The sequence below is a fragment of the Sceloporus occidentalis genome, unplaced genomic scaffold, assembly GCF_023333645.1.
Source record: "Sceloporus occidentalis isolate IW3139 unplaced genomic scaffold, rSceOcc1.0.p SCAF_28, whole genome shotgun sequence".
Classification (NCBI taxonomy): Eukaryota; Metazoa; Chordata; class Lepidosauria; order Squamata; family Phrynosomatidae; genus Sceloporus; species Sceloporus occidentalis.
In genome coordinates, this window is record NW_028317008.1 from 9,708,449 (window position 1) to 9,852,627 (window position 144,179).

Below are 144,179 nucleotides of genomic sequence, written 5' to 3' on the forward strand. Positions count from 1 at the left end.
AAATGGGTCAACAACAAACCAAAACATTTGTATTTGATCCATTTGCACACCAATGTAAGTAAAAAGTGATATAATATTGATAAATATAATAAAGAAATGTCACATGTTAACCTGTTTTCTAGGTCAGTAACATTTATGTACAAAGATCAAGAGTTGTCGATAATTTCTGGTGCCCGTTTGTTTAATCCATTGTAGTTCAATACAATAAAACAGAAAGAAAAACTAGAGTTATTAATTAGTTTGATTAGAGTTATTGTCTACATTTTTATATGATTCATTCCACTTGATGTTGATGCAAACTGAATGTAACAGTGAAGCTACAAAGGTGGGAGTTAGAATTTCTTTTTGTGTAAGCAGCAATTGTTTTAATTAGAATTCAGTTTGTTTTCACAGCTAGTGCTTTCTAAACATTTAATTAATTCAATAATTTTATGGGAATACTAAAGAAACTTAACATGGACAAAGCCTTAACAACTGCTAGCAGGAGCAAGTGATAAGTGCCTAAATTCCATAAATTTGTTTAGTTACCCTCATATTTTTGTAATGAATAAGATGCTTTTAAGGCGGTGCTCTAAGTAAGTGTAAGCCACAAGCACCTACATAAGATGCCTATGTTATAACTAACATGTGAATTAAGTAAAGTTGTGTGAAAAAGAAAGTATACCCTCTTTGAATTCTATGGTTTTACATATCAGGACATATTAACAATCATCTGTTCCTTAGCAGGTCTAAAAAAATTGTACAATCTTAGATGAACAACAATACATGACATATTACACAGTGTCATAATTTATTCCACAAAAATAAAGCCAAATTGGAGAAACTATGTGTGAAGAACTAAGTACTCCTTATGATTCAATAGCTTGTAGAACCACCTTTAGCAGCAATAACTTGAAGTAATAATTTTCTGTATGACTTTATCAGTCTCTTGCATTGTTGTGTAGGAAATTTGGCCCACTCTTCTTTGCAATGTTGATTCAGTTCATTGGGGTTAGCCAGCATTTGTTTATGCACAGCTCTCTTAAGGTCCCACCAAAGCGTTTTTTAGCCATTCTGTTGTAGATTTGCTAGTGTGCTTGGGATCATTGTCCTGTTGCATGACCCAGTTTTAGCCAAGCTTTAGCTGTCGGACAGATGGCCTCACATGACTCTAGAATGGTATGAAGAGGAGTTCATGGTAGACTCAATGACCGCAAGGTTCCCAGGTCCTGTAACTGAAAAACAAGCTCAAATCATCACCCCTCCACCAACATGGCACTGTGCTTTATGGCCAAATGTATTGATTATGGACAATGATAAATGTTTAATACGTGTTCCCATGCATGCGCAATAACATATGGCCTATAGGGGGGCCTAGTGAGCACAGTGATGTCAAGTGAATAAAGATGGTTGCCGCATACTCAATGAGACATGTGCTTGAGGGAGGAAGTGAGGATCTTTGAGTCACTTCCTGACACAAATAACCACCCGTAGTGACCGGGCCTCCTAGAGTTGACCATTAGGTATTGGTTCGGTTACCTCGGAGGCTGGATACTGGATTGAAGGCTATTTAAGGTTGTACCAGTTAGTTTAGAAAGAATTTCATGACTGGGTCAGAAGAAGCCAGGTGTCTTATTTGAGGAGCCCATGTACCATTGAACATGCGGCAAGGAACTCTCCTCATTGTTTCAAGTTTTATGTTAAGCCAATTATCCTGTGTAAGCTGCTGAATCTCTACTTATAGAGCTAAGTATATTTGTTTTGTTATTTTGTGCGTATAAATATTATACTGTTTAGTTATAGTCTGAGATGTAGCTCGATGGGGGACCCTTAGAACCAGCCCATATTACACATGAGATGGTTCTGTTGTCTCTGGGCATATGAGTTCTCCATTAGGAGGCCCTTCCATGTCAAGTAATTAAATCTACACATTACCCTGTTGTCCTCGGGTATGGAAAATTATAAAACATTAACAGAATAGATAATCAAACACAAAATTGAATTACAAGGGTGCAGTGGCGACTCTAGAAACAATATATAGGGGGGGCACACAAGATACCACAGTCAAATAATTTCCACCATTAAATCATACCACTGAAAAAACACACACACACATATATATATTGCCAAAAGTAATGTGCTATGGAATGATACTTTTGCTATTGGACAATACAATACTTGATCATTCAACATGGGAAGCCTGAAGCCACAATTTAGTACGACTAATCCTTGAAATCCTTTAAACACAATACCTTAACTTTTCCACTAAATGATTTCAGGGCCTAATATTAGACCCTGCTGCCGATATATATATATATATATATATATATATATATATATATATATATATATATATATATATATATATATATATATAAATATTAGACCAATAGATAGATCAAGACATTAACACACAAACCCAGCTTTGCATGTATAGATCAATTGAAATTCACTTGCGATCTCAGCACTGAAGGTATATATCAAATGAACAGAATCAGACATACAAATCCTGTATTTGCAGGTATACATAAATAATGTATGGAAACATAGCATAGCAGATATGGATCTACAGAAGAACACACAAACCAAGCTTTGCAGGTACAGATCAATTGGAATTCACATAAAAACACAGCATTAAAGGTATATTTAAAACCCCCTAAATTACAGGGATAGATCACACCCCAACCACGCTGCCCACATAGAACCTGGCCAGCACCCAGATAACACACATAAGATTTGCCATCTTTGTCCCATATACACCCTGCCTGTGCCATCCTGTTCCCCAAGGCTCTAACATCCTGCTAGTGCCATCTTTGCCCTTCCACAATTATACATCTATAATACACACAATCACATTAACTCATGCTCTCCCTCATTCAGACAAATCATCAACATATTAACTCATGCTCTCCCTCATTCAGACAATTCATCCATTTTAAGAAACTACACCCCTTGGAGCTTCAAATGAGGGGCTATATGTATTTCTAGGACGAAAGTTGAGTGCACAAATAATGATGGAATATGTCGCTTTGGCTTCAAAATATGTTTTTTCTAACCATAACGACATGTTCATTTGTGTCTTGCGCACTCCAGGTTTGTACTAGAAACACATGCAGCCCCTCATTTGATGCGCCAAGGGATGTAGTTTTTGCAAATGTGTACTTTTTGTGCCATAATTTAACTTCCTACGTGAGCAGTAATGCCACGTCAAGGCTTCAACCCTAATTACTGATCATTCACACGCCTTTCATATCTCCATTCACTCACAGAAGCACACGCCATTCTTTCCATACATTTACTCACAGTAGCACACACCATTCTTTCCCCTTACAATCCCAACGAAATGATGGTAAAGGGAGAAGAAAAAATCACTTTTACAGCAAAAATAAGTTTTGCAGTAAAAATGCAAGGCGCTCCAGGGATGATATGGTTACTCACGTACCGCACAGGCTAAATGGCTGATTTTAATAATATTTGCAGTTCATCAGGATTTCAAAAATTGCCTCCCTCTACCGTTGGCTAAATTTAACCCCATGATCAAAGGGATCATAGGATTAAAAATTAGTATCGGCCATTTTTAAAAAGAGAATGTGACTTTTTATACCTATATGATCGCTGTGGTAACATTGGCTACCACAGTGATCATTTAGCTAGAATACTTAAACTTTTTTTTTTTTTAAAGTTAAACTACTTTATGTTTAAATAATTTAATTTGGGGGTCTCTAGGCAATTTTGATCTTTTTTTATCTGCCTTTAGAGACCCCCAAATCATTTTTTTTACATTTTTATTTTTTTTAACTTAATATTTTTTATTCTTTTTTTACAATCTATATACCGTTGGAAAGGTGAGGCGATTATGTAGCTGCTTAGATGCCTGAGATACAAGCATCTAAGCAGCATGCCCCCATACCTCTTTAACTGACAATTGTCAGCTGTTAATAAAGTTGCGCGGTGACGTCATCGCGTCATTGCCCGGGTGGCCCCGGTGATGCCCTTCAGTGTGAGGGGCAGATCGCCGGGGTAGGTGGTGATGGAGGTCCACAGACCTAAATCAAGGTAAGATAGTGCTAGTGACGGCATGGTGCCGTCGTTAGCACCTGACTGTGACTGCTAGCGACGGCACCATGCCGTCGTTAGCAGTCAAGGACTGTCCTGGGTGGTTACAAATTCGGCGGGGGGGCAACAGGGGGGGCAAGGAATAACCTAGGGGGGGCTATTGCCCCCCCTTGCCCCCCTGTAGCGACGCCACTGCAAGGGTGGGTAAAATGATCAGGAGAGAGGATGAACCAGGGTTACTTCAACAACGCCAACAACATCATGTAACAGAAGTGTCTTTTCTGCAATTCCTATCCCTTTACATAAGCATGGAATAATACATATTATTTATGTGACCAAAAGCATGTGCATAGCTGACCATCACACCTAGTTGAGCTTGTTGGACATTCCATTCTAAAACCATGGGCATTAATGAGGCATTAACCGCCACTCCCTCTCAACTCAAGACAAACATGCACAAGGCCCCTTGTAAACAATATGTGATGACTTCTAAGAAACTGTCCATCCTATAAAAACAGTTCACCATTAAAAACTTTTAAGGTAAAATTTACCTGTCAAAACCTCCAAGCAGTTGATGTATAGATGGCATTTGCCAGGTACCACCTGTACTATGTACAGTTGCCTATGTATGTACTATCTAGCCCAACTAATTAAATAACTACAAAATAAATGTGAATGGAGAAATAATATCATATATAATAACAAAATTAATAGTATCGAAGCTAAACAAAGAAAAATTAAGAAAGACTAGAAATAAACCGTGAAGCGATTAAGAAACAAATCCTGTCAAAAAACAAAATGGCTCATAACTCTCAGAAACCGCCAGGCGTACATGTGAAGAAAGCAAGAAGTACAAAATTTTATAGGCAAATCCATACATGCATTAAAAGAAGCAATCTGGCATGAGCAAAAAGGAAAGCAAGCCCTGGAGGAACCATTTAAGAGAAAACCAAACTACCAAGCAAAAAAGGGAGAGTAAAACATGAAGGGAAGTGTACAAAACACCATTAGGTAAGAAAGAAATACTGTCAGGCACCTGACCTACCTCAGCGGCCGTGTAGGGTCCCACCACGAGCCGCGTCCAGACACCCGAACCGCTGTACGGGGACCATGCGGTTGCGGAGTGGGCTGCATCTCCGGCCTCTAGTAAACCACACCTCGCGGAAGACGGACGCAACCACGATGCTGATGGCGGGGGGCGTATCCAACTACCCGGTGAGATGGCTCCAATGCAAGAGGTAGGCAGAAGGCGGAGAATAGGCATAACAGACAGATCCACTCTAAAGGCGGATGATGAGGGGGAGGAGTCAAGACCTGGCATGGCTATATAAACCCCCAGCACTGTTCAATCAGTGCTGGCTTGTTAACTAAGCGGTGCCCCATCCCTGTATCCTGATTGCCTGAAGTTCGCCATTCCTTGCACCTATATTGTTTGTGGATTTCCTGGCTATTTTGACCTCGGCTTGTTTTCTGGACTACGTAAGTTTCCTGGCTATTTTGACCTTGGGTTGTTTATTGGACTATGTGATTACCTACTACCCTTGAACTTGGCTACGTTTATATGGACTCTTGTATATTTCTATAACCCCTGACCACGGCTTGTTTAAAGGACATTGCTTCCAGCTCATGCCTGACTTTTTGAACCACTACGGAATCTCCTGTGTTTGGTATCTCACTGTGCTGTGCTCGGTTCCTCTGCCTCCTGACAAATACTAAAAAAAATCATTTTTTTAGAATTAATAGTGTAAACTATACTACTTATTTGTAATGGGAACAGAAAAGACAGAGGGCTTCACGCAGGTGTACATGACAAGGACTTGGGTGTGTTAGGGTTTAACTAATATTCTGTTGACTGCTTGAAGTTTATAAAAAAAAAGTTAAAGCCTATAATAATGTTTGATTTAACCCTTAAATCAATGCCTTGATGCTTAAGCAAATAAAGCCTTTTATATATGTACAGTTAGAAAAAAGACTTGCTGACAAAATAGCTAATGAACCCTGTGATAGTGCCAAAAAAAGCTACCCACCACATATGCAACAGGGGGTTAGTTGCAATAATCGACCAGTCTTTAATTTTTTAGGAGGTCTTGTTTTCAAATACTGATTATTTTTTATATAAACATTCTTTAGATATTTCATGTAAAATAAATTGTCAGCTACGCACAAGGACATGCACGTTTTTCACCTTGCATTCCCTCACCAGTAACTTGCAAAGTTTAAGGTCACAAGCACTTGCAAATAGCTCTTATAATAGTTAATGTACAAGTAGATTTTTAGTGTGAACGTGCAACGACATGCAATATCAGTCAGGTCTGGTCAGTTGATCTAACCTTTAACCGAGCATTTAATTTTCTTGTAAATATACCCCATGAAGTATATAAGCATTACTTGTCTAGCAGCTGCTACAGTTAACCAATCTTCTTGTAATTTGGACAGATTGGGTGCATTGGGCCCACACTGTTGCTTGATTTCTGCAGAGAAAGCAAAAGCAAATACTACATGGACAAAATGAACATTCAACCACGAATATGACAGTTGGTATAAAATAAATCATGTTTCTGAGTTTAAATGATTTCACATACCTGCTGACTCCTTTGACTGGTATTGGCGTCTCCTCAGCACAATTAAAATTGAACCTCAAATGAGTAAACATCACAACCATGGATATCAAGTTATCATGCCTCTTATGACATAAAAATTATTAGGTAAGAATTTTTAAAAGTAATTCTTACTTACAAGTATAGTCCATGTTTCCTGCTTGGCCATTTTCTTTGAATATTGGAGAAAAATGGCAATAAATACTAGAAGGCTTTTCAGCACATTATATATCTTTTGGAATACTTAAAAAGCCTATGTTGTTTAGCTTTATTACTGGTTCTGTTTCTCTAGATAAATTCTGTCTAATTAAAAGCATTTGTAATCTCAGTTTTGACTTGGCAGCCTTTTCCATTTTCATTAGAAAAAACACTACAAAATCACCAATATCTGGTGGTTTGTAGTGTAATCTCAGTAATGCTTGCCATGCCAAATAACTTCAGCCTACAATGAACATATGATTAAAACATCCTTAAAGTAACTTCTAGGCACATGTTAACTCCAGTCCAGATGGTACACTCTCTATACGTAGGTTTAAATCCCTGAGCTCCCAGCAGCTACTTGCCCATTCAATGAGCTACTGTTCCATATTCTGGGTGTGTATATTGTTTAGTATTTTTCATCTACCAGACACCAGCTTTATGGAGACTGTCAGGTAGACTCTGCCTGTCATGATCCATTGAGCTTGTATTAGGTTTAAAAATCTGTCTCATCCCTTGGTAACACATCTTAGTTTTCCAAGTCACAGAGACAGAGTACTTCTGGGGAAAAGGGCAGCATGGGGGTTAAGAGTAAGGTTCTAGGTCTTTATGTCAAGAGTGTACCCAGTAGACTTGTGCATTTGTATTTGTTGCATTTTCGTGGTTTAAACCGAATACCGAACGTGGCATCAGATAAACGTACACAAAGATGAAGACGCTTCGTTTCTATTCGTAAATATACTAGGCTAGCCTATTAGTTAAGAAAAAATCTCCTAGCTAATCTCCCTGGTCCCTTCCCCTATACAAGTCACTGCCTCTAGACTATCTTAAATCTTCCATAGTATAGCAGTGGTTAATACGGGAATCCGTAGGATCGCGCCAGGAATTAAAGGTCTGGCATCAACCAATGAAGAGCAGCTGCCCTTTCCCATTCATAGTGTGACAGTTATGGCAGAAAATGAAGAGAAACGAATATAAAGAACGTATATGAATATTCGCCCAAAACGAACACAAGAACAGGCGAATATTCGTAGAATACAATTTTTTTTTACAAAGATGAACATGAAGACTTTGCTGTTGCCCAAAGCTAGTACCCACACACTTAATCTCTGAGGAAAAAAGTGTTTGTGAACGGCTAGGTAGATATAAGTTCATTCCCTCACTAAAAGCCATGCCAGTTACACTCAGGGCCGGCCCAAGGCAAAATGCCGCCTGGAGCGAATTTTAAAACGCCGCCCCCCCTCCTTATCTACCCTTCCTCTCCCTCCGTCCCTGCCGCCCCCCCCATTATCTACCCTTCTCTCCCCCCCCCCCCCCCTTGTACTTACCTTTCAGCAGTCCTGCGGCGAGTGTCCCTGTTCGGTCTCGGTGCCGGCTTGTAATGCTGAGCGCCGGAAATCTTCCGGCACTCAGCATTACAAGCCGGCACCGAGACCGAACAGGGACACTCGCCGCAGAGGAGAGAGAGAGGGGCGCCGAGCGGGTACTGACAGCTTGGTAAGTGAAAACCACTCGGCGCCCCTCTCTCTCTTTCGCTTTTAAAAAAAAAAAAAGGGCTTGCCGCCCCTTCAAAAGTGCCGCCTGGAGCGGTTGCCCCACTTGGCTCTATTGTCGGGCCGGCCCTGGTTACACTTAAAACATTATTGTGATACTTAAAACATTATTAACCCCTTAGGGGCTAGGCTACAATTGAATATTCCTCAACATTATGTAGGTCAGTGGTCACCATCCCTAAATAAATATGGTCTGTGTATCAAACATTTCAGTTTTCAGCAGATTTTTATGAATCTACTGACACCTTCTGTTCAGTAAAAATTATTGTTTTACAGTAGCTTCAAGATTCAGACTAATGATGATTTACCAAAATCAGCAAGAAAATTAGCACGACTTGGCTTGCAATTTCTGGGTTTTTTTTCTATTATTGAACATTATTAGCATTTTTCAGGCATGTTTTCTTTTTCATTTTTATTTTCAGACTGCTTCAGTGAAAATAAAACAGAATTTGCATTAAATAACAACGCTCTTGGAGATCGACAACACTTATTTACTTCATGTATCCACTAGAATTAATTTAGGTAAAAACAATTGCTGTATTTTTATTTTGTTAACGTCAGTAATAGAGTAGGTACCATCGCTGCAGAGACACAGTTGGCCTTGATTGACTTCAAGCACTTGACCACTGAAGCTGCTACAGTATCTCACAAAAGTGAGTACACACCTCACATTGTTGTACATATTTTATTATATTTTTTCATTGAGAACACTGAAGAAATGACACTCTGCTCCAATGTAAAGCAGTGAGTGTACAGCCTGTATAGCAGTGTAAATTTGCTGTCCCCCCAAAATAACTCAACACACTGCTATTAATGTCTAAACCTTGGCAACAAAAGTGAGTACACCCCTATGTGGAAATGTCCAAATTGGGCCCAATTAGCCATGTCCCCGCCCGGTGTCATGTGACTCGTTAGTGTTACAAGGTCTCAGGTGTGAATGGGGAGCAGGTGTGTTAAATTTAGTGTTATCGCTCTCACACTCTCTCATACTGGTCACTGGAAGTTCAACATGGCACCTCATGGCAAAGAACTCTCTGGGGATCTGAAAAAAAAGAATTGTTGCTCTACATATAGATGGCCTAGGCTATAAGAAAATTGCCAAGACCCTGAAACTGAGCTGCAGCACGGTGGGCAAGACCATACAGCGGTTTCACAGGACAGGTTCCACTCAGAACAGGCCTCTCCATGGTCGACCAGAGAAGTTGAGTGCACGTGCTCAGCGTCATTTCCAGAGGTTGTCTTTGGGAAATTGATGTTTGAGTGCTGCCAGCATTTGTGCAGAGGTTGAAGGGGTGGGTGGGTCAGCCTGTCAGTGCTCAGACCATACGCCGCACACTGCATCAAATTGGTCTGCATGTCTGTCGTCCCAAAAGGTAGGCTCTTCTAAAGATGATGCACAAGAAAGCCCGCAAACAGTTTTCTGTAGACAAACAGCCTACGGACATGGATTACTGGAAGGTCTCTAACGTCCACCAGCTCCGTAATGTCGTCATGGAGGAGTGGAAGAGGACTCCAGTGGCAACCTGTGTAGCTCTGGTGAACTCCATGCCCAAGAGGGTTAAGGCAGTGCTGGAAAATAATGGTGGCCACACAAAATATTGACACTTTGGGCCTAATTTAGACATTTTTCACTTAGGGGTATACTCACTTTTGTTGCCAAGGTTTATAAAAAAATGTACACTGTTATACAGGCTGTACACTCACCACATTGTAACAGAGTGTCATTTCTTCAGTGTTGTCACATGAAAAGATATAATGAAATATTTACAAAAATGTGAGGGGTGTGCTCACTTTTGTGAGATACTGTACATCCACGACACACCAAACGACACCTAGCAGCGGGTGCAACGCTAGTAAAGCAGCTGATCCAAACTGACATAAATATGAAGACATTAAGAACCGATGAAAGGCTCAAAATCCAAAAAGGCTGATGATTTATTTGTAGCAGGTAACATTACAAAGATAGACCATAAAGCTCTATTTTGGTCTTGTCACTCCAAATTACAGTGTGCCAAAAGCTGTGAGACATGTCAAGGTGTTGTAGGGCATATTGTAACCGGGCTTTTTTGTGGCATTGCCGCAGTAAAGGTTTCTTTCTGGCAACTCAGCCATGCAGCTCATTTTTGTTTGAGTATAGTTGTATTGTGCTCCTTGAAACAACCATACTGTCTTTTTTCAAGAGCAGTCTACATTTCTCCTGAGGTTACCTGTGGGGTTTTCTTTCTATTCTGAACAACAGTTGTGGCTGGAGTCTTTCTTGGTCTACCTGACCTTGGCTTGCTATCAAGAGATTTCCGAAAATGTTCCACTTCTTGAACAGTACTGACTGGCATTTTCTAGGCTTTTAATAACTTTTTCTATCTTTTTTTCTAGCTCAAGATTGTAAGCTTGCGAGCAGGGCTCTTCCACCTAATGTATCCGTTTGTCTTAGTCTGTCAATTCTCATCTTGTCATACCCCTTGAACATATGTATTGTATTAAGCGTTGTGTAAATTGTTGGTGCTATATAAATAAAAGATAATAATAATAAGAATCTTTATAAAGATTCCATTACTTTGTTATGCAGTTCTTTTGACCTTTATTTTCTGCTCCACATGGCTCAGCCATTTTAACCTGTGTGACTTGGAGAGGGAAAAACTGAATGATGGGCATTATTTTCCAAATTAAAACAGGGTAGATAAATAGTCATCAAATAAAATAAAAAAATGTCACTAAGGCTCTTGTCCATGTCCTGTCTCGACTATTGTAACTCTGTCTTAGCGGGTTTCCATCATACCCATCTGGCCCCTCTACAATCCACCATTAAGGACTCTCATCACTTTACTTACTTTACCACTTACATCTCCTTACTCATTTCTAAATACACTCCTGCTTGGTCTCTCCACTCACCCAATGATCTCTATCTTCTCCTCTGATTTCTAGATCTCATGCAAGACTTCTCATAGCCTGCCCCTATCCTCTGGAGTGCATTTCATCGGCTTACACGTCTATGAACTTATGCATTAACGTTCTTCCTCCAATATTCCTTAGCTCACCATTCCTAGTCCCTCTCCTGCGATACTTAAACTTGTGTGGTTGGCACGTTTACCTATTGTGTAATGCACACTAACTCCCTAGATTGTAAGCTTGTTTGAGCAGGGCCCTCTGATTCTTATGTTATATACTACTTGTTATGTACTGCTTACAGATTTTACAGTGCTGGAGAATATGGTGACTATATAAAACTATTAATAATAGTATAATAATAGTATTAATAATCTCATCCACCCTGTAAATAACATTGAGCATGTATATATTTGTATGAATGTTGAACAGAAAGTAGCACACCCCATCCCGCTCCTCAGGCTCAGCTATCCTCCACTATTCTACTGACTGCCTATCCTTGACTGACTTTCGGTGCAGGCAAAGTGCGCAGAGTCTTTTATATCAGGCCGGTTACATCCGATGTAGCGTGAAAAAGAGCCCGACGCATGGATTTAATGTGTATGATAAAAATAAGATGCTCAGTGCTTTTCTATGAACAAAAGATAAATAAAGTGCAGCGCTCAGTTTGTAATAACTCTCTATCAGGGGCGGGCTGGGTCGGGGGGCCCCCCTGATTCTACATTAAACGGCCGCGCAGCCGCCCATTTAAGTGGCCGATTCGGCCACGCCAGGGCCGTCTTTAATACCCGCAGCATCCGCGGTGGGCCGGCCGAACTGGCCGGCACACCGAGATGCCATTGCAGCCGATGTGGCTGTGAGTCCTAAAGCGGCGGTAAGACACGCGGGCCGCCTTAAAATCATTAAGCGGCCAGCGTGCCTCCACAGCACAGTGCCGCCCAGTGTCCTGTTCCGTGTGACTCCGCCCCCTTGAGCGGCACGTCACATCATCAATGTGATGGGCCGCTCAAGGGGGCGGAGTCACACGGAACAGTTCCTCGTGACAGGTAGAAGAGCACATTGGAGGACATCAGCAGTGAAGGATGGCAGCAAAAACGTAAGTATTAAAAAAAATAAAATAGTGGGGTGCATTGGGACAACAATTAAATACAAAATGGGGGTGGCTAGGGGGTATAAGTACACAACAGGGTGGTTGGGGCACCACATAAATCAATACACAAAGGTGGGGAGTGGGTGGCTGGGTTCAATATATATATATAGATATAGATATAGATATATATAGATATAGATATATATATATATAAGGGTGTTGGGGCATAATGTACAAAGGGGGCTGGCTGGGGGCACAAATCCACATGGGGCAATACACAAAGGGCATAATGTACAAAGGGGGCTTGCCGGGGGCACAAATCCACATGGGGCAATATACAAGGGTGTGGGGGAAATACATTAAAACCAAAGGGGGGCTGGCTGGGGCATCAATACACAAGAGGGAAAAACAAATAAACAGCAAACCAGTGTGGAAAGCATTTTGGATGTGGGTGTCAGTGTGGCAGAGCCTGTCCTGGTGTGTGTGTGTTTGGGTGTAGGTGTGGCAGAGCCTGTCCTGGGGTGGGTGTGTGTGTGTGTGTGTGTGTGTTGATGTGGCAGAGCCTGTCCTGGTGTCTGTGTGTTTGGCTGTCTGTGTGGCAGGGCCTGTTCTGGTGTGTGTGTTTGGCTGTCTGTGTAGCAGGGCCTGTCCTGGTGTGTGTGTGTTTGGGTGTCGGTGTGGGAGAGCCTGTCCTGGTGTGTGTCTGGGTGTCGGTGTGGCAGAGCCTGTCCTGGTGTGTGCGTGTTTGGGTGTCGATGTGGCAGAGCCTGTCCTGGTGTGTGTATCTGGTTGTCAGTGTGGCAGAGCCTGTCCTAGTATCTGTGTGGCAGAGTCTGTCCTGGTGTGTCTGTTTGGGTGTCGGTGTGGCAGAGCCTGTCCTGGTGTGTGTGTTTGGGTGTCGGTGTTGCCTGTACTGGTGTCAGGGCAGGCTGTTTAGGGACAAAATTGGCTCACGCTGGGCTGTTTGGGGACAAAGTTGGCTCACTCTGGACTGTAATTTGTTAATGTTATCTTGGTGCTGGTCGGGTTCTATGTGGGCAATGTGGACACCAGGGCTTTCATGCCGGAAGCTGTTACGGGAGATCGGGCAGCAGACAGCCTGGTCTCCCGTGCAGCGGCAGGGATGTGTCCATGACGCTGCACGAAGGGCTGGACATACTGGGACGTCCATAGGGGTTTCTTTGTGGGCGTTTTTTGGACGTCCCAGTACGTCTATAGGGGAATGAAGGGGTTAAAAGCAAAAAATAACAATTTATTATTAGTAAAAGTTAAAAAACAATATGCTTGCAACAAGCAAACAGAGTTCCATGCTTTGCCTGTGTAGTTTGTGCTACTTCCAGGTGGGCGTGTCGAAAATTTGGTTTTCTATGGAACACATCACTCTGTTAAAGAAGACATGCTTCATGGTTTTAGTAATAGTTGTGTCTTCGTTGGATGCATTTATGCAACCTTGTGATCTATTCAATGCGGTATATGTAATTTACAGGTTTTACAATTCATTGTTTTTATTTTAGGTAGAGTGACCACATGGCCATTTTTTTACAATACACATCTAATTTTTATATGTTCCTGTCCTCTGTCTATAAAGTGCTTCCCTGAATTATAGGTTGTAAGAAATATATTATTAATTGCTTTCCTTTATTTACATCTCACACAGTGCAGTATGGAGTACAAGTGGCAGTCAGCAAAAGATAACATTTAGATGTTCTGGAAAAACGGTGCAATATGGCAGCCCTAAGAATGTATCACACTAAAAAACTAATTCCATTCAAAGCATTGTAGAAGAGCGATAACCATATCACAGCCATGATTAAAAAAAAACCAAAAAAAAAACTCATTATATGTGCCATTCACTTACTAACAATACTGAGTTGGACCTTTCGAGTCCATAATGAAATAAGGTGGGTTTTATGTGGACCCTTTCGAAACTCACAGCGAGTCCACAGATACCGATCTTTCCTAGGCTTTATTTTACCAGCTAAAACTACATTCCCCACAAATCTCCGAGCTAAGCCCCGTGCCGCATTTGATTTTTCGCTTCGCCGATTGGCTGACCAAGGAGCAAGGCGGAAGTTCTGAAAGCAAGTGTCAAGAGGAGATGGAACGCATGTGTTCCGTTCAGCAAAAGATTCCGTGTGTGTTTGTTACGCAGGTGAAAGATGAACCGTCCTCCAAGAGGGAACACCAGGTAATTATTACGTTACCTATCTGTAAACATTGTAAAAAAAACCGCAAGCCCAATATCACCAGGATAACAAAAGGAAAATAATCTGTTATATAGAATAAGCTAATGGCATAAACTATATATATATATATATATATATATAACTGCTGTCAGTTTCAATAATCAGTAAGTTTTACAAGATATTTTTGTTCTCTGTTTTGAGAAGTTGGTTGTATTGTATTTTAGAAATTAGTTATAATTTATGCGATGTAAAACGTAGCTGTATTCTCTACCTGCTGTGAAGGACCAAACCTGGTGACATTTCTCCTCTAAGGAGTGTTAGCATAACCCTCCTAAGGTGGTGGCAAGGGTGTGTGCTATGTATGTACGTGAGCATGAATGTCTTTGTATAAATGTATGTAAACATGAATGTGTCAGTGTTTGTGTTAACGTAGATGTCTTTGTGTGCGAGAATGTATGTGTTAGAGATGTGAGATGGAGTGTGTTAGCATGGATGTTTATGAGTTTTTGTGCATGAATGTGTATATTAGTGGTGTGAAGGAGCACTGATAAGATGTTTTTGGCACTGACAAGCTGTAGGCAAAGATGGCACAAGTAGGCTGTTTGGGGGGTTTGGATGGCGCTGATAAACTTCTTTGGGGGGAAAGGTGTATTGCAGGGTCGCCGTACCCAAGGCTGGGTATGCTTATTTGAGGGCTGAGTAATTACCAGTCAGTACCCTCATACAGATAGCTCCTGCTATCCAAGGAACAGTCATACCACCATTCATGTAGTAAAACAAGAACAACTTTTATTTACTTTACTTTTAAAAACACATAGAACTTATATAGAGCCTTATTTCTATTAACATTCCTTTAACAGACATTCTCAATGTACACAGAACCCAACCCCAAATCCCATCACCTAGGGAGTACACAGGCAAGTGATGCTACCGTCTGGGCAAACAGGGCTGTGCTGGCCGATTAAAAGCTCCAGCCTAGTTACATGATTGTCCCTTTGAAGGGCTGGAGCTGCAGCTACATTCGGTCTCTGGGGTAGGTTCTAACTTAAAACACCTTATAAAATATTACCGGGTCACGGGATCAGAAACGGGACACAACAGTGCTCCAAGACCCGGCTAAACTGCACAGCAATCTTTAATAAAGATCTCCAAAACATTTTCACATAAGTAAATACTGACACCCCCCCTTTATTTTTTTATATTCCTCCTATGAGTATTTGTTTGTGTACATTAACACTAAATGCAGTGTATGCATTTTTTCTGTTGTAGTTCCTTGATCATGTGTGTATGAATGTGTCACATTTAATAATTTTAGCATAAAAAACATAACTTGCAACACTCAAATCAGACGATGACGGCTTGATTTTTCTAATAATCTTTCATAAGGTTGACTATGCTTCTCTCCTTCATGACATGGGGAAATAGGGCGGAGCATGATGGAATAAAAATTATTCCTCACCCCACCCCTGAAAAAAATTCTGCGGATGTGTTGGACTTTTATAATAGTTAATGTGATGAGATGATTTTATTTTTGACTCGTCTACTACTCACCATTTAGTAAATAACATCCATGATTTTTACCTACATACTTACATTGAGCTATTTTTGACAAATTTCAAGCAGAAATTGCTTCCGTGTATCTGATATGCATTCCAATGAAGTAATTGATGGATGTCAAAAAAAGAGCATCAAAATATCGTATATCATAATAGTTGTCCAATTAAGCTGTGATAAAGAATGTCCCATTGACCATCACACTGACCTGTTCCAGATCTACAAGTTCAGTACTCTTCTACAAATTGCAAGGTTACATGAGGTCCCCATAATAGGAAATCTGACTTATTTTAGGGTATCTCTGTAGTTCTTTAGCCACCAGTGTTAGAGGTCTTACTGATGAAAGAGAAAGACAAACACAGACACCATATTTAAAAATAATTGGGTCATGTATATGATTTATCCATAATATGCTAGCTCCCTCAGTTTAGTGTTCTGTAAAAGATATATTGGCAACCAAGGAACCAAGTGATACTTTGGGTTAGACCAGATTGTACATTTACTTGATTGAGGTCTAAGTTCCACCTCTGGAAGAGGGAGACTTATTTTCCTGAGTCATTGGTAACTTATGTAGTGCTTCGATTATTAATAGATGTATGTTTTTTTGTTTTTAAGACATTCAGAGTTGTGGCCACAGAAACTCTGAGTCCTGTGGCTTTGCATGCCGATGTTCACTTTGCTCTGCCAACGGAAAAGGTGGATGGAACATGCTGCTATATTACTAATCATAAAGGTAATAGCTGTTTTATATGAAACTGATTGCTTCATCTGACAATACTGTACAAGTGATTGCATGGCCACATAATTACTTTTCCAATTAGGATGAGGGTTGCTGGTAAGCAATTTAGCTAAATGTGCTACAGCCTTTCTACTTTCATTGCGAAGAATCCCTGGTTTGCATTGGAGCCTTTGGTAGTTAGGGCACGGGAAAAAAGTAAACTCTGATTGACTGAAATTATTTAATATGCAATAGTATACTATTAGTTTTGCCGGAGCGCTAATGAAAGGCATATATCAAGGTATATGCAACTTTTATCTGTAACACACTTTCACTTTGCACCATATCTTTAGAAAACCCTGAAAAACATTTGTAAAAAGAAAGAACACTTTTATTTGAATATTTTGGAAATATTTTCATAGTTTAAATATTCTGACTTTGTTACTTCTCCTATGCCTTACGTATATGAGTTGAATTTCCCCTCTTTTATTTCTTGGATCATCATATATTTGACAGTGGTTAGCAGCAGAATACACTCTACAAAATAGTTTCAATAGTGGGCTAGGCAGCTTTCTATATTTTGATTATTCTTGGATGCAATCTCTAAGTAGATGTGTGAATAATCCAATTTTATGTCACATATTCTCCCTTGTCTTAAGATGTATTGAAGGTCAGTGCTTGAACTTGTCATTTATGGCTATTGTTTTTAATGCAGGAAGGCCTTACCTGTGGGCACGGTTAGACAGAAAGCCAACAAAACAAGCTGAAAAAAGGTTTAAACGACATATTCATTCAAAGGGATGTTCAAAAGGTCAGTTTATGTTAGTGCTAAAATGTTTATTCTCGTTGTCAAGGAATAATCAAGCTCAACCATTAAATTGTATCCTTTTTATGGGCAAAACCACTTTGGAATTTCTTTTTTGTTAAATGCTGTTCCTCCTTTTCTGAGGTGCATATGTATCGTGATTCATCGCTTTGGGTTTTTTCTTTTAGATTTTGATTGGAATGTTGATGAGGACTTCAAGGCCGTCCCAGAGTTTTGGATACCAGCAAAAGAAGTCAGACATTGCAATGGGAAACCATGCCCTGATGAAAATGGTCACATTCCAGGTTGTGTGATTACACATTTACTTCATTTATTTGCAGCCATTCATACCAATGGCAGGATAACATGTTTCTAAACTCACTATTATATTTACAGGTTGGTTACCAGTAGAAAACACCAATAAACAATACTGCTGGCATTCATGTGTTGTAAATTATGAAGCAGGAATAGCAGTTGTGTTAAAACCACATGCAGAGGAACCTGGATGTCTGGAAATTTGTCTAGAACATTTGACTGATCTTCTGGAGCAAACACTGGAACTCATAGGAACTAATATTAATGGGAATCCATATTGTAAGTGTTACAATTTAATAGTCACTCACTGCTGAAAAAGGCAGAAATTTGCATATTTTGATACTATTTTATAATATTGTTATTGAATGTTGAAATATAGTAGCACATAATACACCTGCAAACAAATGCTAGAGTACCATATTACCGTATTTGCTCGATTATAAGACAAGGTTTTTTCCAGAGCAAATGCACCGGGCAGCGTGTAGAGCTCTACGTGATGCACGTACACAACTTCCGCTGCAGCCGGTTGGAGGTTCGGTTAGCAGCAGGGGTTGTCTGCGTCCATCACGCAGACCTTCCCCGGCTGTCAGAGATCAGAGTTCCCCGTGATCTCTGACAGCCGGGGAAGGTCTGCGTGATGGACGCAGACAACCCCCGCTGCTAACCGCACCTCCTCCCGGCTGCAGCGGAAGTTGCGTACACGAATCGCGTAGACGTCTACACGCTGCCCGGACTACGCACCGGGGACTCAGAAGCTCCGGTAAGTTTGGAGGAGGGAGGGGGAGGGAGTGTTAAATGGGGGGCATAAGGCATTTCTGGAGGCAAAGTGCTCTGTGAAATGGCTTTTAACCCCCTTAATGCCACTCCGCCTCCAGAAATGCCTTTTAACCCTCTATACGCCACTCTGCCTCCTGAAATGCCTTATACCTCCCTATATGCCACTCTGCCCCATAATATGCCTTTTAACCCCCTAAATGCCAGAGTGGCATATAGGGGTATAAGGCAATTCTGGAGGCAGAGTGGCACATAGGGGGTCAAAAGGCATTTCATGGGGCACAGTAGCATATAGGGGGTATAAGGCATTTCTGGGGCAGAGTGGCAAGCCAGGGGGCAGATTTGCATAACTTGGGGGGCAGGTTGGGGAAAAAAAAGGAAATAAAAACAAAATATTTTTCTCAATCATAGCTTTGATTGTTCACATAGTTTACATGAATTAACATTTACTGGTAAAACTTTTTTCCTATAGGGTCGTCTTATATTCAGGTTTTTTCTTTTTTTTTTTATAAATTAATATTCAGATTTGGGGGGTCGTCTTACAATCGAGCAAATACGGTATTCTCTAATTCTTTAAGTATTTTTTAAGATCGCCTTAAAGTTTTAGTAGCTAGGATTCCTTTGATTTTTTTGGATTTAGGGTTTCATTTTGGAATACTTATGGTACTTACAAACAGTAGAGCAGTTTCGATTGGTGAAATGTTAGTTTATCTAAATTGTGTTTATTTTGTATAGGCATCGGCACCAAGAAGAATCCAATCCACTTTTTGGTTCCTCATGGAGTGTTTCGTGTCCAAGACCTGCAGTCAGTGACTTATAGCAGCCTTGTCTCCTGGTTTAGTAGTTTCCATGGAAAAGTTGAAGGAATTGTCTGGCACTGCAATGATGGATCATTAATAAAGGTATCAGATGCTTTGCTGTGCAGTTGGTTGCTTATATGCATAGACATACAGGATATCAGTTTTACTTTAGCTTTGATAAGATTTTTTTTTGTTTAATATATATTTTTTCTGATTTATTATAGCTCCACCGCCATCATCTTGGATTGAGCTGGCCCCTGCCAGACCCAAATCTGAATACCAAACCAGTTGTCGTCGACATTGATTTGTGTAAATACAAATGTGAATTTGCATCAAACTCTTTATTGAATCAGCTTTCAAAGAAACACACTAAGCGGTTTGAGAGACTCAAAGACATTACATTGGAATGAACAGAAAAATGTTTAGGGTTAACATTCCATAATCAAACCATTCAATGCACATTTTTTTTTTAAATGACTCTCTCTCAGATTTTCTGGTCGAACTAGTGCTCAACTTGTCGGTACTTTTTCAAACAATGGAAATACAGACATGAAAAGGGTCTATTTATTATAGATATATTGCTTCTGTTGTAGTTTACATGCAATAAAATGTACCAGACAGTGTGCTCAATATTGGTCTACTTTGAAATGTTTTTACCCATTCAAGGAGCTCGAAAGAAGTACACAAGAACAGGTGGCCAGGTGTACATTATGTAGATTATAGCCCTTTCCAACACAAGTTTTCCTAAATTGGAAAGATCCTTTTAAAAGGCCTTATAAGGAGCACAAATATATTTGTACATTGTGGTGTTGTCACTCATAAGCTGCTTTACTAGATTTACTAAATTATTTTTGGCTAAATTACCTTTTGTAATTCTCAATAAGTAGAATCTGTTTCTCTGCTAACCTTGGTGGCACATACGTGAGATGTAACATAGCATAATGGGTGGGCAATCCTCATGAGAAGTCAGTAGCAGCTGCTAACACCTTCCGACCAAACAGGTCTTTAACAGCTAGCTTGGCCAATCGATGGTGTCTATTGTTTAGAAGTGTAGCGGCCTCTGGCAGCTCCTGAATGACAGATGAAGAGGCTAGGAGACCCATGCAGCAACATTTCTTCCTGATTACTGGGGTTAGGAAAGAAGGTCAGAAGTATAATATCCTTCTGTCTGTGAAATGCCGAGTTTACCTTTGGTGAAAATTCCAGAGGTAAGGACAGAACGACTGTTCAGGAAGTGTCCTTTTGAAGACCGAGTCTGCAATTCACCCACTGTACTGGCAGATGTGATTGCCACAAGGAAGGCCCTCTTTTGAAATAACGTGAAGTGGAGCCAATGGAGCCTGCGTTAGCTGATGAAGCACTAGGTTCAGGTCCCATGGCATAACTTTCAGAGCCTAACATAGTCGGAGCCTGTCTAAAGCGATACAAAATCTGCAAAAAGGTCTTGGAGAAGCCAGGTCCGAGTCTCAAATAGCTGAGTGCTGGAATATGTACCTTTTTAAGTATAATGACACAAGGTCAGGACACAGGACAATATTTCTTAGAGCCTTCCAGATCTTAAGGTAGTGAAGTGAGGTAACTGGCTTCATGCTTCAGAAGCAAAGTCTCTGTGACTGCTTCTGAAAACCCCTGCTGTCTCAAAATGTTTCAATTTCCAGGCTGCGATTCTCAGCATAGCTGGATTTGGATGATGCACTGGTCCCTGGGATAGCAAACAGTGGTTCTACGCAAATCTGGATAAGTCTGGAGTACCAAACACAACAATGCTAATCCAGCACAATAAGAATGATAGACGCTCTGTCCTAAGTACTCATGATATCAGAACAAACAGGGAAAAAAACAAGCTGAAAAATCCATCTTTGTGAGAGGGCGTCTACTGCCAAGGGATGGTCCCTGGGGTTCAGAAAAAACAAACATACTGGTTGTTCAGTTTTTGCTCTAGAGGCCATGAGGATGGCTCATGAAGTCTGCCTGTGCTGATGTTGCTTCTAGAGGCAATTTGAAACTCTATAGCAAGTGATGGTTGGTTCATTTGATTTTTTTTTCATTTTCCATTCCCAAACTAAATTCATTGTCACTCTCTCTCTCACACTCTCTGTGAATGCCCCCCTACCTTCACCGCTTACCGCTTCCATGTCCCTGTCTCCTTTTCTGTGGCTCTGCTTCTTCTCTTGCCTCTTGTTTTGTTTGCTTCTTCTGACTTGGTCCTCTTCTTCCTGCTATCCACTGCCTTATACAGGCCTCCTAGAACATTTCTGCAAAAAAGCCAAGCCTCCGCGCACACCCTCTCCACCAATTGGAGGAATGGGGGAAAGGCTGTCTCTTCAAGGGGCCAGAATATTACAGACGGATTGGCGTAGAGAGGTGCAGAAACACAATTTCCTTACTAGCTAAAGTTACCCTAATTTAAAATTCCCTAAGTAACCATATCCCCAATTTTCTAATGTAATAATAGACCGAATTCCCTATTAACCCCAATGTATTTATATTTTAATTACTGCATTTGCTCGATTATAAGACGAGGTTTTTTTCAGAGCAAATGCTCTGAAAAATACCCCTCGTCTTATAATCGAGGTCGTCTTCTAATCAGACTTCAAAAAAATGTCCGCTGGGGCCAGGCTGCTTACCGGGCTTTGGTGGCGAGCAGCCTCTCTTCTGCTAGCAGTAGGAGAACAGGAAGCTAGAAGAGTGTCACATAACTCTACCTCCCCCCTCCTTCCTCTGGGGGCGGGGCCAGAGAAGTTGCTCGCACAGCCGAGCCCCTGCAGAAGTCTTCGAGTGAGAGATCTGCAGTTCAGGTAAGTGGGTGGGGGAGGGTTTTTGAGCAAATATGTGTGATTAATGGAATGAATGAGTATTTAAATGTTTGTGAATGAGTGGCTGCTTTGGCTTGATAGGAGTGTGATTGCTGTTGGTTATATATATACATACCTCCAGAAATGCCTTTTAACCCCTATATGCCACTCTGCCCCATGATATGCCTGTTAACCTGTTAAAAGGCATATCATGGGGCAGAGTGGCATATAGGAGGGTATAAGACATTTCTGGAGGCAGAGTGGCATATAGAGGGTTAAAAGGCACATCATGGGGACGAGTGGCAAATAGGGAGTATAAGGCATTTCTGGGGGCAGAGTGGCAACCCTGGGGGCAGATGTGCATAACTGGGGGGGGCAGGTTGGCAAATAAAAGGAAATAAAAAAATACATATTTTTCTCAATCATAGCTTTTATTAAATATGAAAAAATTGTTTACATGAATTAACATTTACTGATAAAACTTTTTTTTCCTATAGGGTAGTCTTCTATTCAGGCTTTTTGTTTTTTTCCTAAATTAATATTTAGATTTTGGGGGGTCGTCTTATAATCAGGGTCGTCTTATAATCGAACAAATACGGTAAATACCTCAAAGTGATACCGCTGCTGGGCAAACAAATCACAAACTATAGGCTGTTTAACTTGTGAATTTAGTGTTGCTACATGATGTCCGTTTTCTTTTTTACTACCTTCTCACCGCATCAACCAATGCAGTGGTCTAGTCAGCAGGAACCATGGTGATAGAACCATGTTTTACACTGACTATGACCTTCAATACATTCCTGTTTCCTACCATGTTGCGGTTGCATCATTGGTTTTATGTGGCTTCTTCCATATATCATAGTTCATTTCCAACTATCTTTTGGATTTGCAGTAACATTTTACTGATGAGTGCATTCAAAATATCGGCAGTTGCCCCCCCCCCCAAGAAAGATGGAGGCATGCTCTGGGAGTAGGTCTAAAGAGGTAAGTCCACCTGGACTTGCCTTTTTAACTCCCTAACATACAGGAGGAGGCGAGGCCGCGCAACGTCACATTGCGTGACCCTGTGAGGTAACACGTCAGCTTCACAGGGTAAGTGTGCTTCGTGCATGTTAGTGTCTATCTGGGTATGTATGTTAATAAATGCATGTGTGCATGTACAGTCGGGTAAAAAAAGAGAGTACACCCTTTTTGAATTCTATCAGTCTCTCACATCGTTGTGGAGGGATTTCGGCCCACTCTTCTTTACGACATTGCTTTACTTCATTGAGGTTTGCGGGCATTTGTTTATGCATAGCTCACTTAAGGTCAATCAGGTTGACGTCTGGACCTTGGCTGGGCTATTGCAACACCTTGATTCTTTCCTTTATAAGCTATTCTGTTATAATTGTTCTGGTGTACTTGGGATCATTGTCCTGTTGCATGACCCTTTATCGGCCAAGCTTTAGCTGTCGGACAAATGGCCTCATATTTGACTTTAAGATACTTTGGTGTACAGAGGAAACCTTGCTGAAACCACTTACCCGTAGTTACTTCTACAAGAAAGCTACTATTCCCTCTTTTCACCTATCATTTTCTTTCAATTACCCATTCTATTCCATTAGATTGTAAGGCTAGATGGTAAGCTTACAGACTGGGTTCTTAACTCCTGATGTGTCTGTATGTCTTAATATGTAAAGTATTTGTTATGTGTGTTAACTGCCCCATTTAAATTACACAGTGATGCACAAGTTGTTGGCGCTTCATAAATAAAAGGTAATAATAATAAATAGCAGCAATCTCTTCACTTCATGCCCTATGTTAGTGTGTGTCTGCCTGCCTGTGTATGCAGTATGCATATTAGTGTGTGTCTGCCTGTGTATGCATGTTAGTGTGTGTCTGCCTGTGTATGCATGTTAGTGTGTGTCTGCCTGTGTATGCATATTAGTGTGTGTCTGCCTGTGTATGCATGTTAGTGTGTGTCTGCCTGTGTATGCATGTTAGTGTGTATCTATCTGGCTATGCATATTAGTGTGTGTCTGCCTGTGTATGCATATTAGTGTGTGTCTGCCTGTGTATGCATATTAGTGTGTGTCTGCCTGTATATGCATGTAAGTGTGTGTCTGCCTGTGTATGCATGTTAGTGTGTATCTATCTGGCTATGCATATTAGCGTGTGTCTGCCTGTGTATGCATATTAGTGTGTCTGCCTGTGTATGCATGTTAGTGTGTATCTGCCTGGCTAGGCATGTTAGTGTATGTATGTTAGTGTCTGTTTGGGTATGTATGTTAGTGTCTAACTGGTTGTGTTAGTTTGAGTATCGGGGTATGCTTGTGTGGATGTCTGGGTGTGTATGTTACTGCCAAGTGTCTGTGTGTGTTAGAGCTGAGCGGTCTCTAGTTGTGTTGACCCGAGTGTATGGCTGTGTGCCCCTCTAGAGGTCAGGCTCTGGATTCCCCATTAAATCAAAATCTTATAATTTTTGGCCAAAACAAACACCAAATATATTATTAAAAGGTGTATATTCTGTGCACTGCAGCTCTGGTGCAAAGATTCCAGTTGTAACAGTGGTTATTGTGACATCATAGCTCTGGATGTTTGTGTGCAGGACACAGGCTCAGGCCACCACTTTGTTGGATTGATAGAAGAAGGAAGATGAAGCTGGTAGTTTTCTTCTTATTTCTGCTGGTTGCAGAAGTCTGTCCTGCTCCGCTGCCTGCTAATCGGCATGATGATTACGGCAAGTTGAAGACGGTACCAAGCACGCCTCCAAAGAACGGCCAAAATGAACTGGATGTGAAATGGATTGCTGTTTTAGCATCAGTGACACTTGTGTCATTTTGCCTTTGCTGGTGCCTGCTCGGATTCCTGATCTACAAATATATAAATTGGAATTCAAATAATAATGGCAGCCTGCATCAGACCCCCAGAAGAGACGGTCCAAAAGCATGCGCCTTCTTACAGTCAGTCTTCTTTTCATAATAAGGAGATTTCACCTGCAGTTTCAAAGGTTGTTTTATTCTGGTGCGTATGCTTTACATAATATAATGATATAATCATTATATAAGGAATATCATGGGAGAGAGAGAGAGAATGGATACAATGCATGTCAGCGCTTTGTAGAAGCCCGATTGGCAGGCGAAAAGTGTTGGTGATTACATTGAGTATGTATCGAGGAAGAGGAGTAACAGCACAGCCTACAGAGGGTTACCAGCGGCTTTTGAGAAATCTGAAGGGACTACCATACTACTACTTTTTCTGGCTGTGTTTGTGAGGCTCTGAAAAGTCTGCTCACCGCTCCACTTTGTGAGCATTGCATTTTATGTATTTGTTTGTTTTACAATAATAAATATGTATCCTTAAGTTCTTCACCTGTGAGTTTTTTTTAACTATATGTTTAACCCTTGATGCTATATGCGCATGTCATGCTCCCTCCTCTGTGAGTAATATTCCTTGGGGGATTTTTTGTGTTTATTTATACAGGTCGGACAATGTTTTTTTGTGTTTTTCTTTTGATGATTGAAAAATATAACCGACTATTTCGAACTATATGGAAGAATTTTGAAGATTTTTAAAAATATAAGTACTCCACTATTTTAGAAAATCAAAAAATTCATAAATCATTTGTGGACAAGTGAATTTTTCAGTTAGTCTTATGCCCATTCGTTTTCAGGCAGTGAATTTCGTTTCCTGCCCTTCCTTCCGTTCGGCTGAAAATTATGGGGCATTTTTAATTCGGGAACTAAATTTCTTGCCCCGTGTTCACTTTCAATCACTTTCTCACACTGTCACTCACTCTTTCACGCTCTTATTCACTCTCTCACACTTCTGCTGACCACTTGCGCATCTTCTTCTCCCTTCTCTTCCATCTTATCTATTCTATGTTTAATCTTCATTCCTTAATCTTCTTTCTTTGTCCGCAAATTCCGTAGCGCTGTACAATGGGTAGACAGGACATAACAAGTAGTATGTAACATGACAATTTGACTGACAAAGAGAACAGCTGAGGAGGGCCCTGCTCAAACGAGTTTACAATCTAGAGGATGCTGATCCACTTAGCTGGAGGTGCCCTCTGGGATAAGTAATATCAGTCCTCACCTGAACAATAAAAGAATTAAGCATATCGCAGCAGGAACAAAATAGACTGAGATGCAAGCTAATCTGAATGGGTCTGGTTAGCTTTTTTCCTCTTAGGATAGACTGAAGCACTTAAGGCAGGGGCGTCCAACATGCGGCCCGCGGCACCTCGAGGTGCGGCCCGCGTGAGATCGGCAGCCAGGGCAACCGGGATCACTGCTACTTACCTGTGGGAGGGTCTTTTGTACTGCACAGAGGAAGCGAAACCCAGCAGAGTTCACGTGACATCACATGACTGTGCTCCAGTCCTGCTTCCTCTGTGCTCCGCTGCCTGCTAATTGGCATGATGATTACGGCAAGTTGAAGATGGTACCAAGCACGCCTCCAAAGAACGGCCAAAATGAACTGGATGTGAAATGGATTGCTGTTTTAGCATCAGTGACACTTGTGTCATTTTGCCTTTGCTGCTGCCTGCTCGGATTCCTGATCAACAAATATATAAATTGGAATCCAAATAATAATAGCAGCCTGCATCAGACCCCCAGAAGAGATGGTCCAAAAGTATGCGCCTTCTTACTGTCAGTCTTCTTTTCATAATAAATAGCTTCTACTTGTGATTTCAAGGTTTGTTTTTATTCTTTTGTATATAGCTTACATAATAGAATTATATAATTATATACAGTATACCATGGAAAGAAGTCTGCTTGATTATTCCTACCCATTATTATCTCTACCCCATTAAGTTGCTGATTGTTGTTCAATAGTCCTGGTAGACTTTTTGGCAGTAGAAATTGATTAAATAATGTTGGCTCCACCGCTGACACGGGTCTATAAACTTTAAATTACTGTACATTGATAAAATATTAAATAAATCAGTTAAGAAATCAGTAGTATAAATATTATTGATTATACAAATTTGACAAACAGTTAAAATGTGTTTTTGATTAAACTGTAATGTTCTCCAGTCTCTCTCCAGTGCATAATGGAGAGGGGTGGAGAACACAGACAAAGGCAATGTTTCTTAACATTACTTTTGTATATTGATGGTTTCTGTGGATGCACAGATGGACCCTGAATGGGTCCTCGCAACTGGCATCCTCGCAACCAACATCAGTGATCGTGACGATGATAGCCATGGGAGAATGATGCTGAAGAACTACTAGATTACTATTGAATCTGGATCAACAACAGTAGGAATTACTGAATGGAAAAGTATACCCTGTGTCACAAAGAGGTTAAATTAATGCCTCATTCTATTTTACAGAAAATAACCACATTTAGCCCATACTTATGCAGTATATCCAAATTCCCTAAGCAGTGTTGGAGCACTGTGACCTATTTGATAATTTGCCTTGTGTAATCAAAGGCTGAGGATCATAGGTTTGTGTACCACTTATAATTCGCTGGGTTGCCCACAAGTTAAAGGTTAACGTTAGAGGTTTTTGATTATTAAGCAACCCGGTCTACTAACTTGGGTTCGTGTAGGAGTGATTTATTTAGTCTTAAGGGTTTGGCAAGGAATTATACATTTGTCTAAAATTTTTTATTTTATCTATTTTGGTGGGATTAACCACCAGAAGACAGTCCTGTGAAATAAGAAAGTCTGATTGAGAGTATGAGTGATAGATTAAGTCAAAAAATTGAAGTCTAAGCCTGTGGTTTTGAACAGTACATCAATACTAGGTGTGAGAATTGACTGTGAGGATTAAGAAGATCATTGAATACAAGGCTATATTCATGTCTTCAGCTACAATCAGTGCCCAAAGACATCTCCCTGTGCACAAGTGTTCAGATCCTATGTCTTTTACGGGTCACCTGGTGCAAAACTTGCCATAACACCACTCTAATCGCAATGTGTTTCACACAGCTGTTTCACATGTAATGAGCTGTGCTGTTGATCTTTTGGATACCTGTCACGGAGCTGGCTAGTCCGACCGACTACCTCCGCTGTCTTGTGCTCCCTTAGCCTGGGACAACACACTTTCCCCGGTTCCCCGGTTCCCCAGTCACTAGCCTAGACTCAGTGTAGGGTAAAACCGAAAGAAGACTGCTTTATTTCTCACACACAGGACTGGATATATCCAGCAAAACACATATTTACATAAAAACAAGATATTGGGACACAAACCGCCCCCTTAATCTGCCTCCCAGAGACAACAGGGGCAGTAACGGGATTAACAATACAATGGGGGGGGGCTGATTTATACAACATTAAACTGACAGAATGGCGGTCACTCCCTGGTGGCAGATCCTGGCTGTCTGCTGGAGATAATCCCCTCAGCCAGTGATGAGATGATACTGCTGGGGGTAGCCACAGAAGCCTTTACAAACCCAGGGCCTATAGTCAATAGGGAGGAGGCTGGCAGTCAGGCCTCTCCAGTGGTCCCAGTGATGGAGGCTTCCATCACAATTCTCCCCCCTTCGAATTGGACTGACACAGGAGACCCCAAACGGGTTGACTCCGTAGTCAGTCAGTTTATTTGGCCCATCAATGCCCTCCCAAAATTGGTGCTCCTGTTGCTGCTGGGGAGATGGGCCGGCTGCGCCATCTCCTGGATAATGCTGGGGAGGGATGCCTCGTGCATCCCCTTCCCTGGTGCTCCTGCTGCCGTTGAGGAGGGAGGTCAGGTTCGTCCGGTCCCGGAATTAGGTTTTGCCGCTGGGGAGATGGACTGGCTGTTCCACCTTCCTGCTTCTGCTGGGAAGGCGGGTCGGCCGCTGTATCTCCCTGAATTCCTGCAGCTTTGGTAGGTGCTGGGCAGAGGCCAGCGATGCTCTGTCCGGTTGCCAGCGCTTCAGCTGGGGTTAGGGCATCTTCTGGGTCGGCCTGCCGCTGGGGAGGGAGGACCGGTTCCTCCGCTCCTGGACATGTGAGCTGCCGCTGGGGAGATGGGCCGGCTGCCACATCTCCCTGGATCCCTGTAGCCATTGCAGGTGTGGGGCAGAAGCCAGCAGCGCTCTGCCCTGTTGTCAGCTCTTCAGCTGGGGCTAAGGGATCTGGGCAGACTGCCCAGCATTCTGAGGACCCAGGTGTGGAGACCGCAGTGTTATCCACCCCTCTTGGGTTAACATCCTCAGATGTAAAATCAATTAGATCCACAATCTCTGGATCCGGTTGTGGTGTAAAGTCACATAGCTCTGGTATCGGATCTGGATTAGCTGCCCAGTATCCCTGTGACTCAGGGGTGGAGACCGCAGTCCCATCCACCCCGCCTGGATCAACATCCTTAGATGACCACTCAATAACATCCACAAAATCCCTGGACACTGGGGCATTCTGTTGAACACGGTCAAACAGTTTTTTATACGCCTTCTCCAGTTCCCACTCCTGTGTAATTAAAAAGTCTAAATCACCTTTAAGTCCTAGTGCATCTGGGAGGTCCCACTCCCTGAAATCCCGGATGTCCTCAATCCACCACTCCGCTGTACTTCCGAAGTCCGGATCCTCCTGAAGACTATCCCATAATAATCCGGGGCCACCGAAGTCATAGCCAGCTTGTCCAATTCGGATACCCATTGCTCCTGGGGTTGCTGTCCCAGGAATGACATCCGTAGTTCCCGCTGGTCTCTAATCCTTTGTTCGGCGCTTGGAAGACACTGACCCCGGCATATAACAGCCCTCTGCCATAGTGACCGTCGAACCACTTGCCTCAGGTTCTGGTATTGTTCTGTAGGCAGAGCAGTGGTGTAGCAGGAGAGGATGACCCGCAGTAGCCCCTGGAATTCTGATACCACATCCATGTCCTCGTCAAGGCGACCGAAGTCTGCCGTCCTGTCGGTCAATCCCGGTAGAAAGTAAGTGTCCCTCAGACTAAGAAGCAATCCCACCGCTTGCCACCAATGTCACGGAGCTGGCTAGTCCGACCGACTACCTCCGCTGTCTTGTGCTCCCTTAGCCTGGGACAACACGCTTTCCCTGGTTCCCCAGTCACTAGCCGAGACTCCGTGTAGGGTAAAAGCAAATGAAGACTGCTTTATTTCTCACACACAGGACTGGATATATCCAGCAAAACACATATTTACATAAAAACAAGATATTGGGACACAAACCGCCCCCTTAATCTGCCTCCCAGAGACAACAGGGGCAGTAACGGGATTAACAATACAATGGGGGGGGGGCTGATTTATACAACATTAAACTGACAGAATGGCGGTCACTGCCTGGTGGCAGATCCTGGCTGTCTGCTGTAGATAATCCTCTCAGCCAGTGATGAGATGATATTGCTGGGGAGTAGCCACAGAAGCCTTTACAAACCCAGGGCCCATAGTCAATAGGGAGGAGGCTGGCAGTCAGGCCTCTCCAGTGGTCCCAGTGATGGAGGGTTCCGTCACAATACCTTTTTTTTTTTTTTTTTATATTTATGTATAAGATTTTAAAGTATTTGACCTTGGCTTGTGGCTATATGGAAGGGTGTTTTAAATTTTATGCGAAGCAGCAGCATCTATGACATCAGGGACCATGATTAATCAGAAGGAAAATAAAATATTGCAAAAATCCATGTCAGAGATAAGAACAGAGAAAAAAAGAGGGATGTCTTGGTCTACCCCTCACTGAGTGGCCTTTGGCTTTGCAATTCATGAGGAGCTAGAAAGCACGGGCTTGCAGTAATCCCTCTTGAAGGTAACTGGCTTCCAGAGAATTCAGATTGTGGTTCTTTATTAATTGAATTTTGTAAAATCTACCTTGAACTCTTCTAAAGTTTTATGTATGTATGTACGTTTTTATATATTGTTAGCAGATACAATGTAATACACTGCAAGGCAGAAAGCTTTTAAATGAAATGGAGCAGTAAATGTTAAAGAAGGACTGTGTCCTGATATCAAATATGAGACAGGATGAAGATGAAATATAAACAGCCTTTAAGGTAAGAATCACTGGTTTATAGGAAATCAATATACTTTGTTAGTAGTAAGTGGTGTTCTCGAGGAAGGAAATTCCAGAAATTAATTTGGGTTCTCGTCTACTTTAGATGTTTTTATCTATAAAGTGCATTGTATAGAGCAACCTTGAGTCTAAAAGTGTAAATGAAGTGTGTGAGCAAGAGCAGGAAAAAAAAAATAAAAAAATAAAAAGTGCTGTCCTGCAACGTGAGGTGGGACACAGTTCATTTGGGATGGCCATGTTGCAAAAGAAAACCCTCCTGTGTCTGCCTTATTGACAAAAATAAAAAGAAAACTCGGAAAAACAAGACATGCCCCTTGTGTGTTATTGACATGGGCTATGTGGTAGTTGTACAGGCTCCATCCAGCCCTCGGGGTATGTTGTCGGAGGAACTGATGGGAAATAAGTGGGAATTGTCCAGAGCTTTGTATCTCTGCTGGGAATATACCATGTCTCTGGAAAAGAAATGGGGAAAGGAAGGTTCTGCTGGGGCCACATCATGAGTTTAAACAACTGTTTAGGTAATGGCAGCTGCATTTCAGAGACAACAATCCAAGATGTTCTTGGGGTCAGAACAAGACATCTTATATATAAGAACCAGGATTAGTTGAGATACCAACAGCATCCAGAAGAATGATAACCGTTAAGGCAAGAAGGTGGGGATGTAATAAGGGTTGGATTACAAGTTACAAATTTTACGCAAAAGATATGGGTATGGTTGCAAAATGAGTAATACGAGAGAAAAATATCAAAGTGAGTGGTGGAGTATGCTGAACATCAGGCATTTAACATAGTAAGGAAATTCTGAGTACAGGATAAGATGATATATCTAAAATAATGTTAATAACTAAAGAACGCATATAACCCATACAAAATGGAGACCAATATGCATTAGAAAATAAAAATACAGTCTAGACTGCTAGAGTTGCGTGTCAGATGTTTGCACATCTGGCAACAGATGTCCTTTACCATCACAATCAAGTCCCAAAAAAGAGCAAATTCCTATTAACATTACCCTTTCAAGAAGAAAACAAGTGAAAGCACTTACCTGACATAGAAGATGGACCCCTGCAGCTGCCCTCTCTCCCCTGCAGAATCCCCATGCATAGCTATCATATGCATTAAGGTATGCAAATTGTCAGGATGGAAGAGTTGTATTAAGAAGATGTGATTAGGTGAAGTCTATTACGAATGTGAATATCAGAGAAATATCACTCTACTGAGCAATTAAGAGCAACACTTCATATATTTGCCGATTACTTGATATTGAGGTCATATTTAGGTTTTTCTGTGTATGGGTATAGTCATTTATTATCAGTTGAACTATATTCCAAGTAGCTACAATGGTTCTAAATAAAATTTTTCTTCTAAATTTAGACGTTTAGCAGTTTATCAAACAATTCAGAGACGTGCTTTTCAACTCCAAACTTTATTTAAATAAATATACAAAATATCCACACAGTCTTCAAAAATCTATATTAAAAAAAGATTCCTATTAACTTATTCAAACCTTTATTTACGATTTACAAAATCACTGCTAGACAGTGGACTGAACAAAACATGGTTTTCTCTAACAGAAACAATAACAGTATTAAAGGAATAAAACAATGCTTTGTTGCTACATTCCTAAAGAGAAAACACTTTTAAGTGCACGTACATGCCCAGAAAAAGAAGCAAATTGCTTCAGAGATTTCTAAAAGGAAAATCTTTGGCATGACTACCCCACTAAGTTATTGAATAAACCATTTTGGTCACCTTGGTGACATTTGAAACTAATAAAAAGTGCTATGTTAACTGAAACTCTATGGACCACATACGTAATATCGGGTTTAAGATTTTTTAAATGATGTAACAAAAGTTTCAATATACAGTTTGTGTAATACTATTGTACCATGATGGAATTCTGCAACTTAAGTCAAGGAACAATAGTATTACGCTAGTTTGAACTTTAGACTGTATTATACAAACGGCGGCATTTACTTTCAAAATATTTCACAAAAGCCTAGAGTCAGGTCACTGTCAAATGTTGGTTCTTCATATTATCGCCTAGCTACATAGGTATCAATGTAATACATTTTAGTACTGATGGTTATCTAGTAACAACCAAGCTCATAATCAAAACAAAAGAGCCAATACTATAAGACTGAGCTGCATGTAAAAATGTAAAGAACCATTTTTGCATTGCTGTAAAGTTTGTACTTAAAGAAGAAAAAAATAAAAGAAAGCATTTTGCAGAACCATTAAGAATCCAGTTTGCATTTTGGTGAAAGTATTTTTAAAATGCTCAACATTCAATTAGAATTAGTTTGTTGGGATATCTACATGAACCCCAAACTGCTTTGCAAGTGCTTTTAATCTTTCTTCGAGAATAATGTTTTTTTTAACTTCCTCGTTATAGTTATATTTCAGATCTTCAATTTCTTCAAAAAAGGTTGGATCAAAATTTTCCAATTCTATTTTCAACCTCCTAATTTCTTCCTGGAAAAAAAACCCAACAATTTAAGACACACCATCCTAAAGAACAGCATCTACAATCCTGTCAAACCCTGCAGCTACCCCATGTTCTGCAGAACAGGTATAAGAAAAACACTCAGGTCCACTTGGCTCATTACCTTTTCTCCTGTTTTGGGTATGTGCCCTAGAACCTGTGTATGTGTGTGCATGTGCAGGCAATTGTGAATTCTTACCTAGGAATTGCTTTCCTATTCTATCCTTTGGCAGGATAGGTGAGGTAGTCTTCTACCATCTGAGGTAGGACAGGAAGAAAACGATAAGAGAGAGACCTCCCCTCCCACACACCCAGTGTAATAACTAAAGCCCTACATATCTGCTGCCAAAGAATTCACGATTTCCATGTCATCATTGGCAGCACATGTGAGATGTAACAAAGGGACGGGATCAAGAAACAACTGCTTTCAGGACTCATCTGCCAAAGGCTGCATCCACAGAGGAGAAAACGTCAAGTCGACAGTGCTTAGAGATGGTGTGCGGATTCTTCCAAACTGCAGCTTTGCATATTTAGTCAGGGGTAGCTTGAGCCTTTTCTGCTCAAGATGTAGCGAGAGCCTGAGTTGAACAAGCCTTTAAATTCAAGGGTTCATCTTTTGCCTGACGATTTGCAGCTCTCACAAATAGCTTGAGTAATCCATCTAGATTATGGTTTAGAGAATTTAAGGTCCCCTTCTGGCATAAGAGAAGGCAACAAAAAAAGCCAGCAGAACGTCTCCAGGGCCGAGTCCTAGACAAGTAATGAGCAAGCACCTTGGTGTGAAGATGAGATTCTTTGTGTCCCCTTCACAGTTTGTATGTTTGTAACTGTATTTTTTGTAGGAGAATGGTAAAATCTGAGGCAGGTCAAGAAGAGCATGGCTATAAGAGAGAGAGAGAGAGACCTCCCATCTCACATACCCAGTGTTCTTCCTGCCCTACCATGTCAAATACAAGATCTGTGTATAAATAAGTCAAAGCAGCCTCCTCATTCCATGCTTACAATGGCTGCCGGTTCCAATCAATGGTCAGTTATTTGACAGAGGAGAGATACTGTAATCTACTGGAGGGATTAATGACACGAATGCGAGTTTATTTTGTGCACTCAACTGCAACTGGTCTTAAATGTTACAGTGCAGATGATATTAAATTATAAGATATATTCAATCACATTTCATATTCAACCTACCTTTAACTGTTGTTTCTCTAAATCTGATGTTTTAACATATGTTTGTAGAGTAACAATTTCCTCCATCAACTTGTCAGGCTTTTTTCTCCTATCAAGTGATCCATCATATCCTGAAGTGAAATATTGTAAAGAGAAATAATGGTAATTGTATATTGCATTACACTATGGGTAAGAATCACAAAAAAAATTATATTTTCTTTTACCTGGTATCTTTTAATTGACTGCAACCTACAAGAGTGGTGTAAAGTATAGTACAGACCTAAACCAATAATGAAGTGGTAGCTGTTGATATAAAGTAGCTATTGGTAAGGCAGATATGGTGCTAATAAGTACAGAGAGGTTTGGGGCACAGAAATGGCACAGGCAGGTTGTTTGGGAAGAAAGGTGGCATTGTGGGACATGTTGCTTGAAAAGCCAGGGGTCTGATCCCTAGGTGCTTATTGAGCCTTTTAACACTTTCCGTCCCTGGCATTTTAATAATATTGTGGTATTCTGTTATTATTAAGGAACAATTTAATATAATTTTAAAAGTACTTTTTTATCGCTATTTGGATGACAAACTCAGATAGGCATAAGTGGTGTGTCGTGTGGGAACAAGAGCTCAAAAACACGATAAAAAATATGGGGCTGGTGTCCAAATATTTTCGTCCACTTTTGTACGCATTTTCCTTTTAACAAAGTATTCTTTCTTGGCATTCTTTGTCAAAATAGAGGTTACCCCGTTTATTGAAATATCCACCTTTTCATGGACAGGCAGGTCTGTGTTTCAAATATGACTCCAGAAATCTACTGCGTACATGGGCTTGCAGTAAGAGCGAATTCAAAATGAATCAAGCTGTCTTTTGTGGATATTGGAAAATGAAAATATATGTGCGGTAAGATAACAATGGAGTTTAAAAAAAATAAAACAAATGATATTTAGCTTTTAAAGTTAGATTCAACTATGGTCATAAAATAGTTCTAACATTCCCCCTCCACATTCTGATATGCTTTGCGACCATTAATGACTGGGATTGCTTACCACTTCTCTAGATCAAAGATCTATGTGCTCAGGTAAAAAAAAAATAATAGAAAACAGTATTTACCAGATGCACTTATTTCTGGAGAAGATAAACCAATTTGTTGTCGACACAATTCTAACTGGTGAACCAATTCAGCCTTTTCATTCTCCAGACGGTTATTGGCTAATCTGTAAGAAATACAAAATAAATTATAATGCAGAATAGTGGTTAGTTACCAATAAAAATAACCTCCATTTAATTCATATATTATTATACTATTAATGGTTCGTGAAGCTCCTCTTACACTTCTTATTCAAATTATTTGTTCTGTATGCTTCATAAAACTTTGAACACAATAAATAGTAAACCAACAATAGCAATGCCAATATTGTATGCTAATATAATCTCATGCAGATCTATTGCCATCACATTTAGAATATTTTGCACATTAGTTTCACGTCAGAATTTTGTATACAAGATCAGAATATTACCTGAGTATCTGAAAATCCCTGGTGAGCCCTGGCTCAGTCTTGGCATCTTCAGGAAAATGTTTCAGCAGCTCAATCTTTACAGATATATAAAGTTAAGACTATTAGACACAAACAATATGTAAACTGTATTCACAAAGCCCAGAGTTTAATTTCCACCACAATCATTATCGTTCAGAAGCAGAGCTGTACAATGAAAGGTTGTAGGTTTAGTACCATGCTGAAACATAATCACTGTTATTTGCAGTGTAAAAAAAGGCACTTTTTATTATGGGTTTTCTTTCACATAATTTATACATGAATCAAATCTATGGTTTCATACCTCTTCTTTGAGCTGTTGTATACTTTTTTTGTTTTTTTGTTCACGCTCAGTTGCTTCTTTCAATAGTTTTTTCTGGTCACCAATCTCCTCATTTTTCTTTTTAAGTTCGACTTCCAGTTCCTTCATCTTATTTTCATACATCCTGAATTTGAAGAAAAGTAATTTACTGGATTAATAAGTTTAAAGGGGAATGCCAAACATATATTTATCGTAAAACCTTTAGTGATTGTCGTTTGGTTGTAATGAATATATGCCTTATATGTGTCAAGAAAGGCTCAGAAATGTTTATTTATTTCTATGTTTCACAAAAGTACTCACATACTCACAATCCTTGTCACAACTGAAGCCTTTTGGAAATTGGAAAAAGGCAGTGATTGCATCATAAGCGATGCAGTGTGCAATATAACTGGGTAAATATACACCCACTGGCTACTTTATTAGGTACTCATGTTCAATTGCTTGTTAACACAAATAGCTAATCAGCCAATCACATGGCAGCAACTCAATGCATTTAGGCATGTAGACGTGATCAAGACAACTTTCTGAAGTTCAAACCGAGCATCCGAATGGGGAAGAAAGGGGATTTAAGTGACTTTGAGCATGACATGGTTGTTGGTGCCAGAAACTGCTGATCGACTGGGATTTTCACAAACAACCATCTCTAGGGTTTACAGAGAATTCTATCCAGTGAGCGGCAGTTGTGTGGACGAAAAAGCCTTGTCAGATGAGAATGGACAGACTGGTTAGAGATGACAGAAAGGCAACAGTAACTTAGATAACCACTCCTTACAACCAAGGTATGCAGAATACCATCTCTGAATGCACAACGCATCGAACAATGAAGCAGATGGGCTAAAGCGGTAGAAGACCTCACCGGGTGCCACTCCTGTCAACTAAGAACAGGAAACAGGAAGCCATCCAAATGAAAGAAAATATGAGTCATCAGACCATGCCACTTTATTCCATTGCTCAATGGTCCAGTTCTTATGCTCATGTTCCCACTGTAGGCACTTTCGGCAGTGGACAGGGGTCAGCACCATACACAACAAACTGAGATGTACCATGTGTTGATACCTTTCTATCAGAACAAGCAATTTGAGCTATAGAGTAGCTCCCCTGTTGGATTTGACCACACAAAGCCTTCGATCGCTCCCCCCATGCATCAATGAGCCTTGGAGCTCATGACTGTCGCCAGTTCATTGCTTTTCCTTTCCATGGACCACTTTTGATACTGGCCACTGCAGACTGGGAACAACCCACAAGAGCTGGTTCCAGTTCACCCTAAAGGTGTTCGATGGGGTTAAGGTCAGGGCTCTGTGCGGGCCAGTCAAGTTCTTCCACACCAAACTAATCGAACCATGTATTTATGGACTTTTGTGCAATGGGGAACAGCCATGCTGGAACAGTAAAGGACCTTACCCATTCACACAAAGTAGGAAGCATAGCATTGTCCAAAATGTCTTGGTATGCTGAAGCATTAAGATGTCCCTTCACTGGAAATAAGAGGCTTTGCCCAACTCCTAAAAAACAGCTCCATACCCTCCTCCATCAAACTTTACAGTTTGCACAATCCGGTCAGGCAGGTAATATTCTCCTGGCATCCGGAAACCCAGACCCACCCATCAGGCTGCCAAAAAGAGAAGCATGATCTGTCACTCCACAGAACATGTTTCCACTGCTCCATAGTCCAGTGGTGGTGTGCTTTACACTACTTGATCGGAAGCTTGGCATTGTACCTGGTAATGAGAGGCTTGCATGCAACTGCTCAGCCATGGAAACACAGTTTTTGCACTGATGATATTAATGCCAGAGGAAGTTTGGAACTCTTCAGCTATGGAATCAGCAGAGGGTTGGCGACTTTTACGCACCACGTCTCTCTGCACTCTGTGACCCCGCTCTGTCACTTCCGCTGTGGGGCTGAGTTGCTGCTGATCCTAAACGCTTCCACTTTCCGATAATACCACTTGCAGTTGATCATGGAATTTCTAGCAGGGATGAAATTTCACAAAACGGACTTATTGCAAAGGTGGTATCCTATCACTTTACTGCACTTAAATTCACTGAGCTCTTCAGAACAACCCATTTTTTCACAAATGTTTGTAAATGCAGACTGCGTCGGTAGGTGCTTATATATATATATATATATATATATATATATATATATATATATATATATATATATATATATATACACATACATACATACATATACACACACGCTGTATTTATCGGCGTATAACACACACTTTATTTATTATTTTTTTTTTAACTAAAATATGAAGCTGAAACCCTACCCGCGTGTTATCCGTGATAAATCCTAGAGCTGCACAATCTTCCCCTGCACAGCTCCCTCGCTCGCCCTTTCTGATGAAGGGAGCCGGAGGATGACGTCACTCCAGCCCCGGCATCAGCACAAAAAAGTAATACGCACAAAAGTAAAACGCTGGAAGATAAAGAGGACCCATAACAGATCTCCCAAAAGGTAGGTAGTCTGGATGGGCCTCTCAAATACTGCCAATATATATAAAACTCCTGAAAATCACCAAAAAATTTTGACCCACAACTGTATGTAACACCCCCCCCCAAAAAAAACCAAAAAAGTATAAGTTAACTACTTATATTGCTATGAACATAATCTACAGCGGCTGTGCATTAAATATTTATATCCAACAACATGGATAATGTAATTATTAGAATTCTGACAATATTCATTCCAACGATTTCAGTATTTACTGCTGCAGAGAAGATACTAACTTGGACATACTTGCTTACAACTGATTTCCATGCTCTTCCGTCTGGTCCTCTGTTTTCTTCCACATTTAGTCTACTTGTGGCTTCTTCTAGGTTCATTTTTAACTTCTCGTTCGTAACCTCCAAACTTCTCTTAGCAATCCTCAGCTTTTCTGATGTTTCTGTCTCCTGCATTAGTAATAGATGTTACTTTTCTGACCCCTCATCACATGTATGTCAAATGCAAATCAGGACTTGTATGTCTTATTTGTATACGTACCAAATATAGGTAAAAAAAACAAACAAAAAAAACATGTTTCTTTACCAAGTACACAGTGCTTTATATATTTGTCACAACAGCTTCTTAAGATAGACTTCAAACAATGATTCAAATATATTATATTCTATATGCATGCATGCATGTGTGTGTATTATATATATATATCTATCTTGCCGACTGTATGAATCATGCACAATGTTTTGAAATGGTTCAAATTACACTCATTCTGTTTTTACCATTTTAAGTTCTTTTCGAAGTTTCTCATTTTCAGCAATTACTTTCTCTGTACCTCTCGTCTTTGCTTCATATCTCATGCTTAACTTTTCACCCACATGCAGCTTGAGCTTTTCTACTTCAGACTATATTTACAAGAGAGAAATGTAATTAAATTAGTGATTTTAAGCATCAATAAAGCATTTACCAGACCAGTACTGCATTTAACTTTTAATCACACTGGGTCAGGGGATAGAATATGCATCAAGTTTCTTAAAGAGATCAGACAGCTGGAGAGGGTCGGGGCCGATCCCTACCCTAGTATAGGGACAGAAGAAACCAGGCACGTTGTCTCTAAAGCTGCCTATGGCAGCTGTGCCGCAACTGATGGTAAGCCCCAGTGGTCACTCCTGTAGGAGCGATCCGAGGATTTCGGGGCATCTTTCTTGCTGTTGCTGGTTTGCGTGGACCTCTGGGCAGACAGCAGCAGCCCCCCTATGATTGCCATGATGCGCATCCATTTCTTAACAAAGACGTAGCACGTATGTTATTGGTCCTCGAGGGACATTTTCTGATGATGCACCTAGTACATCTTCAATCATGAAGCAGTTAAAGGAGAGAGAGAAGATACATTCTTGTTCACTATTATTAGTATTGTGGATAATAAGAATAGATCAATCGAGAAACCACTGATAAACTTTGAACCAACATCATCTACTTAAAAGAACAGTCTAGTCCCAAAAATGTATTGTCAATGCACGTGGGAGTTTATTTTGAATGGATTCTATTATATACATAAGTTAAAAAAAAAAATTTTGGGGTTGGCTCTACTGAACCCATAAAACATTAGAATGTACACTTTTTGCACACACTCAGTAGCACCAAGTCCTTTAACAACTACATTTGGGCAGGGCAGAGTACAGCTACAACAGAGACGAAATACACGGTGGCATGAATCAGGGAAGATCCATTTAAAAAGGTATTCATTCTTTGAGCAAGGACTTTGCAGTAATGGAAACAAATGCTTTTTGTCTCTTTATATGATCTTACAAATGAGTTCCTGACAAACACTTATTTCCATGTACGTAGTTACATAAATAGCAATGTCAATTCTAATTTTTAGAAATCTAATAGATTTGTCAAAACCTCGGATATTCAGCAACAAAGAATATTTAGGTCACGTTTTAATAAGAACTTTGATTCAGCTAAACAAGCAAAGGTCCCATAACATGCAATCTTTGTTTACACCACATACACAAGAATGGTAAAGGGAAAATACCTTTAGCCTTTCATTTTCCTTTTCAAGGTTTGAGAGTTTTTCATTTGACACAACTCCCGGGGCTTTTTTAAGCTCATCGTTCTCTCTCTGAACTCTCTCTACCACTCTTTTCATCAAAGCTATAGTCTTTTCCAGTTCTGGAATGGTCTTTCCACTCTTGCCAGACTGAAAAAAAAGACATTAACAAAAAAAAAAAAAAGAAAAAAAATGACTTGGTATTTTATATTAATTTATTTACCATGTTATTTTCTTTAGTGTTAGACATTCACTAAAAGCCCTGGAGGCGCCAATGACTTCCAAAGGCTTTGTACATATTCTTTGGCTACCCTTATTCTTTCATTTTACTTTCTGTTATTCCTTGCTATTTAATATTGAAAGACAAGGGAAGAAAGCAATAAAGAAATAACACAAAGGTACCTTTGCAAGAATATTCATGTTAACATTGAAAAAAAATATTGCGAAAACATTAAAAATGAAAAAAGACTAAAAAAAAATTAAATTAACATGCAGCTGCAAAAGAAACAGAAAAATAAAAACACATAAAAATGTGTTTTGTCCTATTAAATTTTCCTTTCAACTTGGTTTTCCCCAAATAAGTACTCACCCCACGGACATTGCCCAGTTTGCGCTCAACTTCAAGCTTATCTTTCTTGAGGGCATCACACATTTCCTTTAAATTATCTATTTGGTCCTACAATTTGGATAAATAATAATCAATTAGTGAACCCATGTAATTAAAAAATAATCATAATTTTTTTTTTACTGGATGCGTCAGATTAAAACTTTAAAGTCATTACTGCACTGGCTGTGAAAACACTTAACCATTTGTTTCAGGAATAAACAGTGCTGTGAATAATTTGCCCTTTGACGATTTTTGTCACATTTAAATTTTCCGGATCATCCAAATAAGAAATGACAAATTGAGTAAAAACAAAATACAGCTTTTAAATGATCATTTCATTTATTGAGGGTTAATCACAACCTGCGTCACCCATGTGAAAACTAATCGCCCTCCCACCTAATAATAGTTGGGCCACCCTTGACGGCAACAATGAGTCTTTATCATCACAGCAGAGGAATGTTGGCCCACTCTTCTTGCCCACATTGTTTTAATTCAGTCACATTGGAGGGTTTTCGAGCATGAACTCCCAATTTAAGGTCATGCCACAGCATCTCAATTGCATTCAAGTTAGGACTTTTACTTGGCCACACCAAAAACCTCCTTCTGTTTGGTTTGAGCCATTCATAGGAGGTTTATGTGCTTCGGATCATTTTCCTGGTGCATTACCAAACTGTGCTTGAGCAAGGTCATGAATTGATGGCCATTTATTCTCCTTCAGGATTTTTTGAAAGAGAGCAGAATTTGTGGTTCCATCAATTATGACAAGTTGCCCAAGTCCAAGCAGCAGGGCAACCCCAGACCATCACCGTGTTTGACTGTTTGTATGATATTCTTATTGTAGAATTCTGGCCAGATGTAACGGGATCCATGTCTTCCAAATAGTTCCATTTTAGATTCATCATTCCACAGAATATTATCACAAAAAGTCTTAAGGGTCATCAAAATGTTTTTTTGCAAATGTGAGACAAGCCTGTGTGTTCTTTTTGGTTAGCAGCGGTTTTCACCTTGCAACTCTCCCATTGATGCCATTTTTGTACAGTCTCTTAATTATTGTGAACCATGAACACCTCAACTGAGGCAAGAGAGGGCTGCAGTTCTTTACATGTAAGTATGCCACTCCTTGGAAGGTTCACCTCCAAGTCTTCATTGTGGTTTGCTTGAGTCCCAGAGCTGTAGAAATAGTTTTGTAACCATTACGACTCACAGACGTCAATGACGTCAATTTCTTTAGATCGCAGCATCACGTGCTGCACTTTGAGGCTTTTTAGCCTACTTCAATTTGCAAGAAAGGTTAAATTGATGTTCAGAATCAACAGGGCTGACAGTAATTGGTTTAGTACCTAAGGGGCACTTACATTCACAAAGAAACAGGTAGGGTTGGGTAGCATTTTTTTTTTACTTCTATACATGAAATCATTTAAAAGCTGCATTCTGTGTTTACTCATGTTATCTGTATAATATGAAATATTAAAATTAGCTTGATGATCTTTAACTGTGCGTGTGACAACAATAGAAGAAATCAGGAAGGGGGAAATACTTTATGAACGCTTTACATATATATTTAAAAAATATATATATACACACGTCGATCCCACACGGGACCTTCTGCAAAAGCAAATGTGATCTATCCCCATTCATGGTGGAGATATTGTATAAATCACTATTGTATATCTGGTGGTAAAACCTACAATATCTGCATGAGGCGGGATTATTAGACTGGTGGGTAAAAGGTTGGATTACCATCTGAAACCTACAATATAAAGTCTGAGTTTATATTTACCGGATACAAGAGATTTGATTAATAAGTTGAATAGGATGCAATTACCTGAGGGAGAGGTGTTACTTGTGACATGTCAAGTTTGTATATGAACATTATCCATGATCTCAGTATGGCAACAATCAGAAACGCTTTGGCAAAATCTATCGTTATTATTTCTGCTGTTCGAGAGCACCTGGGTGAGTAAACCATGTGAACTGTAGTGCCATGATATTGGAACACAGACACAAATTATATATATTATATATTAAGTAATGCTCTATTACCTTCAATCGAGGTACATCTTTTTTAGCCTGCTCCAGTTGGAACTGCAGCTCAATATTTTCAGATGACATTCTCAAGATTTCTTTTTGAAGTTCCATCTCTTTGGTGGACAGATCATCTGATCCTATCCCTGAAGTCTTCAAGAACAAGAAGAAAAATGCTTACACAACCAAAGTTCACATAAAATATTAGAGATTAAAGCAGGCTGAAACGGCCTATGACCTACAAAGCGCTTACAAGAAAACAAATATATATATATACACACATACATATAAAACTAAGGAATGAGCTACATTTCCTAGACAGCCAGGGATAATGTAAAGGTTGGTGCGGGTGAAGTAATGCTGTCAAACCTGGAAAGCAGGATTGTGGTCTGTGCCAAACTCTATTTTACAACTGCCGTTTGTCTGTAATTCTTCTTCTTCGGCTGGTCTACAATCAAACTTGCTTGTGTCCCCATCACTGATGCTAGCAGAACACACACTGTGGGAATCTGAATAACTTTCACTACTGTGAGAAGTATTCAGATTGATTAACACTTGCTTCTGTGTTTTTTCATGTGCAAGTTGATTTCCCCCTTTGTGACTGCTCAACACAATCACATTGGTATTTTCATTGCTAGTATTTCTTGCATCATGCTGATCTGTAGCTTGTGTGCTTGCGGTAAGTGATGCATCACCCAGGCCTGGTGTGGCAGTTGTGCTAACAGAAAATGAAACATCTCCTGTTTTGGGGGTTCCTCCTTCACTTGCAGGTGCCAACACATCACACGGCACCGGTGTGGCTTCTTTGCTTGCAGGACATGATGCATTGCTTACCGTCGAAGTAGCTATGGAACGGTTTGGGACGGTTGAATTCTTTGTGGTAGCAATAAGCAATTCTTCCTCTGTCCTTAGAGTTGATCCACCATTTGGAACACTTGACGCATCATTTGTATGAAAAATAAGATCCCTGTCCAAAAAGTGTGCTTCTTTGTCATGTTTAAAGGTATTTCCCATAATACTCTTTTGAATTACCGGACTCTGTCCCCTACTAGAATGGTATAAATATTCCTCACACGGTTTGCCATCTGGATCAGAAAGGATTATTGGGCTTCCCTTTGTTCTTCTTAATATATTTCTCTTTTTATTAGGAAACACATCATTCCTGTACTTAGAAGATGCGCTTTCAATGGAATTAGTATTCCTGTCTCCTGCTATACTCTTACATGAGAAGTAGCCATGTTGCAAATAAAAGAAAAAGAAATAAGGCAATATGGAACCAATACATTACAGTTCTAATATAAAAAAATTAAAAAGTAAAATGTGGAATATGTTAACCAAAAATATAACTTGAGTATGTGTCTATCATGCTGCAAAGTGGACATGAAATATGTCAATAAACCAACTAAAAACATTACTATTTTTTCAGAGAAACAAAAATACATACATTCAATGTTATTATCAAATAAAGTGGCCATACATTGTGTAAATATGCATTTGAGTTTACGCTTGTGTACGCTGATTATTTTAAATAAAAATTCTAAACTACATCTATTAGTATTAGTGAATATACATTAAGAACTAAACTGACTTATTGTCACAAATATTTGCTTTCTTTTAGGGAAATTTCACATTTTCTTAAACCAAATAATTGGAAAACAAATGACGTAAAAACAAGCACACAATGGTAGTAACATTAATATATTCATTTAGTTATGTAAAAAAAAGTATTATAGTTAGCCATAAAGAGAAGGATTTGAGAAATCAAGAGATCAACCATAAAGAAACTCAACCTTGAACAAAGCAATCAAGGTAACATGCATTGCAAAACTAAAGTTTACATAGATACTAATGTAAACTAAAGTTTACTTTAGTATCTATGATAAGCTTATAGTTGATACCACACAACCTATTAGGGAAAGAACAATTGTACAGTACTTACTGATGGCCTGGAGAGGTTCTCCCTTGAAAGTTGTTTCTCTAATGCCTGGACCTTTTCTTGCAGGTATCTATTTTTCATATGCAAGTCTTCAACCACTGAATCTCGTGGTAATGCTTGCTTTGTTCTGTTTAAACAAAAATAAAAGTAAAAAAAAATAAAAATCGTTACATACATGGATTTTACATAGTTTTAAAAAAATTCAACAGCCCAAGGATAAGGAGGGTCAAATCCAAATATCTAGTGAAAGTAAGGGACAAAGAGCGGCTCAGAAAAGTTTAAGTGAAGCAGTCACGTGTAACCGAGACAAACAAATGCCAAGTAACTAAAAACTCCAAGACAACTAAGTTTCAACTTGCTGGGTGTGTAGCTTAATGTGAAAGATAAGCCAAGAATCAGAAGCAAGCGTAGAGCTCGGGAACAGACCAATACTTTATTTAACTTTAAGGGTTGACACAGGATTTGGCTGTCAAAATTAATACTGTTGTAAACTTTGAAAAGAGGTCTTTATCACTGTAACCACCCCCGGAATTATACTTTATTGCAGGGGCATTTTATTGGTTGCTATAAAACCTGTTTTTTGAAGCTTTGCACTAAAATGTTATGAGTTATACCAATATGTCTAATAATTCCAACATTCCTAAAATGATAGAATAATGAAGCTTATTTTCAGGAGGAGGATTACATGCAACCATAAATATATTAGACATATCTCTGGATGAATGAATGCTTAGCCAACAGGGCCCCGATGCAATGGAAAAATTAAAGGGTTAATCAGGCACCCCTGCCTAGCTCCAGGACTGGACAAACGCTAGCCAGGCTAACCAGGCTCCTAGTTTCACAAATTGAATGGCTTTTACTGAAGTTCTGTCAGTAGCTCTCTCAACTCAGACTGTATAACCCGAGCAAACAGACTATTTAGGGCAACAGAAGCAGCAGATATGTATAATGAAGAGAAATTTTGAGGCTCCTCCTTTTATTACATTTTTTTGTATCACATTTGTCCCTTTATTGGTTTTTGTGCTTAGAACATAGAGCTTTGAACCGGTCAGTGGTTTTCACAACTGTTAACCTGGACCAGAGTAGGACCATTTAATCACCACTGGCAGAGAACCTGGATGGTTTGGCAAGAGCTATCCTTCTGCTCAGATACAGTAGCAAGAAAAAGTAAATTAACCCTTTGGAATTACTTGGTTTTCTGCATTGATTGTTCATAAAATGTGATCTGATCAACATCTAAGTCACAAGTATAGACAAACACAATGTTCTTAACCTAATAACACACAATGATAGTCTTTCATGCTGGTGGAAAAAGTACGTGAACCCTTGGATTTAATAACTGGTCAAACCTCCTTTGGCAGCAATAACCTCAAACAAGCTGTTCTGGTAGCGGGAGATCAGACCTGGACAACATACAGAACTGCTTAAGCTCAGCCATATTCCTAGGATGTCTGAAGTGAACGCTCCGTTGAGGTCATTCCACAGCATCTCTAATGGGTTAAGGTCCACTCTCAAAAGCGAAGCGGATTTCCTGTTTTTTTTTCTGTACTCTTAGAATGCCAACTTCTATTGAGCGTCCGCTGGCAGACAGCCACCCTGACGTTATCCTGTATGATACCTCGATAATGGCAAGCTATCCAGGCCCGAGGCAGTATAGCAACCCTAAATCATGATGTTTCCACCAGTATACTTCACTGTTGGGACGAGTTTTCCTGTTGGTATGCAATGCCCTTTTTTATGACATAAATTGTGCCGCATTTTCTTCTGGAACAATCCAGCCCACAGTTCCACCAGTCCTCAAAACATTTTCCCAGTAGCATTGTGGAGTCTCAAGGTGCTCTTTGGCAAATGTCAGTGTCATGCCATGGACTCCATGCCTGTTCAATGTTTTGCTTGTGGTAGACTCATGAACAAAGATGTTCCTGACTTCCAACGATTCCTTCAAGCCAGTTACTCGAGGGTTCTTTTTTTATCTCATTTATCATTGTGCCCTTGGAGTCATCTTGGCTGGGCGACTACTTCTAGGGGAGTAGCCACAGTACTAAATTGTCTCACTTTATAAAAGAATTTACAAAAACAACCCTTTCCAGCGTTAGGCAAATCCACAAATCTTGATGATAGGTCTTCTGACCTCTATTTTGCGAGGCATGGTTCACATTAGCAGATGCTTCTTGAGAGTAGCAAATTCAAAATGTTTAAGTGTTTTTAATGGCAAAGTAGCTCTAAAACACACTTCCAATCCTACTTCATTAATTGGACTCCATGTTTTTGACCTCCTGACTCCAAGAACTGATCAGCCTAAGGGCTCACATGCTTTTTCCAACTCACACTGTGAATATATCAATACAAAAATGTGTCCGTTTTAACTAATAACATACATAATAGCTTAAAGAGAATGCTGGTAATTCCACATGGTTCACTTACTTTTTCTTGTCGCTGTATTATTTAACATAAGGCTATTAGAGCTGTTAGCATAATGAGATTATTAAAACAGTCTGATAGTATGTGACAAGCAAACAGTTCAGCTAATTATAATGTAGACATTTAGATTATATTTAGTCTAAACATTTACCACTCGTTAGCCAAGATCTGTATACTAATGTGGCACAAGTAGCATATGTATTCACTTTTGCTGTCCTGAAGTTACCCCATTTCTCCTTATCCTACCCATGTGAAGTTTCTACGACTGAACAAACAATCAGCAATTAAAAAGAGGGAGAGAGATGGCATGACAGGGAGAAAAACAGACATCCAAATCCTGGCAACTGGAACCAAAAGGTAGGGTTTAATATAAACGATCATTGTTTAGTGTGCTGAACTGTAACTGTTTTAGGAAAAGTAACAGATCCACTTTAACATCATGAAAACTGCTGTGTTAGTTGCTCCCAATCAGGAGTTGAACTGTCCTATTCCATATAAAAAAAGTTTTGTAAAATGAGCAGCTCTCTTTAAAATCTTCCCTTGTAAATAAGACCTCATATGAATGTAATTCATATAAACTGTTGTAAAGTAGAAGTGTTTAAATATATACGATTTGACATGCACAGTGCTCTAAATGATAACAAAACATGGAAAATTTCTTTGAAGAAATCTGGCACCACTTAATACACATGCGTGGTCCTAAAAGTAAGTAACTGAAAGCATATTCTTCAGGTATTATTTAACAAAAGTTACTTACAAGGAGAAACAAGACATATCTCTTACTGTATAAGATGAACACCGTAAAACTATATCAGCGACCTTCTATAATCCTTTTTACCACTCCAAAACTTACTTCATGAGAGAAATGTCATTTTCCAATTCATAATTCTTTTTCCGTAGTTCTTGCACTTCTCTTTCTGACTCTGAAGTCCTCGCCCCCACAACTTGATCCACAGTTACGCCACGTGATTTCAATCTCTTCTGCAGTAATGTTTTTTCATGGTCAGCTCTGTAAAATATAAATCATAGTATCAACAAGCAACGGCAATCTGAATTAATAAGTCACACTATTATTGCATTTATGTAAAGAAAAGAAAAAAATACAAACATAAATCGGCAGCTCTAGACAGTCACCAGGTACTACAAAGTAATAACCAATCATAAAAAAATAAGGAAAACGGAAGCAAAATATTACTGAAAAAGTCTAGACTTGAAAAGCTGCAAGGATAAAATAGCGACAGGCATTCAGTGATCTGCAACGATTTAAAATATACCCCCATTGTACCTTACACACACACACACACAAAATGCCAAAGTGTGTGTCTTGCTTATTAAGCTGATTTGTGAAACCCCCCATTAGTTTTCCAATTTGAATAGCTTTAACAAAAGCAAAAAGAAATATTGAAAGTTAAGCAGAGACAGTAGGTTTTAAGGAAAAAATGGAGAAAAAAGGATGTTAAAAAAGGAGCCAAAGAATAGTAGTTTAAATACTTAAGGCTCAATGGTGAGCTAAGCTGCAAGAACTGTCCATGGCTATGGTGATAAAATATGCTCTTAAAGCAAATAAATTACTGTTCCCTTAATCTTATACTTTACAGCTCTATATATTAAATAATGTACCAGCTGGCACCCCATTTGGACCATTTGTGCCCCCTGACTATGATTCCCGTAGATGCAACTGTCCTTATCTTATTTTCAGAACAGCCTAATGTGTATCACTTGTATTCTCTTACTGAATCAATATATACTGACTCAGTAAGAGAATACAAGTGATAAACAAAAGCTCAATATATGTATGCATGTATGTATATATATATATATATATATATATATATATATATATAATTATACATACAAGCTCAATATACAATTTACAAGTACATTTAAATAAATTAATGTGTATTGTATTTGTTTTATACTTTATTGGGTGTAAGGGGTTTCAGAGTATGCTGGGGAGACATCACAGTTTCTAATACCAGCATGTTATAAGGGATCCGTTTCTTTTTTTTAACCAGCATTCTGGCCAGCTAGTAGAGAGTGTATTTTTGCTTGCACAAGGTGATGGCTGATCTGCAGCATTCTCTTTAATTTAGGGGAAGCCAGAGTGTTTAACTGTAAACAAAATGCTTTCCGCTTTTCAGAGGTCTAACATGTACACTTAAATATGAAAAAGTCTTTCTCTGCGGTAAGAGAACATGATCCCAAAGAGGGTACCTACGTCATTATTGGACCTACTTTGCATATAAATCCTTTAATGTTGTGAGCTGTTTTGTTAAAGATTCTATTTCATTGTCTTTGTCTTTCAGTTTATTTCTCATTCCTTCTATTTTGCTTTGCCATTTCTTGCCTTCATCCCACCTAATTATCTCTTCTTTAGCAGCCTGTAGGGAAACACAAATGTAGCTTTAGTTTATTACAATATTGATGTAAAGGAAACGGGCTACATAAATGTGATTTTCTTCTTTCTCATTTCGTGCTCCCACACATATTATATATTGTCTTTTTCAGGAAAAACAGGGCTTTCTTTATATACCATTATTTTTATCATATCATCTAATTTACTATAAAAAAAAATGATAAAATATGGGTATTTTTTGTTAAGAAATTTATTTTTCTCATTTTTTAAACAAAAAACTTTTACTCATCTGCAGAAACTAATGAAAAAACCTGCTAAATAGATTCTACTATTTGTCCTGAGTTTAGAAATATGTTTTTTTTGCTTTTTTCTGCAAGTTATGGGGCAATAAGTACAGGTAGCGTTTTGCTATTTCAAAGCCATTTTTTCCAAATCTGGTCATTCTTCCCCCCCATGTGCCATTTCGGGTATCTTTGAAGCCGGCCAATGCAATTTTCCCCATCAAATCATATTTTTAAAAACTAGACACCCCAAGGTATTTGAAATGCTGGTATTTTAACCCTTTCCATGCACTGAGTTTACCACCAGCCTTTGTGAATCTTTATGGTAGTAAACATTTTTTGTATTTTTTTCCACACACGTTGTACTTCAGGTATAAATTTACCGCTCCTGGTATATGTCCGTGTCAAAGAACACCCCAATATGTGTTCAGTAACATCTCCTGAGCGCAGTGATGTATGGGTTTGTTGGGTTATTTGGGAGGTAAAAGGCCACCTTTGGGAGGTGTGTATTTTTTTTGCCATTTAGACATCTGATCCTACTCCCCCATGTCCCATATTTTAAGTCTTTCCATGCTGAAATTTTTGTGAAGATAAAGAATTGTAGGACTTGCTTATTGAAAACGTTATTTTTTATTTTTTTTGGGTGACAGTGGAGATTTTTACATGTTACCATATTTTTTAAACATTTTTTAAAACATTTTTGAACAATAATTTTTCACAAAAATATTTTTTTTTACTCATCACCGATTAGTGAGCTGTGCTCCATTGACCTTGCATGGTTGGATGCAGTACCTGCATTCAACCTGCAGGAGGAGCTCGAGAGTTCTCAAGAGGGTCTGGATAAACCCTCCGTGAACTCATCCAGTTTTCTATTGTTGATGCCATCCTGTGAATGACGGCAACGTCATTTACAGGATGGCACTTGTGGTTACTCTTCGGAGCAATCACAAGGCTATCGGGGGTAGGGGGGTTTTGTTGCTACATGCCTCGATATCGAGGCATGTCAGCAACTCAGTTTATGCTTAGGAAGCGATTCCGATCGCTTCCTAAGCTGTTTTAGCCCGCCACGATCTTTGATGATCGGTGCGGCGGCGGCCATTTTTCTTCCAGGGAGGGATTTCCTCCCCGGATCCACAGTCAGCCTCACTTGTGAGGCTTCCGTGGATGCTGCAAAGCCACCGATTGCGGCTATTTAACGGCAGCCCGCACATGTACGGGCATTGTCGTTATCGCGTTGCACGGCAATCCCGTACATGTACGTGGATTGTCGTTAAGGGGTTAAACCATGATTCCCCTTTTCCAACAAATTTTACATCATTTTGTTCAGGAGAAGTAGAGCCTTCTATTACAATTCTCCCATTCTGTAAGTGCCACACCTGAACAATGACCCAATTTATGTTCAGCAACATCTCCTGATTATAGTCATACCCCACATATTTTAAATATGCTTTAAATATTACCCCATATTACATATTTATTAATACTATTGACTTAAGGGGTTTATAGATTGTAATTTGTTTTACTTTTAGTTGAATTGCTAAAGGGCACTACTTAGAAAATAAATATTTTTATTTTATTTTACATTTTTTTGTTTTTATGTTTTATGAGTCCAATACGGCTCTATGCCAGTGAAGTCATGGTGACGATCCCAATCAATTAATTTTTTTATTTCATTTATATTTCATGTTTTCCCTTCAAAGTTTTTCATTTTATGAAAGGATAAGAAACTATTATCTCCTCCTCCATAGCCCTGCATTGCTGATTGCAATAATTACGATCAGTAAGCAGGGGGAGCAATGGGAGTCCCGCAGGGTCTAGAAAGCGGCTCTCCTGTCCTCAAGCGTACTTCCAGTGGGTGTCAGCAGTTCCATTCATTCCTTGAATGATGGTGTACCGGCACTTGCCATCAGTCAGCAGGTACCAGTGATACTGGCTTTTGCCGACAGGGGAGACTCCAGGCTGTCGATAGATGGGAGACATCCCTGCCACTGCACTGTACATATATGTCCTAATGGGCTTCTTGCCACAGGACTCACTGGCGTACAGGTACGTCTTATGGGGTCTGAAAGGGTTTTAAAAAAACAAAAAACTATGTATGGACCCTGTTTACAAGAGGTCAGTTACTCATTCATACACTCTTATATCATGCTCTTAGTATATAATTTTTCACTTGCTTTTTGCTTATGTATTTACTGCAAATGTTTCAATTCCTGCACATATTTACGATTAAAACAATTTCCCTACAAGCCTGATTAACTGTGCAGGATATGGTCGTGTATTGCTGTGTCTAAAATAACCAAAGTGCTCATGAGCCTTTACATACCTTATCATCTCGGGATGGTTTTCGCTCTGCTTCTTCTGTTTTCTTTGACAGACCTGCTTCAAGTGCCTTTATTTTTTTCTGAAGTTCTTCAATTACATTCTGTTTACTCTCCAAATCAGCCTTATTCTGTAAAAACCACAGAGAAAATGGATTTTGCATTTTGCCAATTCCCTTGAATATATTACTTATTATTCGGCATCTTTTTTTTTTACTTTGAACTACAAGATAAGCAAAAACATTTCATACATTTCTTTCTGAAGTAAATCTGTGTGGGTTTACAGTCTGCTTTCTCTCAACAGGCAAATACGTAGCTACTGTTAATTGAAAGGAAAGAGGATATTGATGTAGAAATTCCACCTGAGCAAACTCGTGACTTTAGGGGGAAGTTGGTATATAAAGTAACCAATCAGTATTCTTCATTCAAACACTGTTCCGTACCCAGAGATAATGTACCAAACATGAGCTACGTCACTGATCCTTTGACTGTTTTCCATGTCTTATTATATTTCAGACTTGGCGCACACACACACACACACACACACATTATACATATATTAGAGCAGGAATGAGCTAAGCTAACAGTGAAAAAACAACTCAAAGGGAATTTATTGCTCATAGATATATCACAAGTACGTTGGTATAATGTTTAAGATAAACATATCCCTAAAATAATTATCTGCTCTAATGTTTGCCTATTATTTACAGACATAACATAATCCTAATACACAATCCGTATTTGCTCAATTATAAACAGGGTCGTCTTAGATAACCACCCAAAATTTGAATATTTAGAGAAAAAAGAAAAAGCCTGAATATAAGACTACCCTATAGAAAAAGTTTTACTAGTAAATATTAATTTGCATATAAACTATGATTGAGAAAAATGCATTTCTTGTTTTTATTTCCTTTTATTTGCCATCCTGCCCCCCAGTTAAGCACATCTCCCCAAGGCTTGCCACTCTGCCTCCCTGATATGCCTTATATCCCCCCCCCCCCGACATACCGATGCATCCCTAGACTTGTCTCCGGCCTCCCTGGTGTCAAGTGGGGGCAGCCGGTGGACGTCTGACAACCTCCGCTGCTACCCGACACTTCTGCCGGGGCTTCTATGATTGAGCACTGGAAGGTCACATCATGTCAGTGCTCCGTAGAAGCCCCGATGGAAGTGCCAGTCGGTAGCGGAGGTTGTCTGCGCGCATCGCGCAGACGTTCACCAGCTGCCAGAGAGGAGGACCTGGGTCTCCTGCAGCGCTGGAGGTCTGATTATGAGACGACCTCGAATATAAGACGAGGGGTCTTATAATCAAGCAAATACGATAATATTCCACCAATCATGAGCCAATAAAGAAGTGCTTTGAAAATGCTAAACTGAGTTACTAGCTCTAAAGTTGCAGAATCTCTTAGTCTGGAGACTTCCAAACACTGACCCCCGTACAAGAACACAGATTTGGCAATCCAAATTACATTACATTTATTTATATAGCCCCAGCAGATTCCCAGCGCTTTACAATCAGAGTCGGTACTATAAAGCCACAAACAATAACAAACTGGTACAAAAGGAGAAGAGGGCCCTGCTCTTGCGAGTTTACAATATAGTCAGTTGAGAGGGAAGGGAAACCGTAGGAGAAGATTGCTTGGAAGAAGATGAGCTGGTCGACTCAGGATAAGCTCTCAATGTTGTTGGTTGTTCAGATGGCTTAGACAGAATGCTGGTTGAGGGTGTTATGATGAAAGGTTGCCTGGTTCTAAAAAAAAAGGTGGTTTTTTTGCTCTCTCAAAAACAGACACTGACCTGTAAGCTGTTTGTCAGACGCTTTATCCTCTTTTTCAACTCTTCATTCTCCTTATCTACTTCATCTTTGTCCTTCTGCAGCTTGTTGAGGGCTTTCTGTTTTCCTCGCAGCTCATGGTTTAAATTGTCAAGGTCTTCCATAAGGCTATTTTCCCGATTTTTGCTACTTTTCAGAGCCTCTTTCAGTTTGAGATGTTGCTCATTTAAATCTTCAACCTGTGCCTATCATGATATTAAAAATTAATTGTAATCTCAAGAAATTGAATAACAATCTTCATGAAATTAAAATGAAAGAATAAGAGAGAGAGGAAGAGTGGTAAAAACAGCGATTATATTTCATCCCAGTTAATCTCGTCAACCTATCTGCATCATGCATTTCTCTTGTTTGTTCCACTGCAGTCTGCAGGTTTGATTAAATTACCTGTGCTAGATTTATCTCTAAAACAAAATCCAGTGCAATATATATATACCACTTGCCTACATAAAACTAATACATGCAAACATCCCATGTAGGTTGTGACAGTTTTGATAAAGGGCTGTTTAATTACGGAATTTGCTTTAATTAAGTTTAATTTCTGTATCCATGAAAATATTCATAAAGATAACTGACAAACTGGCCCAAAATGCAGACAGCAGAGAGGGCGCTGCACTGTAAGCTCCGGTAATACTGTAAGTATTTTTCCAGGTAAAAAAATGCATATTAAAGTACACTCTATGGTATTAAGTTGGGTGGGAAGAGGCAACTTAATATTAACATGCATTACTCTTTGGTCGAGCTATATAGGGCATTAGACATAGTGATGTATTTAGCGCCTTAAACTGGACTAGGGCAGCGAACCCAGTCCCCTCTACCTCTGTAGTCGGACATCATATCCCAACGTGGCGTATTTTAAAGGCATGCAACGCCTTTTAATGAAGTCGTGCTGAGCCTGCCCAGTCTCCATAGTGTTAAGGGCTGGTTGGGATGATCAAAGATCTCCCTTGTAACTGGTCCATTGCGCAGTGGGACACTGGCCTGGAGAGAAGTTAAAGTATACACAGAAAGCATTCCTTCACATGATCTGCATTCCTTCACATGATCTGCAGCACTTCCAAAACTGACTGCAAAGCGCATTAGAACATTAAAATAGGCTGGAGGGATCAAACTATACGATTTCCACATAATACCATAATCAAGTACCTTTAAATCTTTGGTATGTCGGTCAACAATCTGCTGGACATTCAAGTTTTCTTCCTTTTGTGCGGCAGCAGCAAGAATCTGCTGTTCAGCATGAGCAGTCATTTCGGACCGAAGCACTAACAAAGCTTTGCTTAATGCCTAAAACAGAGAACAGAATTAACCGCCAATAGCCAACCATCAGCCAATTCATGCAATTCCCAGGGTCATGTTCTATTGGATGCAAGGTCTACGAAATAAATTATGCTTCAAGTAGTGTTTCCACAGTGAGGCCAAAACAAGTATCTTTTAAATACAGGCAATTCAGGTTACCGAATTGGGGGGGGTCGATCCACATGGGAAGCGAAGTGTGTCTGTGTATACATTGCCAAAGCAATAGAATGTATGTATTTAGGGATCAGTATCCTTGTGCGTCAGTACATAAAAGCGTAATAATTACAAAATACCTTTTGCTGCTTTTCCTTCAAAGTCAGCTGACTTTTCAGACGTTCTACAAGATTCTTCATAGTTACAGTTGGAGCTCTGGTATTTGCTTCCTTTTGGGCCTCAAGTTCTGTGTTAAGATACTGAACCTCCTTCTCCATCTGAGACAAACGGGATCTCAGCTCTTCAGATTGGCTCTTCATCTTCTTAACTTCCAAAATATAATGCTCTTCAAGTCTGATTTGAGATCGGCACACATGAATACTATGTCCCTCTTTCTTATTTAGCTACACTGTGTGTTTATATTGTTTTTGTGGGTTTCTATTGAAAACATTTTTGAAAAACATGTTTGCAGTTTCTTTTGTAGGCTGCTTCCCTAGACAAAGACGGTTTCTATTGTCCCTCATACTTAATGTGTTATATGAAAATCAAGAAATTGAACGTTAAGTGCTTTATTTTAACTTCTTTCACTTTGAAGGGACAAAGTTAAATGAGTTAAATGTGATAACAAAAAACCATAAAGAGTGGCCCCACAATCACATTACTTCACTAGACTCACTTGGATTATTTCCTCCAAAATAAATCTGGCAAATAATAATATTCTGATTTTTTTTCAAACTTTTTTCTTTACATCTGGATGATGATATAATATTTTAGTCACTGCAGAGTGTGCTAAGCATATATTAATAATGTGAAGCAAATAAAGTTACCTGACTTTGCTGGCTTCAAGTTCATTCACTTTCTCTGCCGTGATCTGTTTCTGCCAGTCCAGTTCTGCTGTTGCTTTCTTAAGTTTGCTTGAAAGCGAAGCCAATGATTTGTCTTGTTCCGTAACAGTCTGTTCCATTTCGGCCAATCGCATTAAGTTTGTACCTGATGAAACTTGTAAAGATGGTTTCTTCATTAACTCCTATAAAATATATAAAAATTGTAATCTGAACACCTGTAACAAAATGTATTTGACTTCAATTGATTCTGCAGTTTTGATAATTATATTATCAAACTTTAACCTACCTAGGCCTTTGAATGCATTATATTATGGAGAGACGGTAACCAAAATCCACCTATATGATGATTTGTATTGCAGCTATGAAGCAAGTTACAAAGAATGAAAAGGGCATAACCTGAGCAGCCTTTAAGAGGATATCAGATGTATGCTAGTAAATAATATGGATATGAATAACAGGGGGTATTGAAATGTTAACACAATTTATGGAATATTGATCCAAAGTACATGATTCATGTGAGGTTTTTTGGATACAGGTTCACGGTATGATAACAGATTGTTTCTTCTTTAATATTGCAGGGGAATGCTAGTGGATATTAATAAAATGTAGGAACCAAACTACATTTCATAATTTTTATTCTTGGATATGCTGGCATACAGCCAGTCCACTTTTATTAGTTTTTATTTTCAGTAGTTTGTAGAACTCGATTTTCCAAATAAATCAGGGAATCAATCAATAGAGAGGAACACAAACCAGAGCAGCATCTCTGAACTTGTTAAGTGATGAGTCTGAATAGAGATTCAATTTCTGATGCAACAGTTTAATGTCTTCCGCGTGCTTTTTCACAATATCTTCTTGTTCCTTTTGAAAAAGACAAATAAATGTGTTATACGAAGATTGTTGAGCATTAACAGTATATATTCAGATTGTGATAGTTTAATGTAATACCTCTCGTGCTTTGGTTAGCAGGTGCTGGTATTTTTTAAGCACTTCTTCCTTCTGATTCAATCTCGCTTGCATGCTTGCAATGGTTTGATGAGCAACTTTCAAAGCTTGCCGATGTTCCAACTCTTCATCTCTTTGATTAAGACCAGACAGAAGCTTATCATGTTCTGCTGCTGCAGGCAATCGAAGCCTGAGCTCATTGATCACCTTGTCTCGACTTAAAACATTTTGTTCGGCTGTCCTCAGTAGTGCTTCTTTGTCTTTAAGCTTCTAAAAATAAAGAATTGCAAAATTAAAGGTGTGTGATGCAGAATTGTTTAAACAGTTAAAATGTTGCTAACCATTCATACTGAATATTCAATATTGAGCACAATTTTGGTAGGAATAAGTGAAATCTAAATCATGTGTACACAAAACACAGGAATGTACACAGGACAACCGTTTGATAACGTTCTAGTTACTGTGAGCTGTGTGTACTTACTTCTTCCAGTGTTCTACAGACTGATTTTGTGTCCATGATGGTCCTCACGTGCTCTTTTATTTTCTCTAGGGCTATCTCAAGTTGTTGAGGAAGAGGTAGGTTGGAATCAGGCACTGCTCCTGTTGCCTCTTCAAACTAAAAAAACAAAAAAAATTGTTACCTGGTAGGACCCCACAGACCCCAAGGGATCATTAAGAAACAATGCAAGTACCCGTCGAGCGGTGTTGAGAACTTCGTTCTGCTGATGCTCATATACAGCCAGCTGCCGTTCCAGTTCTACTTCTCTCTGATCCCAGGCCATCTGTCTTTCTTCATGAAACTAAAACACACACACATCAGATGTAAATCTACCATAGGTGGATCAAATTCCAAGAATCTATGGTTGCTAAAACATGAGTTTGTGCAAATCCATCTATTTTACTCTTAAATTGAAGCCAGCTACTCTTGGGTTGAGACTGTAAGAGTCCACTGACTGCAGGTAGCAACACAGCTGCACATATTGTATGCCGCTATGTCCAGCATTTTTCCAGCAATTCAACTGCTCCTTCAATGAAGCGCACTGAGAATAGTAATTGCGGATTTATTCATTATTTTTCATTTAGATAGCTTTGGTCGAACAAATTACAAACCATGCAATGAGTTTGCTAGCTGGGCAGAAAATGGACTGCCGGGGAGGGTTTCGGTGCTCTATTATTTGTGTCCAGGTGCTGGGAGCCCTTTGCAATTGCACTTGAATGTATAAACTGCTGATACCTCTGCAGACTGTAAAATGTGCACAACATAGTGAAACATTATGTTTACTATTACTATTATTTTATCAACACAGGAGTAGTACCAGTGAATTACAGTTCAGAAAATATAAATCCAGTTATATGAAGTTCAGACATTTCAACCAGAAGGGGTAAAGTGTAAAAAATAAAGCGAAATATATTCAAAAATTAATCAAAGGCATGATGGAATACAGAGACTACATAGAATGGGACAAACAAAGCACAGTGTTGCTCGTGGTTAAAAATGGTACCTTAAATACTGGTTTGTCAGAACCTACACCTTTCCATAACTGTGCAGCATAAGCAACATGTATACCAAAGAGAAAAACAACATTTTCAATAAAAATATCAATAAAGACAGTAAACTGTTTACTTTGCCTTGCTGAACGACTTCCTCTTCCAAGGTTCTTATTGTGCGTTCTTGTTCAGAGATAATGTTGTGTAAATGGTTCATCTCTTCTTTCTTTCGGTTAAGTTCCCGTGCCAGTCGCAGGTCCTGCAGACGAAGTTCTTCAATTTTTTTGTGCCACTCTGTAACCTGTGGAATTAAACACGGGTTAAACATTGTTCAAACTGTAAGAATCAAGAACTACTAAAAACAAAATATCATATCTTGGCTGTTGGCAGGTGCTGGGCTGCAGTTGATAATATCATAATCCCTGCAACTGTATATCCTAATATAAAATAGTAGGTTTTTCCCATACTGGTAATGACTCCTTAGCTACAGTGATATATAAATGTTTTTTTGGAATGACAATCCAATAGTTTTACCTTTTGAGCCCCTCGTGCATCTTTGAGAGTACTAAAAAGTTCCTGCAAGCTCTTTAGTTTCAGTTCTAACTCCAGAGCTTGGGTTTCTGCCTCCCTGCGTTCTTGCTGAACAAGCGTCATTTCATGAATTGTCTTCTGTTTGTCATTCTGAAGCTGCAACATTGTTTTGGAAAACTTTTCTTGCTGAGCTATTGGAAGGGCGCCGCTAAACTGCCGCCTTAAAGACTGGATAGTTTGCCGAAGGTGCTTGGCCCGATTTCTTCCTTCCTGGCGGGCATAATACAGCGCTTGTTCTTTATCATCAAGCTTCTGCTCCAAGCGCAGGTTGTAGGCCTCCATTTTTTGCAGTTTACTTGTCGTGGCTTCCAGCCTGCCTACAGCTGTGGCCTCGCTGATTTGAAGAGCTACAATTTGTTGGTGTAATTTAGCAATTAGAGCTTTTTCATCTGTTTGATCCTTTTGAAGAAAAGTTGAAAAATAAATAGCTGCTACAAAGGAAAACATTCTAATAAAATTTGAATTAGACTTAGTAGCAATACAGAACAAATGGAGCTAGAATAACATTTAATAAACATGATGATATATATATATATATATATATATATATATAATATATACACACCGTATTTGCTCGATTATAAGACGATGCTCAGGGTCGTCTTATAATCAGACCTGAAATAGGTCTGATTATGAGACTAAGATCCAGATCCCCCGCAACGATGCAGGGGACCTGGATCCTCCTGTGTTATGCCCCCCCCAACTTACCGGTGCTTCTGAGTCCCCGGGGCTTAGTCCAGGCTGCGTGTAGAGCTCTACACGATACAATCGCGTAGAGCTCTACTCGCTTCCCGGACTAAGCACTGGAGACCCAGATGCAGGGGACCTGGATCCTCCTGTGTTATGCCATGGGGGGGTGTTAGGCATTTCTGGAAGCAGAGTGCTCTGTGAAATGCCTTTTAACCCCTTTAATGCCACTCTGCCTCCTGAAATGCCTTTTACCTCCCTATATGCCACTCTGCCCCATAATATGCCTTTTAACCCCCTAAATGCCAGAGTGGCATATAGGGGTATAAGGCATTTCTGGAGGCAGAGTGGCACATAGGGGGTCAAAAGGCAAATCATGGGGCACAGTGGCATATAGAGGGTTAAAAGGCGTATCATGGGCACAGTGGCATTTAGAGGGTTAAAAGGCATATCATGGGGCACAGTGGCATATATGGGGTATAAGGCATTTCTGGGGCAGAGTGGCAAGCCTGGGGGCAGATGTACATAACTGGGGGGGGCAGGTTGAAAAAAAAAAGGAAATAAAAAAATATTTTTCTCAATCATAGCTTTTATTAACAAACAATTGTTCACATAGTTTACATGAATTAACATTTACTGGTAAAACTTTTTTCCTATAGGGTCGTCTTATATTCAGGCTTTTTCTTTTTTTCATAAGTTAATATTCAGATTTTGGGGGGTCGTCTTATAATCGAGCAAATACGGTATATATATTATATATATATATATATATATATATATATATATATATATACATACACACACACATATATATATACACATATACATATATCCCACCAACTTCAGGTCAATTTAGACCAGTGGCATCGGCAGGGGGGGGCCAGAGGGGGCCATGGCCCCCCCTAAATCATGCTGTGCCCCCCGGTGTGCCCCCCCAATTGAAACGCCGTCTTTTTTTTTTTTTTTTTTTAATAGATCCGGAGGAGAGAGAGAGAGGCGCCGAGCGGTCGCTGAGGAATAAGTTCTCAGCGACCGTTCGGCGCCTCTCACTCTTTTCCGCGACCGCGAGGCCTCTGCCTTGGTCGCAGTGCCGGCATTTCAAGCCGAGCACCGGTATATGATGTCATATCCGGCGCTCAGCAATGAAGCCGCGCACACTGCGGCAGAACCAGGAAGACAGAGACCTCGCGATCCCGCCGCTGGACTTCTACAAGCCCAAGGTAAGTGAACTTCAAAGGGGGGGAGGAGGGTAGAAAGTTAGGAGGGGGTTAGAGAGTGAAAAGAGGTAGATAGGAAGTGAGAAGAGGTAGATAGGGATACATTGGGAGGGAGAGAGGGGGTAGATAGGATAGATTGGGAGGGAGAGGGGGTAGTTAGGATAGATTGGGAGGGAGAGGGGGTAGTTAGGATAGATTGGGAGGGAGAGGGGGTAGTTAGGATAGATTGGGAGGGAGAGGGGGTAGTTAGGATAGATTGGGAGGGAGAGGGAGATATTAACATATATTGGCAGCAGGGGCTAATATTAATATTAATTGGCAGCAGGGTCTAGTATTTATATTCATATTGGCAGCAGGGTCTAGTATTTATATATATATCGGCAGCAGGGGCTAATATTAATATATATTGGCTGCAGGGGCTAAGTTTATATATATATTGGCTGCAGGGACTAATAATATATATTGGCAGTAGGGGCTAATATTAATATATACTGGTAGCAGGGTCAAATATTAATATATATCGGCAGCAGGGTATAATTTTTATGTATATCGGCAGCAGGGTATAATATAAGTATATATCCGCAGCAGGGGCTAATATCAATATATATCCGCAGCAGGGGTTAATATTAATATATATCAGAAGCAGGGTGTAATATTTTTATATATTGTCATCAGCAGGGGCTAATATTAAAGAATGAGAAATAACTGCCTAACGTGTGTGTGTATATATGTGTGTATATATATATTATATATATATATAGTGTATATGTACCGTTTTATAATTGGCCCCCATACTTTGGTTCCTGGCCCCCCATGTGCCCCCCCTAAATATGAAAGCTGGAGACGCCACTGATTTAGACACATTTCTCCTGCAAGAGCTGAGCTGGCTCTGCAAAATGCATAGCTCTGCTGGTGAACTGGAGACACTCACCAGGTAAGACGTACAAAACGTATAGTTAAGTCGGGAATTTAACACTACAACTTTCCTGCATTATATCATCCTAAATGATCTGAGTAAGAAGGATGACTGGAAAAATATGTAATACATATTGCATGGACTTTAAATCATCTTACTGTGTATGCATTTGGTATTTACTGGGGAAAATAAGTTTCTTTGAATGTGAAACCTTTATTATGTATTCCTTAGCAGACCTTTTCATGAGTTTTACAGTGTCCCCCAGTTCAAATCGCAGCTTAATTATGTATTTAAGGAAAACAGAATTTGAATTCTGAGGCATCTTGATTTACTACGAAAATGTTTCATGAAAGTAGTCGCTTGAAAGAGAAACTATGAAAAAGTTCTCACCTGATAATCCAGAACTTGTTTTCGCAGTGACTCCACTTCTTTTTCCCTAGATTGCTGACGAGTCATTAATGTTGAAACTTGCATTTTGGCTATATCAGTAAGGCTGCGTAATCTAATGTAAAAAATAAATAAATATATATATATATATATATATATATATATATATATATATATATATATAGAGAGAGAGATTTAAAACCTCTGTACATAGAAGTGATCCATGGTGCATATTAATTCTACTGTGGCACTGGCCTAACTTTTCACAAAAGGTTGGTGACTAAACAATGATAGACCTTCTTAAGCCTTCTGGAAGAAAATGGAAGCTTAAAATTTACAAAGTTTTATTGTGGGAAATGTTTATTTTCAGGGTGCTTATCTGTCAAAATATGACTAGGAATTACAAGCGGATTAGGACGTTATAGCACCTGGGTGTGTTACTAAAGAACACTTTTTCTGCTACTTTTCTCTACAGTAATTTATACTCACGGAAACTGCTACAAGATAAACCAATAGTATTATATAAAAGTTATACAGATGTGTCTTGTGAACTTATTTTATTGTGCCTAACTCACTGTTAGTATATATTGTAATCGAAAACTTTAAAAAAAGAAAAAAAAAAAAAGGAACACGAGGAAAACCTGTTGCAGGGTTTATTTAGAACAATTGTGTTCTCCAGAAATCTTCTGTTATAAAATGTTTGCTTTTAAAGAAAGCGTCGCTTACTTGGAGACTTCAACCTTAAGTTCCGCTTCACTTTTTTCCAAGTCCATTATTCTTCTCCGATCTGCTTCAGAAACTGCCTTACTCACGCTATTCGCAAGATCATCTCTTAAAGCCTGTTCTACTTTCTGCGCCTCAAGGTTGATCTTGGTGAGCTGCAAGAAAAAGAAAAGTACGTATCATATAAACCAAATTTAGCCGTCGCTATTAGTCATCAAAAATGCAAGAATAGTCAAGCATCTGAAAGGAGACATGGTAAATACTGGGCCAGACCCGTAAGTGAACAAGGCACACGTCCAGTCCCATAAGACAGCACCTGATGATTAATAGCCATGCACTGGAAACATTGGTCAAATGTTGGCTTGGCAATTTGACATACTAGCACACAGATATATAAACATCCACCTTTTCATATGTACAGTAAACACAAGAACAGAAGGAAATACCACTTATTACTAGTCTTCCCCCCAAAAAATAATAATTATTGGTCATAGTTAAAACCCAATCACACATACACGCTTTCTTCATTAATGATTTTTTTTTTTTTTTTCAGCCTACTTGTGCTCGAACTGCTAAGGTAAAAGCACTAAAGGTTACTGTTCTCTGTGTGTCTTTCGAGTTCTAAATAAGAACCTGCCAATATACTCACAACATTAACTATGAAATATAGATAAGAAAAAAAAATACAAAACACACTTGCATGCATAGCAAACAAGAAATCTCTCCAGCATTGATATTAAAAAGTAAACCTGTTTATCAGGGAAATCATTAAAAAAACGAATTGATCATGCTTAAAGAAAATGGACATCCTCAAAATGCAGGGGCCTTTGCTCATCTGCAGCACAAGACTGCAGTAAGATACAGCCAAACAAAAATACCACCAGTACAAACTTTTGTATCATACAAGACAACAGTCAATTTAATTTAAAATGTTCTTTGTAAAGCAGCAATATCATAATACTGGTTATATTGTCAAACATACCTCAGCAAACTTTGCCTCTAGCTCAAAGTTCCGTTCTTCTACTTGCGCTAGTGTGGTCCTTAGATGTTCATACATTTTCTGGGAATGTTCAGCTTTTTGCCTTTCGTTTAACTCCTTCATTTCCAACATTGTAATCTTCTTGGAGATGGAAATGATTTCATTACTTGTGACTGCTTTTGTGGCTTTATCCATAGCAGAATTACCTCCTTAAAATTGAAATAAATACATTTATAGATACATAAAAAAAAATGGAAATAGGCAGGGAGGCTGGCTCATGGAAAAGGAGGTCAATTGCCGCCTGGGCCGGTCCGACTTGGACCTTTTTATTTATTTATTTTTTTTTGGCCCGGCCGTCGGGGGATATGCTCATTGCAGTGTGCTCATATTTACTTACCCAGCGTACTTATATTATCCCATGCTTGCTCAAGAGTATAAAGCTTTTCTTTTGTTATTTCAAGCTCTTTGGTATACACACCAATCTGGGACTTCAGAGATGCATTTTCTTGCTGCGTAGGAAAAAATTGAAGTCATACCCCCATGCTGTTTTGAAGGCAAAGAACGGTCACACCACATATTGACTTGATTTCAATTTTTGTTGAATGACAAAAAATTTTAACTATTAACACGTGTATTTTTGAAAGCATTCCTACTTTACCGTGTTTTTTCACACCTACCTAAAACTTATATATAATTATATACACACATATTGTCAGTACATACTTGTAGGTGCTCCAGGTCACTGGCTCTCTGGACAAGCATATTATCCTTCTGAAGCATGTCCCTGTACTTGGCAGTTAACTCATTATATTGTTTATTAGCCATTTCCAACTCCGATGAAGACACGCTCTCATTCAAAGCTTTTTGAAGAGCTGCGATTTTAAAGGCAGCAATTTCCTGTTGCAAAAATATAACAAAGTAAAACAATAATGATACAGTAATTATTTTATTATCAATTGCATTACCACAAGTCATTCCTGCATTGCAGTAGAAAAGAACAAAAACAATGCTAAATCATTACCTTATATCTCTGTAAATAGCCAATTTTCTCCCCTACTGCCGCCTCCATCTCAGATACTTCATCTTTCAGTTTAAGGTTTTCTTTACGCAGATGTTGCTCCATTTCGAGTAAGGTGGTGTATCTTCTGGTCAGTGACTTCTCATTTACTCTGAGAACAGTCATTTTTCTGGCGCTCTCTGCAAGAAGACTTTTCATTTCATCTGGATCCACCTTCATAGCTTCTAATAAGTTCTACAAATACAAAATAAAAAAGGAGAATTTCAAAGAGCTATAGGAGATTATTTACTGAAGCTATATGGGTTAACAGATACCAGGACATCAGGCAGCTAAATTGTAGGAAAACAGCACGAAGCAAATTTAGATAACTGGAGGAAATTAACAAGTATCGGAAGGTATACGTATATTTTCCTTGATGACTTTACTGTATACAGATATGCAATAATACAATTTACTAACTAAAATCTAGGCAATACAATACATGATGAGGTAGATTTGTTTACCAAAAGAGTTACGGGATAAAGGGAGTTCACTGCAATGCCCTATAAAATTTTACTTCATAATACATCTAGCCGATTCTTTTGTGGGAGATTATTGGATAAAAGTTAAGCGGAAAAAATAAGCTGGAATTTAAAGGGTGGAATAATTAATTTAAAATGCTTAGCAATGGCATTTAGGGGAAGAATTAATATTTTTGTGTTGGATAAAATATTGGTGATATAGTTTGTGACCCGAGAGAAATTAGAGAGCAAGACAGTTAGCAGCTCTGTGTGTCGAGCATACAGGTGAAATCTGCTTTTCTGAGAAGATATGTATACAGAACATAATGATATAATAAAAAAGATAAATCATTAGAGCCTTGTGAACCCCAACAGAGAAACCTAAAAATGAGTAAAGAAACATTGAATGGCTAGAAAGGAAGTAGTAGTATGTATGAGTGTATGAGTGTGTCATACCATATACTCAGCAATTTGGACGGCATCCTGCTCCTTCTGGCTTTCTAGTTTTGTTTTTTCTTCTTTTAACTTCTCCACTTCACGCTGCCACGACTCCCTTTCACTAAATATAAAAAAAATGTTAAACACAAATGGGAGTTGCGAAAACTAAAAAGGTACTGTCACTGTGAAAGTGGTACCTAATGGAAATTATTGTAACTATAAGCTAGATAAATAAAGCATTTTGATCTCTAGCTTGTAAACTCAATTGTGCAGGGTCCTCCTCACCTGTTTCTGTAAGTCAAATTGTTATGTTATATATCACTTGTCCTGTTTACCCACTGTACAGCACAATAGCATACAATAAATAATATTTTTCAATTTTACCTCTCATACTCCTTATACAACATCCCTTGCTGATGGCGAATCACAGCAAATTTTCTTTTATATTCTTCCAATGAATCTTCCAGTCTTAATACAGTTTTCTCTTTAGATTCCATTTCCTGCAGATAAACGTATAATGCTAGCCGGTAAAGAGCAGAGCAACACAATTTTAATGATGAATTACAATACATATAACCCTTGGGATAAGTCAAAAGTTACTGTATAGCACCACCGAAGGTGAACACATCTACTGTGCTGACAAAGGAAAATCATATACGGTTGGCTGTGTTTACTTAAAACTACTCAGATTTTTCTAATTATACATAAACGTGTGCAGTATCTAGTACAAAGTTCATAAATATTTTTATATAACAGAGAAAGAAATAATTTGATGGCAGATGAAAACAATTTGGCCCACCTAGTCTGCCCATTATTCCTGATGTAGCACCACTTAATCAGATTTAAACTCCTGATAGCTTCAGGTCTATCCCATGGATGCTTCAATTCCCTCGCTGTATTAGTCCCACTTCTGATGGGAGTCTGTTTTGTCTAACTACCACCTTCTCTGTAAAGTAAAACTTCCTTACATTACATCTAAAACATCTGACCCCCCAGTTTTAGACTACAGCCTCTTGTTCTAATATTTCTCCTCTGAAATAAACCTACCTCCTTCCAATTTTTTTCTTTTTTGAAAGTTTCTATCACATCTTCCAATTCCTCCAGAACTGTCCATAATACTCTATGTGAGGTCTGACCAGAGGTCTGTAAAGTGGCAGAGCCTCTCTCTTTCTGCTTCCAATGCCTCTTGCTCTCCAACTCAGCACCCTGTTTGCCCTATTAGACACTTAGACTGCATTCCCTGCAAGTCCCTCTCTTCTGCTGGGACTAATACATCCTATGTGCATTATTATGCAACATTTCAATAATATTAAACTGCAGCTGTCACACATTCTAACATTTTTCTATATTTCCATAAATCACTTGTGATTTATTCCACCAGCAACGAACACCCAAAATACAATGGCAGACTTGCTACAACCTATAGTCTAAATGCTTTGTTATTCCAGAATCGGTTCATAAACCACTTATATGAATAGTTATATTTACTGTGCAGTAAATACAACACACCTTCAACCATTTTCATGATTCGACAATAAAGCTTTGGATGCCTAAAAAAGCCTTCTTTGAAGCTATGGCTCCCAAAATTAAATGACACTGTTTCATAATACCTGTAGGAGATGCAAGAGGTATTCGTTGAGAGTGTTGATGAGGTTGCTGCTAGTGGAAGACAATCCATCTGGTAGGTTTACAGCTTTAAATATAATATTGGCCCCAGTCGACTGATGCAGAAGTTTAAATTCATTTTCAAGATGTAAAACCTGAATGGAGACAAAGGGTTGTCAATCTTGCTAGTGTTATTATATCTGGATATATTATATCTGGAAATATTTCAAATATTTTTTTTCCCAGTGACATCGGCTTTATCACAGTAGCATACCTTTTCATTTGCTTTTAACAACTGGTTTGAAAGATCTGTAGCTTCCTTGCGTGACACCTTAAGCTCTTGTCTTAATTCATCATTTCTTCCAGTGAGCTGATCGACTTGAGCTTTCAAGTGAGCACTTATGTCCAACATACCTCCCGCATGCTTTGTTTCTATGGCCTGAAAGAAGTGGACTACATGAGTTACAATTAACTGCATAGGCAGCAACATTGTGCTTGAGAGCAACATAAAATCATGAGTAACTAAATATTAGTGTCTAGTAATATTTTCAACTTTTCTGGGATTTCCTGAGGATTTTCTGAGATTTACATGTCTTACATGTACTAAGCGCTCTAGGCTTGGAATCATTAAAGTCGCTTCTCCCCCTCTGATGGTAGGGTTATTTTGAGAGTCTTTAATAGCCTGTAATATTTCTCTCATTCCTTGTTGCAGCTGACTGTTTTCTTCAGACACTTCTTTTACTACGAAAAAAAAAAAAAATCAAAAAGAAAAAGGCAATCAAAATGAAAAGAAATGAATGTAAAGAAGTTAAAAATATAACAAGTTGGCTAAGGTGATTATAAATGTATAATATTATATATAGCTGGCTAAGGTGAATATTTGTTTTTTTGTTTCCTTATATTCAGTAGTTTGTAACCTAAGAATTGGCTCGCTGTAATAAAACACTAAAAGCTATATTCACTGGATGGAATGACTTAAAAATTGGCTTTCATTAACTAGGTGTTACGCAGGTCCTCACAAAAGTGGGCATTCAGTGGGAACTTCAACACCCCGGTTTCACTATGTACTACAAAGGGTCACACTTAATGGGAATCCACTGTTAGCCATATATTGCCATGTATTGTTAAGGTTCCCTGTAAAATCATAACATGAAATGCATGGAAAATACAACAGGGAGAGAGCTGGATATACATATTATTGTTATCCTTGTATATTACATACTTACATTTAGATTTGAAATCTGCCACAACAGTTTTACTTCTTTCTAGTTCATTTTCCTTGTCATTCAGTTGTTTTGTGAGATTCTCATACTAAAGGGAAATCAATAAATTAAAGCATAACCCTTGCATTAAATATTTATACAAACACATGACCTCATTTTTGTTCCTAAACTTTTTCTTTTTAGAAGTAACTGAAGCTTTTGGGACCTCAGAGGTCTCTTCATCAGATTGAATGGAAAAGAACTCTGAGGTCTCCAAAGCTACGTCTTTTCTGTGTTAGCCAAAATCAAAGGTTGTCAACAAAAGAGATTGTGTGGATGTTCCCCAGAGGTATAGGTACTTGGCTCCATTTAGAACAACAATCATAAAAACTCCCATAATTCAGTTTTCTTAAAATTAACTTAATGAGTCCCATTGATGGCAAAATGTTATATGTTTACCAGGTTGTTTAACACAAAGGATTTTGTGGACTGTATTATCCTAGGAGTGCCCTCTAGTGTCATAAAAATAAGCTCACTTAGTCGGACCCCAGAAGGAAATCCAGAATAAAAATAGTACATTGCAAGTTATGAAAGCCACTTATGTCTATTTTTCATCACTAATGGTTGTCTTTTTTAAAATGTGGTATTGGAAGTGGCGCATTGAAGACATTTTGTGACAATATTTCATTTTCAGTGACCTTGAAGCAAACACCAAAAATTTCCAAAATGTTCTACATCGGGACTTTTTTTCCCCATCTTTACATTTCACTGTAATAGATTTTTTATCATCAGAATATCTTATTACAATATACAGAACAAAATAACTTTAAACACTGCCCGTGATCTTCAGTACCATAGATAATATCCCAGTGGCATCTAAGAATTGTTACCTTTGTTTTCAGATCTTCGGTTTTGTCTAGTGAAGCGATGTGTGTGTTTTGTGTTCTATAATTTATACTTGGATGAGAATCATCAGTCAAGTCTAAGTCTTCAGCTGTCAAACCTGAGAAAACAGGAAATTGAAGGTATGCAATAAACGCATCTTTTTTTATTTGCTTTTGTGCTTGGTAAACAATCTTTGTGTTGATTCTGATGTATGTTTTGGATCACTAGGAGATCCAACCACAGCACAGTTTAAGCTTTCTTGCAGATGCAGTCAGGTGTTCATTTAATACATGTTGATGTTTGATGATGCCATATATCCTAACAAAGTGTCCAGGCCCTCGGGCAGAAAAAATAGTGCCAAAAACATTAAAGAGCCAACACCATATTTAACCATGGCATGAGGTACTTTTTCATATTTTGTGTGGCTCTTTGTGTGCGCCAAATAAAAGCTCTATTTTGGTTTCATCTGACCATAGAACTCAATCCCATTTGAAGTTCCAGTAGCGGTCTGGGTATATCTTTAGCAACTGTTTTGTCAATGCAGGCACTGTTCGCAAGGGAAGTAACTGTTACATATAGTCAATAAACAGGGCCAGAATCAGAATTTTAGAGAAAAATAAACTGAAATAAAAGTCAGAGTAGGTAGGAAATGTTTAAAGTACAAAAAAAATGAAGTATGTTGGAAATAAAAGTTATTCTCTTACCCAAAGCAGCTGCTCTTTTTCCTTTCTCTTGAGCTAGTTTGCGGATCTGTTGTTTTAGGTGGAGACGTTCTTCCTCGAGTCTTTCAATCTGTGTGTTAATGCACACATAAAAAAAGGAATACATCTGTATACATTGGCTGGAAAAGTTTTAAAATTATTATATGAAAGGAGAAAGCCTAGTCACGTTAAAAAAAGAAAACGCTTTGTAAGTAAATACAAAACAAAAAAAACATAATTCACTATATTCACCTCTTTCAAAAGAATTTGATTCTCAGCTCTGTACTGCTGCTGTTTTAGTGCTTTTGTACTTTTGAATTCTGTTAAGTCAATTACAGTTTTTGGCTCAAGACCTAAAAAAAAAAAAAAAAGAAAAGAAACACCTTTGATATGTTAGGATTTTATCCAGCATATTAAGGATTTTTTGCTTATGAAAAGGCTCAAAACATCCTCCCTTCCTTTATTATGTAAGTAGTAACTTCTGCTTCCTTTCTACGGATACCGAAGATTTCCTTCAAGATCAATTTTATGAAATCCAATATAAGTATGGTTCTAAAGGCTGCCATGAGTCAAATAAAAAAGAAATGCTTTACGGCTTTGGTATTTATGAAACACCCGCTATAAGCCAAACATGCATCGATTGCTAAAAATGGAGAGTTCCTTACCTAGACGTTCTTGAAGATCTTCATACTCATCAAGGACATCATTAATCTTCAGCTCGAGCTTATTAATATCCTTTGTTAAAGCTTCAATTTCACGATCTCTTATTTTAATATTAGCTTTCAGTTGCTTAATTTCTGCAACAGCTTCCTCTAGGCCATATGTTCCCTTAAACAAAAGATAATTGTAGAAGAAATACTCAAACTATTATTTTTACTGTAATATTAAGTAATTAACTATTTGGTTGACACATTTCCTGCACATTGATTTTTTTTTTTTATTCTTTGTAACTAAAATATTTTATAAACCTCACCTTCTGCTTAATTCCCCTTCAACTTCCTAACAGATTGTAAGCTCATAATACATTTATGTTAATTTTGTATATTGTAGGGTATAATGTTATTGACTTTGTATTCTCCCCAACTGTAATGGCGCTACAAAATTGGCCGGTGGGCTATAAATAAATTACAATACTATAAGGAGATACTTTTACTATGTCCGCCTCTAGCAAGACATTAAAATCTTCAAGGAACAACAAACCCAAGAAGCCAGGTAGTCATAAATATCTGTACCTAAATGTTACTTCACAGTGTCATATGTATAGAGGCTTTGCTGGTTTTGTAGGGCTGACAAAGTATATCTAAGAATCACTCCTGCCTCTCCTACTGAAATTGCATGATCCTAAATAATCCTAATAATTTGCCAGAAGGTAGGCTTCAGAACAAAACACAAAGGTTACGGGGATGCCATAAGAATGAACAGGCTTTGGATGGTACAATGAAAGTTAAATGTTTCACGCATGTGCCTTTAAGAATCACAAAACCAATGCTGACAGGTAAAACTATGTCACTTGATCCGTTATACGATTTATACAAGATCTACTACAAGGCATGACATGCACCAAGGGTACAAACTAAACTGTCCTATCTTCTCGGCTGTATGGATCTGGATCCGTTTTGAGGTACCCAGCAATCGGAAATATACATTAATAACTAACAAAAGGCATTTTATAGCCTATGTAGACTGGAATATGCTTAATTTAATCAACTACAGTTACCCTAGGAGATAATGAGCCAAAATAACATCTGATAAAGAAAACTGTGTCTGAGAAATCCAGACCAATGTCTCAATCATAATTACCAGTTTGGAGTTAAATAAAAGCGCTTCTGGGTCACTGTATCTTCATAATAATTTTTTTTTTTAGAGTAAATCAACAGCTACAAGTAAGGCTGAAGGCTGCTTTAGCTTTATAATAATTATTCATACATCCTAACATACACCACAAGCAAACACACTAATCAGCATACCAATTCATACTCCTTCATTCTTCTGAGGGCCTCTATTAGATCTTTATCTTTTTCCCGTGCATCGTTTTCAGCACGTTCAGCAAATAATTCTGTTTCTTTCAATTTTTGCTGAAGATTCTGTACCACTAATTGAAGTTCCTTAATTCGACCCTGCTCCGTGTGCCCAGTGGTCCCTAATGTAGGAAAAAGTACATCAAACGTGGTTACAAATACACAATATATAAATATTAGACTAGTGCATTCAGATTTGTAGGAATAGTAATTTTAAGAATTGTATTTTTGGGGAATTTGAACAAAATACGAGTTTTAATTTAAATTTTGCCTCTCACTCACTCACCAACTTCTGATCTTGCATTTTCTTGTTCTTCTGTTTTCTCTCTGCCATCTTCTTCCGCAGCTCCAAAAAGTCTTTGTTCTTCAACCACCTCTCCGTGTACAAGGGGGACAGGACGCCCTGTTGAACTTCAGCAAAATGGTGGAGCTTCTGCCCACATCCTCTCCCCCAATTGGAGAATCTGGGAGAGGATGTGCCCAGAAGCTCTGCCATTTTGCAGAAGTTCACCTGAGGCCATGTCCCTGTATTGTTGTCCACAGAGAAACAAAGACTTTTTCGGAGCAGCGGACAAAGACAGAACAGAGACAACAGAAGAAAGAAGAGAGGGGAACAGGAAGCAGAGCAGTGCGGCACAGAGACACGGACACGGAAGTGGAGGAGGTAGGGAGACATTCCGAGAGAGAGTGAATGAGAGCGTGTAAAAGCGTGATTGATCATTAAAGTGAACGGCATCAAATTTTGCTTCCAAAAGTAAATAGTCCCAACTTTTGTCCCAAATGCATAGGCAAGAAACGGGATCTGTTGTCCCAAAACAAATGGACGGAAAACAAGTCGTAAAATTTCTCTGAAACAAGTTAACGATATGGTAGAATGTTAGAAAAAATGGCCATTGTTTGTATCTAGATAATACAAAAGAGAGAGAGAAAGAGCATGATGTACTGCTGTAATATCACAATAATGAGGCAGGGGGCAGAAATTACATCTTACTTCCAGTTCAATATAGTCGGTTACTATGTTGTTTTAACAGACAATTAAACAAAGGCACAAAGACATAATTGTAGATTTTGGGTAATATATGCTCCAGTGCTTCAAACAATGGTTGGGGATTGAAGTTAGTTATTACTCTAAAATGCTGGAATTCTGTTCAATAGAACTAGTTTACCTTCTTGTGAATTCTGTTTTAGAGTCTCAAACACAAGAATATGGGATTCCATTTCTTTGGTATGCTGCTCCAATTGTTCAGTCAATAGTTTAATCCGACTGTCTCGTTCCTGCAAACCCTTAAATAAACCAAAGGGGTAGGGAAAAAAGTGTTACAAGACACACCAAATTTACCTGTGAATGAAGCACTAAGTGTACAGGTATACAAAAAGTAAGTTCTTATTTTGCAAAGGGGTTGTCATTATTAAGCTTTAAGATTAAGATCATTGTTGCCATAAAACATAAAAACTGAACTACGTCAGGGTTTATGCAGTACTCAAAGTTCTAGATATTATGCAATGCAATACATTAAAATATAATCATTCTATGGTCTTCTTTCAAACATTCATTCACATAGAGATCTACAGATGTTACAGAAGGTTCTATTACTGAATAATATCAGAATTGCAGAGATTATTGAATTTTTTAAAATAAACTTCATACACAGAGGCACAATGACTTGCTGAATTCTTTATAAGTATAATTTACCATAGTACCATAATACTACAATCCTAGTTTGGTAGTGCCGGGAAATAAAAACTACCTGCTGGAGAGCTAGCACATTGCTCTTGTCTGTGTCCATTTGAGCAATTTTTAGCTTCTCTCTGAGATTTTGGATCATTTTTTGATATTCTTCGATCTCTTCATCTTTAGATGCCAGTAGCGCCTGCAACAAATGTAAGGTTAATAAAACCCGTCATTGTGAGGTGCTTAATTAATTGTAAATTGTATACCTTCCATTCTTCTACTTTGGCATTAACAACCACCATGATCGGATCATCTTCTTCCTGCCTTGCTTTTAGTTGCTCTGTTAAATCCTGAACCTGCAAGAATTTCACAAAGCAAAACACTTATTCATCAATTTGCACATGCCAAACAATACGTTTATATTACTTGTTAGCAATACTAAAAGCTACTGCACAGATGTGGCGTATATATTGAAGGAGAAGAAGATAACTTTTAAGAACTATAAACAAACTAAGAATGAGGAAGATGGGAGCAAATATAAACCTAAGCTTATAGATGCAAATAGGAATCACGGATGCTCCAAAACAAACCCAGAGGAGAAAACTGGCAGATTAACAAAAGAAGGATGATAAAAGATGATTTTTTTTTTTTTTTTTAAATGCAAGTGAGAGAGAAGAGCAGCAGATATAAGCTATAGAGATTTCAGTAATGCATTTGACATTGTACCTCATAGATGACTTAGAAATAAACTGCAGTCTATTGGTATGGATACTAGAATAGTTGAATGGATAATGTAATAGTTAAGTGACAGGAGGCAGAAAGTTGTAGTTAATGGTAAATATTAGGAGGAAGGTCTTGTTATTAGTGGGATACCTCAGGGACCAGTAATGGGGCCCGGCACTTTTTAGTATTTTTATTAGTGATATTACAGAAGGTCTTAATGGGAATGTATATCTTTTAACAGATAATACAAAGGTCTGCAATAGTGTAGACCAGGGGCGTCCAACATGCGGCTTCGAGGTGCGGCCCGTGTGAGATCGGCAGCCAGGATCACAAGAGCCCTGCTGCTTACTTGTGGGAGGGTCTATTCTCTGCTCCAGTCCTGCCTCCTCTGTGGGGAGAACGAGGGAGGCCGCGCCCCCTGCTGAAGTCTGTGATCGGCATTGAGAGAGCTGTAGAGCAGGTAAGGGGGTGGGGGAGGTTGTTTGAATGAGTATGCCTGATTGAGGGAATTAATCTGTGAATGAATGAATTTATGTGTGTGTGATAGCATGGATGTGTAAGTGCTGGAACCTAGGCATGATGGGACTGTGATTGCTGTTAACAATCCCACTCCTATCATGCCAAGTCAGCCAGTATATGCTGAAACCTGGCTAGCTGCCCCCTTGTGTATTGATGCTGCCAGCAGTATGAGGTCTGCACTTACAGCTACCCTGTACCAGCATGTACTGGCTGATTTAGGATGATAGGAGTGTGATTGCTAACAGCTAACAGCAATCTGCTAACAGCAATCACAGTCCCATCATGCCTAGGTTCCAGCATTTACTGGTTTGCTGGGTATAAAAAGACTATGTTTGCTGTTAGCAATCACACTCCTATCATGCCAAGTCAGCCAGTACATGCTGAAACCTGGCTAGCTGTCCCCCTTGTGTATTGATGCTGCCAGCAGTATGGGGTCTGCACTTACAGCCACCCTGTACCAGCATGTACTGGCTGACTTGGGATGATAGGAGTGTGATTGCTAACAGTAATCTGCTAACAGCAATCAGTCCCATCATGCCTAGGTTCCAGCATTTACTGGTTGCCTGGGTATGAAAAGAGTGTGTTTGCTGTTAGCAATCACACTCCTATCATGCCAAGTCATATTGTTGATTTTTTTTGTCCAATTGTGGTGTGTTACTTTTAAAAAAAGCGTGGTTACACATTAAAATTGGACAAAAAATACCGGTACAATGCCTAGCCAACCAGTACATGCTGGAATCTGGGTATGCCTGAGATTGCTGTTAACAATCATAATATATAATTGTTTGTACAATTTTGGTGTGTAACTTACTTTTATTAAGAGTGTGGGGGGTCATTTTCAGTTTCGGCTAAGTGAACCCTGAATTTTCGGTTTTGGTCCAGAATTTTCATTTTAGTGCATCGCTAAAATAAATAGAACTATTTTATTTTTACTTATCCAGAATCCTGCATTTGTAGTCACAAAACTTTCTAGGCCCAGAAATCAGTGAGAGGAAAAGTAAAGCTTTTGTGTCATTTAATTTATTTTAATCCGCATATCTTATTAAAGAGTGAGTGCGGCCCGCGCACGTATACAATTCTGATGAAGTGGCCCACTGCAGAAAAAACTTGGACGCCCCTGGTGTAGACCTTTCCGGGTGGAACAAGTAAAACGGCAAATTATTTAAGGTATCTTAATATGTATAACTTGGAGGGGAGATGTAACAGATATTTAAATACTTAAAGGAATTTAACAAAGTACTGGAGGCAAGCTTATTGGAAAGGAGGAGAAACGCAAGAGCAAGAGGAACGAGTCTTAAACTAGAGGGTGAGGCTGTAGAACTTCCTTACATTATTGAGAGAATGGTAAGCTAATACAGTGAAAGAATTGTAACATGCATGGGATAGACAATGTTATCCTCGCTATGGGGCAAGATCAAGGACTGATAGGGGTTTGAGTCCCTTACATCAGGAAAAACGGGCAGATTAGATGGCCAGAATGGTTCTTATCTGACATCAAATTCTATGGTTTCTATATTCCTATTTGTGTCACTTTATTATGTTCTAAATATATGATACAAAACAAGATTTACAATTTACAAGTGGATATACGTTTAACAAGCTCTCGAACTGTCAATTTTAGATGCAATGTTGCACCATCATTAAATGTATTCCTAAAAGGGACAGACTATAATGAGAGGCCCAAACATCTACTAGTTTATTTTAATGCAGAAAAAGCAAAATGTCTTTGGAATGTCTGAGAAACAAAATACTGTATTCAGCTAAAATGCATATTACATGTTTCCAAAACTCTATCTCACAGAAGAATCTCTAATAAAGGTTCTCATTCTACAACTCTGATAAGATGACCCCACTCTGTGCAAGCTACTGTCCCTGAAAACACACTCGGCAACCTAAAATCTTTTTCTTCTATTCCCCTTAATGCAACTGAACGAAAATGCATGCGAATAAAGCTATCCTGAAAACCAAGGGCAGACTTTATAATGCATTACTTTAAATGGCCAGTAATACACATTTATTTACGTCTGCACACAATTATGCACGTTCCTATGAAAGAGAAAAAAAAGTTTACCTTAAGCACATAGATGTCTTTTTCCTTTCTCAGCTGGTCCATTGTGCTATCGGAGTGCTGCACGATAAGTTTCATTTTGTTATACTCATCGGTCATACTCTCCATTTCCTTGACAGATTGTTCAAGTACTTTGGTCATTTCCTGGTTCTGGACCTCCAGCTTCTCATTTGCTTCACTCAGGTTCTGAAAGGTTAAAGATGTTTTAAAAGGTAATTTTGACTAAGACTGTAAGAAGAAAACATATAATTTGTCTGTAAAACTGGCTAAAGACTAAAATAAAAAATATAAGGTTTTCATAGGGATGTGAGATCCTCCCCTGCAAATCAATTGTGAATCTATGACAATTTTGCCCATGGTACAAAAGCATAGGTTACTATCCTTTAGCAACTACAGTTTAGTGTTAAGTAACATGAAAGTACCTTTTAATAGGTATTTTTTTAAGATATGCCAAGAACCAGCAGAGAGTTCTATGTAATTGCAAGTCTGAAGAAGCAACCATAAGACAGCTGTTTGTGTTACGTTAATATTAATCTTTCTTCATCGAATCATGATTCTTACCTGAATTTCATCCAGATACTGGACTAACTCCATATTCTTTTTAGAAATCACATATTTGTAATCGTGTCCTTCCCCACGGTTTAGGAGAGACTCCCTTTGGGAATCAATCTGCCTCTGATAGTCTATGACATCTTGTCGTAGTTGTTCATTCTGTAAAAAGAGATAATCTTAGGCTTTCAAATCTGCATTTAATGTCCACCCAACAGTTATATAATCAAACTATTGTCAAACATCTAGAGAACCTATCCTGAAGGACCACTTCATACCTTTTTCGCAAGAAGTTTTTTCTCCAAAATTAAGTAGTAATAAAAAGAAAAATAACACGCACAGAGTTAGATAAAGACAGTCAAAAAACAAAATTGTGGTAAAAAGATTTATTTTGGTACTACTTTCTATAAATTGTTTACACTTAAATTGTATAATTGCTATTATAACATGCTATTTTATATTTACCAACCTCTCGCCGGAGCTTGCTGTTTTCATTATCAGTTTCTTCATTCCGAAGTGCAAGCTAAAATAACATCAAGAAAGTAAATGGGGGCACATTCTACTACAGAAACATAAGCAACAACATTTAGATCAGCACACTTGCTGTTAAGTTTAGTTTGAATATTTATATTGGTAAACATACATTTCACCAGATTAATACTATTCACTCAGATTTTGCATGCAGATCCTGACTGGTTCAATCCACTTACAGATTCCATTAGCCATGCAATGCTTGCTGTGCTAATAAGCTGTACAGACTTCAATTATAATTAATAGTTAATTATATGTGCTTCTTGGGGGAATGTATTTTTTCCCTTACTGATTGAAATAAGACATTAGTTTTCAGGAAAGGGCCATTGTCAAAGAAGGTGACCTAGGAGTTCAGCGTAGTGCTTTAGAGTAATACTTGTACTGTCAGCATTTTTTTTTTTTTTTTTTTTGCAAGCAATTTTGTTAGAGTGAATCCATTTAAGCAAATGCACTAATGTCTGTGTGGTAAATGGCAAGCAAATCAGCAGGGAGCCTTGGGAGATAGCGTGCAGTCATTAAGATGATTAAATTGTTAAAATTTATTTTATTACTGTATAAGTGTTTAAAAGAGCCTTTTTAAAATATAAGATATGAGAAAATTGTGGACTGGAGCTAAGGCATTGTTTGAGATCTGCTCTTAATCCACACCCTTTGTTGATCAAATAAGGTGTATTTATATTACAGATTTGGCAAAACAGTGCAAAAAGAGAGCGCTTCCTAAAAGTTACGCAGCCCAACATATGACATCACTAGAGATCAAAAATTAATTTTTTTTAACATAGCTTATAGAAATCAAGTGAAACAAAAAACAGAGTGCATTTTTTAAAGACTGGGTACTAATATACATTATTTTCAATTAAATTGTGTGTTACAAAAATATTTGCTTAGCATCTTTTAATATAAACCCATTAACAGTCCATTTAACTGACCTACTGGATTGCAAAAACACCAGCTGGGATGAACAGGTATCATTACACAATACGACTCAGTAAGGCTAGGTTTCCACTTGGTTTTTTTTAGCTAAAAACGCCCATAAAAACGCCAATAGCGCCACCTGGCGTTTTTTTAGTGAAAAAACGCAGCAGCCAGATGTTAGCTGTTCTTCAATAGGAAATCGCAGAATGCCATATCCACTTGGCATTTTTTTGTTTGGCGTTTTTTCAGTCCTCTTTGGCGTTTTTCTGCTTTTTTGGGCTCTGTGGCAGTTTTTCAAAATCGCAGCATGTTGACACTCTGGCGTTTTTTGCAAGGAAATCTTGGCGTTTTTCTCCAATAGAAGTCTATGGGAGAGAAAAAACGCCATGAAAAAGCCATGTGGGTTTATTGCCTTGGCGTTTTTTATGGCGTTTTTTCCACAGTTACAATGCAGAGGATGGACCCAGTATCGGTGTGTCCTACGAGAAATAGGCTGGAAACAAACAGTTTCACACAAAACAAAGTTCATATTGAATTTTACACCATATGGAACAAACATGCCATTACAAACAAACATACGCGACGCATCAACTGGACCCTGCGTGCCAAAAGCAACAGCAAACAATTTGCACCATCATTTGGGGCCAATCTTCCTAGAGGAGCAGACATTCGGAATATAGCATGCCTTACAAACCACAGAAAAGTGACAAAAGGGTCCGCCGGGGCGTAGAACTCTACCAAGTAAATGACATCAGGGGGCAGATACTTGCCATTTATCCTAATCCCTTTTAGCTGGGTGAAACTTCTAACTTGTAAAGGCTGGAAAAACTGCCTAAGGTCAAAAAAAAAAGCAATTTCCACAGAAAGGCTAAAACGCCAGCAAAAACTCCAGAAAAAAAAACGCCAAAACGCAGGAAAACGCAGTGGCAGTTTTCTTGGCGTTTTTCATCAAGAAAAAAAACGCAGGACAAAAACCCAAGTGGAAACCTAGCCTAATAGGACTATTACATTGCTGATAATTATCCCAATTAGCTCTGCTTACCTGCTCATTAACTTGCTTCTCTTTCTCCAATTCTTTTCTCAACTCCTTAAGTTCTCGCTCTCTTTGCCCCAGCTGTTCTTCTAACTGACGTATTTCTTCACGGAGGAAACGTGAATCTCTGGTTCCAGTGGCCAGCTGTGATCTCTGTAGTAGGAAAAGTGTGTTATTCAGATAAGTGAAGAATTCCAATACAAGCGCACCTTCTACAGTCAAAATAGGCAATTGAGTGGAAAACGCAAACAAAATGCAATAGAAGTATATATATATATATATATATATAATAATTCTATTTGTAAAACGTGAAGGTTCATGGGGAGGGGGCTGAAATGTTGTACCATTTGTGTGACTTTAACAATATGTGATTGACACTCTAACATCATTTGCTTTGATTTCTGATCCTGCCTCGTTTTTTCATCTTTTTTGTATGATATAATATTGATATTTTGAGTTTGCACCCATGTCAGTTTTCATTTCTTTGCTGATTGTGCGGGAGTGCCTGGACAGACCAATTGATAGATTGATATACACAAATATATATAAATACATAGATACAAGCAGACGGTGTTAAAATTTAAATAAACTGTAACTTTGCTAAACTGAACCCATTGATCACATATCTCTAGTATAGTTAGTGTAAATATGTAAATATTTTACTTATTGCAAATGGGAGATTAAGGGGTTTCAATGTGTGGAGCCAGGTGGAACTACCGTAGTTTAGTGTTAGGTAGGGAAAAAAAAGACTTTGACCAAAGAGTTCTTGTTTTTCTGTGCAAACCTCTTTTGTTATAAACAATATATGTGACAAATGTACCTCTAGTATTGTTCGGTATAGTATGGGCGAGTACGCTAAAATGCCAAAGAGAAGTTACACAGTGAAAATGGTAGGAAAATTATATATTACATATATTTATACATATAAAAATAACAATACACACTTAATGCGGGAAAACACTCAATTACCGATGCTATTGAAACTGTCATATTTATTAACAGTATACGCCTGATAATGTAAGTGCTGATGTACTGCCGAAACGTCCCGCTCCTGGCACCAGATCCAATAAACCCTGCAGCTTAGCACAGAGATCTGAACAAACGAAGAAATTACAATAAAAAACTACAACATACCTCAATTTCATTCTCCAGTTGCCTGATTTTATTTCTTAACTGGCTCTCTGTGAAAAAAAAACCACAACGTAAAGATCTGAAAAACATTTTACTTAATATGCGGTATAAAATAGATATGTAGTATTTTGTTAATTTACTATAGTTTCCTTATTTATTCTCTGAGCCTAGGTTCCTCATTTTAGACAATTAGAATATTCTACCTGCTGCATAAATAGCTATCAAATATAAAATCACCAAGACCAATTAGTAATTTTGGTAGATATGGGGAAAAGACTATTAAAATGTCTTCCCAAACAAAGTCAATCAAAATTAACTTCTGCCTGTTACAAAACCACCCAGCGTCTCATATACTCTACCACAAAAAGATCTTCTAACTTTAGCTTTCAGTAGCTCAAACACATAAAGAGGTAGTCTAATGCCTCATAGAGGCTACATTTAAACACATCTGTATATTAATTGGCATTTTATACTAAACACTGCCGTTTAAAAAGTCAGGATAATCATATCACTAAAGTGGGGATTTTGAGTCATTGAGATGAACAGGATTATTTGAATGTAATGTTTTTTCAGAGAACACTAGTTTTGTCACAGGTGTCCGTCTTTAGGCGAGAAGTGTGGTGAGTGAGAACCTACCAATTTTGGCTTGCTCTTCTCCTGCTTTTTCTGCCTCCTCTAAAGCAAGCTCTACTTCTTGAGCTTTCATCTACATAATGAAAAATGCAAACTTTGTGAGAATCGATGGAACAGTTTCACTATTAATTGAATGGTTAAAATGTTACATTAATGCATATCACAGAACGGATAAACAAGTTACAAGGCCATATTAAGTACACATTCTGAAATTATGTTACAATCGCTACCTAAAAATCAGTGTTAAAATAACATTATATATAAACCATGGTTTCTAATAACACCTTATGTGTAAACAGAGAAACGTAATCACAGATAAAACTATGAATTAAGACATTTTTATTAGCATAACTCCCCCGACAATGGACAAGAAAAATAACTTAGTCAAACCTTCATCAATGACTGTGTAATCCGGAAAAGTTGTACAAGGTTTTCTGAAGCTTCATTTTTTAAATCTGTACTGCTGACCTATGAAAACATTAGGTATTACGCAACAAATGTAACCAATGTTAATACTTAAGCTGCGGGAGAGGCAGATTTGATGAGATAAGAAAACATATAAAATTAGGTAAACATATCATCGGAATTAATGTTGGCAGGGGTGCAGATTTGGCATATTCTGTAATACACAATACATTTCCCAAGCAGAAGGATTTTATGCTTTGATGGCCCATAGACAAGGTCTTGGTATTTACAGATTATAAAGATGCAAGTGTTGCAGATATTACTTACCATGGAGGAAAAAAGACAATACAGATATTAAACAATTTCATTTTATTTAAATTTTACATAAAGCCTGGCTACAAACCATAAAATCATCTCTATTGCATTATAACGGATACTGTATCGGATGACTGCATGTGGTTAACCTCAACTGGTATTCCAGTATCTAATACATACCTGTGATAATGATTTTAACATTTTCTCTGCTAATCGTTCTTGGCTGGGAAGTTCATCTGGATCCACTCTCACAAGCTTCCCCCAGTCCAAAGAAGGTGGCATCTTTGAAACTGTTCTTTTCCGAGAAATAAGTATAAAACCACTGTTAGAATGCATACTTAACTTCATATCTGAACACCAAGGACTATAACTTGTTCCTTTATACTATGTCATATAAACAATAATGGTTTCCATGAATGGAACGAGAATGTGTTTGTCAAAAATTGCCCATGAAAAGTAAAATCAATTTTACTGACATTAAGGTAATCATTCTTTCCTTTAATGCTTAATATTATTAACGGTAGTCTTTTTCATGTCGTCTTTCAGATGATGGTTTTAAAGACTATTTAGATGTATTCTTGAGCTGTAAAGGCATATTGACCATCTTAAACCATTTGTCTATTCCTAAAAGCACCAAGATTGCCCCAACATACAGGCCAACTAGACAATTCCTAGGGTTTCTTGGGGCGCCAGTACTAGGTGACCCCATGGAGAAGGGCTGTCATTCTTTCTTTGAATTTCTCTCATAGCAGCGCTGAGTAACATCAGTAAAGACAGCCGAGGGGGTCTCCATACACGAGCAGAGACAGCCGAGGGGGTCTCCATACACGAGCAGAGACAGCCGAGGGGGTCTCCATACACGAGCAGAGACAGCCGAGGGGGTCTCCATACACGAGCAGAGACAGCCGAGGGGGTCTCCATACACGAGCAGAGACAGCCGAGGGGGTCTCCATACACGAGCAGAGACAGCCGAGGGGGTCTCCATACACGAGCAGAGACAGCCGAGGGGGTCTCCATACACGAGCAGAGACAGCCGAGTGGGTCTCCATACACGAGCAGAGACAGCCGAGGGGGTCTCCATACACGAGCAGAGACAGCCGAGGGGGTCTCCATACACGAGCAGAGGCAGCCGAGGGGGTCTCCATACACGAGCAGAGACAGCAGAGGGGGCTTCTGGTTTGTAACAAGGCATCACTCCTGATGGAGTTGGTGTGACATCACTGTAATCCATGATGTTTTTAATTTGATTTGTAACACCATGGTACAGTCGATAATGATTTTTGTAGCGGTCTTGCATATTTTCACGTCTCTCCACACAACCACTTCTAAGGCAGCCATACTCACCTCTTTAAGTATCCTTATAAGCAAAATGTAAAACAACCTTTCCTTTCCACTGCAAATCTCCGTATGAAGACGACACTGGGTTAACTTAACATCACTTGCTCCCTGGATGCAGCCAAATTCTGTTTATCGTAGATCTTAATGAGGAGTGTGTTGGCTGAGCCACGCATACACACGATATACGTTCGAATTCCGTGTGTTCATTCTCCAAACACAGAGATCATAAAATACCACCAGGTTTCTATTCACAAGGCTATAAATATGCTATGCGTGCCACGGTTTCGAATCTCCCCTCACTCGCCGGGAATATATGTAAACAGCGCGAAGCTCCACGGAAAGCAAGATGTCCTGACTGTTGCTACGATACAGGAGGAAACTCCTAATCTGTCCGGGGAGGGCGGAATGGGACGAAAACCAAACGGTGACTACGCCGCGTTTCAAACCTCGCTTCGGTTCTACAGGACACGCCCAACTCCTTACGACTGACAGTTAGGTTGGTCGTTAGAAGAGCTCTACTGTACCGTCTAGCTATGTGCAGGTAATCTAGACGCGATACAGACATATGTCGGTCGCTCGTTTCGTGAATTAAACGCATTCATTTACACTGTAGCACAAATAACGTATTGCAAGTAAATAAAGTAACTTTTCTACGTTACTGCACGCGATGTTTACTCGAAAATTTGTAGAGTTAACGCTATCGTTTGGATTTTCCCGCCCGTTCTTACTCTCACGTCAGTTATGCTGGTTGTAGAAATGTAAAGTACGGCGCTAAATGAAAGCGTGTATCCTGCCAGCAGTTTCTGAGTACATAAGTTCCTAGACGTATCTCCATCAATGTCAATATAAACACGACAACGTTAAAATCGTATTGGATTCTATGATCGAGTTCGCACACCCTACTGGAGACATGAATTAGACCCAACTTTCACAGGCTAGTATATCTCTTGTGTTTAGAACTCGGTACGTGCAGCGCTGCCGTCTGATACGACTGAAGTCATTTCTTGAGCTGTGAGTAAACCATGGGAGGAGTTCACGTTTCGATCAGTCATGGCGGCTTCCACTAGTCGCTGAGAATCCTATTGAAGAAAACCCATATGTATGAAGTCTGGAGGACTCCCCTGGAGGAGGGCTGGGGCCACAGTTTCGTTCACTTTCTTTCGCTGTTCAGGTACAAAGATGGTAGAAATGTAAAACTGAATTGGCAGCACGATAATGGCCTCCTCTGATTTGTTATCCCCTCGTTACTTTTTTCTTATTCAATGGATAACCGACAACTATTGCCTCGCTGTTCTGTCTCAGGTGTTTATATGCACATGTGTGACTTTTATTCCTCTACCTGTGTTTTATTTTTATTTATTTGTTTCTGGTGCTTTTGAGGAAGGCATGGTGTCCTACCAAGCTGTGTGGGTGTTGGCCCTATTCGTGCTTAGTCTTCGCAATCACAGGTTGAGACAAGCAAGAACACTGATTGCTATTCTGCAGTTTTGCAATTATAGTGGAAAGGGGTTTATTCACTAAAGGGAGGACTCTTTAGTGAATATAAAATGTTACATTACCATAAGCCCACTTAGTCTGCCTGTTTCTTGCTCTAAAGGCTCAGACCTTAACCAGTCCATGGTCTTGTCTACGTTAGCCTATGTCACATGCATATTTCAATTCCTTTACTGTGTTAACCTCTACCACTTCTGCTGGGAGGCTGTTTTACTTAGCTACCATCCACTCTGTAAAGTAGAACATCTTTACGTTACATAAAAGCCTCTGACCCTCTGAACTTTGTTATTTTTTAATTATTGAAGTGCAGATTCCTGGGCAAAAAAGCTCTGCGAGCATGAAATACAGTGCCCTATACAGAAATGTATGTTAACGTTAACATTTTGTCTCTATAAATGCCCTTTATCTGCCGACCGGCAGGCTGCTATTGTTGTCAGTCGTGTTGTTTCCCTGCTCAAACGCTACACTGACCTGATTCTTCATGACAGTGCCAATGAAGTCCTGCATGTACACGGAAATCGTTTCTTTCATAGACTTTCATTAGTCAGAGTGTTTAGCTGAGTCATTAGGATTGAGCCTGTGACGGGAACGGCGTGTCCCCCAACAGGGTACACCCGCCAGACGATCCTTCCTTCTCCCCGTGGCCGCCGGGAACACGAAACTACACCCGTTAGGAAACATAGTTCTTTGGGAACCTCTGTGACATTGTATTATACAGAAGCATAGCAATACAGTGCTTTACCTCCCTGACAAGGGCAGCACTGAGGCTTACCCCAATTTTTTTTAATTGAAGCCCCGAGGTTCAGTGCTTCACCGTGAAGAAAAAATAAAAAGTGCAAGTGCAAGTGCCATAAGGCCACAGTGGACCATAAGGCCTGCAGAAGAGCCGGATCTTCTTGGTCCTTCCCCGCAAGGGTTGGGACCACTAGAATACTCGATTAGAGGAGGAGGGAGCCGCTCAGAAGAACTACCTAACTCCCCTCCTCGCTAGAAAAAAAACAGACCTTTTTAGGGGACTCGACTCCACCATGGCTTTCCATTGTTCAAAAACCGTGACTGTTCCGACATTGTTTGTATTAATCAAAAATACAAAAAGTGAAATAAATAACACATGTGCTCTGTGCAAAAAACAATGCAATCTTGTGAAACAAACTATATACAAAAGTGCTCCCCTTGGAAGCCCCAGCCCTTTGGCTGGTGTGGTAAATTTTTTCCTAAATGGACTGTACACCTAGCCAAAAGGCTTTGACTAGTGCATACAAAAATAAAAGTGCATGGAGGTGCAAAAGGTGACGCATGAAGGGTAAAGTGCAATTCACCTCACACCCTGTGCATAGCACCCAGTCCTGGACCAGAGGCTGGGGACCCAAAACATCCTTGGGGCTTCATGCTTTCCCAGCCCTAAGGCCAGAGAACCAGGCTTTCCCTCTCACAGGCCAAAAGTCCAAGAAGTGAGGCTTACCCCAATAACATGCGGAACGTGTATTGAAGTAAAACAGGAACTAACTTTACTGGGGAAAACAATCAGCACCTGCCTCAAAGAGCCTTTCAATATACTGGCGGTGAGTTATGACCAGCATGCATTACATCATATGTAAAACGCAATATGCAGATCATATGCACATTAGTTAAAAGAGAGAACCACACCAACTTACACAATCCTGCCATCAGAACCAATAATATTGGTCAGACAGGCAGGAGGAAGAAGGGAAACTGGGATCTAGAGAGCTCTGGTGCTCTCACTGTTGCCACCCTGTACCCCTAATCGGGTACAGGGTGACTTAAACATAAATCCAAGCAAAGGGACCAGATATTGCACTGCAATTAGTTTCCACTGTCTATAATAGGAAATACAGCCTCCCCCCAAGTCACGGAGGCTTCCGTGACAGAGCCTTTGCACTGTTTACCACAAGGTAGTATGATAGTAGTTTTTTTAAGTAGATTTGGCATAGACAACAAAACTAGAACACATTGAATTACAGGCAGCAGCCTAAAAAAAAACACACAAAAACTAGATTAAAAAAACTGCTCAATGCTCTTCAAAATGTGCTTTTCTTTAATAAATGATACAAAATGTTGGTGAAACCTCTTATTGAGTCGCAGCAATTGTATGATCAGTCAGATCAACAGAATTCATGGAATCTGGACGTATTCAACAGGTTAATGAACCAGTGAATAAACACAAATTATTGTTAAAACATTGTTTTAGCAGCCAGAACTATCTTTTACTTGCAATACCACTAAGTAGTATAAATCCACTTACCATTTATAACATTGTAGTTTGGCAGTCTTTGTAAGTTTTTTTTTTTGTGTGTTTTTTTAAATGCTTTAAGATTTTTACGCTAGGAAAGTTAAGATAATTGGCCAATGGCATACAGAAATGGAGGTTTTCTAGTGCACACATTACCAATTTTAATATGTAAGCAACATTACTTAGAATACAAAATAACAGTAGGTGACTGTATAATGTAAGGTTTATTTTCATTATCCACAAACCTCCCAAATATTATGCCATCATTCTGTAGATACCTAAGTGTAGTATTAACCATTGAGATATTCTCATTAAGAACAGTGATAGCTTTGGTATTAATCAGTACAGCTTCAGTACATAGAAGGGCTGAGCTGGTTCTGGATAATTCAACATGTGAGGAGACTTAAAAAGATTTTAGCTATACATTATACAGGGCCAGAAAGCTCTTCCTGCAGCAGAAACAAGCTTTCCAAAATGCATAGTGAAGTGAATTTGCTGAAACATAACCCTCCTGCAAAGTCTCCCGTCAACTCCCCATTTAGTGAATTGGCCCCTCTTATTGTGGCTTCAGTATTTGAAATTAAAATTGGAGATTTGAAAGAGAATTGAATATTTGAACTCCCCGGCTGTACTGTATATTATGAAGGACACGCCACAAGTTCTGCTACATGTCTTGTCTGTTTGGTTACTGTGCAGCACTTGGCGGTAATGCTATTAATGGCTGAGCACACAAAGTAATCTCTCTGCCTATTCCTGTCAGAACTTGCCAGCCGGGACACTTGCAATTATTAGTTGTAAACAAAGTGCTCTTATAAAAGATTATTTCTGCGCTACACTGGTACACTTGCTTGGAGGGCCATCTTTTCCTAACGCATCGGTTTGTCTTACTCTGTCATGCTAGTTACGTGATATTGTTTGCTGTATAAATAAATGTTCACTAAAACGCAATGTCTTTTACATGAGGGTGGAACGTCTGTATCTCTATACCGTTCTTTACTTGTGAAAGTTGTGGTGAGATGAAACATCTGTGAGTCAAACACTGCCTCACGTAAGACAAGATGTTTTCTCACTCCGCAACCTGGTCACAGATTCCGCTTGCCTTTGCTTTAACCTCTCCCTGTTTATCTCTGGGGTTTATTCACTAAACAGAGAGTGGGGCAGAGAGTTTGCAGGACAGTTGTGGGTTTAACTCTCCCACTTTGCTGTTCAATTGTTGGCAAATTTCTCTGGTATCGAGCTGAGCTGACCCTGTGTTATTCATCGAGCGAGGAGGCCTTTATACACTGCAAAGCAAACCCTTTTTTCTTTTTAAGCACCAACAAATAATGGGCTTTTGTAATCTTCTCCATGTGCTTCCCTGCAATATTTGTATACACTTTATAAATTAGTTCTAATGTTGCAAGAACCACTTATCATTTTGTACTAAATAAAACAGTCTATTCCCTGAATGAGGTAATACTTAAATATGTAACGCTATTTTGGTTAGACTAAAATGTCTCCATCCTCGCTGATTTTTAACGGGTCATCTCATAGCATGGAAATCTTATAAATACAAATGATTTCCGGGCAGTTTGTTTCCATGCAGGTTTGTAATTTTGGCCTTGTAACTTGGGCTTGGCTGTATTTTTTTTTCCCTAGCCACTGTACTAAAGGGAAAGGCATTTATGAACGGGCCAAGTTGTATTTTTGAACAATGCAGATATTGTCTTGGAGTAAACAAGAACATCTGTGTGAAAATGAGAAGTCTAACCCCCCCATTTGGTTCCAAATCTTAAAGCTTCCAATATGACCAAAGATAGAATGGCGTCTTTCTGCCTTGTAGGTTCACCTCAAGAGCTCGACAACTTTACATATCTGCTGTTATTCTGAATCTAAGGCAGTTTTCTGTGTAGCGTCATCAATTTTCATTCAAGATGTGCATCAGCTGCTTATTGTTGAGCAATTTTGACCAATGCAATTTGATGGAAAGATTTTGTGACCAATGTATGTTCATGTTGTTGATCATTTTTATTCATTGTTATTGTTAGATTTTCCTGCCTCATTGTGACCCCGGTATTTCCGCCACTGACAGGAGCCGAGTAGCCATGGCTTCTAAAACGTAACTGCTGGCATTTCTATGAACCTTTTTTTATATCCTGCCTCCTAAAACAGAAGAGGTAAATAAAGAAGGCCCGCAATATTTTTCAGACTGGTTCTAAAATTCTGTAGAAGTATGTTATGATTTACTATCTGTATATGATTGCAATTAATTTATTCTTTGTCTCCACAGTGCACTTCATAAATTCGAGGGGCAAATTAAGTTCCATTGACAGTGAATCCGAACCAGATCATAGCATTCTGAGTGAAACATTTTTGTAAATGGTAAGAAGGTAATCCTGCAACTAGATGTGTAATTATGAAATTAAGACAACCTAATAGGTGTGGTGCTTTGTAAAGATCCCCCCCCCCCCAGTCTGTTTGCAGGCATCTGACTTTTTATTTATTTTAATGACCGTTAAATATTGGAAAAAAAACCTTTATGAGCAGGCGTTATACAGTATATGTATTAGTATTGTCTATGTTCATTTCTTTCAGTGGCTGTAGCTTGAAAAACCTATGAAGAAAAATGGCTGATATCAGCCCAAAGGAAATTGGAATTTTATCATGTGTTGTGTTTATATGTTACTGGAACAGCCTGTATTGTGGTTTTGTCTTCGATGATGTCTCAGCAATTTTGGACAATAAAGATTTGCATCCCTCAACACCCATAAAAAAACTATTTCAAAATGATTTCTGGGGGACGCCAATGTCTGAGGTAAATATTCATAATTCAATACATCCTTTATTTTATTTATGTCTGTGAAAGGATTATTGTTTTTTTTTTCATAATCGATTAGTTGGCCAATTATCTGCCCCCCCCCAAATATGCCTTATAACCCCCTATATCAGGGCTTGACAAATTTGTTGTGAATCTAGGCGCCAGGTAAAAAAGTTAGGATTTTTTTTAAACTAACAGTTGGTTAGGAGTGATCTGATCATCATCAGCCCACTTACTAAACTCACAGCGTTTGACCTGGAAGCACCCTGGACTTTCAGGTCAGTGCTGTTTTTTTTTTTTATTATGAATTATTTTTTTTTTTTAACTCTTTCGATGCTGATGTTCCATTGGAGCACAGCATTGACTGATATTTAGTCCCCACAAGCTTGTGGGGAAAAATGTTAACCCCTGCAATGCCACGAATGTGTCATACACAAGTGTGGCATTGAAGGGGTTAACGCTGCACTGTCGCTCTCATGGAGCGATCAGGCAGCAGGGGGGTGTTGGGGCTGGTGTCCACACTCATGTGGAGACCAAAGAACCTTCTCCCCTGTCCCTGAAGCTGCCTCTGGCAGCTGGGACTCAATTGCTGGTCTATAGACCAGCCATTGCAGGGAGGGGAGTCTTTGATGACTGCTGTAGGCTTCCATTCCTACAGGAATCATCAAAGGGCTTGTGGGGGCTCGTTTTTGCTGTTGCTGGTCTGCCTGGGCTTCCAGGCAGACCACCAGCAGCAGAGCCCCGTACAAAACGGGAATTGACCCCTAAATGCCGCGATCGCGGCATTGAAGGGGTTAATGCTGCACTGTCGCTCTCATGGAGCGATCAGGCAGCAGGGGGGTGTTGGGTCAGGTCCCCACACTTGTGTGGGGAACCAATCAACACACAACCCCCTTCCCTGAAGCTGCCTGTGGCAGCTGATAACACGATTGCTGGTTTTGCAGCAACCGCGGTTTCAGCCTACAGGATCACTCCATGGGAGTGATCTCAGGCTCGGGGGCGGGCTCTGAGTGGCTGTGCTGTCTGCCCAGACTCCTGGGCAGACAGCAGCAGCGCCCCCGTGTGGTTACTCAGCCTCTTACATCCACATTTTTTTACGGATGTAAGAGGCTGACAAAACCTAGGCGCCAGGACAAAATTCTCTGTCGCCATGGCGACCTGGCGCCTGGGATTTGTCGAGCCCTGCCCTATATGCCACTGTGCCTCTGATATGCATTATACCCCTGATATGCCACTCTGCCCCCCCTAGACTTTCCCCCGTGTTCCATTCTCCTTGGTGTCTAGTAGACAAATGCACAGAAGCCCACCTGCTGCCAGAGAGGAACATCCAGGTCCCCTGCAGCGCTGCGGGGGATCCTGCTCTCTGGCAGACTGCAAACATTGCGCAATGTGCGCAGACAACCTACGCTGCTGCTGGCCGGTACTTTCGCCGGTGCTTCTTTGGATTAATCGATAATGAAATTCGTTGGCAACGGTTTTCATTATCTAATAGTTGGTGCAGTCCTAATCACCATCATGCATTTCCCAACTATGTTCGTGAACAACGGTGATGTTCTAATGTCTGTATGTGGTCTTGTAGCCTCGTACATCTGGATTTGTTGAAACGCCATTGACTAAATAGATGTAGAAGTTAGTAGCCAAACAGCTTATTAGAGCCGGGAGCAAAGCAATCCTCAGAGATCATATAAAATAGAGATCAATAAAAAATAAAAAAAAATAACTTAAAAAGGTGCCAGCAGTAACACTTCTAGGACACAACGACACCGGGCCCGCGCATTGTAGTTATTCGTGCATATCATTTGTGCAATGGGCAACATATATGGGAAATGTTAATGGTAAAAACTTAAAAACTGATACATTAACCCTCTTTCTACACACAGAACAAATAAAAGGCTTTCAAGAAGGTGGCAGAAATAATGACTAATTCATAATTACTAGTTTGACATCTGTTTAATTCAAATAATTAACACATGTCCTAAGCTTTTGACTTTGAAGGTCTCCAACGGTTTGTTGATTTGTGGGATTGGTTTAGTTCTGTTCTAACGTTGCTGCATCCGTTGGTCGTAAAACTCCCAAAGCTTATGAAATCTTTCTAAAATGTATTTTTTAAAACAAAAGTCTGGAGACCTTTCTATCCAAAAACATAATTTTTTTTCATGTGCCATCAAAACTTGATAAAACTAGACATCTTTCTCACAACCCTTTAGTCTTCACAAAACAGTTTCAGATTTTTACATCTGCTGTTAGTTGTTTATTACTAACAAAATAAAAGACCTTTTGAAATCTTAATCACTTTAAGCTGTAAGGGAGATCTTGGCCATGTATATTTATATTAAAAAAAGGCCATGGCCTATGTTCAAAGATAAATTATCAAGTGGTATTAGAGATTTGAAACAGCCTTCTTGGCTCATATAGAGAAGTTTATTGAATATATGTCTTTCAGTTACGAAGACTAGCATTTATTTTGCTAGCTATACATGTTAAGGGGCACTTCAGTGATCATAGGTATTTCAATGCATATGATAGCTGAGAGGTCCCTTTATAAGTGCCTTCGTGGTTCTGCAGAACCCTCCTTAAATGCATTTGCTCGTTTTCCTGCACCCCCAACCCGAACTCAGTCTCAAAACGCATCTCCCTGCATGTGAAATGCTTATTGCCGTGAGGCTTTTAAATACTCAACAGTTGAGTAATCCAAAGTGTTCTGAACTTTACCCCAGCTTTTTATGTGTGTAGCTCTTTAGTCTTTTGTATCCCTATGCTTCTTGGCCACCTCCTCCACCCCGCTTTGGGAGTGCATCGTATCTATCTCACAGACTGTGTGTTAGCGTGCCATATGGACACAAATCTTCTTGGAGTTTTACAATTTTTAATGTAGTTTGTGCCAAAGTACATTTAGCAAACCAGGGACTTTTAAAAAATGTAGCCTTTATAAAGAGAGGAATACGTTTTTAAATAAGAAAGGGACCTTTTACTGATATGCTCCAGCCCTCTATGCACTTTAAAATATATTGTAGAGGAGTGTCACCTTTGGAATTCAGCGAGGATGTATGTTTCGGATACAAAGAGAGCTAGAATTGTATTGCTAATTTTTATTGGGTTGTGTATAATCCAACTGCAAGGAGAAATTGTACCTGAATCTAATGCAAGCTATTGTATATATTCCCTCATCTGGCACTGTTCACTATCCATGTTCTTTCTTTGTACCGTTGGTATCAGAAAGCTACTAGTAGTGCATTTTTCCCTGCTTTGTACACTGATGGAATTTCATTATGCAAGGGATAGAGAAGTGGAACATTATGTATCAATGATCTGCTTTAGTTACATTGTATTGATTCCAGGAATCTTCTAGAAAGCCAGCTCACTTACGTATCTGGAATGAAACGCTCCTGTGTTGTTATGATTAACTTTAAAGATAACAGAAATGGTTTTCACACGATAATGTAGCTTTGCGCAAATTTGAATTCCCACCACATTTGAAAGAAACTGATATACATAGTTTATCAAAAATGTATAATCCAGGTGTGAAGGATATTCCTGATTGTTTACAAATCACTATATCCTACACGTGCAAATGGGCCAAAAAGATTCAGATGAATTTTACGGTTAGTTTGTGCAACATTCATTTTCGGGCAACAAATTACGTTCCCCGCCCACTTAGTTCAGGGGCATTTTTAACTCGGTAGCAACATTCATTGCCTGGTGCTCACATTCTGTCACACTCATTCTTGTTCACTCTCTCACTGACTGGAAATGTTTCCCTACCTTCTCTGCCAACCACTTCCACATCTTAATGTTCATCTTCACGCTTAGGTCCGCGGAGATGCGGACAAAGATAACTTGGCATGAACTTCTCCCAAAGCTGCAGCACTTCCCGTGATGTCTTCTCCCTCGATCCTCCAATCAGGGGAGAGGACGTCGCCAGAAGCCCCACCATTCTGGTAGTTCGCCTTGGGGCAAAATGACAGCTTTCATTTTTAGATTTAACAAAAAATACCGCACTGATAAACTGTCAAGAATTTATGTGCCCTGTTTTGTGTTCTCTCATTAACATTGCTTTTTGAAATGTTTTTCTCTTCTATACAGGAAAGAAGCCATAAGTCCTACCGCCCCCTTACAGTCTTAACGTTTCGCTTGAACTACTTATTTAGTGAGCTGAATGCTGTTTCCTATCACTTTCTGAACATGGTTCTGCATGCTGTGGTGAGCCTGATTTTTCTCAAAGTCTGCAAACTTTTCTTGGATTCAAGAACCAGCCTGATAGCTGCGTTGTTGTTTGCTGTGCATCCAATACACACTGAGGCAGTAAGTACATTCGGGTGTTTTGCACGTATTAGGTGTAGTTAGATACAGATTAAATCTGAATTATTTTCCCCAACCTTTAGACATTAATACTATTAAACAAACATGCCATTTGTCTATAGAAGAAGCCTGTGTGTGTTATTTTTTTTGATAGTTTGGAATTAACATACAAAAAACAACCCCTTCAGGACCGGTGTCCTCGTTACTGCGTCTTCCCTCGAAGACCGCAGTTTTATTTAAATATTTTAATTCCGTGCTCGTGATTCGCTTCAAAGCGATCACGGAATTGAGGGGCAGTGGCTGCTACGGATCGCTGGGGACAACAGTATGAAATTGCCGGATGCTTATAAAGCCACTTAGGGATGCGTTAGTAGTAAATATTAGGAGCATTTTTCCTAAGGTATTAATGGTTATGAGATTGGTTACATCAGAGTGGCATTCTTGTTTTTAATTCAGAAGGTTCCTGTATGTGGTGTGCAGTTGTATGTAAAAAGCTCTTTTAGAACTTTCATCTTTAGAGTTCAGAGTATGTATGTATTTTGGATAAGTGATACTCAACCTGTATGTGTATGGTAAATGTGGTCGATTTGTACAAAGCCACAAAGAGAGGGGAGAAGATCCACACCAAAAAAAAAAAAAAAAAAATGCCTCGGATTTTACGCCAAACCTAAATAGACTGTAAACGAAAATGAAAGGGCCACAGTACCCGCGGGCTTTGCTCTCTCCCGGGACAAGCACTTGAAAAGATAAAGGGTTAAGCTCCGCCCCCCCCTTACCCTATAACCGTACTCACCGGCGCCCGCAAGGTAGTCTACGGATCCAAGGATACGATCGGCACACGGGTTGTTGCTGACCAGAGACGGCTAATAGAAGGATGTTCCAAGCCTCAGGGCTTCAATGCAAAGCAGCATTAGCTGGAGCAGCTGGAGCTAGAGCTCAAGGCCTATGGATCCAGAAATTGGAAGATCAGGTTCTGGAGGAGGCAGATAAAGATCTTTCTCAGCTTTTAAAAAATTTGAAGAGCTATCTGGCTTAGATCTTGGAATGCTGACTCCGCATCAAAATCTTCATTATGTGAACTGCCATTTGAAAGAAGCTTTTTGGTTCTCCACTGGAAGAACTGTTAAAACAGATGTCGTCTGACACTAAGAAAGCGTCTGACACTAAGTGTCGTCTGACACTTCCTCAAGACATCAAACCTAAGTGAAATCTTCCTTTCGGAAGCATAATAAAGAATCCAGATTTCAATTTAAAACTACAAGACAAGAAAGGAAGAGAAGATTCTGACAAAGTAGGAGGTCGCCTTCAGAGGTATCGGGGAAACATGATTCCACACTACCAGCAACCCATGGATACGTCAGATAATATCGGAAGGCTACACCATCACGTTCTGCAAGACCCCAAACGATTATTTCCCGATCTCCTCATACCCGTCAAGAACAAAGAATACGACACTGGGCAAGGTAGCATCAAAACTCCTCAAACAGGGAGTGATAGAACACATTCCGAAGATACATCTATGTCGGGGAGTTTACTCTCGCTTGTTCCTGGTACCGAAGCCAGACGGCTCCTTTCGTCCAGTTTTAGATCTGAAATCGGTCAATCAACATATTCCATACCAACATTTTCGGATGAAAACCATCTCGTCAGTGACTCACATAATTCACAAAGGAGATTTTATGGCGTCTCTAGACTTCCAGGATGCCTATCTGCACGTGCCGATAGCAGAAAGATCATGAAGATTTCTCAGATTTGCAATAAAAACAAACAAAGGCTTAAAGCACTTCCAATTCAGAGCACTACCTTTTGGCCTCTCAACCGCCCCAAGGGTCTTCACCAAAATCCTTACTCCTTTAGCAGCGGAGCTGAGATTGAAAGGTATAGCGGTGGTTCCATATCTGGACGACTGGCTAATAAAAGCGTCTTCTTTGGCAAAACTCTTAACATCTTCAGGACACTATTGCTCTTATCAGAGACCACGGTTGGATTCTAAACGTAGCCAAATCAAACTTAATTCCAACTACGAAGATCCGATTTCTGGGTTTTCTGGCACATTCCACGAGATCCATCGAGGTTTCCTGGGCTTCCAGATCATCAGTCTCTCCGGAAGAGATTTGTAAGGCAGCTACTTGGTCCTCCTGGAATACTTTCATTAGACATTACAGACTGGACATTTCCTCTGCCTCAGAAGCGGAGTTTGGGTGGCAGGTTCTTCACACCGTTAACCGCTAACTCCCTCCCTTTTTGTTTTGGGGTATCTTGATATATCCCGCCGGTACTGCCACTATACGCCGGGAAAAACAGTAATTTTTACTTACCGTAAATTCTCTTTTCCCCAGTATAGTGTCAGTACGTGTTTCCCTCCCAAGTTGTGTTAATAAAGTAAGTTTTTTTTTTTCTTTCTACCTTATGGTCCTCTTGTTATTAAATGACTTGCTGGCGCCGGTGAGTACGGTTATAGGGTAAGGGGGGGCGGAGCTTAACCCTTTATCTTTTCAAGTGCTTGTCCCGGGAGAGAGCAAAGCCCGCCGGTACTGCCACTATACTGGTTTTTTACCCCCCCCACGTGTGTATTTGTGTGTATGTGTGTATATATATATATATATATATATATATATATATATATATATATATATATATACCGTATATAATTTTGTGTATGAATGTGTGTAAGGGTATCTCTTCTTTCTTTCTGGTGGGTCAATTCATGAATCCTGAAACCAGAGCGTTTAATTCTGGTCTTTTGTTTCTTTTGTGAACCCATTATTGTAGCAGCTTTTATTGGAATGGAAAACAGATCATTGTGTGACAGTCTTGCCCATTTAGTAGTACGTGTAAAATCCAAATATTAAGCAGCAACAAAGGAGACATAGTTAAAGCATGCATGTTTATTCCACAAATAAAAAGCAAATGCACTAAGTGCGAAAACAGCAGCCTTGATTTTCTTTGTTAGCATAGGGGCTTTTGTTTAACCCCTTAACGACAATTGCCGGTCCTGGCACGACACGGAAAAGCATGTGCTTTACGACAATTGACGTGCCAGGACCGGCACGTCTTTAAACGGGTGCAGAAAGCGATCTGTTTTCGCTTTCTGCACCCAAAAAACGTTGCTGAATGCCTCGACCTCGAGGCATTCAGCAACGCCGCGATCGGAACGAAGGGGCCATCTCTGGCCCCTCCATGGGGCGTCAACATCCGCCATACTTTGTATGGCGGCGGACGCCCGTTTTAAAAGCGTTTAGGAGGCGATCGATGATCGCCTCCTAAACTTAAATGCTGTCGCTGGAATGCCTCGATCAGGAGGCATCCAGCGACACCAAACACTTACCTTTCGATGGGCTGTGACCGCTCCGGAGAGCGGTCACAGCCGCAGCTGCCGATGATCTTCGCCATCAAGCAAGATGGCCGCTGCCCTGTAACAGGAACCAACAAATTGTAAAAGTTCGCTAGATGGTCCAGACCATCTAGAGAACTCTGGCTCCACCTGCAGGTTGAATATAGGTACTGCATTCAACCATGCAAGTCAATGGAGCTCAGCTTTCTAATCACAGTGTGATTAGAAAAAATAAATTAAAAATAAAATAAAATTAATAATAATTAGAAAAAAAATAGTAAAAAACCAGTAAAATGTAAAAATAATTTCCCACTGATGTCACTATCAGGGGAACCTTCAAGTTGAAAAAAAATGTTAAAAAAATAAAAAAAAAAGGCAAAAAAAAAATATATATATATAAAAAATATATTTTTGTGAGCAAGTCCTAAAATTAGCATATTATCTTAAAACAATTCTCGCATGAAAAGAGTTAAAATACTGGCATATTAAATGCCCGTGGGGTGTCTACTTTTAAAAAAGGTATGATTTGATGGGGTAAATTGAATTGGCCAGGTTCAACAACGTCCCAATTAACACCGGGGGAAGGATGGCCACACACCTAATTTCCAATTAGAAAAATGCACACGTACCAAATGTGGCCTTTTAGTTCCCACAAAAATGACAAACCCATGCATGTGGGGTACCACTGTACTCAGGAGATGTTGCTGAACACATTATGGGGTGTCATGTGACAGCGGCATATACCAGGAGCTGTAAATTCATACATAAAGTAGGTGTGTGTGGGAAAAATACACACACAAAAATACTACTGCAAACTTTGAAAACATGCTGGTGGTAAAATGTGTGCATGCAAAGAGTTAAAATACCAGCATTTAAAATACCCTGTGGTGTCTAGTTTTGAAAAATATATGGTTTTGTTGGGCACACTGAAATGGCCCGGCTCAAAGATGTACCAAATAGGGCATAGGCAGTGGATCCCCAAATGCCAAAGTTCAACATTGAAAAATGCGCATGCCCCAAATGTGGCCCTTTTGCCCCCAAACGGCCAGGCAAAATCATTCATGTGAGGTATCGCTGTACTCAGGAGATGTTGCTGAACACATATTGGGGTGTTTTGTGATAGTGACATATACGAGAACTTTTTAATTCATACCTGAAGTAAAATGTGTGTGGAAAACCAAATGCAAAAAAATGACTACCACAAAGTTTGACAAAGACTGGTGGTAGATATGGTGCATGGAAAGAGTTAAAATACTAGCATTTGGAATACCCTGGGCTGTCTAGTTTTCAAAAATATATGATTTGATGGGGTAAATTGCATTGGCCGGGTTCAAAGATACCCGAAATGGCACATGGGGGGAAGAATTACCAGATTTGGAAAAAATGGCTTTGAAATAGCAAAACGCTACCTGTACTTATTGCCCCATAATGGGTAGAAAAAAGCAAAAAAACATAAAAACATTGGGTATTTCTAAACTCAGGACAAATAGTAGAATCCATTTAGCAGGTTTTTTCATTACCTTTTATAGATGAGTAAAAGATTTTTCAACTAAAAGTTAGAAACAGTCATTTTTTTCTAAATTTTTCACCATATTTTATACTTTTTTTAGTAGTAAATAATATGATACAATCAAAACAATGTCATCTAAAGAAAGCCCTTCTTGTCCTGAAAAAACAATATCTAATGTGTGTGGGTTCAGTAAACGGGAAAGAAGAAAATTACAGCTAAACACAAGCAGCGCAGAAATGTTAAAAAGGCCATTGTCACGAAGGGTACAAAAAGTAAAATCAGCCTTTGTCACGAAGGGGTTAAGCTCTAACACATCAAGGTGGTAGCTGTGTTTGCACTTGGTACACGTACATATTTAATTTTAATATAAAACTTTGTGCCTCTGGGCGGATTTTACTGAGCCCTTATGTAACTGCAAATAAATGATACATTTTATGCGTGCCGATATGTTTTTGCAAGACCTCTTTTCTCTGTGTTGAATACCGTCTCGGGCTGCTCATCCTATTTTATAGCAGATATCAAAAACATCTAGGAAAAATAACAAACATATTTTTTACCCAGCTGTGTCTACAAAAATACAATTTTCTGCCATATCCAGAAACAAAGCTTTCGTGTCTAAGACAAGATAACACTGAAGATAAACTATCCCACAGCCTTCTCAAAGGGCTTCTAAATGAAGTGTATTTGTTCCAGTTTTTTAGTTATGGAGACAAAGCCAATTAAATTTAAGATGTAACAGAATAAACTGAAAATTTCCAGGCACAAAAGAGACTAAGATGCAGCTCAAGTGCCCTTACCCCTACCTCTCTCACAGCTGAGGAAAGCGAGTTCTGCTTAGAAATTAAAATGATAAACATTTCTTAAAATATATACAAATGTAATAGTGTGAAAAAATATCAAATTGAACCAAAGATCTTCGCAAAGTTGAATGCATTGATGTGCTCTGCTTTTTGTTATCCCAGATGATGACATTGATTACACGTATATATAAATATATATATATTTATCCGGTTAGATTTATTGTCCACTAGATGGCGTTGTAAGACTACAAGAAAGTGAGTTATTTTAACTGTGGTACGTGCTGAAAACCGTAATTCATGCATATTTATTTATACTATTCTCTGGCCTGACAATATTAACATTTTTTATTTTGGAAGATATGCTATTTTAAGAGAACTATAAAAATAGTGTATTTACAAAGACTACTTGGCTAACCACAAATCATTGTGGTGTGTCCTTTTTTTTTGGGGGGGGGGGGTTGCTGAATTTTTAATTCACTCCTACTGCTGTTTAATGCTGAAAACCTTCACAGACGTAATTATGTAAAATAACTTTGGCATCCTATTTCATCCGCTAGGTTAGTCATCTAAAGCTCAACAATCTGTTATATATATATATATATATAAACCATAATACCCGAATAGAGGTGGAAGTCGGTCCCGGAGCAGACTTTCCACTTATGCTTCCTCATCGTTCTGCCTGCTATTATGAGCCAGTGTATAACGTATCACAGTGCTCTGCAGCAGCTAGGAGTAAACGGCATGTGAGGGGGGAGAGTTCTGTGTCTCCACAGATATCCATTAGACTATAGCGGCTTTTTACAGTTCCCAGGAGTATAACCCATCAGTATCTGCTTTTGTCCCCTGTAGAAATTATGAAAATCCTTGCATAACCTATTTCTGCTAAGGGTGTGGGCATTCAACAATACTGGGAAACCATTAACTGCGTACCTGGTTTGCATCATACATCTTCTTCATGGCTACATAACTTAAAATGTGATTTATATATTTGTCTTGTCATGGCCCCTTATGAAAAGAGACAAGTATTTGAAATGAAGTTCGAATACGTACAGATCTGTGCAGATGTTTTAGGCAGAAGTGAAAAAAATGCTGTAAAATAAAAATGCTTCCAAAATAGGCATGTTAATTTATTTTTGGCATTTAACAAAATGCAAAGCGAGCAAAAGGAGAAAATCCAATCAATATTTTGTGTGACCAGCCTTTGCTTTCAGAACAGCATGTTTTTTTTTTGTTGTTTTTTTTAACTCGGCAGGTAGGTTGTCCCAAACATCTTACAGAATCAACTACAGTTCTTCTGTGGATTAAGGCAGCCTCAATTGCTTCTCCCCATTCATGTTATTCCAGACCGACTCAATGATGTTAAGATCAGGGCTCTGTGGGGGCCATACCATCACTTCTAGGACTCCTTGTTCTTTACGATGAAGATAGTTAATGACTTTGGCTGTATGTTTGAGGCCAATCGGATTCCTCCCTGAAGATATTGCATGATGGATAAGTATCTGCCTGTACTTCTCAGCATTGAGGAAACCATCTATTCTGACCAAATCCCCAACTCCATTTGCAGAAGTGCATCCCCAAACCTGCAAGGAAGCTCCACCATGCTTCCCTGTTGACTGCAAACACTCGTTCTTTTACCGCCCTTCGGCAAACAAACTGCCTTCTGCTACAGCCACACATTTCAAATTTTGGTTCCGGGCACCTGCGGCCTTTTTCTGCACCCTGTTTCCTTTGTTGGCTTTGCTTCCACGTCAAGTATGCCTTTTTGGCTGCAAGTCTTCCATTAAGACCACTTCTGACAAGGCGTCTCGGGGCAGTAGATGAATGTACCAGGGCCCCACTGTTTTCTACTGATACAGAGCTTATGGCACTGCTGGACACCTTCCAATTGAGAAGGGAAGTAAGCATGATGTGTCTGCATCACTAAGTTTCTTTGGCCGACCACTGCGTCTAAGGTCCTCAACATTGCCCATTTCTTTGTGTTTCCTCAAAAGAGCTCAGACAGAACATCTGGAAACCCCTGTCTACCTTGACATTTCTGGCTGGGAGATGTCTTGTTGTTGCAGTATTAACTACCTTGTGTCTTGTTGCTGTGCTTATTCTTGCCATGCTGTATGACTCGACATTAAACGGTCTTCAGCAAATTGTTTCTGATTCAGTTATTGACCGTGTTTCAACCTACATATTAGATTGATGATCATTAGCACCTGTTTGGTATAATTGTCCAACGATAAACTTAACTTTATGCCTACAAACTACCTGACTTAGGACAAATGCACCTAGAAGAATTGATGTTGTTGTTTTGAAGGCAAACAGTGGGTACACAAAATATTGATTCTCTGTTTACTCACTTAGTTTATTTTTATCATTTAACAAAATGCTATTACCATGTCTATTTTTGAAAGCATTCTTACTTTACATTTTTGCACGGTACTGTATATTAAATATAAAGGGACTTTTATGGTTTAGTAGAGTTTTCTTCTGTTATTCTGCTGTTTTGTGTTTCCATAAATTAGAAGATAATTGATGTATATTTTCTTTTAGTGTGAATGATAGTGTACATGTAATTATCCAACTGCTGTGTACAGTACTAGCTATATAAATTTAGTAAAACTTCATCATGTCCTATCCTGTTCAGTTTTTCACTGAACATGTCATATATCTGCGTTTTGTGCTGTCTCTGCAGGTTACTGGGGTGGTTGGAAGAGCCGAACTTCTCTCCTCTATATTCCTTTTAGCAGCATTCCTCTCCTATACCAAATCTAAGGGACCAGACAATTCAATTGGTAACTATAAATTGTGTAATATTTTCTAGGTTATTTGTTCATTTTCTGGATGATGGTTTTGAAAACATTCTAAATGGTTAACAAAATACACTTTAAAACCAGCAACCAGAACCAAGAAGGGGTACAGGAGTATGCCTTTAATTGAACTCCTGTTGAGGCCGATGGAGGCATGACTGGCAGCATCTTAAATTTTGTGAAGTCTAATATTATGTCCCTTTAACTTACAGTAGGAGCTTGCCCCCAAAAAACCCAAATACACGGCTTTTCCAGTGCCGAGCAATTACTAGAACCAAATACTCATGCATACATGTGCATGAAGCATAAAGTGGTAAAAGTTTGTTTGCTATATCCCCACTTATACAGTGTCATGTAATGGTATAGTTGGGATGTGCACAGCAAACATTTTGAATAAGAATAAATGCTCTGAGGTGCATGAGGCAAGGGGCGAATACAGCCAAAGGGTGCTGGGAGAATAAGCCATGTACACTCTGTTATTAAAATTAGAGATGTTTTATTAATGAACTTATTTGATTTAGTATGGGCCAGTACAAAAACAAAATTAAATTTTTCACAGGAATTTCTCTTTAAAATGGTAATATGCAGGCATATAGCATGATGCCATAACTTCATGCTGACTCCAGTGTGCATTGAAGAAAATGGTATTGTTGTAAATTAGAGGGTCCATATTTTGTATCATTCTTAAAGCTAAGCTTCTGAGTGTGGTGCAGAACTGCACGTTAATTATTCCATGCTTTAGAGATGATGGGCATTTCAAGCACAATGGGAGCTGTACAGAAAGCAGATGACCACATTAGGCCAACATACATTGTTAGAAAAGACTTGGTTAATTTTAACGAGATTATTGTTTTCAGATTCAGTACTGTTATATCTGAACACTATAATGTGTCTTCATTGTTTCGCAACATGTTTGTTGCCATTATTCACTCTATATTGTTCTTTTTTTCTTTCCCAGTTTGGACTCCAATTGCTGTTGCTGTATTTCTGGTTGCGGTTGCAACCCTGTGTAAAGAGCAGGGAATTACTGTTGTGGGGATTTGTTGTTTCTATGAAGTATTCGTTGCTCAAGGGGTAAGAGACTTGATCATTTCTAAAACCATTTACTTGAGGTCTGCAGTAGACTGCCACATTCTTGTGGGCTGAATGGTGAAGGACATTCAGAGTACAATGTGTTGTATAATAATCGGGCATTAACACAGCCTTTTTTTTTTTTTTTTTTTGTAGAATGCGGGAAAGAGTTACATGTTGCTGGTATTGTTTATGAGCATCCCAAATTAAAAACTGACATTTACAAGGTCGTTTTAGTGTAAATCATGTTCTAAAGTATTAATGTCTAGTAAAGTCTGCTTAAAGCACAGATTAATGACAGTCATGCTCAAATTAATTTAACATGCTAGGAACAGCTTTTGGTGAAGGGCATTTTGCAACCAGGAAGCATTAGTATTTACTTTATTGGCACATGCTGAGCAGCACACCCATTAAAGTAAGTGAGACCTGCGCTTCATTTAAAATCAGTGCAAGTAGAAGCAGACAATTGTACATATGCTAGCAAAACATTTATGTCCCAGTGCTCGTCCTCAAAAGGACATACAAGATAGACAAGCTAGGCACATACCTCTGTTTTGTAAATCACCTGATTACCAGAGAGGTCTCTAATCCCTGGCCAGTCCATTGAGCAGTGCCACAGCAGGGAGCTTAACCGCTCACTATCTAACAGCAAAATCTACTGAAATATCATACATTAATATTGACAAATCTGTACTTAATGCCTATGTGTCTGTTTGGTGTTTCAGTACACGTTTCCGGTGTTATGGGATACAATGATACGGATCCTTATAGGTAAAGGCAGCATTCCGTACTCTATGCTTCAGACATTATTAAAGCTCATTGTGTTGATGTTCAGCACCCTGCTTCTTGTGGTCATTCGGGTTCAGGTCATCCAGTCCCAGCTTCCAGTTTTTACCAGGTATGGTGCACACTTAAAATTTGAAGCCCCAGTAAAGCCCACCTGGGGAGGAGGAAAATAAGACCGTAGTCCTGTTGAATGTGACATTCAGCTTTATGTTTCAATTTTTCTTAGGTTTGATAACCCTGCAGCTGTCAGCTCCACACCTGCAAGACAATTAACATTTAATTACTTGCTCCCTGTGAATGCCTGGCTTCTCCTTAATCCATCAGAGCTCTGCTGTGATTGGACCATGGGAACGATTCCTTTGGTGGAGTCTGTTCTTGACACCCGGAACTTGGCTACCTTGGTGTTCTTTGGTGTTTTGGGATACCTGGTTATGTTCAGCATCAGATATCATGGAGATTCGTCAAAAACTGTGCTTATGGTAAGATCATTTAGGTCTGTTATAAAATAGAGTTTAAGAATTTATCTTCAAGAAAAAAATGGTGCTGTTTACAGCTGAAAGTTACTAAGCCGTTTTTCCCTATTTTTGTAGCTACAAACCTATAATAATTGGTAAAATGTGATATAAATCAAGATTCCATCTTCTATATTATGGCATCTTATTCACTTTATCAACAATTTAACCCATAGGGCCTGAGTGTCATTTGTACACCAGCTGTAATTAGTGATCATGTAGCTTAAAAAAGGATACTAAGGGCCCTCGGCTCTAGGGGCCAGCGTACAGAGATGAGGACTGTACTGCTCAACGTTGATTGCCCGTAACACTCGTTCCCTAAGCCCACTGGTTTCATGCTCTCTTGCAATATGCTGTGATATAATAGGGGAAAAGGTTACATTTTATTTTATTCCCTTTAACTGTGCTTTGTGAGACAGTTTGTGTCTGTTTTTTGTGTATGTGACGTGTTCCTTTTGTAGCTGCAAACATATATAATGTATAAATTTTTGGTTTTTGGTCTTTTTCCTTTTCTAGGCTCTTAGTCTGATCGTATTGCCTTTTATACCCGCATCAAATCTGTTCTTCCCTGTTGGCTTTGTTGTTGCGGAAAGAGTGCTGTATGTCCCTAGCATGGGGTTCTGCATACTTGTTGCACATGGCTGGAAGAAATTATCATGCAAAAGGTGGGTACAAATGTACATAGTTAGTAATGTGTCTCCTTATTTTATTCAAAAACCTACTCATGATCCCCTTGTTCGCTATGATTACAGAGCTGTCACTTTAGTTTGCCTGCAAGTTAAAGTCCAAGATAAGTCTTGGTGTTGCAGCAACGCAGCCATTGCTAAAAGGTGTATGAAATCTAGCAATCTCCACAGACAAACATTGGTGGTAAATTGGATCGTTCTGAAGAGCTCAGTGACTTTAAACGTGACACTTTCATGAGATGCCACCTTTGCCATGAGTCAGTTCATTAAATATATGCCCTGCTAGATCTCCCCAATATAAGTTCTATTATTGTGATGTGGATGAAAGTAGCTAGGTGTCACACAGCTATAGACCACACATGCCCATTGAGTGGGGAGGCCGAATGCTGAAACACGTAGCCTGTCCCAGGGCTGTCAAACCTGCGGCCCTTTAGCTGTTGCAGGACTACATCTCCCATACTCCTCTATCAGCCACTTAGCTAAAAGAGCATTATGAGAGATGTAGTCCTGCAGCAGCTGGAGGGCCGCGGGTTGGACACCGCTGGCCTATCCTCTGTAACATCACTCCAGAGTTCCAAACTCCCTCTGGAAGCAACATTAGCCAAACACTGCACATCTGGTATAGCGGAGTAGCTGCACACAAGCCGAAAATCACTACAATGCCAAGCGTTGGATGGAGTGGTTTAACCGGAATGCATAGTGCTTACTGTAAAGTTTGGTGGAGGAGGGATAATGGTCTTTGGCTGTTTAGGTTAGGCCTCTTAGTTCCGGGGAGAGTAATTTTAATGCTACAGGCATACAAAGACATTTTAGACAGTGGTATCTGTCAAACTTTGTGGAACCAGCTTGGGGGGGGGGGGGGAGTCCCTTTTCTGTTCCAGCATGACTGTGCCCAGATGCATAAAGCATGGTCCATGTCAAAGAAATGGCCTGCACAAAGCCCTTAACTTAACCCCATTAAACACCTTTGGGATGAATTGCAATGTCGATAGTGAGCCAGGATGTCTTGTTAAACATCTGTGCCAGACCTCACAGACACACTCCAAAATCCTGTGGAAAGGTTTCTAACCTAATTAAGCATTGGACTGTATAATAGTTTATTTACTTTTTTCATGTTCAAGTTTCAGGTTATTTTATTTATATATATATATATATATATATATATATATATATATATATATATATATATATATATATATTTTATGGCATATATCTACTATTTCCTTAGTCCAACAATTGTGCAGCAGGCAGTTAATCTTAAAGGTCCGCTAAATCATTATTTTGGGTATACACAATGGTGTCTAGCCCTCAATAGTTTTTAGAACATTGCTGCTCTGTTCAAATTTTTGTGGTGGTGAAGGCATGCTGTTTCAATGCCCTTATTGACCATATTGTTTGATAATTTTTTTTTTAAAATTAACCCCTTGGAAGATTTATAAAAGTGTTGCCAGATTACAGACAATGTGATTTGAACCTTAACTCTTACAGAAACAGTTGCATATACTTGGTTGTGTAGCATCAGAACCCATTGTCCTGATTACGCAATTCCCTGAAGATTACCCTGCTTCTCACCACTTTAAGGTCTTGGTTAATGATCTGTTACTGGTATAGATCCAAACACAAACATACTGCAAACTTATATTTGCAATAAGTGTCCCTGTTTCGTATGTCTTGCTTGAGGAGGGGAGAGCATGCAATTGCTGATTCTTATTGCCTTTACAGCAAGTTGAAAAAACTTTCTTGGATATTTTTGGCGCTTGTGCTGTTCACTCATGCCATGAAAACATTCAACAGGAACTGGGACTGGGAGTCAGAATACACTCTGTTTATGTCTGCTTTGAAGGTAGGGTATCATTCCCTTCTCTGCTGTTTTACAACAGTATATGCACAAGACATAGCGTCACTTATAGCTTGAGTTTTATAAATAGAATGAGCCGAGTTTGTTTTTATTAAATAATGATCCATTATATTCCATTGATGTATTTTTAGGTAGGGTGGTATATATCTATTTAACAATGTTTATAAGCGGAAATGTTTTAAAGCTGTTTTTAGAATAAAAGGAAAAAATACTTGCACGGTTTTACTCTTTCATCTGAAGAAGAGACTTCTTCTATGTTGGCCCAACAAGGGGTATCAACTTCAACTAAAGACTCAATTTTCTCTTGCAGCTGACACTTCTGTTTTTTGATAAGGGAACATTCTGTTTTTATATGTTTTGCTATAATTTTTTTTTTATTGTATAATTGTCAGAAAATGGTGTGTAAGATAACATTGCCATGGACTTCAAGGATTGTTTTAGTGGATTAAGTACATTATATACAGTTATATAACAAATAAAATTTGGATTTCATTCCCCATTGTTCTAAAAATAGTTTTATCTGCTAACCTGGAAGTTGCTACTGTCGGCAGGCATGCCGTGTGCCATTCCTCCCATTCAAGCACCACACTGAGCTGACAGTCATGTTAACAAAGTCCCTCCCCAGGACTGTTTGTGTTCTGTAGAATTAACAATTATTGCAGTGACAAAAATGAGACAAAACATACACATAAACAGTCCTTGCTGGTACATACTTACCCCTAAATACTTAAAACTATTAGTATCTATGCATTGCTGCGAGAGGTGGATCCACCAGTTATTAAAGCACAGGGTTCAATACTTACACTAGCAACATATATGCATAATTAAGAGAGAAATAAAATGTTGTTAAATGTCATAAGCTACTTATTCCTTCTGGTAATATGTTTGAATTGCTACACATTAAAGAAAATGTTTATACGTTTATAACCATCTAAAACATGAATATTCTGATGTGTTTTCTTTCTTTGAACATTAATTCAGGTAAACAAAAATAATGCGAAACTGTGGAATAATGTGGGCCATGCTTTAGAGAATGAGAAGAATTATGCCAAAGCACTTAGGTTTTTCAAGCAGGCTACCCAAGTGCAACCAGGTAAAAAAAAATTCAGACGTCTTCGGTTGACTCTGTATTAACATAATTTTCTACTCTGACTACCGTATTGTGATGGAATCCTTATACCCTAGCAGACAGGTTCATGAAGGCATTGCCATTGAAGTCAGTCTTAGCAATTTGCACAGATTCTGAGCTACAGAGTTGATTGGAGGCCAGTATATTATGAGCACAGAGATATATCCAGCCCAATACATTCTCCTGTATGAAAGTTATTAAGAAGGGGAAAATGCATATGGGGGGTTCTGCAACCCCCCCCCATTAATTTTACACGAGTGATACTACAAAAACGTGTATATGATAGTTGTGTGATCCCTAAAAACTTCCAGAGAGCAGGGTGGTCCAGCAGATTTAAATGTCCAAGCACTCAACAGGGGACGCTAGTTGTATCTTACCACGCCTAATAAGTGTTTGAAAGGGACCAGTTCGTCCTTTCCCCTAACTCCGTCAAGAGAGCTGGGTTGCTACAAACAACAACTGTATTGTTTTTCTATTGGGTTACAGAGTTTGTGTTAAATTGGCAAGTGTAAAAGCCACCCCCAACCTTAGAGAAAAAAGAATGTTGAAGTGCTCGGAAACAATTTAATCAGTTGCTGCTGCTAAAAGAAAATAAAACAAACTCAAGCTGGATCTGCTATGTACTTTTGTGTACCCTAGAATGCAACAGTTCTTAAGGATCCGTGATAAAATTGCATTCTAATGGACACAAGGCCCAGTCCGAGAGTCTCTAAAGTGTGCCAAAGTGTTCTGATTACATGCGGTTTGCCAAGTTCTTGTGTCATGTTCGTTTAAAAGTACAAATTATCAAATATACTTCTATTATAGTATTATGTGTGTAAATAACATATATATTGTTGTGCATTTTTCTTGTCAGATGATATTGGAGCACATATGAATGTTGGAAGAACCTATAAAAACCTGAACAGAAGCAAAGAGGCAGAGGAATCATATTTAATTGCAAAAGCGCTTATGCCACAGGTAGAAACAGATCAGATGTCTCCAATGCGCACACTGCTAATCATTTCCATGACGGAGGTTTTAAACTAGTGCTTAGTGTCATCAATGTGGGTTTAGATTTGATTTTGAGCACAAGATAAAGTGGATATATAGTGGAATAAAGATTATAAGTAGATATCCTTTCTAATTATACCAAAACAGATTTTGTTTTCCTTTCCTCATAAGCATGTATTCAAATTAAGCACATAGACACGGCTATTACACTGTAATATGGTCTTCATATTACTTGATTCCCATCAGTGGTCACGCTTCTGCAAAGGCTGCAGGGGATGAAAGCCCCTTTAACATTAACATTAAGGCAAGATGAGCTCTGTCATTATTCAAGATATATTCCTAGACTGTGCAGTGCAATGCCATAGCAGCTATAACTGAATACATTGGTACCTGCTATATAAATTGTCATGGCTATGTTTGAAAAGTTTATAAAGCTATAGAGCTAGAAAATGCATGTGTAGGTTGGAAAAATGTAAACTTCCAAGTTGTTTTGTACTTTCTTCTGTCACCCCATATTATAATTTTCCTAAATTACCCTCACATATTCTTTTAACAGGTTATACCAGGAAAGAAATATGCAGCCCGAGTAGCCCCTAACCACCTCAATGTGTACATAAACCTTGCAAACTTGATTCGGGCAAACGAATCTCGCCTGGAGGAAGCAGATCAGTTGTACAGACAAGCGATAAGCATGCGGCCAGATTTCAAACAAGCTTATATCAGTAGGTTGGTACTTATATTTAACAGATCGATAAGGTCCACACAATGATAATGGACTACAGTAAATTATAATGAATCGTTTTTTATAATCGCATTTTAATACATGCAGTTCCTCAGCTATATGGCAATCTTATATTTCCCAAGTCTGCTAGAAACATCTAAAGCTTGTTTAACTATCCCATGGAATCCGGTAATCTTTATTTGTATTACTTGTATTACCCATAATTTTACTTCATACAATTTATATACCTCCACTATTGCAATCAAAGTGTTACTTGTAGCTCAGAACTTTGCAAATGAATGTCTGCAGTCTGGTTTTGCAGCTATTCTTGCACTGTCGTTTTTCGCAGTTCTCTTGTACAGCCCTATTGATTTTGCCTTCAATGAAGTAACATCTCATGCTGACACTCAGCCCTGCCGTGGATTAATCACTGGCATCTGCCACAAGTTTGAAGGGCTCTGTGGTTTATAGCAAATGGACAATTTTTTGACTGTAAAAGTACTAAAATGCTGAAATAAATTTGTTTTGCTACAGGGGAGAATTACTCTTAAAAATGAACAAGCCTTTAGAAGCTAAAGATGCCTATATGAAAGCCCTGGAGCTAGATGGAATGAATGCAGATCTGTGGTACAACCTAGCAATAGTTTATATTGAATTGAAAGATCCGAAGGAAGCTCTGAAAAACTTTAACCAAGCACTTGAATTAAATCGGAAGCATAAGCTTGCTTTGTTCAACTCTGCCTTACTTATGCAGGAATCAGGTACGTGACCTTGTTGGGTAACTCCTTAGACTTCCGCAGTAATCTCTCCATAATACTGCAGGTTCTGTGTTAGAGGTTAGTTAACAATTAGATTGGTAAAGAAAATAACTTCTGTTTACGTAGCAACACCAATACTCACGGTGACCCTATTGGCCATTGTTTCAGGACACTTTTATATTTCACAGGTTGCTGACCCTTGAAACGCTTCCTTGGCGCTTAAAATCACCCTTTCCTAATCTGCCGCTGGTTTTGAACCAGAGCAGAAAACCATGTTGTGAAAAATATTTTGCTACTTTCCTCTGTCCCGAAGTTTTGAATTTCCTAATCTTAAGGAACCATACAATTAAACGTCATGTATATAACAGTGCTGTGCCTCTGGATGCTATTGAGAGTTTGACTGTATGTAGGATACAGATGTTGGGTTTTCTTGCCAAATAAATGACTGGATGATATCTTGTTTACTCCTTATACTTAAGCTGCTATTGTAGATATTTCTGACTTCTAGATTAGGTCAGGCACCCGTATAATCATTTTAGTTTTGTGTGTTAGAAGGATGAAACTGTAGTACAAAGCCCTTAAGAACCAAGGCTGATTTAAGTTTATTTACACTTAGAGACGCTGCAGCCATTATATGCACTTAAATATAATGCATATGATAGCTGAATGTCCCCAGTAAATAATTGTTTTGCACGTTTTGTCACAGTTCCTTACCCCGTGTATTTACCTCTGCCACATCTCCTGCTTGTCACTGTGTGTGCGGTATACTCACACCAACCATCTCCAGTAATGGCTGACTTATAAAGTTGTATTAATAATAATAAATATGCATACCGTTGTTTAGTAAAAAAAAAAAATCCAAAATATTTGAATACCGGTAAATCATTTTAGGCGGAGCAGTCACCCAACGTATTAAGTCTGTGGCTGACTTAAAAAGGGACTGATTTTTTTAAAATATTCCTTTGTGAGAGCATGTCTGGACAAGGTGAAGCACATCGCAATGTAGTTATTGCAACCAATTGTTACATAAGAAAAAATGGCACAGAGGCTTATATCATTTTGCATGTAAGGAGCCAAGAGCCTAAAATCCAAGTAGTGCTTTTAGTGAAACTTGCCAGAAAAGAATTCCCATGAAGGCTCAGTTCAATGAACAGATGTTGTATATCTAAACACATTGTGGAGTCATTGGTTTCTTGATATTCTGTCTGCTTTTAATTAGCTTTACAGTGTGTACTCCTATTCACAGACAAACGAGCGTCAACTAACGGCAAACCTCCATAATTACAAGCTAATAGTTAAAACATTTGGTTTTAAGAACTCTCACCACCTTTCATACTTTTTTCTTGTTTAATGTTTTTGTATGAATATTTCAAAATATAACTTATCCAGAAATACATTTTATAATTGTTTGACACTTTTTTCCCAACTGAAGGCAATGTCCGACTGAGACCAGAGGCCAAGAAAAGACTCCTGACCTATGTTGAGGAAGAACCGCATGATGCAAATGGTTATTTTAATTTGGGCATGCTGGCTATGGATGAAAAAAAAGATTTTGAAGCTGAAACATGGATGAAAAAAGCTATACATTTACAGCCAGGTTTCCGTAGTGCCCTCTTCAATCTGGCCCTCTTGTATTCTCAGACTGCAAGGGAACTGGAGGCCTTACCTGTTCTGAATGAGTTACTGCGTTACTACCCAGACCACACGAAAGGCCTGATACTTAAAGGAGACATCCTTATGAATCAAAAGAAAGACATTAAAGGTGCAAAGAAATGCTTTGAAAAAATATTAGAAATGGATCCTAATAATGTGCAAGGAAAACATAATCTCTGTGTGGTCTATTTTGAGGAGCGAGATTTGTTGAAAGCTGAACGGTGCCTTGTGGAGACATTGGCATTAGCCCCACATGAGGAATACATTCAACGCCATCTTAATATTGTGCGCAGTAAAATCCTGTCCCTTAATGCTGCTGGACAGCCTGTTCTTCCAGTTGCTGAAGAGTCACCCACACAAGAACAACATGGCAAAGAGATTGAAGAAGAAAAAAAAACTCAGTCTGACAAAGTAAGCAAAGAAAAAAATATACCAAAAACTACATCCACAAAAAGGAAAAACAAAGGGCCAACGAAATCTAAAAACCAACAGAAAAATACTGAGGAAGAAATAAAGAAAAAATCAACAAAAGAAATAAAAGACATTGAAAATAAAAGAGTTGCTGCACTGAAACGATTAGAAGAAATTGAACGTATATTAAGTGGCGACTGATCTATAAAACGATATGTCAGACTTGGATAGTGTTTTTATATTATGCTCACTAGAGTACTGGGTTCCTTGGTTTTAAAACTTGAAATGAGTTGAAGAGCGAAGTTGGCTGCTGAATGATGTTTGGATTTTGGAACCATTTGTGTACTCCATATTATTTATACACTATTTATATCTTGAACATACATCTTATTTTTGTTTTCCACTTTATTATTCCAAAATTCAATTTTTTATCATTAATATTTCACCCATCATCTTAAAGTTTGCCCCTTTTGAAGGGAAATTACCTTAACAATAACCCACTGTGAGCTCTAAGTGTTCAATAAAACATTTTTTTTTCTTCAAATTTAGTTTGAAATATCTGGTTTAGTAATGTGTTCTCAGAATCCAGTACTGCATGAATAAAACTATCTGAACTGCTGTAAATGCAGTAGTTATTTCATGATTTATACATTGCCTCTGGAACTTAGAGGATTCCTATTTTCATATGTTAGTGTTTTTTCTCTCTCTAAAGCTAGGCTAAATCATTCTTAATGCGCTATCGCTATTTACATTTTTTTATTTTTTTAGAACATTTTGGCATATGTTGAGTTTTTCTACAGTTGTATAACTTTTAAGTCCCTTTGACTGCAAACTGGATTATCGGTGCAATTTGACATTTTCACAAAACTAACAGCCAAGCATGTATTTTTAGGAATTATTTATTGTAGTTAGTGCTAAAATTACACCCATTTGCATATAGCCTTATTCTGGGTTTTATATCTGTGTTCATATATTATATCATGTAGATTTCGGTTTTCCAGGCAGCTCTTTTTGATTGATACACTGGGTTTCTAAGTTCTTTTGTATACCTGTTTTTAATCTTTATTATATGAAGCCAGTAGTTATTGCAGCACTTTATACTGTGCGATAAACTCATATATAAAATGAGCCCAGTTCTCATTTTTGTGTTCTTGTGGATATATGGATTATACTAATCAAAATCACAACTATTTCATAACTAGTTGTATTAAATATTTTATGAATTCCACCTCAAGCCAATGAAAAGTGAAGTGGATAGTATTTAAAACGCACCACTAAAATGTGGAAAATGAAAATGCAAATTAGTTTGCAATCTAATAGAATTTTTATTCCATAATCCAATCCATATAAAATGTATTTTAAAAAATGCCATAGATCTATGTTAATGCTTATGTGATTGTGTGTTTTCAGTAATCAAAAGTCCATAAAACAAAGATGCTTTACAATTTTTAAAAGTTACTGCTTCACTTTCTTTACTAGCATATGTTATTTTATTTTTTTTATTAAGGAATACTACTGCTACAGTATATTACAGAAACCCCTTATTTACTTTGAAACAATGTAAACAAGTGGACAATACTTTTCTTCAATCTGGAAATCTGCGTTACCCTGTGCCGTGTTGTCCTCTATTCCAGGTGTGGTCCACATGGCAACTGAACCTATTTTTGAACCCCTACTTTGTGTTTTAATCTTTTTTTTTTCTTCTTTTCTTTGTGTGCCTCTCCCCTAGCATCTGATTTCAAAGGGTTAACCTTTGATGCCCTCATTTAGGCATGTAGAGCATCAGAATAGGGAAGAAAGGGCATTTAAGTGACTTTGAACGTGGCATGGTTATTGGTGCCATACAGGCTGCTCTGAGTATTTCAGAAACTGCTGATCTACTGGGATTTTGACGCACAACCATCTCTAGGGTTTACAGAGAATGGTCCGAAAAAAGAGAAAATATCCAGTGAGCGGCAGTTGTGTGGACGAATATGCCTTGTTGATGTCCGAGGAGAATGGGCAGACTGGTTCGAGATAACAGAGAGGCAAAGGTAAATCAAATAACTGCTTGTTACAACCAAGGTATGCAGAATACCATCTCTGAATGCACAACGCTTCAAACCTTGAAGCAGATGGGCTACAGCAGCAGATGACCACACCGGGTGCCACTCCTGCCAGCTAAGAACAGGAAACTGAGGCTACAATTCGCACATTGCCTGGTCTGATGAGTCTCGATTCCAGCTGTGACATTCAGATGGCGGGGTCAGACTTTGGCGTAAACAACATGGAAGCATGGATCCATCCTGCCTTGTATCAACAATTCAGGCTGGTGGTGTAATTGTGTGAGGACATTGTCTTGGCACACTTTTGGCCCCTTAGTACAAATTGAGCATCGTTTAAACGTGACAGCCTACCTGAGCATTGTTTTTGACCATGTCCATCCCTTTATAACCACAGTGTACCCATCTTCTGATGGCTACTTCCAGCAGGATACTGCACCATGTCACAAAGCTCACATCTCAAACTGGTTTCTTGAGTATGACAAAGGGTTTACTCCAATGGCCTCCACCAGATCTCAATCCAATAGAGCACCTTTTGGGATGTGGTGGAACGGGAGATTCCTATCATAGATGTGCAGCCAACAAATCTGCAGCAACTTCGTGATGCCATCATGTCCATATGGACCAAAATTTCTCAGGAACGTTTCCAGCACCTTGTAGAAAGTATAAAAACAAACCCAAAAACCGACAGCGATTGATTAGATATAAAAAAACACAATTTATATAAAGAAATATACAATCAATAAAAACAAAATACACAATAATAAATAGACGTAAAAGATATCCTCAATATTAGATATAAATATATAAATCAAAACAGTGAATTAATAATCAACCTGCCCCACCGAAGGTTAAACAATATAAGGGCAAATGTGCTCAAAGGTAATGTCATCTACCGGGATAGATAGATAAAATTCAGCAACATATTTTTTGAGATTCCCAAAAATTATGTTGAAGCTGCCAAATCTTTAACAGCAATACATAAATTGAACTTTTCAGATACAGTGAAAATGCCTAAGTGGCAAATGTTTGAGCTATTGGACCTCAAGTAAAATGACCTCTTTGCCAAAACTTCTTAATATGATCTGAACAGTCTCATTGCAGATATCCACTCATCTTCTTTAAAAAATACAAAAAACCTTTTTGGGGTTTGTTAAAGTGAGAGGTAGGGAAAAGGGTAGCTTACCGTACTATGTACATCCAAAATATTCCTGCTTCCCTGGGTGGGAGAAGAGATTTTCCCTCGCACAGTGTGCTCAGCCAGCCCCTGGACCAGTGAAATGTGCAGGTGAGGAAAGGGGGTGTGAGGTTGAATGAATGAGTCAGTCAGTAAATGAATGTATTAGTGTTTAGGGGCAGAAATGGCAAAGACAGGCTGCTTCAGGGGCAGAGGCATACCACTTAAATGTCTGGTTTAGTATATAGTGATGGAGGTTATGCTGCACCACCATCAGTGTCTGGTTCAGTGTATAGTTATAGGAGTAACGCTGTACTACCAGCAATGTCTGGCTCAGTATATAGTGATATGAGTTATGTCCGTTCCATATATGTTATTTATTTAAGCTTTATGTTTAGATATCTGAAAAAATAAACTTGTTTTTCCCAGCTGGCATACAATTTACAATTTTGTGAAATTAATATTGTTGCCAACAATAGTTTTTGGAGGATGTCTTTACATTTTAAAGTGAGAGGGGGTGCAACATACAGGATCCTCCTGTCTCCCCCCACATTTACCGGTACTTCTGTGTCCCCGGTGTTTGGTCCGGGCAGCGTGTAGAGCTCTACGCGATTCGCATACACAACTTCCGCTGCAGCCGGGAGGAGGTGCGGTTAGCAGCGGGGGTTGTCTACGCGAATCGCGTAGAGCTCTACACGCTGCCTGGACTACGCACCGGGGACTGGGGAGCTCTAGTAAGTTTGGGGGAGGGCGTGTTAAATAGGGGGCATAAGGCATTCTCAGTGCTCTGTGAAATGCCTTTTAACCCCCTTAATGCCACTCTGCCTCCAGAATTGCCTTTTAACCCTCTATACGCCACTCTGCCTCCTGAAATGCCTTATACCTCCCTATATGCCACTCTGCCCCATAATATGCCTTTTAACCCCCTAAATGCCAGAGTGGCATATAGGGGTATAAGGCAATTCTGGAGGCAGAGTGGCACATAGGGGGTCAAAAGGCATATCATGGGGCACAGTGGCATATAGGGGGTATAAGGCATTTCTGGGGCAGAGTGGCAAGCCAGGGGGAAGATGTGCATAACTGGGGGGGGGGCAGGTTAAAAAAAAAAAAAAAGTAAATAAAAACAAAATATTTTTCTCAATCATAGCTTTTATTAAAAAAAAAAAATTGTTCACATAGTTTACATGAATTAACATTTACTGGTAAAACTTTTCCTATAGGGTCCTCTTATATTCAGGCTTTTTCTTTTTTTCATAAATTAATATTTAATTGCATTCTATGAAGAAGTAAGTAGAAGTGTCGATCAGGGTGTTGCAGTGAATGTAATCTACTTGGATTTTGCCAAGGCGTTTGACACGGTTCCACACAATAGGTTAGTATTCAAACTGAAAGAAATTGGTCTAGATGCAAATTCTTGTTCTTGGGTAGAACATTGGCTTAGAGAACAGAGAGTTGTTAGAAATGGTAAATTTTCAAGCTGGTCAAAAGTGGTAAGTGGTGTCCCTCAGGGTTCTGTTCTGGGACCAATTTTATTCAACATATTTATAAATGACCTAGCAGTAGGCGTTGAAAGTCATGTTTCTGTGTTTGCAGGGTGAGCAGGATATTACTGTGTTGCAGAGGGATCTAGATAGACTGGGGGACTGGGCACACAAATGGCAGATGAAATTCAATGTAGATAAATGTAAAGTTATGCACTTCGGGGTAGCGAATGCACAAGCAACCTACACCCTAAACGGTAGTGAATTAGGGGTAACGACAAATGAGAAGGATTTGGGAATTGTTATAGACAACAAACTAGGCAACAATGTGCAATGTCAGTCTGCGGTTGCTAAGGCCAGTAAGGTATTGTCGTGTATAAAAAGGGGCATCAAGTCGAGGGATAAAGATATAATTTTGCCTCTGTATAAATCAATGGTAAGGCCGCACCTTGAATATGCTGTGCAATTTTGGGCACCTATTCTAAAGAAGGATATCATAGCACTAGAAAGGGTGCAGAGGCGGGATACAAAATTAATAAAAGGAATGGAGCACTATAGTTATGAAGAAAGGTTAACAAATTTAAATCTGTTTAGTTTAGAAAAACATCGCCTCAGAGGGTATATAACATTATATAAATATATTCGGGGCCGATACAAACCATTGTGTGGAATTCTGTTCATAAACAGGACTATGCATAGGACACGTGGTCATGCGTTCAGACTGGAAGAAAGGAGATTTAGACTAAAGCAGAGGAAATGGTTTTTTACAGTAAGGACAATAAGGATGTGGAATTCTCTGCCTGCAGAGGTAGTTTTACGTTTAAACTGCAACTGGATGAATACCTGGAAAAACATAATATTCAGGGATATAATCTTTAATTATGGGGAAACAGCTTATTGATCCAAGGAGAAATCTGACTGCCGTTTTGAGGTCAAGAAGGAATTTTTTTTCCCTGGTTAGTACAAAATTGGAAAGAGCGAAACCGGGGGTTTTTTTGCCTTCTTTTGGATCAACAAACTAACAGATATAGGAAAGGCTTAACTTGATGGACGCATGTCTTTTTTCAGCCTATATAACTATGTAACTATATTCAGATTTTGAGGGGGCCGTCTTATAATCAGGGTCGTCTTATTATCGAGCAAATACGGTATGTTAAAATGAATTATGCTTTGTTTTAATTCATAATTTTTCATCCTATTATTGCATTAACATTTGTGTTATGTATAGAGGACATTGATTTGTTTTATTAATATATACATTTCAATATTAAAACAAGCAAACTTACTATTTAATTTTTCAACTTTAGGCAAATCTTTTAATTGTCTTCACATTCTTCTACATAGTGCGGTCATAGAAGAATGTGCCAGTGGATCTTGATTGTATCATAGACATGTCCACAGTGAATGACGGTGCAAACCATAGGGAACCTCTTAAGAGGAAATGTTTTAAATAGTTCAAACTTAAGGGTAGTTTATTATTTTGGCTATATAAAACATCTTTCCAGTAACCTTTCATGTAATATTATAGACATCTTGTATTGATTTGCAGCAAAAAATGTTTTAAACAATCAGGAAATTATTACATTTGGGACTTAATGTGCTGTGGGGATCCAAAGATTTAATTTTTAGGTTTGTGCTCTTTGTGTGAACCCATTGTCTTAAAAAATTGGGGTTTTTTATTGCATAGTTGTATTTATAATCTAATTTTTTGTTTCTTTAGCTATTATCCTCTTTAACAACAGATATTAATGTAGCTTCCCATTGGGTTTCATTATGTCTAATGCAATTTTAATTAAAATTCTTTATCAGGTGTTTGGGTTTTAAACATACTGTGATCCAAGCTGTGATTTGGATTTTTATCCAATATTGGAAATGCATTCACATGTTTATGATCTCAATATGGCTTATATTATTTTTTTAGCTGATACTCATATTGGAATTCTTTTTTGTAAACTGTGTCACCGTTGAATTGCTCATGTGTTAACCAGGCCTCTCATAAGGGATGCTTATAACATGCCTCCCAAGTGTCCCCTTTTAGAGGAGACTTTATTATATTTATGCACCAGCAGTTACTAAAGCACTTGCATACCGCTCAGCAAAGTTTACAAAGTGGGACCCGCTACAAAAACACTTTACCTTTAAACCCCATTGTCCCCGAGCTGCATAGTCCGACTGACTACCTACGCTGACTTGTGCTCCCTTAGCCTTGGACAACACACGCTTTCCTCGGTTTCCCAGTCGCTAGCCGAGACTCCGTGTAGGATATAACCAAAACGAAGACTACTTTATATTTCACACACATGGCTGGATACAGCCAGCAAAGCAAGCATTAACATAAATCAAGATATTAGAATAAAAACGACCCCCTTAATCTGCCTCCCAGAGACAACAGGGTCAGTAAAGCGATTAACATTACAATAGGGTCCCAACCTCCACTATCTATTACTGGCCGAAATCAGTTCCAAGATTTGGCCAGTGTAATTGTCTATAGTGGTGGAACTGGGTGGGGGAGGGGTTGACTTATACAACATATAGTACACTATGGGGGCTGATTTATACAACATAGTAGTGCAGTGTGGGGGGGGCTGACATTAAAGTAAAACAATGGTGGTCACTCCCTGGTTGCATATCCTGGCTGTCTGCCAGAGATAATCCCCTCTGCAAGTGAAGTCTTTACAGGGCCCATAGTCTAGTCAATGGGGAGGAGGCTGTCCTCTCCAGTGGCCCCAGTGATGGAGGGTTCCATCACACCCATTCTCCTGCCCAAGACATTAAGTCACCCAACACGTGCCTAACCTCTCTTTTCACAGCAAGCACCTCACTGATCCCTCCAGTCTTCTCTATCTTATGTATTACATACCAGGAAGCACATCAAGGGACACAGTACCATGAGCCAGGGAGTCTTCACCTGTGTAAACTACATGAAAGCAGATACTTTGAACAGATTTTGTAATTTTCCTCATATGGGTCCAGACTGGCAGGACACCGTGTAGTTATGTATATTATATTTGTCACGGATAACCCCTTTGGTCTTCCCAGTGGAATGCAAGAAATTTAGGTAGGGAAAAGCAGCCCCCAGTGTTTGGAGGCTGTATTGCATATTTGACTTGAAGAGGGTAGGGGTGGCTGAACATTATTGATTTGCCTAAATTACTTTATGGAACAAGGAAATAAGCGCAATATCTCGGTAATGATGAATGTGGAGAATAAACACTTGACAATGAGTAACCCTTGTGTACTGGGTATATTCAGACACTCGGTCACTGTTCTAAGTGTTAATTGCATTCAACTATTTCTCTTTAATCTTTTACATCCGGATAATATAACACAAAATGGTTTTAGTAAAATTTATAGATTAAGCAAAACTAGAAAAGTGCTCTACTGGAGTTCCCATGGAAAGATCACTTTTTTCACCCGCTTTAGCCATAACACCCTTGGGATTATTGACAAGTACTAAAGTGGGTGAAAGCTGCTCTATGACTCATGTGAATACAGAAACAGTATTTTGCAAATTTAACCCCATATCTGTTCAGATCTAAGTGAGGAAAAGAGAGCAAATGGGAAAGTGATATATGATATATAAGAGTGGGGGAAATGTTATCAAATCTACTTACACAGCCTTTATGCCCAGAAGAAGCCTTGGTTAGTGAAACATATGTTTACAGTGATATTTTGAAATGTGGAATGTGTGGTTTGGTCTTCTTTTGTGCTGTCTTTATATGTGTGTGAGCAATATTGGGGTGTTTTTCTAAGCACCATGGTGCTACAAGTCTAATTCTGAACCCCATTTACTGACACGGGATGGTGCCTACATGGACAGTGCCCATATTACTGTTTCAGGAACTGTAAGTTATACCACAGACAATCTATTTATTTGTGGCATAGAAGAACATCATGATATCTTTATTCTGGTATCCAGAGCACATTCTGCTAACATAAGAGGCATTATACCAGTAGTCTATATATTTAAAATCAACAAATGGCGACAATTAAGAGGCTAGAGAAAATCACAACAAAGAAAACATATGTATTATGTTCTTTTATGTTCTAATATGGGTTAAACTGGGTTGGCTGCCGTGTGCACTGAAATCAATGGAAGCAGAAAAGATCATGCCATTTTCCGATAGGGTCAATGCTATTGCCCCACAGCACTTGTAAATTAATTTGTGATTAAAAAGCTCACAGATATGTTGCTAGAAAGAGATGTTGAGTTATGATGCATGTGAAACGTCTACCCAAGGTCTAATCTTGTCTGTTAAGAACTTGGGTCTGTGTGGAGCTGCAGATAGTGTATTGATGGGTGGCCTGTAATTTGCATGAATTAATAGTTTTGAAATTTAATAGATTACTGAAAATAAAAACTAAAAAGGTATTTAAAACACAGAAATTACTTTGACATTGGGTAATAAATATTGCAAATATGCTTTTAGTTCACCTAAAGAAATTTGAGCTAAAAATGTAAGAGGGTAAGGTGTGGCCACACATATAATTAGATGGAAGGCCTGAAGACTGACTCCAGGTTAGGAGGACTAGTGGGAAATCTCCCGGTATCCCAGCAGGCCACTCTGGACCTAGATATGTTACATATTTGTATTGTGGTATTGTGCTTCTTTAATGGATTTTTATGCCTTCCTTTTCTGTAAATATTTTGGACAGGCTTTAACAGTGCACATTGAGTGTTTTGGTCTTATTACTGAGCCACTTGTCTTAACTTGCCCCCAGGCAGATTGTTTCCAGTCCTTCCATGGCTTTCCATCTTAATGTTTGAAGTGATTGCATGACTGAGCACTAGTAAATATGTATATTGTGTATCTTATTTAGTTACCTATTCTTTTGTAAATAGCCTTTGTTGATTTGGCCAGTTAACTAAATATGTATACTAACCAGTTACTGCTCATAACTTTGTCTTGTTTTCTCCTTGCATATTATAATTCCTTCTTTTGTTCTGCTGGGTATTTATTCACGCTATGCTTCCTTATTATTTGTTTCAGGTCAAGAGAAATTTCACATAGAGATATATTGCCATCTGCCTTTTTAAAGAAAATCAGTACTCTTTTGAAAAATATGTTAATTAAGAGCACAATTTTGTGATGGTCAAGTTCTAGCATTAGAGCCCAAAGATGCCTAATTCTTTTTAAAAGTTTGTGTTGTTTTTATGTAACTAAAAACTAACATGACAAATCAGCCATGGAAGCTATCGAAATGAGGCCAGATCTGTCCATCGAATCAGATGAAAAAGAAGCAAAACGTCCTGAATTTGCATCCGAAATATGCGGGCCCAACATTCACTCACACTGACTCACTCTCTCATGCTCTCTAAATGTTTCCCTACCTTCTCTCCCCGACCATCTTCTTTTTCGCTTCTATCTTTTATCTTCGTTCTTCTCTCTTCAATCTTCTTTGTTAGTTCGCATTTCCATGGACACACCAATCGGAGCAGAGGACATCACCAAAAGCCACATAATTTTGCTCTCAGGGCAATATGGTGGCGCTTTCGGTGAAGTGCTCTGCCCCAATTTGAGGATCGAGGAGAGGACATCAGCGCAAGTGCCTCCATTTTGGCAGAAGTTCCTGTCAGGTTATGTCCGCAGAGATATTAACAAAGATATAAGATTGAAGATAGCAGACTGAAGAGAGAAGATGGGAAAACAATTGGCAGAAGTGATTGTCAAAGAAGGTGGGAAAACAATTTAGAGAACATGAGAGAGAGTGGATGTGGGCACTGGGCAATAAATTTAGTTCCCAAATTTAAAATGCTCCGAATTTTAGGGCCAAACCGTATGAGCAGAGGCTGAAAACTGAAAAATTTCTCCAAAACGTTTTTGGCCCGTTTTGCACATGTGTACTAGAGAGTGAAATTAATGGTTTGTGTAAGTGGAACGGCAGCTTTAACCTGATTAGACAGTTATGGCATAGGGGCTGCTAGGTTCAATTTAAATTTGTGGCAGTAAAACTGTTACTTTTTCTATATAAATAGCTTAGTAGCTATTAGAGAGAGGGTGTAAAAAAAAAAGAATAATTATGATCTGTTCCTCTTCACCTTAAGTGTTGTTTTTTTAAGCTCAGCCACCAAAAAACTGTCTTTGGAAGAGAATCTTAGAGGATAGATGAATTGTCAGGATTATGCATCTGGTAGGGTTTGGGTGCCAATTGAATAACATCCATCAACAGAGGAAATGCTTTCTTCTGTTATAACGGTTCAAATAAAGTAAATACGTCTGTTCTACGTTTTATGTGAAACAGCTGGAACATCAAGCAAATACAAAATAAAAAGTGCAGATATTGGTTTTATTACATAGGGAGAAACTTGTGATCATTATCTTAGTTCACATATATATTGTAATTCTGTGAAAAGCAGATAAGGCTATTTGTAGCAGCATTTAGTTACAGAATACTTGATGTACGGCACTGGAAACACCCATCAACCTCTGGATTTAATATAGATTGACTACAAAACAAAATCAACAATTGCACAAAGTTTCTTGTCCAGTGTTGTCATTATCTTTTATTTATACACGTTATTTAACTGTACTTGGAAGATACTTGCATGGAAGATATCTTTTTTGATATATGTAATCAGTGCTTTATATATTTGTTACAAGCTTAATGGGGTTTATTCACAAAGCCATTGGTTTGTATGTTAACTTTGGTAAGTTGAACCATATCTAGTTACTGACTTCAGTATGTGTTATAAAAAGCTAGTTGGCCCTTTTAAGGATGTTAACCTGTCAAATCCTTATCTTATCTGCAATTTCCAAGGTGGTTACTAAAGCCACAGACTGTGTGGCTTTGGGCCTATTTTTTTTCTTGTAGACAGGCTTTATGGAACATTGCTGTTCTGTTTTTCAATTCCCAAAAATAATCTTGGAAAAGTGAGTTCCCTGTTTCCAGATTTCTGCTTTCTATGATCTGGCAACTCCCTTCTCATGTTAATTTATTCCAGATATATATGCTATTTTACTTACCTCCAGTACTTGCATGTAAAGGCTGACCTTTAAAAGCTGCCTCTTTCCTTACACCCCAGCTAAATACTGTGCAGATATGTGTTCAGCTGAACAGATCTCTCTGCATGTTATTGTGACGGTTACCTCGACAGGTACCTGCTGCTGAGTTTTCTGACCATTAATGTCTGCAGCCTGCATTGACCCTGGACGGTGACCTGACTATTCTCTGCTTTGCCCCATTCCCTGCTTCTACATCCTTATTTGTGGATCATCTCAAGTCCCTCAACCACCAAGGAAATGTAGTTGGAGGGTGAAACACTCCACCTTGCCCTTATTATATTTCTTTTCTCCCGGGATCCTCTGTTCCAAGAGCATTTTAGTTATTTACTAAACTCCAATCAACTCCAGCACTGGCCCTGCGAACATTAGGAATCGGGGTCTGTGTGGAAAGTGCTGCCATTAACTTAAATGGCAACACTTTCTTGCCACTGATTGGCATCATCAAGCATCCAATCAAAAGAAAGAACAGTAGGACCATGGAGGGCTCTGGTGTGCGTTAGGGGGGTGCACGGCCCAGGGCTCCTGGTAACCAAGGCGTCTAGCAGAGTCTCCAGGAGTTAAGAGATAAGAGAGATAAGAGGGTGGGACAGAGGAGGTGATATTTATGTGTGTGTATGTATGTATGTATGTATGTATGTATGTATGTGTATATATATATATATATATATATATATATATATACACACGTATGGTGTTTGGGACAATGTGCTAGTGTATGTTGTTTGACAGTGTGTGTAGGTGTAAGATGTTTGAGTGCGTATGTGTATGAGTGTTGTTTTAATGCCCTTGAGCGTATGGTGTGTGTTACTGTATGACATTAGCAGGAATGTGTATGTCAGCATATGTTGTTGTTACAGTGTGTGTATTAGTGTATGTTGTTAGCATGAATGTAGCATGAGCGTACATGTATGGTGTTGTGAGCATTTGGTGTTGGCATCTCTGTGTCTGCTACTGTGTTATGGTGTATGGTGTATATGTAAATCGCCCCTTGCAAAACCTAAACATTTCTGTCAGCGTGACAAAGGTGATGGCTCTCTCTCACCACCAAAAAACAATAGACTTGCTGATGCTCACAAGGTTGTACAGAATCCAAACCACAATACAACAAATCCACAATACCCAGTCTGTTGGCTGCCTGGCACCTCTATATGGTGGCCCTGCCCTAGGATCTGCCGATTTTGGACTTCTGTATTTGAGGTTATATCGGAGCCTGCTATCCCCGATTTGCAATCTACTCTGGAATCAGCCCCTCTATACTTTATCCCAATGTTGATAGGTAAGTATAAAACCATGCTTATGATTAAGGGGTGCATTAAGTACATTGGGTACATTGGTAATGTGCAACTGGTGTATGGAGGAGCACACACAACCAAGGGGCAAGGCTATCAATTGACTTGAATTAGCTGTGTTGGCGCACAGGTTGTTAATGTCCCCTCTTAAGGGGTACAGGAAATGTTTGTGATGACTTAATGGAAAACTTCAGATTGAGTTACAGAGTTTTGCATTACGCCTGACTCAGACTGTTCCTGCCTTTCTCCAGCATTTGGCTACGTTTTTGACTGTGAAACCTGCTTATCCTAGTTTATAATTACTGATCCAGTGTATGACCTCATCCTGTTCCTGACTACTATCCCTGCCTGTTCCAGTGTTTAGTTACTGACCTTGGCCGATTCCTTACTACAATGCTTGGCTGTTCCAATTTGTGATTACTGATGCCATCCTAGTTGTTCACTTTGGGAGGTTAGTTCTGTTTTCTGGTCATGCATTCCTTTGCTTTGGGTTTTGATGTCTGGTGTTACCGATGGATCATCGAAGTCCAGGGGCTGCAGTTTCTGGTGAAGAACTCTGTGCAGGTTCTAGTATCCTTTAACCCTTGATGTGTATACCCCATTTGTAACACGTATGTCTTTGTCTAAATTATGGACCACATTGATACTTTTTTTTTCTTTGACTCAATGTATTGCCTTATTGCCTTGCTGATTATTCATAAAATAAATGTATCCAATGCTAGTATTCATTATGTTTCCATACTTTATTTTCAGTCATATTGAAGGTTCCTCCCTGGTGTTTTTTGTATGTAAACATGTGATTGATATAATGAATAGTTGTATCATGGAGTACAAATCTTTTGGGAATATATGCAAAAAAAAAATGTGTTCCATACCTAGGAACCCTCTAAGGGAAGCAGTGCTTCCCTTGATCAAGCTTCTGTTTTTTCTGGGGCAGTGGAGCAGTATTAATTAAGTATAGCTTAACATTGGTAGTAGGAAATTTACTTGAAGGAATTATTTGGGACACGATAGATTATTTTGAGGCAAAATCACTTTTTGAAGACCAGGAGGTGGGCCATCTAACTTTAAAGTGGCCGGCGTGTGGACGCTGTGCCGCCTAATGCCTCGGGCTCACGAGGGCTCACACAGAATCAGTCACTTCCACTGAGGAGTAATCAGAGGAGGGCATCGAAAAGGCAGGAAAAAGGTAATGTAAAAAAAAAAATGAGTTAGTGGGTTATTGATGGATGTGGACCTATTATGGGTCACCCATATTTAAAGGGGTGGGCTGGCTCCATGGGGTATTAGTAGCGCCGATGTATGTTGATAATGTAGGGCTTTTTTGCTCTATAGTATTTCCCTTATTTATTATTGTATTATTAGTTTATTATATTTCATCTGTAAATTCCAACATTTAGGATTGTGATGGTGATTTTGGAGATCAAAGCCAACCCCTTGTTTTGCTGGTAGACATTTTAATGTGGGGCTAGCTGGGGGAAATACACAAGGGTGAGGGAGCTTTAATTCACATAAATCAAATCAACGACAAAGCAATGTGGAAAATTCATTTTTTTTTATTGTTGTAGCTTAGCCCATCCAGACGTGGGTGTCAGTGTGCCAGAGTCTGTCCTGGTGTGGCAGAGCCTGTCCTGTATGTATGTCGGTGTGGTGTATTTGGGTGTCAGTGTGGCAAAGGCTGTTCTGGTGTGTGTGTGTGTGTGTGTGTGTGTGTTTGGGTGTCGGTGTGGCAGAGCTTGTCCTGGTGTGTGTTTGGTCATCTGTTTCCTGGCACTTAACTTTTTGTAGGAATAAATTGAACTATTTAATTTTTACTTATCTGGAGATAAAACATGCTCCGAAATTTTTAGTCGCTTCAGAGGAAAACATTCTAGGCCCAGAAATCAGTGAAAGAAAAAGTAACTGTATTGTGTTTACTCTATTTCAATCTGTATCATATCATATTAAAGAGGATTAGTCTCGCCAATTTGTGCGTACCTAGCGGGGGGCGGGGGGGGCGGTCCGCACCGGGTGCCGCTCATCAGGTGGGTGCCAACTTGCCGGCACCCGGCACCCCTCCAGAGACGGACAGTAATGAATCTGTGGATTGGTAAGTGTGGATTGGTAAATGTGTGAGAGTGATGGGTGTTATGCTGTACCATTTCCAATGTCTTTTTCATTATATAATTATGCTCTAAAGTACATCTTAACTCCCATCACTCTATACTGTTCCATACAGTGGCAGAGCTGGGAGACAGAGGCCTTGCACCCCCACCGCAGGGCTCCTGAAAGGTAAGTGAACTTCAAAGGGGGGAGAGGGTAGATAGTTAGGAGGGGGTAGATAGGGAGAAGGGAGTTAGACGGGGGGATAGGGGGTAGATAGGGAGAAGGGAGTGAGACGGGGGGATAGGGGTTAGATAGGGAGAAGGGAGTGAGAAGGGGTAGATAGGGCAGAAGGGGGTGAGAATGGGTAGATAGGGAGAAAGGAGGGTAGCAAGAATATTGAAATAAAGAGTCAGAATGAGAGAGCGAAAATGAATGGATTAATGTGTGGATGAATTGTGTGAATGAGTGAGAGAATTAATGAATTTGTGAGAATGCATCAATGAATATGTAAATTTGTGTGAAAGAATAAATGATTGTGTGAATGAAAGTGAATTAGTGAGTGACTGTAAAAGTGTTTGTGTTAATCATAGGTGTATAGTTGATTTGTCAAAAAGGCAAAGATGGTATAAGCAGGGTGTTTATGGGACAAAAATGGCACAGGCAGGGTGTTTATGGGACAAAGATGGCACAGGTAGCGTGTTCATGGGACAAAGATGGCGTACACTCGGCTGTTTGGGAACAATGCTGACTCATGCTGGGCTGTTTGGGGGCAGAGATGGCACGTCCTATGTGTGTGTAATTTGGGTGCTGGTCAGGTTCTATGTGGGCAATGTGGACGCTGTTTTTTTGGAGAGTTATTAAAGAAAGCACTATTATATGTTCAGTAAATGTTATTTAAACGTATTTATTTTACTTATAAGGTATTAATTAATTTTTTCAGATTTCTTGTTGTTTACAGTTGACATACAGTTTACAAATTGGTGCAATAAATATTCTTAACATAATTTTGTAGATGTCTTTACATTTGGTGGGGGGGGGTGCCACTTACAGGATCCGCCCCGGGTGCCAAATACTCTAGGTACGCCCCTGACTGATGTACTCCCAATCCCTTTACATAAGATTCTATTCTTTATTCTCTGCCTAGCACTGATGTCATCAGTGAGTTAAGATTCTGTCAATTTAATTTATTTCCATAGAAAGGCCCATCAAAATCCCCAGCACCAGGCCCATGATGCTCTTAAGTAGAGGGCAGAAGTGGAGATTGTCTGCGCGCATCACACATACATTCACCGGCTGCCAGAGAGGATCCAGGTTCCCTGCAGTGCTGCGATATAAGGCATATCAGGGGGCACAGTGGCATATAAGGGGGTATAAGGCATATCAGGAGGGTACATTGGCATATCAGTGGCATATAGGAGGTATAAGGCATATCAGGGGGGTACATTGGCATATCAGTGGCATATAGGAGGTATAAGGCATATCAAGGGACAGAGAGGCATATAGGTAATATAAGGCTTGTCTGGGGGGCAGAGTGGCAAGCTGGGGACAGATGTGCATACTGGGGGGCAGGTCGACAAATAAAAGGAAATAAAAACAAGAAATGTATTTTTTCTCATACTTTTTATTAAATATGAAGAAATAGTTGTGAATTAATATTTACTAATAACTTTTTTAGGTACTAAAACCTAGTTTGAGAAATATTGTGTTTGGGTTCTTGTACCTAAAATATAGGTTTTATTATGTCAGTAAAATAAGAATGTGATTAGAGAAATTAAATTGTGCACAGAGTACAATGATACGTTAATGTAAATTTTAAGGTTTTTTTATACTGATGTTTGTTTTTAACACCCAGTTAGTTCATTACATTATTTTCAATACACAAGAAATGTGTATATTGTTTTTTTATCCGATTAATCAATTAATTGAAAAAATAATCGGCCAACTAATTGATTATGAAAATAATTGTTAGTTGCAGCCCTAGCGGCAAGTACTTTTTTTGGGGGGAGGGGGCGTAGTGAAGGGCGTGATTGTATGCCAGGTAGTTTGGGGTGGGGGCCCAAGCAAATGTTTGCCCGGGGTCCAATTAAAATTAAAGGTGGCACTGAAACACATGCTAAATCTGATTTTGGAAACTCAGTAACCTTATTTAATGTTATGTACAAGCTGCTACTAGCTGTAAAATGGTTATTAATGTAATCTATGAAAATAGATGATTATGCATCTATACAAAACATTAGTTGTGCCACGTTTAGAGCATGCACGAGGTAAAAGACACAAGAGATTGCATTGACACATAGAATACAATAAAAGAACAATCTTTTAAATATTCTTATGCTGACATTTTGCACATTACATTTTTGTATTATACTTTATTTGTGTCCATCGCAATGTTGTAAGAGGGAAGTGAAAACAATGAAACGTCGATATTTTAGCGTCTTGCAATAAAAGCTAAGTACTATTGAAGACTGAGAGTGCTGGCTTTATTACCATTTGATCAGGGAAGAGAAAATGCACAACCCTCTGTGATGAAATGATTCAGGCTTCAATTTATATAATTATATGCCTTAGTAAGCATGAAATGCGTCGGCAGTCGGCATGTCTGAGTTTTTGACATATATAAGTTTGTTGTTCTTAATGCCTGCCGAATAATGTGCTTCTACTGAAGGGGAAGTTGAAGAGGTTCCTGGGTAGAGATGCTCCCTGGTCAGATGGAGGAGTGTTGATGACACCAGCAGAAGCACCTTTTTTTTTCTTTGATTTCTATCATGGTCTGCAAAGACAAATCAGCTATAGCCAAAAAGCCCCAATGTCAGCTACTGTGTTAGAAGACTTATGCAGGCAGCTTTGTCCTTCGGTTTTTGTTTATATGGGTGTGATGACACCTCAGCTTTGTTTATTTGACCCTGTTCAATATGAACCAGGTCATCCATAGTACAAATGACTCCACCTTAGCCCTCATTCCATCACTGTTGGCAAATAAGGTGTCCTTGAAATTCACCTCATAAAACTGCTATGGATGTACTACCATGTGTACAAAAATGTGTCGAGATGACTCTTTGGACATAATAGTTCGCCCAGCCTTTTGTGCAGTGGCACAGAGATCTGAAGATTCTCATGTCAGCAGGAGCCAGCATTGCAGTCTCCATTCTGACAGCTTTGGTGTAATGGTGCTCTGGTATGAAAGACACCTTTACTGTTTGAATGCCTGATTGCACAATCCGGTATTTCCTTCTGGCAGGTGTCAATTCTGAGAGACTCAGGACCAGATCCATCTGGGATTTATGATAACCCTGTTCTAGCTGATCACAGGTACTGCAATCAGCAATGCAAGGCTAAAGCGCTCTGCTTCATAAGCACAGGGGAAAAAATAAAAAATGTCTACACATACAATAAGAAATATGAAAATAAAAAATGTTATAGGGCCCACAGTGATGTTGCCTTGACATTGGGTTCTCAAGATGCAAGAGAGATTCCTAAGGGGACTTCTATTCATATTGTATTAAGAGCTAATATATAAAATATTAATATAGAGAAATATTACAAAGTATGAGAATATGCCCCAATTCCATGTACCTCCACAACTAGAAGTAGAAAAAAACGTATTTCCCTAATAAAAATGCCCCTGAATTTTAGTCCAAACCAAATGGGCAGGGAACAAAATTTGTTGCCCAGAAATTAACTGAAGAATTAGTGTGAATGGTTTTTGGTCCATTTGCACACGGCCCATTTGCTCTACGTAATCCCTTTCTTTGAAATTATCCTCTAGTTTTGTAGCAAAGAGCCATCTTTTTCCAGTACCCCTTAACCCCTCCCAGATTTAATAACCACTGTCTAACTGATGACAATGCCTTAACATTATTTTGTTTCTGTAAGGACCTCGGTGATCACCTGTCTCCATCAGGACATATTTCTGCCATTGCTCCCCTGATGTCCAGGACCTACAGGTGGAAAGAAAAAAAAATGCAGTCTTTATTCAAGGGAGACACTTTTATTGGGTCAAAATAGAAAAACATGCAGAGTTATATAAGCGTTCAGGGCCTTACATGTCGCTTCTTCACAGATTTCAGCAACTGGATTCAGTCCAGAGACCTCTGACAACTCCTTCTTGGACCACTGTGGCTATATCCATTCTTGAGGAACAAGAAACATTTAATTAGACTGTTTCCTGTTTTAGTAAGAAGGCGAGTGCAGTGCCTATTCTTTCAATGTGCTATTTTCTAAAAATATTCAAGTGGGTTTTTTAGTAGTATTTGAAGTGTTATCACATCTTTAAGTAATGTACAACCACAAATCAACACAACATTCCAGCAGATGTTTCAAAAAACTTCAGCAGTCATTGAGCACATACTTTCAAATTCAAAGTAAAAGTTGGCACATACATTACAAGCACAGCGGGTCTGAACAAATGTGTAGCGCAGAAAACATACTTTCTGCCTTTTTGTCTTACTGAAACTAAATAAAAATTGCATTGCTTTTTATTTTTTTTAAGATTGAGCAATATTAATAGCAGCAATTTTATGGTTCTTCAGTTGAGTATGTTGAAATCATTTTATAATCCTGAAATATTTCAGATTTCATCTGTTAAAGATATAGTGACCTGTAATTCACCAGAGTATTGTGAGAATATATGCAGACTGTGAGAAGAATAAAGCAGATGTTTTCCTGTCACAAAGGATGTTCATGTGGAGAGTTCAAATTAATTTTAATGAAATATACAAATTATGGAAAGCACAGTTTTACCAGCAATGTAAAAGTAATAATTTAAAATTCTATTGAGTAAGTGGAACATTTTAATGAACCATAAATGGTTCCTGTTTGAGAATAAAAGCTTTTATCTTCTTCCTCTATATAGCTGGAAAGGGGAGTTAAAGGAACCAACAAGAGGCTGGTGTAAGCAGGTGTAAGTCTCTATAAAGATCAGTGGCTAAACCTCACCCCAGGCATAGGCACCTAAGGCAATGTTTGTTTATGTCCTAGACACAGAATTTGTGGTTTCAAAACTCGTCAGCTTGCTGTCAATTTACCTTGAACCGTGTCCCCCAGCTGAATTTCTCTGGTTTATTTTAGTAGTTCCTTTTATGATGAGAATGTTGTCTTCATAATACATGAGATCTAAGCGAGTTGTATGTCACTTGTGCTTGTATGAATTTTCTTGTGCCAAGTCTAGAATAGGGTAAATGGACAATGACAAAATATAACAAGTGGCATAGGGAAAGTATAGTTTTTACTTTATTAACTACCTTTTTTAAAATGCCCACATGTGTTAGATGTGACTGGAAATGTGTATCTCCCACACGATATACACTGAGATCAGTCATAACATTATGACCACCTGCCATAATATTGTGTAGGTTCCCACTTTCTTGCCAGAAGAGCCCTGACCTGTCGATACCATTAGAACACTGAAGGTATCATGTTAGTCGGGAGAAGTGGATAATAGCGGAGTCCAGAATGCAGGACCAGGAACCGGAGTGCAGCGTTTAGTCGATAAGACCCAAAAATCAGTGTCTGGAGGAAGCCAAGGTTCAGTACACAAGAGGCAGACAAAGTCCAAATACTAGCCGAGGTCGAAACACAGAAGAGTCAGGAAGCCGTTTAGATGCCAGGGTCAGGTACAGGAGAGGTGGTAGACAGAATAAGCCAGGTCTGGTACACGGGAAGCAAAACAGGAAACACAGCAAACGTATGGTAGCTGGTACCAAGATGTTAGCAGCAGCTCCTTTAAGTCCTGTAAGTTGCGAGGTGGGGCCTCCATAGATGTATCCTGGTACCATGTGTTCTCCAGGGCCAAGCCTAGGGTCATTGGCGCCTGTGTACCCAGTGAATCCGCCTCGGCGCAGCTCTGACGCACACGCAGCAGCCGACCATCCACGTAATGTAAAAGAAAACGTAATTAATCAGACCAGACTTGCCAGCACCCAGATTACACACATGGGACTTGTCCCAACATAAAGAGGATGTGAATATTTTCTCTGTGCCTATATAAATCACTGTGGCTGAATCCACTTCAGGTCTCATGTAACTAGTTAGGTTCACTCAGTATTAAATACGATAATTCGTATTGTATATAATAAGGGATTTTTCAGAACATTTTGTAAATTTACAAAAAATTTTGCCATCTACCATCTTAAACATAACCCCAAAAGGGGCTCCTTTAGGAGAAGATGAGAAGTTAAGACCTGCATAGCCCAAATGCCTTAGAGCTATGACTCTTTGAATGGTCAAGTTTTTTTACGTATGTTTTCAATGGAACACAGAGCTACGCATACATAGCCACAATAACTATGTAAATCACTGCAGTAATATAAAATATCTGTTTGGGCTCAGAAATGAAGCAAAGTAAAGCAGATATCCTGTTATCACGTGGCAGTGATGATAAATATGTAAGAAAAGTGGAATCTATTAGTTTATCTCTAATGTTATTTTCCTTGTATTACAACATGCAGAACAGGATTCAAGAATACACAGACGTCATCGGATTTCTTTAGTATTTCATGCAATTTAAAAAACCCATGAGATAATCTTGTATGCGGTTATCCTTGCTTTGATCCCACAAATTAATTAGTAGCAATTTCCTGAATGTGTTTTGTATTTTTGAAAGTAACTCTCTTTCTAAGTCAATTAATGAAATATAAATAACCCTAAAGAACACAAAACATGAATCCAACTGTATGCATGGTTCAAAATCTTTTGTTATGTCTTAAAGGAAAGTATTGTCACTGTCCATTTGTACCATTATATTATGTATAGCAGTACAAAAGCAAAACTAGCCTTACTAAAAAAAAATTATTAACTATAGGCGAATTGCTATATAAGTGGGCTTATTATATAGTATATTATTTACTGTAAAGGGAACCAGGAGGTCTAGTGGGACATCCCTAGCCCTCACCCATGCCTTCCTCGTACCAAACTATAAGACAGGTAGCCTCTCCCATTGGGGTTAAGGTGCTCCTCTGGGGAGACGGGTAGCCTCTCCCACTGGGGTTAAGGTGCTCCTCTGGGGAAAAAGGATTTCCAAACTGTACTTCAGTTAAGATGCAAGAGTAACACACATTATTGGGACTGGGCATAGTTTATATAGCCACTTTACCATGGGACGGGGAATTGACGCACACAGGAAACAGGAAAGGATTAACATAATTAACACATAACACAATAGCGAGAGATTAACAGAATAGCAAGAGCTACACAGACAACACTGGTGCCAGATTAATCTCCTCCCACAAACACCAATGGTGGTAAGGGGCTAGGGAAGTAACCGAATACACATAGAAATGGAAACAAGAGAGTGAAAATACAAAATGCTACAATTTAACCTCTCCACGTCAATGTAAAAGTCCTCCATGTGGGAAAAACCTACCTCGTAAACAACAGCATCAAGAACTATCTGAAAATTTAAGGAAAATCCCCATACAATATGAGCCGATATGTGGGCAACCGCTCCAGGCGGCACTTTTGAAGGGGCGGCACTTCGCTGCCCCAAACCCCCTTTTTTTTTTTTTTTTTTTTATAAAGCGAAAGAGAGAGAAAGGGGCGCCGAGTGGTCAAGCTGTCGGTACCCGCTCGGCGCCCCTTGCCGCAGGACTGCTGCCCTGTAGTACCGGTAATTCAGTCATTTAAAAAAAAGGGAAAATGTTACATTAATCCCCCGACTAAATGTGCATTATGCCCTAGGTACAGGGTTCAGGATTTAACCCTCCTGCAACTTGGCTATACCATTAATATGCAGAACAGAGTATAGTGCTAGGATGAGATCTATATAAATGTAATATAGGGATAAAAGTAAAATACCACATGCACCAATGCCCTTACAGCAGGACTCAAGACTGAAAAGACCATGCAGCTGTCCAGAGTTTTTCACATAGAGTTTCTGCAGGGTAGCTTGCTTCTCGCCATGATCCTGGTAAACAAGTTTGGTAAGTAAGCTAACGTGATAATAGTACAGGCAGGTCACTTCAGGATTTAATGCCTGACTTGTCGCTAAATGGATGTGCACATGCACAGTAGACACAGCCACTCTTTAATCAAACCATGCTTATTAGTTAAGCAGTATATGCTTCCCTGACAGCTGGGAAAAACAAGCAAATTCATCCCTTTTGGCAAGAAAGCATAGAGGTACCTTAATTATATCATCAATATATAAATATACATTAATTATAAATTCAGCAAGGATTTGCATCTACCCAAACCATTCCTATGAAATGCCATTGGCATTTGTAGTTGATCTACCAGTTTTTGCCACAACACATAAACATGTTTCCTTACATTCAAAGATAAATACATTTTAATGTAGGGAAAAAATATAACTGGTTGAGTCACTATTAGAATATACCCTCTGCTACCCCCTGGTCATCTAACAATAGCTGGCGTTAAAGTAACTTTTCTTTATTTTGACTTTCTATTCTGCCATCCATAAAATAAACAAATTAAATTTGCTGGTTCGTTAAGATTGTTTACACTCACTATGACATCCTAATTTATTGATAAGATTTTTAAGGTAGACATAGACTGATAGCAGAACAAAAGTATGATGCAGGTTGCTCCTGGAATATATATATATATGGGCCATTGTATTCTTGTATAGATAGACAGTGCTTTGCCAAATTACATCACATATCAGAATTTAAAATATGGATCACCGATTTAAAAATTCAGGTATCTATAATAAATTTTAATAATAGAACTGAACTGAGAGAGAGAGCACATATGAACGGTAACTGGAAGCTATTTTGAGGTTCCCCTAGAGGGCAATCTAAACCTGTTGAAAACATCCTTCAAGGTGTGATTAATGTCAGAGCATAATATGTTATTTGAAATACCAAGAAGGATTCATTTTATTGCACATACTGCAATAGCAAGGCCCGAAGTTATGCTCCACTTGGCCACATGGACTGCCAGAATGCAGAAATGTTAAAATATTACGTAGGGCACATGGAACAAATAGATATAATAGAATTTGCTTCTAGCAACTGGTAAAGCCGCATAGTTTTGTTGCAGGTATAGTTCAGCAAAATTGTGTACTTTTCCAAACGAGAGCAGTACCTAGAGCCTCTTTATAACAGGTGCAGAGATTTATAATTTGGTTTTAATGCCTTGTATAGTGGTTCATTATATGCCGATGTATGTTGATGAGAATGTGTGCTAGCATTACTGTTGTGTGGATGTAATGGGTATACATGATGCTTATTATGTTCCTCGAGAATAAAGGTGGGAGAAGTTTTGAATGTGAATAATACAAGCATCTATAGCCAGGGTCCAACATCACTGTCAACTAAAAGAAAATCTGATGAGCCTTATTGACTATTACACAGGCATTTGTAGGCAGTGGGTCTTCTGCCTTTATTTTGCTGATGTGCTGCCTGCATCTGTGTATGCCTGGCATAGCTTTGTGTATACTCACCCTTGGCATTGAACGGTGCACAATCTATACACTATAGACCCAGTGCGACTAATGCGTCAATATTTCATGTCATCTCAGTTGTTTACAAACAAAATATCGGTACAATTTGGGTTATACTCTTACTAATCAGTTTTATCTTCTACTCCACATTGTTTCTGTTTACTAACCTAATTTTTTCATGTAGCAATTTTGTAGATTATTTTTTTTCATTTTTTACATCTGCCACTTTGAAAGAGACTGCACTTTCAGATTTCTATCTGTTTGGATATAGCAGGGATCATCCACCTTGCACTTAGAGCTGCCATTTGACCTACTTTAGAGGGGATGCAAGCTGCAAGGATATATTTTTTTTCCAGATTATCCAGGTTTGAATTGTCCAGTCATGACAACACATCTTCCTCCACCAAAGACATAGCTGTTATATTTCATGGCACATTTTTTCACAATCCTTCCGTGAAGATTAGTTTGAATACCTATCATCAGTCCAGAAAGTTGTTTGGTGATGTGTTTAAGTTTTGTGCTGCCTTAGGCCTGACCAAGTGCATCCTTTCCACCTAGTTAAGGCACTGTAACTTGTCTGCACCTCACTCCACAGGCCCTATGCTTTATGAAAGACTTGCCTCCTCAACTCTTACAGAGGGTTTTAATGAATGGTAGTCTAGCGAGTGTCTAGGTCCCACCAGGCATTTCATTTACTGTTGCTGAGTGCTATCACATAGCTCAGTATCTATGGCTGACACAAAGCTAGCTGTACTATAGAGGTCTGAGCCATGTTTCTCTCTGGCTAGGTCGGATGGCAACTCGTAACCCTGAACTGGACCTGCAATACTGCTTGCCATCTAATTCCTCTTGGGATAATGCACCTGAGGGGTCTAGCCCAAACCCTGAAAAATTAGCTCCAGGCCATTATCCGTCTTCCACTAAAGTTTACTGTAGGCACTATGTGTTTTGGTAGGTAGCATTCTCCTGGGATCCACCAAATCCAGATTCGTCCATCAGATCTCCAGATAGTGAAGAGTAAAATATCACTCCAGAAAACATGTTTCCACTGCTCTAAAATTTAGTGGTGGTATTCTTTATACCATTTCAGCTGACGGTTGGCATTGTGCATAGTCAACTTTAGCTTATATGCAGCTCCTCAGCTATGGAAATCATAATGGGACCGTGCATCTCTCCAAAATAATGTAAGCCATTTTGCTATCCACCAAGGAAGTCCCAAGAAAACATTAAAGATAAAATCTACATACCAACATAAATATTACAAACTTTTTTTTAGGTGCTGGCCTTTATCTCTCATCTTGGCTGAACCATTTTTGATCTGTGAACGTTCAGAATGGCCTTTAGTTTATATGCTAATGGTTATATAGACAAAATAACCCTACAGTCATCACTGTTATGACTGTTTAGGAGTTTATTTAGGACACATACAATTCCCATTGACATTCCTAAAAAAGATACATATCATTTTACCAACCTTAAGAATATCTTTTTAACCTTTACCTTTAAAAATAAAAGTATAATCTGTTTGTTATCTTTATTCTCACTGCAGAATTTTAAAATTGGATTCCTCAATTAAATAAATTGAGCAGAGTACAAACGAAAAAAAAAAAAAGATTGAAGGAACAGAGTGAGAAACTAAGTTTCCACATATTTCATCAAATGGAAAAATGTAAAAAAACTTAATGTAATTTAATGGTCCTCTAGAACTTACAAAAAACTATGTACGTGTGGGTATTTCTGTAATCAAGGTGTGTTGCTGAACATAAATTGGGTTATTGTTCAGCAGTGGCACCTACAGTGTAGAACAAAGCAACATTGGAAAAAAAAATCTTTTTATCTTAGTATAGATTTTTAAATACTAGCACTTATTATTTTTTTGTGTTTTTCTGTACTTTCAAGAGAAAGCCCTACTTGGGGCTACATGAAAAAAATGGATGACACTGAAAAGAGGAATCTTGCTTATACCAGCATTTGGCTAAAAACAATATACAATATTTAGGGCACTAAAAACCCTTGGTACCGAAGGGGTTAAAATATTATAATATTACTATTATAGAAAAAAAAACATAATATTACTACAGGCAATTTATCTGACATACAGGGTTGGCCTTTGGATTTCTAGCCTTTTCTATTGCCCTAGTCACTATACTATGCTTCAGACGCCTTACTTCTCATGCTCTTAGTTTATGTTATGGGAAAGAACCTGCAGCTCCATCCTCTACCCGCTACATGCCCTATGCAAAAACGGTTGCTCTGAATGGTTGGGTACGCAAATCAGTCCTCACTTAGTAAATTATATTTTATATTAGTATTGATAAACTTAGAAAGCTCTGCCTTGATTTTATTTTGGTTTAGTATTTTTAAAATAGATTGCAGTCACATGGGAAAACTCTGGGAAACACAAAAACTAGAAAGCTCCCACTATTGTGTTGACTGAATCAGACTGAAAGTAAACACGACTTTTCCTTCCTGTGCACATCAGTTAATAGGCTGGGGGTACATCCTAATTGTGCACTTGTGCTTCTCTGCACACCCCTGATACTAAAAGGCACTTAATTTGTAGGCAAAAGGAAGTTACTTCATTTGAAGTAGATAACGTTATTATTATTCATTGTTTTATATAGTCATCAGATTTCACGGCACTGTACAAAGGGTAGCCAGGACAAAACAATTAGTATATATATTAGCTTATCAAATTAGCTTACAATCATAAGTATAATTTATCATATTTTTACATTTATGAACGTATAGCAAACATTTTTTAAGGAAGTTAGGGCATTGTTTTATGTGAACATGTGCTATTTCTAAGTGAAGCGTTGTACCTTTACCTGAATGAATGTCATTAGTGAAGCATGCACTCTTTGACAAAGACTGCCACCCTTAACCAAATCTCTCCTGGTATGTTGACTGAAAAACAAAAATCCCAGTCTAAGGGTTGTAAAGAAATGAATTGTGCCTCAAGCATTATGCAGGTTGACATATCAATTTTTAAATTTGTACTTATTATGAGTTTGTTGTGCCAAATATTCACTGAGGCAAAAAAAATAAATCTGCTTATTGAAGTAGAACTTCATTATAAGGTCTGTTAATTTGACGACAACAACATGACTACTACCATCAAAAATAGCTTGTAACTAATGTGAGAAAAAAAATGACATTCCCCTACAGACAAACGATGTTCGTCTTGTTAAACTGTTACCCATATGTCTGTTTCAAATAAAACTGAGAACATGTGCTTCTTATTGTATTTTCACCTGCTGTGTAGCACATGCCATCAGATCAAAGGATGTGGCTGGTGTGATAATCTGGACTGGATCAGGAGTGCCTAAATTTGGATGCTTTGTTATATTTGTAAGATTTTGTTAAACCAACTATAAGAATCTAAGGTTCATGTACAGAGATGAATGATGGGAGGAGGATGATTTATGTAAAAAGTGCTGCCACTGTGTTCTGACATTTATTTATTAGCTCTTCATGCTCACTCTGTGAAGCTGGGATTAGGGTTGACTATACTATATTTGACTATATTTCCAGGAAACACACATGGAAACCCTAAGCTGTGCAGCCAGGAGATGCACTAGTGGCCAATGCTTGGCAACACTTGACTTTAATGTATTATACACTTAATATACACTATAGACGATATAAGTATATGGACACCCCTCCTAATTATTTAGTTTAGATGTTTCAGTAGTACCCAATGCTCACAGGTGTACAAAATTAAGCAGGCCATCTCCATAGACAAACACTAAAGATAAAAAGGGTTGTATTGAAGAGCTCTGTGACTTTAAATTACTCCTTTCACAAGACCTTTGCCCAGGTCAATTTATGAAATTTCTGCCCTGTTAGATCTGCCCTGGTCCACTCTAAGTGCCATTATTGTGAAGTGGAAGTTTATCTGAAAGCCTGGTGGACAAATCTGGGTTTGGGGGGTACCAGAAGAGTGCTACCTACCAAAATACATAGTGCATACTGGATAATGGTCTGGGGCTACAATATATGGCTACATAGTGTGACGGAATCCCCAATATTTACGCCTTCAGTATTTTTTGAATGGTATTTCCTGGATATGCAATAAATTCTTGCTTTGTCAAGTTTTGTCGAACTCTATGCTTGACCCTCTACAATCTGGTTTCAGTCCACAGCATTCAACTGAGACCGCACCCACTAAAATTACTAATGATCTTCTCGAAGCGACAACAAAAGGCCACTTCTCACTACTTATTCTCTTGCACTTCTCTGTGGCCTTTAACACAGTTGACCACCCCCTCCTACAAACTCTTCATGCTCGTGGCATCTATGACACAGCTCTTTCGTGGCTCGAATTCTACCTGTCTACTTTTAGTGTCTCATTTACTGGAACTTGCACCTCCCCCTACCAATAATAAAAACGT

The 144,179-nt window shown here is 39.0% G+C and overlaps 3 protein-coding genes across 4 annotated transcripts; 2 read left to right on the forward strand and 1 right to left on the reverse strand.

The window, feature by feature from the left end:
• Positions 1-14,454: 14,454 nt before the first annotated feature.
• LOC149299789 (RNA ligase 1-like) lies at positions 14,455-19,918 on the forward strand. Its single transcript, XM_089486222.1, has 7 exons — positions 14,455-14,544; positions 16,712-16,829; positions 17,530-17,625; positions 17,808-17,924; positions 18,016-18,213; positions 19,444-19,610; positions 19,733-19,918. Exons 1-7 carry the CDS (start codon positions 14,455-14,457, stop codon positions 19,916-19,918), a joined length of 972 nt encoding a protein of 323 aa, XP_089342348.1.
• Positions 19,919-33,542: 13,624 nt separating this feature from the next.
• LOC149299790 (centrosomal protein of 290 kDa-like) lies at positions 33,543-84,390 on the reverse strand. The gene is made up of 53 exons (XM_089486054.1): positions 84,289-84,390; positions 83,779-83,856; positions 83,392-83,461; positions 82,759-82,805; positions 81,634-81,777; positions 79,615-79,668; positions 79,424-79,444; positions 79,158-79,307; positions 78,600-78,782; positions 75,553-75,642; positions 75,363-75,485; positions 74,781-74,898; positions 73,564-73,736; positions 72,262-72,424; positions 71,849-71,949; positions 71,600-71,687; positions 70,901-71,013; positions 70,035-70,119; positions 69,407-69,549; positions 69,083-69,247; positions 68,814-68,963; positions 67,588-67,703; positions 67,222-67,324; positions 66,269-66,499; positions 65,971-66,144; positions 65,645-65,756; positions 65,251-65,456; positions 64,272-64,423; positions 63,549-63,660; positions 60,282-60,737; positions 59,884-60,048; positions 58,952-59,059; positions 58,741-58,875; positions 58,263-58,529; positions 58,068-58,175; positions 57,297-57,496; positions 56,610-56,823; positions 56,167-56,304; positions 54,987-55,208; positions 53,195-53,320; positions 50,470-50,615; positions 49,088-49,243; positions 45,817-45,940; positions 43,896-44,030; positions 41,835-41,921; positions 41,231-41,395; positions 39,975-40,097; positions 39,493-39,647; positions 36,729-36,870; positions 36,410-36,483; positions 36,010-36,106; positions 34,918-34,995; positions 33,543-33,719 (listed from the first exon to the last, which is right to left on the reverse strand). Exons 1-53 carry the CDS (start codon positions 84,388-84,390, stop codon positions 33,543-33,545), a joined length of 7,365 nt encoding a protein of 2,454 aa, XP_089342180.1.
• Positions 84,391-91,796: 7,406 nt separating this feature from the next.
• Positions 91,797-115,508, forward strand: LOC149299791 (protein O-mannosyl-transferase TMTC3-like). 2 transcript variants are annotated; one of them, XM_089486146.1, is made up of 13 exons: positions 91,797-91,985; positions 96,072-96,290; positions 104,615-104,714; positions 105,688-105,803; positions 106,526-106,698; positions 106,813-107,065; positions 107,615-107,763; positions 109,507-109,627; positions 110,624-110,735; positions 111,628-111,731; positions 112,321-112,490; positions 113,020-113,246; positions 114,676-115,508. In XM_089486146.1, the coding sequence occupies exons 1-13, from the start codon at positions 91,797-91,799 to the stop codon at positions 115,506-115,508; spliced, it is 2,766 nt and encodes a 921-aa protein (XP_089342272.1). The 2 variants fall into 2 exon arrangements, with proteins under 2 accessions (XP_089342272.1, XP_089342273.1); XM_089486147.1 differs by lacking the exon at positions 96,072-96,290.
• The last annotated feature ends 28,671 nt before the right edge of the window (positions 115,509-144,179 follow it).

Bases quoted from the DNA above. Each gene is read 5' to 3' on its own strand.
- LOC149299791 (XM_089486146.1), top strand. From the start codon at position 91,797: ATGGCTGATATCAGCCCAAAGGAAATTGGAATTTTATCATGTGTTGTG. The intron at 104,715-105,687 runs GTAACTATAAAT...TTTCTTTCCCAG, and splicing joins GGGACCAGACAATTCAATTG to TTTGGACTCCAATTGCTGTT. The intron at 107,764-109,506 runs GTGGGTACAAAT...TTGCCTTTACAG, and splicing joins AAGAAATTATCATGCAAAAG to CAAGTTGAAAAAACTTTCTT.
- LOC149299789 (XM_089486222.1), top strand. From the start codon at position 14,455: ATGGAACGCATGTGTTCCGTTCAGCAAAAGATTCCGTGTGTGTTTGTT. The intron at 14,545-16,711 runs GTAATTATTACG...TTTGTTTTTAAG, and splicing joins CCTCCAAGAGGGAACACCAG to ACATTCAGAGTTGTGGCCAC. The intron at 17,925-18,015 runs GTTGTGTGATTA...TTATATTTACAG, and splicing joins TGAAAATGGTCACATTCCAG to GTTGGTTACCAGTAGAAAAC.
- LOC149299790 (XM_089486054.1), bottom strand. From the start codon at position 84,390: ATGCCACCTTCTTTGGACTGGGGGAAGCTTGTGAGAGTGGATCCAGAT. The intron at 78,783-79,157 runs GTAAGAATCATG...TTAACCTTTCAG, and splicing joins AGTATCTGGATGAAATTCAG to AACCTGAGTGAAGCAAATGA. The intron at 49,244-50,469 runs GTAGGTCCAATA...TATATTTTACAG, and splicing joins TTAAAGGATTTATATGCAAA to AGCTGACCATGAAAAAACAT.